Source organism: Chaetodon trifascialis, chromosome 14 (genome assembly GCF_039877785.1).
Source record: "Chaetodon trifascialis isolate fChaTrf1 chromosome 14, fChaTrf1.hap1, whole genome shotgun sequence".
Taxonomy (NCBI): domain Eukaryota; kingdom Metazoa; phylum Chordata; class Actinopteri; order Chaetodontiformes; family Chaetodontidae; genus Chaetodon; species Chaetodon trifascialis.
The window spans coordinates 18,459,038-18,603,216 of NC_092069.1; the positions used below are offsets into that span (position 1 = coordinate 18,459,038).

At 42.2% G+C, this 144,179-nt stretch overlaps 3 protein-coding genes across 8 annotated transcripts; all 3 read right to left on the reverse strand.

Annotated features, from left to right (window-relative positions):
• Positions 1-6,018: 6,018 nt before the first annotated feature.
• On the reverse strand, positions 6,019-65,389 carry stxbp6 (syntaxin binding protein 6 (amisyn)). Of its 2 annotated transcripts, XM_070978718.1 has the most exons (7): positions 65,097-65,389; positions 55,560-55,780; positions 19,400-19,530; positions 19,122-19,287; positions 16,266-16,364; positions 9,955-10,112; positions 6,033-8,249 (listed from the first exon to the last, which is right to left on the reverse strand). In XM_070978718.1, exons 2-7 carry the CDS (start codon positions 55,711-55,713, stop codon positions 8,226-8,228), a joined length of 732 nt encoding a protein of 243 aa, XP_070834819.1. In that variant the 5' UTR covers positions 55,714-55,780; positions 65,097-65,389; the 3' UTR covers positions 6,033-8,225. The 2 variants fall into 2 exon arrangements, with proteins under 2 accessions (XP_070834820.1, XP_070834819.1); XM_070978719.1 differs by lacking the exon at positions 16,266-16,364 and having other exon boundaries at positions 6,019-8,249; positions 65,097-65,388.
• An 11,391-nt stretch (positions 65,390-76,780) lies between these two features.
• On the reverse strand, positions 76,781-117,152 carry fermt2 (FERM domain containing kindlin 2). Of its 4 annotated transcripts, XM_070978713.1 has the most exons (17): positions 116,957-117,152; positions 115,151-115,308; positions 101,292-101,525; positions 94,804-94,932; positions 92,115-92,147; positions 89,805-90,030; positions 89,591-89,693; positions 89,252-89,359; positions 86,374-86,508; positions 85,749-85,798; positions 84,987-85,111; positions 84,722-84,828; positions 84,420-84,638; positions 81,543-81,563; positions 80,037-80,161; positions 79,736-79,877; positions 76,781-79,007 (listed from the first exon to the last, which is right to left on the reverse strand). In XM_070978713.1, the coding sequence occupies exons 2-17, from the start codon at positions 115,305-115,307 to the stop codon at positions 78,834-78,836; spliced, it is 2,088 nt and encodes a 695-aa protein (XP_070834814.1). In that variant the 5' UTR covers position 115,308; positions 116,957-117,152; the 3' UTR covers positions 76,781-78,833. The 4 variants fall into 4 exon arrangements, with proteins under 4 accessions (XP_070834814.1, XP_070834816.1, XP_070834815.1 ...); XM_070978715.1 differs by lacking the exon at positions 92,115-92,147 and having other exon boundaries at positions 116,957-117,139; XM_070978714.1 differs by lacking the exon at positions 81,543-81,563 and having other exon boundaries at positions 116,957-117,139.
• Positions 117,153-121,982: 4,830 nt separating this feature from the next.
• ddhd1a (DDHD domain containing 1a) lies at positions 121,983-142,232 on the reverse strand. 2 transcript variants are annotated; one of them, XM_070978899.1, is made up of 14 exons: positions 140,940-141,872; positions 139,083-139,259; positions 133,965-134,066; positions 130,217-130,345; positions 128,569-128,716; positions 126,801-126,910; positions 126,446-126,552; positions 126,093-126,355; positions 125,341-125,416; positions 125,018-125,167; positions 124,799-124,863; positions 124,540-124,712; positions 123,783-123,980; positions 121,983-123,688 (listed from the first exon to the last, which is right to left on the reverse strand). In XM_070978899.1, exons 1-14 carry the CDS (start codon positions 141,733-141,735, stop codon positions 123,501-123,503), a joined length of 2,682 nt encoding a protein of 893 aa, XP_070835000.1. In that variant the 5' UTR covers positions 141,736-141,872; the 3' UTR covers positions 121,983-123,500. The 2 variants fall into 2 exon arrangements, with proteins under 2 accessions (XP_070835000.1, XP_070835001.1); XM_070978900.1 differs by lacking the exon at positions 133,965-134,066 and having other exon boundaries at positions 140,940-142,232.
• Positions 142,233-144,179: the final 1,947 nt, after the last annotated feature.

Genomic DNA, 144,179 nt, shown 5'->3' on the forward strand with positions numbered 1-144,179 from the left:
TTCTCCCTGCTGCATATTTCACCGCCATTTAGAGGCTTCACGCAGCCTGCACTGCAAAACTGTGGGGCGTTGTCTGCATGCTGATGTCCTGCTCACTGCGAGGATCAGGAGCTATCCCTCACACAGAAAGCAGAGATGTTTCAGGAACTCATAAAGCTTCCTTCAAAAGGCACAATATCTGCAGCACACAGACAACGAATGAGGCAAGGATGCAGGCCGAGATAAAACCGAGGTTGTTCATGTTTCAACTGATCCTTGCACCTCAGAATCTCAATCAGCCAACACCTCTTCTAGTCATAGATCACTCTGAACAGAGACATATTAGAGTTGATATGTAAGGATGATTAATGGCAAGCAATCGGTCAAACCCAGCGACATGATTTTGAGATGCATGTGTGTGCATGTGAATTTTATTACTCTCCTCATTCAGGTACTTAGAGCAGGTCAAAACCAAAGGCCTCATTCATTTAGTGGTTTAGGATGGACACAACCCCGATTCCATAAAAGTAGAGACGCTGTGTAAAACATAAGAGGTCTATCTGAATGTCCAACTGAAGCTACCAGACAGAAAGCATGAACAGAAAGCCACAGTCAGCTCAGGGCGTGAAACAGCTTTATGCACACATGTGCAATGAACCACAGAAACACTCTGTTTGATATATGTCTCCAAAAGAGGCAGACCAACTCCCATGATCACCTAGTCCACGCGACGGGGCGAGAGCATTGAGTGCTCCCAGATAAGCGACAGATTGCATGTCACTGCTTGTTTGAAGCCAATCTGTTTCTTCAGTCCGGTCAATAATAACTGCTGGATACAATGGAGGAGTGGGCTGTTAGATCAATAATGATGTCATATCATACAGTGAGACTCATGCACAGCGGCTACGACATACAAAGCCATCTTCTTTTTCTGTAGTATGTGTCTTCAAGGCTTAAAGGCAGCACAGGCATCAAGAGACACCATGTTTTTTAAGGCTTTAACATTACAGTTGTTTGTTCTTATTTGAGAAAAACAGCAAACATCCCTCATGTTTTGCACCTTGTATAACAACAATAATCCCGTGTATACTGTATTGTGAACATAAATGGCATAAAAAGGTCCACAAGGAAGTGGGTCAATGCAGATCTTTTCCCTCCACCCCCGTGTGTCTTCTGAAACTAGTCTTGTTTCCAGCAGGAGCTTAAGGTGGTATTTATACTCTGTAAGCAGAGAAGATGCCTCTCTCTGTTTTCCCTCCAGCTCAAAAATATCCCTTTGGGTTTATTAATAAACACAACAATGTTAGGTGTTTTTACACATTACACAAAGCTAGGCATAAAGCACAACTCGACGTACAAAGGCAGTGAAGTCAGTAAATTCTGACCCACTTGCACAAAAAGAGGAAGTGATCTAATGAAGATGAAAGTGAGAGAGAGAGAGAGAGAGAGAGAGAGAGAGAGAGAGAGAGAGAGAATGTGTGAGGTAGATACAAATCAGGATAATGACTGATGATTCCAGCACGGCTGACATTGCACTCCACGGGAACTCAAAGGCAGAGAGGAGAATGGGAGGCCCAATTTAGAGCGAGCAGCTGTTGTGCGCTTCGCCTCGCTAACACATCTGCCAAGTCACTGTGGGCAGGGCGCTGAGGTGACTTCCCAAGCTCCACCAGTCAGTCCCTGCCTCTTCCTTACATCAACGAACAGACTAATGTCACAAACGCACACTGGACCGACCGTGGTTGCTTGCATAATTGAGGGGGAGTACTTTCAATTTACGAGTCTGAACCGCGGCACTGAACAGCGACCGGCTCTCGGATGTGCTGACTCGACATGTAGCTGTTGCTTGCTGGTGCCATGTGACTGCACATAGCTCAGCCCGGCCAAGACAAACAGCGTGTCATTACTGGGTAAATGCTACGTTGCATAAGATCAGGCAGGGGTCTTTGCCATGCTGCTGTTTTAACCTATTGTCTGTTTGAAGTTGTGCTTTGATGCTATATTTGTATTTCAGTCTTTACAGTTAATCCCACTATGTGGAACCACCTGCTACTGCCTATTCTGAGCAATTTTGTTCGCCTGTGAGCACTGGAGTACAATTATTTCTTTAGAGCTTAATCTGTTCATTTTTATTGTCTTCTTTTTCATTAATTGCCAAGTCTATGAATGCCAAAAAAGAAAGAAAAATGCATCTTCAAAAAGCTTGTTTTGTCTAAGCAACAGTCCAAAAATCAACCAATTTACAATTATACAAAACAAAGGAAAGCCTCACACAGCTTCCACATTTCAGAAGCTGGAGACAGAACGTTTGAGGTCTTTACCTGATAAACAACTTTAGCAATTAATTATCAAAATTGTTCAGTGATTAACTGACTAATCGTTTCAGCACTACATTGAGGCATTAACACTTGTTTGCTGTTGAGTGTGTGGTTGGTGGACACTCCCTTGTCTGCAAATACAAACTCAGCTTTACTGTACTCTTTCCCACTTTGGTCTTGGCTGTTAATACACTTTATGCTTTTGTTTTTTATTAAATTTCTGTATCTGTATGTATTTTTGAGCCTGTATTAAATATAATTCAGTCAGTGGACTCACGCAGATTTATTATGTGAATATAGAGAAAGACAAAGTTGATATTTGGCTTCTCGCCTCTGATCTTCCCACTTGATCACTCCCTGCAAAAAGACACCAAGCTCAGCACAGCAGATTGGGGAGTGCTGATAATAAGCACCCCCTTGAGAGCAACTCAAATTGAATGTCGATTGGCAGAAAACAGCCCACATAACAACATACGAGCAACTGTTGGCAGCAGTGTTTAAGAAGAAAGGAGTAAACTTATATGAATCAATACTGTAAAAGCATCACATTGCACATAGACGGTATCCTGACGGATCCTCACATCACGTGACCTCGTGTGATCTCATGAATCCAGCTGCCTCACAAGAGAATTCAGCTGAAGAAAAATAAATATGGACAGAAGAGGAAATTGTGATTAAGAAATGTAGCACAAAGTATGGTATAGAAGCAGTATAAAAGCAGAAATTGCCAGATTACATCATGATGCCGACCACAAGCACATCAGCACAATAGCTCCAGCAGCCTCGCAACGTTAGCTTGCTGTTAATGTCAAGCACTAAAACACTGAACAGAGGCAACACATTCACTCTTTTGTGATTGATGAACTTGCTTGCTAGCTAAAGTAAAACATGCAGTGAGCTCTGCTGGGCTGAAGGACGCACTTGAGACTACAGTCACGGGTATTTCTTCCACAAAGCCAAGCTGGGGCATCGTGAACAGACAGAGGGCAGGTGAGTTTGCTTAGGAAATGATGCATTAAGCAGCTGCACAGTAGAGTTAGGAATTCAGCAATGCAGCAGCAGAGCAGAGTGAAAGAGTGGGCAGAGGTTTAACAGTTTGAATAATTTCTTATTGAAAAAGGTGCACTGAATATATGTTGCAACCAGCAGACATACAGCATAAGGCTGATTTTACTCAGTCAGGTGCTTAATAATTCCCTTCTTTAAGCACACTGACATCAAACATTATTGGCTATACAAATTTCTTTTACCATGTACTGCAGCATATACAACCACACTAAAGTAGAGTATGTGAAAAAGTTTTGCAGCACTTTCTCTTAGTGGAAACAGTTTGTAGAGCTCCTGTCCAGACACATTTCTCTGGATCCCACTTTCCAGAATACCTGGGGGACACAGGCAATATCCTGCTGCAGTTATTAAACTTTTGACTTTGGGGTAAAATCCAGTCCTGACTAATAGGACAACTCAGAATCATTGCAGAGATTTGTATGCGATAATGAGAAATAGAAGTGCAGTCCCAATTCATTCGGCCTTCTCACCCCTGGGTGTAACTTGTAATTACTCCTCCGGAGCTTTGGGGAGGTTGGCAGATTAAAAAGGAGCTGCCCTGAGGCCGGCCAGCCAACCGGCCGACGAGCCTCTCCTGAAGTGACACCAACTCCCTGGCTGACAGGAATGTCAATGCACCTCTCAAGGTGACACCAGTCCTGTGCTAAGATCAGTCATGACATACAGTAAGTACCTTCAGCGTGTCACGCACACCAGTCTGCCCCCTGCACGTGAAAATAAGTGCTAAGATAAATCTGAATTAAAAGTGAAAACACATAATATGTAGTGGTAGATTGTAATGTGGTGTCCTTCAAGACTTTTGCTGCTCCTGCTGCACATTGGGGAAATGTTGCATGGCTTCACTGCCCACTTGCTCTTTCCCACTAACTCAAGCTCCTGTCAAGACATCCACTGTAGCAATTACTGGTATTGAACAGCTCTCAATCAGCCCTCAATTCACACCTTCCATCTGCAATCGATAAATACATTGCGCTGAAATTAGACACAAATAATCAGTTTTACTAATCAATAAACTACCAGGCAATAAAGCTGGCAGAGGTGATGGGTCTTTGTAAAAGGCAAGTGCATCCTCCAGTGGTCTGCAAAGGTAATTCAACTGTGATTTGTGTACAGGCTAAAGAGTTAAAGAAATTAAGGTACTCCAATGAACCAGGTTAAAAAAGAGAAAAAATGGGCCAAGCCACAAACCAGGATGTGTGTACTGTGTCTGTACTGTCTGAACCTCAGTGTTGCTAGAACTGGAATGGAAAGAGAGAGGGGAGCTGAACGATTAGAGGTGGGTTTTAAGAAGGTGCCAGGAAGGAATGATTCACAGGAATTGGCAGAGTGAGTAATGGCAGCCAAGTCCTGCACCGGGGCTTTTATGAGGTACTTACTCCCCTCCTTCTCTGCAGCACTAAAAGCTTTAAATCATGCATTTCAGCACTGCTACTACGCTTACTGGCCTTCTGCTCATCAGATTGGTCCGCATCATTAATTGGGAGATTAAAATACTATTACGAGGTGACGAGAAGGGAGAAGATAACATAGATGTTTTGTTAAGATTCATTTCTGCTCACTTGACTCTGCTATACGAGCCGTAATCAACCATCAGACAAACCAGTTTCTCTTTTCAATCTGTGAAAACCGTGAATGAGCTCAAAGCTCAGGGTTCTGGTATAAATCCAACAATATGACTGAGTACAAAGATGCATTATTTATACTATTCTGTGCTGCATATGTACAGCATATCACCTGCCTATGATGTTGGTAACATTTACTAAATGAATGTGTGTATACTGAATGATGTACTTACTTGGACATGAGTATCCTTATAAATTCAGTCTAAAACAATGTTGAGGGAAAACTGATGGAGGTTTTTCAAACTAAGCTAACTGCAAATAACTGACCTTTTTTAAAATCAAACAAGACGTGCAAAAGCTAAAGCTGTTACATGTACAGAGATCAGTTTATTTGCATTGCTAGATACTGCTCAGCCTTTGAAAACAGTTGCATAATGTGCTCTGTTGCTCTGGATGAGAACCCTAGTACTGAGCTGCATTATGGGAAATGTAGGATCCAGAAGCTGAAGCCAAATTAGGGAATAAACATCAGGATATTTAACTTTTTTTTTTTTTTTCTAATATAAATCTTGCTAGAAATGGAATGGTTTATGGCAGCAGCCTTTGTATCACATTCTGTTGTTAAGGGCTACTTTTTTACACAATAAGGCTTCGTGAACGTTCAACAATAAGCATTCAGCTTAATTGATCACAATTTTTAGCCAGCTAATCAAGAAACAAAAGTTAAAAATGTAGGTCTCTCTCTCTCTCACGCACACACTCTCACGCACGCACACACACACACACACACACACACACACACACACACACACACACACACACACACACACACACACACACACACACACACACACACACACACACACACACACACACACACACACACACACACACACACGTCAATAGTGAGCCATGAAGACTTGCTGCCTTGCTGTAACTTGTGCTGATATCGCCCCCTGCAGGGGAAACAGGACACTCTCAAATAGAGCAGTGGTACACACCCTCTCTTTGACTGCAGCTGTATGCTTCATTCTGCTCTCAATAAGTCTTCCTATCAAATGGAAACATCACCGGTGCTCGGCAAACATTTTACACAATGTGAAGAAGTATGAACTTTATTTCTTTTTTATTGATACAGATTTTTCTATGGAAGGTTGACAAAACTCAAAATAGAAAACTGTCAATATCACTACTTAAAAAAAAATCATCTTCATCTACAATAAATTATTTAAATACACACACAATGCAGAACTATTTCTTGAATTTAAACCTGGTGAAAGAAGACAGCAAAGGGAAGCATGCAGATAATACTGAACTACTTAAAGGTAAACAGCTCAAATTGGATAAAAAGATACAAGTAATCATGTTTAAATGTGCAAAATTTGATCAAGAATGACCTTCACCATTTTCGTTCAACACGGACTTCTGTGTAACTCTCCCTGTGTTATCATAAACACAACAGCCAGTATTTCATTCAGTTGTAACCAAAATCTATAAACACTTTTTCTTCATGGATCCTCTGAGGCAGTGTTACCCTGGGTTGCCACATTAAGCGAGACAATATTAACAGCGATTTGCAGACTGAGGTGAGACGTTAACAGCAAAAGGCACTAATAAAGAACCATTATATTTTGATTGTGGATTGGACTTTATTTTACATATTACAGTATTATATAGAACTGAGATTCAGTGTGGTAGGAACATTGCTGAAGCATGAAGTGAGACTGAGAACATCAGATGGAGAAAATGACATAAAGACCCTTTGAGCTTTTGGCAGCTTATTGTTTATGAGTGGAGAAAAACCATGTGAGTAAAACACAAACGCGATCATGATCAGGAACACCCAACAAAACAATGTACAACTTCTGATTCCATTGTTTGATGGAACAGTTAAAGCTGGTTATAAAAAGGACACTATATTGTTTTTTTTTTTATTAAAACAATAAACATCCAAAGTGTTAGAGAGAGGAATACAAGCACAAAAACATTTAGGCAACTGGAACGTTTCAGTATGAACTCAACAGTGCTCTGCAAGATAAGGTTGTCGGTGCATTGTAACATCATGAATTATAAAATTCAAAATATCAAAAGAATCAAATACATCTCAATTGTGAGGGTGAGGAAGCCAAAGTTACAGCCAGTGTGAGAGCAATGACACAAAAAACACACTGCTGCTGCTGCTGCTGCTGCTATTTGAAACATTTTCTCATTTATCTATCAGTACACACATCATTATAATGACCAACCCAAACAATTATACAAAAAGTATGACTACTGAATATTTAAACTTGAAATACAGCTGGGAGTCATTTCAAAACATCCCATGTTTATGGGACAAATTAGCTCTACAGACATTGAGATAATAGTACTAGAAGAATTACATATTTTGCTTTTTACAATGCAGAAGCTGGTTTACTGAAGTGTCCCCCGCCCCGTCTCCTTCACATAAATTATTCAACTTAAAAGCCTCATTTTGAGTTCTTCAAGTACACTTCCAAAAAATGTTGGCAACTATATTCCATGTAGTTTTGGTTGTTGTTGAATGGTAAACAAGTCTAACAGAGGACTGAAACATTTCACCCAAACTGCTCAATTCAGTCTCATGCGTTGCAAACATTTGAATAATACTGTTTTTAAATGAGGGACAGAACAACAGATTGCACTATCCAAGAATCAAAGGAGTGAAGGAAATGCTGAAATAATGTTTGGATTTGCTGATGTTCAGGGGTAGAGTTCATGTTTTCTCCACAGAAGGGATTATTTCTCACATCCCACTCTCCCAAATGCGTTGCCAAAATATTTATCTGGTTACAACCCAATAAACATCAGGTAAGAAAATCAAGGGGATCCTCAGGTATATGTGTGTTATATATTAGTGACGGGAGGGTTCGTCAATCAGACTGCATAATCACTGCAGTGCTCATGAATAACTCTAATCTTGGAGTGATTGCTGATAATGACATGAGTCTGAGCTTATGAAGACAGGAAGTGTTTTGAGTGACCGTGGTTATCAGATACAGTCATGGCTGTGGCGTGGAACTTTTTTGGCAAACAGAGGTATGAAACATTCTGCTGACAGACTGAAGTAGCGTTGTTTAGCCCCTCTCTTCCTCCCCCCTGCTCCATGTGTCACAATCAGAAGATGCACCATAATACAACAACCCGAAACGTTAAAATGTTAACATTGTTAACAAAGAGGGATCATATTAAAATTTTTAAAAAGAATAAAATCTGGAATCCTCCCGTACAGCGACCGGCGATTGTTGATCCCCACCCCCCCGTTGGTTTTGGCAGTGGTCTAACACTTGTGCTTCATGGCAAGCTGTAGAAAAATTGGGGTGAGGGTTGAGGGATAATACAGTGAGAATTTTAAATAACCCTGTCGGCAAAAAGCAGCAGACTATCTTCAATGAAATGCAGCAGCGCGCACAGTGAGTGAAATGAGGAAACAAAGCACAGATTTTAGAAGCGTTCACAAGCAAAATACTGTTAGGGAAGGTTTATTGTACAGGTGCTGGAGGGCAGCCGGGGTCCTGGTGTGCTTTTTTTATTCAGGCAATGAGAAGGTAACTTCATTTATCTCATTAACGAGGGTTCTAGTGGGCTCCGCTGGAGGCTCATTAGAGAGGTGACCGGGCCCACCAATCTAATTCACAAAGCTATGGGGTATGGAGACGTGAGGATGGAAGACACAAACATTTACACAACCATGCACACATGCAGACACAGACTTTGTTACTGTAGAATGAATTCTACAGATCGAACAAGTGGGGGCAGTAGAGCATCATGCAGAAATGAGGGGTTGTGATTAAAACTGAGCAGTGTATCACAAAGTGAGGCACAGAAATGGGATTGCAGGAGTGGACTAAGAGAAAAAGAGTCAAGGTGACCTTCTGAAAGCACTGCACGTCGCTATGATTTGAAGATACACTGTATGCAGAGGTCATCTTTCAAGACATGCAGGACTTGAAAAGCAAGAAAACTCATCTCAATAAATCCCGTCAAGCCATTGTCAAAGGCATACTCAGACAGAAATGTGATGAGTAAAATGCAGATGGTCAGGAATGACATTTGTAAAGATATCGACTGCCTTGAACAGCAGGCTTTGGACATGCAACATTATGAGTATCGATAATAACGTGCAAGACAAATGACGAGTTATAAAACGGAGAATATAAAAGATAATGACAGTGAGTGAAATGAGAAATGCCGGCAAATGAGTGATTCTTCATGGGGGTGCTACAGTCATTTTCTCCTGAAACCACCAGAGCCGAGGCATTTTTCTCTGCTTATCACAGTTTTTGTAATTCATCACAGTGGGGAAGCTCATCTGTGAGCAGTAAGAGGCCCATGCAAGGCTCTTCAAATGTGTTTCAATTATCCCACCATCACTAGCATGGCATTATGCATCGCCCTTAGATGGCGCATGTCTATCAGCATAGCAATAGCACGACGGTGCGCCAGGTCTGCCTGATTTCACACAAAGAAGCCGAGCTGCAAACCCAGGGATGTGTGATATACTGTGTGCTATTAGCAAGACAGTTATGACGATCATAATCAGGTGCACTCGTAACAAAGCAGTAGATTTTTTTTTCCTGTGTTCTGCAGTAAAAAAATCATATTATGCTAATAGCCTCATTAAACAGCATGCAATTAGTTTTCCAGGAAAAGAAGATATGGGATGGATAGAGGATGAGGGAACATCCTACAAAGAACTAGAAAAAAAGATGGTAAATGAGGGAAGAAGGAAAAAAAGCCATTATCTGCACAGAGCAGGGAGCAGCACTGCTGAGAGGCTGGGGTCACAATGAAGCCACTCTTACATATATCCTCAAGTTTAAGTAAAATGTTTGATCTTTTACGTGCACCAATACTGATTTTAAAATTATGACTAGATCTTCAATAACACATGAGGTGGGGCTCAAGTCATGCATGTCATACATTTCAATGCCCTGTATTAAAATGCATTCAGTAAGCCCATCCTGAGTTTGTTCATTGTAATGTATCTTGCTAACATAATGCCTCACCTTATGTGCAGTGACAGCGAACTGCTCAGCACTGTTCATCATGTCTGCAGTCCTCTCTTCAGCTCGGCCTAATCGCTCGCCGCGCTCATTCAGAGCCTGGCTGGCCTTCTGTACAGCACTCGTCACACTGTCTGCAGCTGAGTGTAGTATACTGTTACCTGCAGATAAGGGTTGGGATGGAAGAGGGAAGGCAGAGCAAAGAGAGGGGAGGAAGAAAAGTAAAGTGGCACACAAGAGAGAAAAGACAAAAGGGGAAAGAAAGTGTGATTCTTCTGGTGGACAACAGAATGTGTGAGACCAGCTGTAACAAATGAACTCATGACATTCGATGGGAGCAGTTTAATCAGTGACCCTGGGAATTATTGTTAATGGTGGAAGACAAAAACATTGCACAGTAAATGACCTCCCCATCAGGTGCAACGTGGGAAGGTGGCTAATGAGTTTTCTTCAAAGCTGATTCACTTTGAGGGAAGATCAAGTGAAATTAACCTTTCCTAACTTCAAAGTATGCAAATAGCTACACATTACTCAATGTCTCTTTTTCAGAAAACATGTCATGCCTGGTGACAATCAACACTGCTTTTCTTCAGTTTTGAACTTCTGCTGCCACCTCTGTGATTACTTGCCTCCTATCTGAACTATAGCGTAATAAAGAGAGGATATGTGCTTGGCTGCATGGGCAGCCCTGGAGACCCAGCAGTGGATATAAGACAGAGAACACATCTTCCGATAGCTGTAGCAGCCCTGTGGATGTTTCCTCTGACAAGCCATTAATCTACCGCACGTCGGGAAGCAGACGAGGAGCAGCATTCTTCGTACAGCTTTTCTCTTTGTCGGCAATACAGTTGTATAGTTGCAGTGGGGTACAGTCATTTCATGTAGATGTATCTGATGTCATCTGTTTTCAAACTGCTACTTTTGGTTGTCCAACAAGAGTCTAAAGAGGCTTTCAGTCTGTGTTGGCAAGATCCTGACAATTCGTTTTAACAACAACACTTGAGTGACACCACAGGGCAGGCAGACAAATAAAAAATGTCTAGGAGCACAAGAAGCTGTCTGTTGTTGTATATTTCTTAAAGGTACTCATTTGGTGAGGACCACCCCAGCCACTCCAGGAATATCAAACATTCAGTTAAATTATACTAAATAATTCACAACACTGTCTAATCTTTTACCTAACTTTAAGTGAAAAATAATTACGAACAACACAACAAGCACCCAGAAAAAAGAGGTCTTCCCTCAGATATACAGTAAATGAGTTGAGGGGAACACACAGACTGAACAAAGCTCGAAGGTACTGACTGTATTAAGACTTGACAAGCTTGATTCCATCTACTCCCCCAGGAAACTGCAATATAGTGAGTGTATGTCCCGTGGCATCAAGGCAGGTAGGCTGAGCGACAGATAACTCTGACAGCTCTACTGCAGTGCTTTATATGACAGCCCGAAAGCAGCCGGTGAGGCCAGCTGGTGTTCCTTCAAAAGAAGTTAACTTCATAAAGTCAAAGCAGTTTGTGTTGAGACACACCTGTGCTGCAGACACATGACGGATGTATAGACATTCATACCCACACCTGTGCGCACTAAACGAAATGGAAATACATGCAAAACAGAAGGCCCACCTTCAGTCAGTTTCCCACAGAATTAAGTAATTAAAACCCAGACTACTACACTATAAACACACCGGGATTCCTTCCTCATTTTGTCAAAAGGTTAAAATATTAAAATTTGCCTACAGCATACAAGAGTCTACAGCTACAACCTGAATATGGTATTTTCTCTCTTAACTTGGAATTCTGTAGCCATTGGCAAAGCAAAGTTCATGGGTAATTCTCATACACCGCAAATGTCGATTCTGGTTTACGCTGGCTAAAACATATATCTGCTCTGCCCCTTCTCTGAGAAGCATCAGTGGAAAGGATAAGACCTTTTCACCTTCAGACAGATTCCTCTTAATCCGCTCCTTCTCCAGAGGAGCCAGGGGAGTAATACCACTATCGCCTTCAATATAACCCCGACTCTCACGACCCCTCCAACACCATGCACTCAAAGAACATCAACCTTTATTTGTCTGCACTCCATGTCCCTTTTCTCTGGTGCCTTTTCTTCTCCATTCTCAGAGATCAGTGGCGGGCTGCAGCGTGGGCTCCCCCAGTGGAGAATGTAATTACAGAGAAGGCAGGGTGGGGACATTCTGGCGAGCTTATAAAGGGGCTGCAGCACCAGGAACTGAATGAAACATGTGTAGGAGTAGATTATGTTATGTGGTGCCACTGTTATGATTCAAACTCTGAGCCTTAGTGGCTCTGAACTTAAAGTGGGAGCTATCCAGCCTTCACTGTTATCAGTGGGGATAACAGCAGCTATGTTACTTAAGAGCTTCGCTGGTATTAATAAAATGTGCATTTTATTGGCACTAATGTTGAGCTGGTAAATCTAAAAGAGGAGCTTTTTGCTGCATTGCTGATAAAGACTGACCTACAGTACCCAACCCTGTACATCCGTGACACGCCTCTTTCAACAATACAGGAGGAATTTGGTTGCTAAACCCCATGATATCAGAAAAAGCCAGTGTTTCTTAAACAACTGAGAGTGAACAAAGAGGAAAATAGAAGTTATGAGCAGACAATATAACAAGGAAGGGGAAAGTTCATTAAAAGTCAACCCCTCCTTTTTCAGCTCTGCTGTAAGCAGTAGATTACAGGCTACACTGCTATGGTGCTAAAGAAAATGAGCTGATTGTTATCAGCGGGAACATGTCAGATACACTTCACGAGATGCTGACAGCTAAGTCACATTTACTCTCAAAGCATATGGGATTGATTAGATCGGACAGTTAACGTCAAGAACAAAACACACCTACGCAAAAAGATCCATGCTACAATTAGTATTTTCACTCTGAGAACGTACATGAGCATATGATGCCTGTGCGAGGATAATGCTGTGGGGTATGATATGTGTGGGTGTTTGAAGGGAGTGAGTCTCTTACAGTAATTTCTTTTAAGTATTAGGGAGCACATACTTATCTGCACTTCAACAAGTACCATCAAAAATTCTCCTTATTACTCAGATATAACCAGAGGGCTTTAGGCTGTGGTTATTCATCCAGAGAAACATATTAAACATTCTGTCAGGGACTTCTGTAAGTCAGGTCTATTCAACTAGGGGTCTGTGGGCCAGATACGGCCCTTTTGAATGCTTCTATGGCCCGCAAGAGGCTGGCAAAACTAAGATGTAAATCTCTGAGCTACTTTGACAGATCCGAACCATAGACTCATATCATCTGAACCAATATGGAAGGGATTTTGAACTTCAATAGCAAGTGGGCTACATGGGTAAATCACTGGGGGTCTATGGGCCTCACAGAATACTTAGTTAGTAGATACATGGAATACACTAGTCACACACACCCCCTTTCCTTCACTATAAATGTATCATTAGAGTCAATTTCAGACAGCAGTCAGTCCACACAGACTACAAACAATGAGCAAACGCATGTTTGGAGTAAACAATGTTTTGGGCTTGTGTTGCAGCCAGTGGCAGCAGGGACATTTCACCTATCTCAGGTAAAATGGTTTCAATTACATACCAGCAAATTCTGGAAAAAGACTGAAGATGAAAAGAGGATGACTTGACATGACAACAGGATAATAATCAAATTCACATTGAACTGCCTCAAGAAGCACAAGCTAAAGGTTTTGCCATGGCCCTCACAGTCCCCCGACCTAAATACCAATGAAAATCTGTGGATAGACCTCAAAAGAGCAGCACATTCAAGACGGGCCAAGATTATCACACAACTACAAGTCTTTTGCAGGAATTGTTAGGTGGCAACAAAAAGTCAAATGTGGCTATTCCAATGTGTTAAGAATATTTTAGACTTAAAAAAAAACAAAACAAAAAACTTGTAGAAGCGAGGAAAAGGATTTATCACAAAGTAAAGGACTGCAAGAGCAGTAAATAAGGAAGTGTGAGAGGAATATTAAAACAATATCAAGTATATTTCCATATCAAAACAGCAATTCTGTGATCAATTCCACATGAACCACAACTGCACTTACAAAAGGAGCATCACTGTGATAAAAGAACATATCTTAATTTGTTTTTAAATTCAACAGATGGAACTTTATTTTGCTCTCTACATGTGTGAAAGCAGCTCTTTCTGATAGTGGAGGTATAAAGCTCTAAAGTGATGAATATGTAAATAATTTGAATACAACAAATCAGCATGAAGGCCAAGGCTGAAAAAAAAAAACATTCCTCCTTTAATGCTTCTGCGGTCTGGTATTTTGAAAAGTTTTCATATTTAAAAAGACTAAAGCAGGAAGAACACAAAAAAATAACATACTTTACATGCTTCATATTTATATTTTATTTTTAGACTAGATCGTTTCTTTATACTTTAGTTTCCTATACAATGAAAACTAGAAGTCATTGGCAGTTATTCCTTGTGTTTCTGGTATTTTCCCTTCAGCGTGTCTATGTGTCTGTGTGCATGGCACACGTACCTATGATCTCCTTTCTTCTTTTGTCAAGGAGGAGAATGAGGAGAAGATCATCATCACTGGTTGAGGTTGAATTCCAGTTTTTTTTCTCAAGAGCGAGCTGGAACAAATCTGCTCAAACCTTTTACTGAGCAAGTGTTGCACTGCTGCCAAAATGAATAGTTGTAATAGGAAATATTGGTGTGCTGTTTGTTCGTCACCTTCCTGGTGTGCAAAGGCCTTTATGGAGCTCTTGCTGCTGCAAGATAAATCCCGTTGCAGTTTAATTAATGCAAATCTTGACATTATCCGCAGCAGCATAATGAAACTATAGCAGAGGTTCAACCAGGAAGGGCACCTCCCCCCGGCACTCCTGACACACACATATTACTATGTAGCCTTTTATCCAATCACTTTTCTCCACATTTTTCCAGCAATTATTCCCTTAACAGTTAATTCTGTTTTTCTTCTCTTTCAGCAGTCACTCCCAAACCCTTTATACAGAGAAGTTCTCCCCTCTGTGTTCTTCCCAAATCATTAGCCATCTGTACATTCCCCTCATTTTCAGATACCACTCCCTCCCCATGAAATATATACTGTACTTACACCCTACTCTATGTATATCACTATATCATTGTCCACCACCAGAATCCAGGACCCTGACTTGGTCAGCATCAGCAGTCACAGGCAGTACTCATTTCGACCTACATAATCTCAATTACAATAGTTTTCAAACATTAGTGTGAAACGTGTGATCCGATGCTGAGGTTTACGGCAAATGGTCCTTGTTATAGAGCGTAATTAAGTAATTAATCTGTATTATCATGTTTGCCCCTCCTACTTGCGCTACATTTGACTCACTTTTAATGCACATATATACAGTATGTGTCCTACAGACACTCAACTTTGTGAGTGAGATGGATGTGTAGCCTGAATGGCTCCTTCAGCCCCGTGGTTTGTCATGACAAAGGACACCAATGAGGACAAACATGCACATCCTGTCCTGAACGTACCAGAGAGTGGCGCCGACGCTGACAGAAAAAACGCTACTAGTTATTCATGAACAGCCTACTCTCAGTGGCTTTAATCAGCAGATAAATGTCAGCATCACACAATGCATTAAACAACCATAATTCCCCACCATTATAGTCTTGACAAAGCTTAAATGTTAATTTGTCAAATGCTATACAGAAGAACCGAATACTGAGAAAACCATTAGCAAAGAAGCTCTATCACTGCACTGCCCTTGTATGTCACAATGTGATTTACCTCTCTACAGGATTAGTCAGTGACTCTGCACACAGACAGTGAGGGGCAAGGACAGCAAACATAACTCACATAACCTTTGGGTATAAACTTAAAATCCCTTTCAGCATGTACTCAACCCCCACACAGCGGCAACACGGACCAGAGAAATGCTGACCTTGTGCTCACTAGGAGCATAGAGGAGAACTCTGTAAATGTTAACTAGAGTGAAGCCCTAACAATGACAACACAAGTCCCTTAAATCCCTGAGAGCCTGGAGCAGAGCCCTCAGCTCAGGCAGGGGACAGGTTTCTTTTTAAAGTCTTTCAAATCCAGCAGCAGAATGGGCCCATTTACAGATTTTTCTCTACTGTACAGCATGGTAGACCTGCACTTACTGTGGCCTCTTTACAAACCTGACTACTGTTGGAACTTATCTTGTTAGTAGTAGAGGAAATATTTATTCAATTTAGTGCAAGAAACTTTGTATATCACCTTGTTTTCTAGAGGAACTCAATGCTTTTTAGTAAAGGATTTGACTTTTTACTTTTAGTAGTTTCGTATGCTATAGCACTGGCTTACCTTGTCTTAGTAGACGACTGAGGTGTGCAACAAATTCTTTCCTCATTCTGTTCAAGTACACCTTGCAACGGAAAAAGACTGAATCTACAGCTTGGTCTTCTGTGATGAGAAAATATCAGAAGTCAGCTTTCATGTTCAACACATTTATTTTTGGAATCAGTGAGGAGGGGTTACCGGTTTTGGATTATTAGATCATGAGTTAAGTGTTGATGGTTCAGTTCCTTGTAAATTACATACACAAAAAAATGGTGAAACTGGTTACTGTTTAATCATTCATACATGAACTGATTGTAACCCTGAAAAACAGCGTTTAGCATAAAAAACAGGGAGACAAGTTTGCCTAATGGTGAGGGCTTAAAAACATCCACTGCAGGCTCACAGTTCTTTTTAGACTCAAGTCATGAATACATGCCAGTTAGAAAGAAAAGCTTTGGGAGAAATTGGCTATAACGGGGTATAACTGTGGCCAGCAGCCCAAGTCGGCACTGATAACAAGGCAATTAACAAATTAGCTGCTTTTATTTCTAGATCAATTACACGGCCCATCAAAGACCAAAAACATGGGCCTGTAAAACTGCAGTATCACCTAGAAAACTGTCTGTAAACAGAGCTACAGTTACAAGAAACATGGGTATGGACTGAGATGTACAGAATGAAGAAAAAAAAAGTCTAGTTTTACTGAAAATAGTTTTGCATCAAAATATAAACTCCTCCCTAACTCCAAATACATTATGATACTTGGTATGATACTCCCTGATGATTAAAAATTAACAATACTATTTCACAGATGCAATTCATGGATGAGCTCTCTGGTCATTCTGAACTCAAGATTGACAGGACCTCTTGAATCTTGAATTAGTCAGATCCATTGCTCCCCATCTTGAACAATAAAACATACTTGTCCTTCTTTTTTGGGGGCTGCCATCCCAGAGGATTACTGTAGACAGAGTCTCCCACAGTTATGGTCCCACACCTGAGCAGCGTCATGATTTTTGTTTTGCACTGGTGTGAGACTTAAACCGGAGTGGACAGAGCTGGCAGCAGGCTGGCATCCTCTCTGTTACTCCTGCCACAACGTGCTTGGTGAGCTGTCAACTTGTTCATCTAGCACACACAACATCCTCCACTCACTGAGAGCCAGGAATTCATGATGTGATCATTTGGCCAGATGGATATACAGCATGGTGTCAATAGCTGGATCAATATTGTAGCTGCTCCTACAAAACCACAAGTTTGACTTTTAAAAGTGTATCTTAAAGAGTACATGTTGTTTGTGTGGGTAAAGTCATTCATAATACAAGCATCTATATCAAGGGCAGTGCAATGTGTCTTGTAGGCATCCATGAGTTTCTTAGGTTTTGTGCAGTTGAAACAAGGCTACAGGGCTTCACAGTGTAACGTTCAGAACTACTGGAGGCGTGTGGCTGATGCAACATTTGCATTCCATAATCCATCCTACTCTTAAGACCCCCAGGTTGAGTGCTCTCCGGGACACCACTACCTTCCCACCTACACACACAGAGACTATAGTATGCACCAGGGTCACTTTAAGCGAGTTAAATACGGACACGGCTTTCAGAGTAGGAGGGGGTCAAGGCAACGTAGCAGAATGTTGAGGAGCATGGGCAGCTTCATCATTGATGAACGGAGAATAGGTTCCCACACAAAGAGAGTAAGCAAACTATAGCATCTTTATATACATATTTCACATAGTCTCACCTCACTGTAATGCACTACTCATTCAAAAATACTTTCCACAGCTGCAGCTTCACCAAGCAATCCGAAAAAATCTCTCTCTTTTTACATCACGAGTGAAAGCTTTCACAAAGCATGTGTTATCATTTACAAGAGACTCTGGCTTGTCATTAGTCATTATGTGACTTGCTCACAGTCAGATCTGTAGTGCTAACAGACAGACATTTAAAATTCAGCAACGCAAACCATTTATTGTTTGTTTTTAAAATATCTACTTCTGGTAATTGATTATTGTACTGTGTACGTGTGGCAGATGGACACCCTGCAGGAGGCAGATTCGGGATGTGTTTCCATAAATAATCCCATGAATAATACAACAGGTTGAGTAGTGCTCAAAGATGAGGCTTGGGGGGTAAAAAGATCAATATCTGATTAAATCGCTCAGGAGTCTGCATTCTCTACTGGGTTTCACTGTAGAGGAAAACATCGACCAGCACCAGAACTCTTCATCACAATGGGTAACAAACACACAACTTGGAGTCAGGAAATGACCAGTTATACGGCTTTACATCTACACTTAAGATGTCTGAATCATTTGGGAATTGGTTATGCTTTGATCATCAGCTGTCACTTATTAGTTGGGCATGAAATGATTATTATTTTCAAAGGGAGAGGTTAGCTTTCAACTGACATAGCCTCAGAAACTGAATATCAGTGTCATTAATTAGAGGACTGTTATGGCTCTTTCTGTGATGTTTATTGTTATTATAAAGGGCGGACACCAATTGAAAATAATGAGTTTCACACTCCAGGCACACAATAAAATGTGTCAACATCATATAAATAAGAGAAAATTATTATTTAGTGTTGGATTTAGCATTTCTATGTGCTTTAAACCAGCTGATCTACGTCATGTGCTTTAAGTCACAATTGATGTATTTTGTTGGACATCCTCATTGACCTCACTACAGCCGAGCACTCAACAGTTGTTGTGTACGAGGAATAAACATGCATTTTCATACATGCCAGATGCTCGTTGTCATCGTGCATAATTAGATTCAGACTGGCTTATAGCACAGGATGACAGCAGTGAGTCTGGCACTGCAGAGCCACTGTGTTCTGAACAGGAATAGACGTTGTGTTCGTTTTTAACGGTCTTACCCCCCAGCAGTTTGGCCTGACAGTTGACAAACTCTGGTTTCCGCGCTGAGCTGTAGCGCTGGCAGGTGTGGTGAAGAATCTGGATGAAGGTGCATTTTTCTCCTGCTGAACCAGCAACCCACTGGTCAAATGCATTTTCGAACATCAGGTCAAACTCTGGACAGTCCTTGGAGAGAAAACCAGTAAGAGGAAGACATTAGTACCAGCAAAATCCATGTTAACCCACAAACAGCCCTTTATCAGACAGAAGCAGTTGAGGGGGACTAGAAATGACTTACTTTGTTTGGGTCAATGCCATTGACCTGCCGTAGCTGGTCAACTGTCCACTGTGACCTCTTTACGAAGGCAGAAGATCCTTGGAACTGCTTGACCTTAGTGATGGACACGAAGGACGGTTTCTTATTTGTCACTGTGGAAAAAAACAACACACCAGATAAGACTGTTGTAACAAAACTAAATTCCAAAATGTGAGATTTCTGTATATGTTTATGACATGGTGAGAAAGCCTGGATTAGGATAAATGGACAGTTCAGGTCACAAGATGAGGAATATAAAGAGTCAAGCAGAAGTACAAGCTTCCTTTTGTGGGCGGCAGAAACAAAGGGATCCATTAACAATGGACATTTCATTGTTGGAGCCAACAGCAACAGAGGCCATGATATAATTTCCTATGAGAGGACAGCCTAACCATGAACGGACAAATCCTGTGAACATGGATTTGGCTTTTGTGTTTATCCAGCCAAAATGTGTGCAGTATAAGGTAAACTGTTGTGTTCCAGCTACATAAGGAACATTTTTCCACATTACTGGTCTGAAGAACATAAACACTTCGTTATATTGTTCCTGTCAAAGTATAAATTGGTGAGTATTTTTTGCACTGTGCTGGACACAACTCATTTCTCTTGACAAAAGAGATGTATTTCGTCCACCGCAGGGCAGACTAAATGTACGGGGTAACAAATTACATTGCATTCAAGCATGGAGATATTGCCTTTTAAACAACTCATGAGAGAAAAATGGACACAATGATAACACAATGAGTGGCTCAAACAGTGGCTTTACTTAGGTATTCTGTTTTGTCACTAGGTGCAGTAACAATCATGCTTACTTGGTTTACAACACTTGTACAATCCAGAGAAAAAGCCTATTGCCTGCACATTCTAGGAGCCATTTTCATTTCACTTTGACCTAATGAGCTTGTCCAATAATATCAGTAACATGCCAATAAAGTGTAACGTTTAAGGATAACTAAGATGTAAGGTTCAAAAACTTCACTCTCCTGTCCAACAGCATCATCACTGTGTCCTCAGCTTGGCCTCGCTCGCCTCAGCATTACAGTGCCTTGACTTCTATTCCCATGGATATCTGTGTTTGAGCATTCCCATCAACACTGTCACATGTTTGCAGATCATCAAAGCTAACAGTTCTATTATGTGTCTGGACTTTGTACTTCTCAGGAGCAATGTGCTTCTCTGTTGCTTTTCTAACCCCAGCAGCGAACCTCTGCTTCCGCTCTCCCACATTTGCCATTGTGTCATCTCGGAAAGAGGGAAGCGTTTGGGTCACTTTCACCGCTGTTGCTCTTCTAACCTCTCCCAACACCACTAGCATCCCTACTGGTTGCAATGTTACATTTTTCCTTTTGTTCACGCTTGTTTTGTGAAAAATACACCACACCTTTCTCTGGGAATGATTTTGAAAACATAGGTAGGGCTGAATGTTACGTCTGGTGATAGATTCAGTAAGTGAACTCCCCAGAGAGGAGGGATGTTTGGAAATGTTTTGTGTATCCATTTAGACAGCTGCAGTTAATACTTGAGGTGCTGACCTGAGGTTGCATGCTGGAACAGACAGACAGAGGCAGACAGATACGATTCAGGCAGATTGGCAGTTTCTTTCAAATCTTTTCTTTGAGAAATTATTTTTATTCAAACAGACAGCCACTGCCATGACAAACAGAAGAAGTGATTGATCAGATCTGTCTCGGGTCACACAGAAGGCTAATGGAAGCTCCAGAAACCGGAAAATTTCATAAAGAGGACGGCAGCTGGATGTGATGAACCAGTGTGGTGAAGGGTTGGGGTCTAGAAACTCGGGTCATCCAATTCGCAGTAAGAATAATTTGTCTCTGACTATAGCACACTTTCCCCAAACTGATTAAGTAGAAATGGGGTTTTATTGCTCTCAATTGGTAAGTGGAGGGCTGGTAGCTGAGAGATAAAAGACTGCCACGAGTTCATTACAAATTCAACAAGGAACCATCTTTCTCTTTCAGATACGAGCTTCGCCTCCATCTTATCCTACCAGAAATGTTCAGTATTGTATGGGGCTGGGATTAATGATTATTTCCATTATCGATGAATCTGTCCATATTTTTTTCAATTAACTGAAACTGCTCTGTCCATAAAAAGGCAGAAAATGGCACGAAATGCCCATCACAAGAGTGAATGATTAGGTCTTCAAATTGCTTGTTTTGGCTGACAAACAACCTGAAACCTGAGAGATGTATACTGTAATTTACACTGATATCAAACAAAGGAAGGCAGGAAATACTCTGATTTAAGTAGCTACAACCAGTGAATGTTTGGCATGCTTGTATATGAATTATTAATGTTTTTTATTCAGCACAGCTCTATGAGGAAAGTGTAACCTGCCTTCCAATTAAGTACCATATGCCAAGTGTATGTCAAACATACTCATATCAGAGCAAGCAGTCACAGTAGGGGAATGGCACATGCTGAAAAGACAGGAACAGTAGTTTACTGTTTACTGCAGCAACCATTCACGTCATGGCTCAAGAGTTGTAATTCTTTTTACCTACAGCACAACAGATGGGAAAAAAAAATATGATGATGAATGATTGCGACCCCTGTGCCTGAGAGGCTTTGACTGACACATTCCCGCATTAGCATACTCACTTGTCATATCACACGCTTTGTGGTGAGGCTGCTTTCAAAACAATCACGCCGACTTCAGGATTAGAATAATAGTTGTGTGACACTGGAGAACGGGCATGAGCTGTGTGAAAGCTGCGTACTACATGATCTGTTGTGCACATGTAGAGGAAAATTTACTGCAGGCAATCTGGGAGTGCTGTTCGGCAATCTATCCACTTTTTTAAAAAAAGCTATGACATTACACTGAGACCTGACTACTGAACTGCATCAGTGAACATGTGAAAGAGACCTGTCGTCTCCAGGCCGTGGAGCTAAATCATCAACACATCAACACCCAGGTCTTAATCAAACTGCCAGACACCTTTGAGCCTCTCAAATCAATTTCATATTCAGCTGTTGACTCCCACCTCGTCTGAGTTGCTCCCCTGCATATTAAACAATTACTGAAAGCTAGAGGAGGTGGCTTTATTCAAATGGAAATCAAAGAGAGGACTGTGAGAAAATCTATGCCCAGGCCCTTCTAACTAATATGAAACCTCAAGTTGTGTGAAGAAAAAAATAATTAAGACAAGTAATTCTCAGAAAATAATGACACAGCCAAGCTGGGATACAAAAACTGATCATAGAAGGGAGTAAGATATTTGTTTCACATCATTAGGCACGTTGACTTTACACCTCATTTCATCAATACTTGATATCCAGCGTCACAGCAAGCTTCTCGTCACAAATATATATTGAAACATAGTTCAGCTCGACTACTATTAGATTAGACAATACCCTAACTACATTTGCAAAATTTCGGTAATAATCAAGGTGGAAACTTTTCATGGGAATTGAAGGGAATTTATGGGAATTAAAAGGAAATAACAGTTATCTGCTCAGGCTGTATTTACCACAACATATGTAGATAGAGACAAATCTTTTACCATATCATAAATTGAACTTTAATTAAATTAGCTGACTCACTTAACATTGTATTTATCTATTTGTCCTCCAGATCTTCTCTGTGGACTTCCTCAGTGTCAGACACTGATGCCTCACCTTCATTATCCAAACCTGTTGAGGATGGTTCTGTGTCAGGATCAAAGAGCCTCAAATTTGCCCTGATAGGCACCAGATTTCAACTCATTGATGGCTGTTAGCTTATGTGTGCCTTGGTGTGAGTGTGCAACGCAGGAAATCAAGCTCTGGCATATTCCATCTCGTGCAATTATTGTATTAAAATTGGGTACAATGGTAGAAATTCTACTATCTATCTATCTATCTATCTATCTATCTATCTATCTATCTATCTATCTATCTATCTATCTATCTATCTATCTATCTATCTATCTATCTATCTATCTATCTATCTATCTATCTATCTATTGATCGGAAGTTCACTGGCCCTTTGCAAACCTAACCCTGACCAATATTCAACTGGTGTGTTGAGGCTGAGGCTCACAAGTTTAAGCTGATCAAGCTTGTGCAGTGAAGATACAGAGATGAATAAAGACACATTTTCCCTTCCTGCACAGGAACTGAAGTGGATCAACTGACTTGCTCCACAAACATAATAACACAAATCCCACCATGAAGCCAATGTGACAGCATAATGAACTTTACGAGAATGAGCAAACACCACTTGGCTAAATAATACTGTATATCTAGAAACAAGGAAAGACCACAACCACTGAGAGGCTGCCAAAGCCATTGTTTCCATGTGGGCTGTCAGAGGAAGGCCACTCTGGGGTTCCTGCCCTGCTCCTTTCTCATGCTCTGATGGTGACATGCTCTCACTTCCTCCAGTGGATCAGTCCCTTGTTGTGCTTGGCCAAGAAGGGAAACTCGTACTGTACCATTCACAGACTGCGGACATCACACAGGAAACGGTCTGAGGATCAGCTTTCCCTCAACGAAATATTATCATAGCTGTGGTTGTAACGAGAGAAATGTGAGCGCTAGGAAAGTTTTAGCAAAGCAGTAATGACATAAATGATCATGTGAGAAGTGTGCAGGTTGTCTGTTGTGAATTAATGCAAGCATTTTTGGAAATGTTGAACACAGCGCTATGAAAACAAATATAATCCACAACAACCAATACCACAGCAGCAGGTATGGAACAACTATGGAATTCATGCTGAGCCATGAAATTCATACTGGAGCTTGGACCACCCGCATGGGCATAACAGTAATAACTTCCTTTCCTTTATATAATACAACCTAACCCTCATGTCAACAGTGATGCTTCTCAAAAATCTCCTTCCACAAGCCAGAAGCACCAGCATTTTGGACCATGCAAGAAGAGATATGAAAATCCAAATCCACAGAATAACAAAAGACCACATCAGATATGGGAGATAATGTGTAACTGTACAGTCAGGAAGGCACCATGTTGCCTTTGGAATGACTGGTGGTTCCAAGATTCACCCATCAAGAAAAGGTAATGCTTAAAATTATTATAAATAACACTGAGGATTTCTGACGTCTGTTTAAATACAACATTTATGGATGCTTCACAAGAGCAGTTATAAGGCTGTTAACCATCAAGCCACGTTTGCTGCTTCTTTAAACATAACACTTCTTCCTGTGTGCCAGTAGAAATTATCTCACTTCAGTTCTCTGAGAATAGGAAATATGCAAACTCTACTGACCTTTGTATCTGCAATCTGTGATTGTGTTGCTAAACATATCACGAGTTGTGGTTACAGTTTAAGGCTGGCCTCTTAATGAAGTATGAAAGATGAAAGTATGTTTTTAGTCATTTGAATCCCGTCTGTCCTACTTCAAAGAGGCATTTCACAGACTCTATCTCAACCAGGTGGGCTAAGGATCTCTTGACAAATCAGACCCCTTCAGTTTGCAGTCAAGCAGCTCTGTGCTCTGACATTAAGTAGACACGGTTGCCATGGCAATTGCATTTGCATGGCACAAAAGACACCTGAGAAGCAGGGGCTGGCACCTGGCCAGGTTCATCCAAGGACAGCAAGCTAGGATGGTTCACATGCAATTTTGACTGTAGACGGGATTTGCAGTTAACAGAAACTAAGTAATTTGGATATCATGAAGACAGAAGGAACTGCTAATGGACAAAGTGCTGGGCTACAAAGTACTGTGTACTGCTGTTTGTTTGGCTTGGCTGAGGGCCAGAAATGAACTAAAGGGTTGGATCATGTGTGTATAGACAAACTAAACAGATGAATCCACATGAATCATTGTTACTGGCCTTATGGAACAAGTGAGGATTCCAAAAAAGAGGCCAAAGTTGAAAACCCAAATGTTACCTTTAAAATACAACAAGTATTTTAATCCTAACTTTAAGATTATACTTTATCAATTATCAAAATTGTTGGTAATTAATCGTCTTTTATCCGACTGATCAATTAACCTTCACAGCTCTATTGATGGCCCCATCTCTTGAGGTAAAAACCACAACATGTTATGGATGCTGCTGAATGACTGTCGGCTGCATTTATGGATTCGAGAATTGTTTAGTATCTTGGTAGCAAGGACACTATCCAGCAAGGTAAACATTCAAACAGTCTGCCTCACAGGTTGACTTCTGCGGCTTGTTATTAGAGCTGTCGTCTGAGGGCACATCCAACACTTTTCTCTGTCTGGGTCTGTGATTACAGGTCTATTTTAGAGCTGCCCCCGCTCTGCTTGAGCTGGAACACACTGTTATCTTCAGAAAGAAGCTGTCACTGGAGTGAACCACGGCACTGGCTAGACTCGCAACAACACCCCAGAACAAAGGCCTCTACAGTCTATTCACGGGTTCGAAAACACAGCGACTTCTGTGTGCAAGTCCTCCTCAGACGGGATGGCGATCATGCAGTGGCAAGGCACCAATAGTAAAATGGAGTGTATATACCATCATGAATAATAGCTATAGAAAGAGATCAGCTTCGTTCAACCCTTGGGAGGGACAAGTTACACAAGACTATTAGCTTAGCACGACAGCACAGACACAATAGAGCAGTGCACAGTCGTACCTCCTCATACAACAATGAAGCATTTATTAAAGACTGGAACAAAGCAGTTGTATTAAATGTGAGTTACTACAAAACTTGAATGATTTCTATCAACTTTTAATTTGATTTTCGTCAAGCTCACATTAATCCTAAATGCCTCAAAATCTTCATTCCATGCCAGTATTTTCAGTCTGGGAGCAGCAGACAGCAACTACCTGACTTTCACTTTAATCAAAACCAAATTGCAGCGAACCTTTAAATGCATGTTTTACAAATTCTCAAGAGAAGGTGTTATTTTGTATATTTGACAAATCCTGTCAAATCTGTCATGGCTGGCTGGCAACTGAAGAAGATGTTACAAGGATAGGTTCCTCATGTTTTTGGGGTTTTTTTTGGGGGGGGGGTTGGGATGTTATGCCCCCTAGGAGTGTGTTGTACCTTAGATTTTGTATTTTTCAATTTCATGACTAATAAACCATAAAAACAACAATCATGCACCAGTGCTAATAGCTGTAAACCTTCACAGCGGGAATAGGCATGGGGTGCTGCTAATGGATTTCAAAATGGCTACACCATCCAGAGACTAGGTGACTTATAGTTGAAAAGAAATGTTTTTTTTTTCCACATTAAATAAAACTGAATTCCCATGCTTGCATTTTAATTAACCTAACTATGACTGACATGCCATTGATATAACCTCATGTTCACATCATGAAATTAGTTTGTGTCTTTGAGGATCTTTTGAAAGTCAAGTCATTGCTTTTTATCCAAGCTCCTTTAAACAGCGAGAATTCAAAACCCAAAAGAGCTTTTTTAAAACATAGCTGCCTTTAGCCTCCAGTCACATCTGTTATCCATCCAATTATAACACTCACCCAAGGACAACACATTAAAAGGATTCTGGAGGCTTGACAAATCATGTGCGTCAGCCATTCAAAATGAAAACTCTCATTTGAGGCACCAGAGCTTCTTCAAGTTCAGCTCAAATCAAAGGAACTCAGAAATTATTTAATGGAAGACTGTGGATGAACTGAGTGTTAAAGAAATTACATTTTTTGTTATCTACTTCAGATTTTTTTTAAATAGGCAGGTATGAAGTGTATAGTCTGACACCCTACAACATTCATTTCATTTAGTCTGCCACACAGTTACTTCGAATGAAATAATACACATCATATGAGTCGGCAAAAAAAAAAAAAAAACAGTTCCAAGTTTCAATAGTTTATGTACTTTGTTACATGACATTTGGGGCACTGCCATATATTGGCATGTAAAATAGTGTATTTAAATGTGATCTAAGCTCTCTAGCTTCCTTGTTAATTATCTCCATCTCTTATGTTGAGAACACTGTTGTACTAAAAACTAAATTTGGCTTCAAGTCAACTAAAGTCAAGTAAACTTCAATCTGAGCTGTAACGTGGTAAGACAGCATTTTGGTTACGGGGTGATGAGATGTCATGTTGACAGCTTTTGATAAAGTGCAAACACGCCGCTGATCACTGTGACATTTTCCCTTGATGTCTGAGGTGTGGAGTGCAGCTTTGGAGTTGATTAATGAAGTAACATGAAGAGCAAAGTTACCACAGAGTAAAATAATCAGAGCAGCAGTCAGTGAGGGGAAGATGAAAAAGAAAAAACTTCAGCATGAAAGTCAGTCGGGAGATAAGGTTAAAGACGGATAGAAGCCACTGGAAAAGTTAGGGCAAAGAATAGTGAGAGCATTTGCTGAACCAATTGACTAACTGAAGGCTTCAACCTCCGCAGCAGTTGTCAAGGTCAAAACAAAACCACCTAATGACAAACTCATAGTGATGGAAGCATGTCACAGCAATAAATCAGGACTTAATTAAACTGAACTGCACATGAATGCAAGATATTTCTGTCCTATAGGAGGTCTCACAATGACGGACATGTAATACCTCTTTGAAGCCTATGAAGAGAAACCACGGAAAGATTATCACCAAATCCAGAGGCAAAGAAACCAATCACACTTTCCAGAGACAGGTCATTATGTTTCTCGTTGTCATCTCGCTTCCTGCTCCCGTGCACATCCAGAGAGAAAACAAAAGGTCTCTTGTGAGGACTTCATTTCCACATTAGGACCCCCTGAGCTCGTCCATCACCCAGTGCCCCATGGACCACTTAATCACCCAGCTATTCCAGGTTAGGCCCCAGCCCACATAGTAGACATTCCTCTCGAGCCAGAGCGCACGGATACAAGGAAATATTTAATTACGCTGGGGCACCGACCTGAGGCTTCTCCCCTACTGTGATCACTGGTTCCTACCTGCCAAGTAAAACCTGAACTGATTGTGTTTCTGCATAACTCCACCAAGCTCAAGTCTAAAACATGACATGTTTTTGTAAATGTTTGTTTAACGGCTGGCATTTCAAAATTTCTATACTCGACTTCATTGCAAGAAAAAGCAAATACACTGTTTTAGCAAGGTAAGTGAGAGAGAGGAATAAAAACAAAAGAGGGGAAGAGTTGGTGTCAGGTCATTACATTTTGCAGTACAACCTCTATGCTCAGTTTGGAAAGAGATAAAATGCACACAAAACCTGTTCTATCTGCCAAACCTCTGTTGTTAATACACAAAGACCTCATAACAACCTAATCTGGATATCATCATGCAAAAGCATGCGTCGGTATTTCAAACAGCTCAAAAAAAAAAAAAAAAGCACATTCCTCAACACTTACTTCTTCAGAATGACCTAAACTCATGTGCCTGGAACAGAAATCCTTAAACAAAAAACAACTTCTGTGTCAAACGTGGGTCACATAGTATGAGAAGGAAATGGTTAGTGACAACCTGCGCCTGATCCCAGGATGCATAGTGCTTTTAGATAATTCGGATGAAGTCAATTATGTTGTTCATCACAGAGGAGCACTGTACACTCCCTGTTTTACCACACTCCTGAAACATCTCTCAAGGATATATTTCAAAGTTGCTCATTCATTATGTCACTCTTCCCTTTAAATTAAATCCAACTTGCGGTAACTTTATCCCCCCCGACTATCCCCCATCGCTCATGTTCACTTTGGAAATACATGAGTATATATTTTTGTCTGATTGGTTTGGATTTTGGTTCTGTGATAATTTAAATATAATATATAATATATAATATATATAAATAAATGATTAGTAATCTAGGAATTTAAACCTACCCTTCTACTACTTTACTAATTCATCTATTATCCTAATATTTGTAATTGTTCACAGTTATTACTGACACGTCTGGAGGAGCTGGATTGAATACTAGTGAGTCATTCCACTGAATTTTACTTTAAGCCCTAAAAAGTGAAATCAAATGATGAATCAAAGCATTACAGTTCAGGCTTGCTTCCAGATCTCATTTCCTGGCCCATCTGTTCTCTTTTAGACAAGGTTTAGTGAAGCACCATCTGTACCTCATATGGAGGGAGAGACGCAGTGATTAATATTGCACAACTGGCTTCGACTATCCAAGAATACATGCTGCTTATGGAGTCTAAGAAAGCCTGAAGAAAATGTTTCACTGTCATGGCTCTGGTCAAGTCAGAGAAAAGATATTTTTGGGACTATACTGGCAAATGACATTTTTTGAATAGCAAAGAAAATGACTGCATCATGTAGTACTACGCTGCAGGGCACTTTGTTCTTTCAGCTTCGATACGCTGTCTACTTCTCATAAGATTAAGTCTAAAAAGGCATTGGCATTTGTTTGTTGTTTCTGTTTCAAATGGATGATGCGTTGTAGCTTTTGTCAAAGGGGAAAAAATCTTATTTTGTACTGAAAAGCACAGTTAGATCTTTTAGTCAGGAGTGTGTGTTGCTGCTTGTGTGCGTTAGTTTATGTTGGGGACTCACTGAGGGATATGTTCACAATTCCTGCCACGTACTGTATCAGACAGGATTAGAGCCCCATCTGAAATGTTTTCTCAGGATTACACACCGAGGTCAAGACTTCATATGGAGTGAATAAAAGTTCACACGGTAGAAAATATTAATCTGTACAAAATGTTTGCGTTTCATAAACCTTTTCCCGTGGTGAGGTAAGGCGCTTTGCTCTATGAGAAGCAGGGATGAATATAATAAACGAAATGCTTAAACACTGTCCACCAAATTGTGATAAACGATCACACAGACTGACAACCCTAAGGCTTGGCGTCAAGCATGTGGATTCACGCAGCTGCAGAAACCGTTCACGCTTTTGACTTATGCAAAGTTTTAGGGGACATGATAGATGTGGCATGTCACCAAAGAGGGATGGATGGTAAAAAGCATCCATCAGTCTTCCTAACTGGTGACAAGCGCCCATGAGGACTCCTCAGCAAGAGCCTCCTCCAGAAATCTAAACCACTGTATGATCAAGGTCACGAAGATAGTACAGATGCCACGGTGAGGAAATTTTCCCACTGGCTAATAATCTTATGACAACACCGATGTTCCAATCACACCAGATATTTTACAAGAGAGGAGATTTTTTCAATGATGCTCAATATCTGTAGAGTGCTTACTTTGATCTCCTGTCCAAACTTCGCTGCAGGGCCCATTTTAGCAGTCTCACTCTTGTGGTGTACTTGAAGGTGTGTGTGTGTGTGAGTGTGTGTGTGTGTGTGTGTGTGTAGATTAGAGGTGTAGCCTCCAGATGCTGCCACCTTCATCAGACGTCGTTTACAGATTGTCTCATTAGCATGATCAGATTCCCTATTAGCACTGTGTTTAAAGCCAGAATGCCAAATGGACACTTTCGCTTTTCGCTTTGACACCAAATGTCCAGCCATTGCCTTGTTGGTCCACTTGCCTTGCTAAGCAAAATCTGACGGCTGCTACTCGCTACTGCTGCCACTGTATGGAGCATACAATTTCAGTTCAAAATTCTAGCATCCATTGCCCAAAAAACAACTTCAGTGGTGAGCCTAGAAGATAAGTCAATGACATGTATAAAGACATACTTTTGCACAGAACAGAACAGAACATCCCATTATGTATGCTCCTTAAAGATCAACAACAAAGCCCTGGAGTTATTATAATAGCATTTTTAATTTCAGCAACCTGGAGTTTTCCTCTACACCAACTGTAGCTACACAGCTAAAATTAAGGCTATAATAGGAGCCCAGGAGATGTCATTTAATGCCTCTGCTGGGTAGATTTTTCCCCTCATAGCAGCCCCTCACTTGTCCACATTTACAACAGTTACCTAAAAGATAAGACAGATGACATTACTTGATCTCAAAAATGATGCAATGGTGACAGATGTGTGCAATTAAAGGGTCTGTAAGACACATGTGTTCTGTATTAGACTGAAATTGACGATTGGCTGAGGGGTAGTTCCAAAATGATTTGTTCAGTAGTAAAATCTAGTGAATCGTGGAAGGTTATCCCAAACACGAGGGTCACAAAATTCACTTAATTTACAATGTTATAAACACCTTCCTGCACCGGGATGTCCGTCTCCTTTTGCATTTGCTCTTGTTTAAAATCCATTAGTCCCGCCCTCCAGAACATTTGGTCAAAGCAGGAGTGGACAAGTGGATGAATAATTCAGTACTCATTACCAAAGGGTCATGGGAAGGAACAAAGAGAGCTGTGGCTGGCTACATAAACATATACAATTGTGCATTAGGAACAGATTTCTGCAGTGAAAGATTAAGCAAGGGTTCAGTGTGACACATCGCTCTGTAATACAAGCTGGATCTGCCTCATGGAATTTATGATCACTGTCACAGCAGACGTGTCTAAAAAATAAACGCAGTGTAGGTAGGTCCTGTATCTAAGAGCAAGGCGGGGATAACTTACTCAACAGCTAATGAATTACTATACCAGACACTGTATATAAAAGCAACTAGTTAGTAGGGAAAGTGATTCTGCGTTACTTTCACATGTCCGCTTCAATTCTCTTATCAATGCACACATAGCTATATTATTTTAGTGTTGATGTAACAGTGTGCGAGTTTTTAATACTCCCAAACAAGCAGAGGTGAAGTACTAGTATTCCTACCTGTAAGCTAACTTGCATTGTCTTGGCAAGACAGTAGAATTTGGGAGAGGACACACCGAGGCTGGATGCACATGCTAATCTGATGTAGTTAATGATTATATTTGATGAACCAAAGTTTCTTCACTTCACACTAGAAACATTACACTCACTAGAATGAAAAGCAAGCTCACATTTCCTGCAGTGTGTAGCTCCACTGTAAGGCTGGGTGATGTTAGATCATAAACTGGAAAATCTGAGATATGGGCTGCATTTGTCAGCTATCCTCTGCAGTTGTCTACTATTTTCAAATAAGACAAAAGTAACAAGTAACGAGCCGAATTTCAGTAACTGAAATTGCATTATTCAATTTGAAAGAGTAATTAGTTACACTTCTAGTTACAGACAAAGGTGGAGTTACAGTAATACATTACTCCCAAAACTGATCATAGTACAGCTATTGTTGTTTATAACCATAACCAAATAACCAATTAAAATAACCATACCATACCAACCAAAATTTGCAGAAACACGAAAAGCTGTTTTCTCAAATTAAGTCTCTATCAGCAGAATCAGGTCTGGACGTTGTCCAGAGTTGTCCTTTCACAAATGTAGCACAGTTGCCTGTGTCAGACACGGGGGAGGACAACTCATCCATTATGATGGCTGTTTTTGCATTGATAACACTCCATGTATTTGGATGTATCCACAATGTCAACGAAGGAGTGGAGCACAATATACAAGCAAGAAGAATAAGGTATGAAGTAGCTACGCTGCCTGCAATGTCATCAATACACCCATTCGCTCACTGTATAGCAGCGCAGCAGTGCATAGACTGAATGACAGTGTGTAAATACAGCACTGATAGCCCACGTGGTGGAGACACTATTGCCAAACAGTACAGTCAATCTAGTCATAGCTGACATTACCAAGTACCTCTCAGAGCTGAAATTCAAGCTCCATGGATCCAAAATAGGTTGTCAACTCTCTGCTTTCAAATGTGAAATCATTTGAAGAAAAATTAAAGCTGCTGCAAGTGCAACTGGAAAGGGGTAACACTGCATTTTCATTCTCTCCAAGAACAAAAGCCTGCTATGGAATCTAAATATGCTTGTGAGTGTGCCAAACGCCTTGAGGCATTTGGTGAGAAATTCCCAGATATGAATAGTAAACAAAAAGAACTGAGCATATTTTCTACGTCGTTTAATGCGGAAACAGCTGGTGTGCCTGAAAACCTACAACATGAAATCATGAAGCTGAAAAGCAACAACCTACTACCGTACTCCATTCAGGACTGAATACCCAAGCCTGGAAAACCAGCTGTAAGCATCATCAAAAGTACCATCTGATATCAGACATCTCGCCAAAGAGAAGCCATTCTGGCTATCACAGGGGTTTGTGTGATATGTGTTCAATATTTTAGTATGGCCCTTGAAGGATGCCACAGAAAGTGAAATGGCCCTTGATATGAAAAAGGTTCCCCACCACTGAAGTATATGGCTGCTTTGGATTTGTTGGAGGTCATCTGATTTCCCCTACTCACATCTTTGATCTAGGTAATGCTAAATGCATCCTGGACCAATCTCCGTATGTATGTGTCTCCCAGAAAAAACCAAACAGTGTCTTTGTAGGGCACAGATTACCACTCTGCCAGGATGGATCATGAACATGGAGGAGAAGTTTCATTTGTTCCCTCACTCAATGAGTTTCCATCTGGTCTTCCCATGAATGATGTTCCATGTAGCAGGAAAACAGCTGGGGATGTGCGAACGATACTAAACTATGATATCATTCTTCCTTTCGTTCCATCTCTAACATTTACCTTAACATTTCAAGTTCAAGAAAAAGCAATCAGATTCCCAATTAAGCTCATTTTGAAAAACTCATGAACAAGTGAAATGAGCAATTTCCAGCAGCTAAATTAAAAAGGGTAACGTTTTTAAAACTACTGTATACTCAGTTGTTCTCACATCATCTACCACTTTGGTATGCAGGAGAGAAAATGTGTAACAGATACACATTTTCCTCTGAGTGTATTGCATGGCATCCCACTAGTACACAGTGTGTACTGATATAGGACTGTCAGGGAGCCTGCAGGGGTGCTAAGCCATGCCCTTAATGTGAAATATCAGAGCAGAGCCCACCCAGCGCCTGACAGAGGAAGTCTCAACAGTGGACCACTAGAGTCCCTGCAGTCTGCTGTCACCAGGTTGTTCAGCCATACAGCTGCCTGCAGAGAGTGAGATGCCAACGTGCCAGTCCACATCCTGTCTAACCTTTAAATCTTGATGAACACTAAAACTTCAAGCTGTCTGACTGTCTGGTGTTGGCCTGAACACCTGCTACGAAAAAGTTATCTGTAGAGATGTGATCTTTATCATTAAGACAGCATTTCTTTCAAGTGCAACTTTTTATCAAACATGTACAACCCTGATTCCTAACCCTTTCTAAACTTAACCCTAACCCTGACTGGGGCACTGCGTAAAGATAAAACAGAATGTCATAACTTGCTAGTCCTTTTTGACGTATACTCAATTGAAAACAGAATAAATACAATATATTTGATGTTTTACCACATCAACTTTATTGATTTTTGTAAATATATGCTTGGTGCTTTACACAACATCCCACCTTCTTTGGAACCAGGTTTGTAGGGCTGTCAAAACTGGCCAAAAATTCCTTCTAAAAAAAACACACAGGGTAGAACTATTCCAATATCTATTTTTGCATATCATGCCACTTGTATGTCATTTCAACACAAACATGTCTTTTAGAAGATCTACATACCTACACAAATAAAATAACATTCTACACTGCATTGTTGAATTTTTCGCTTGTTTCAGTTTGACATATGTTTCATTTCAATCAGTCAAAGTGACGTGTGCAGTCTCCAACTGGTGTCCTGGAATATTTCAGTATCCAAACAAACAGGAGAAATTACATTCACTTATCTGACTATTGACAATATTTTCCCATGTTTTGTGTCCAAGCGGCTGATGGAGAAAACAATTTTTAAGATTTTCCAGTATTTAGTGAGAGTGCTGCAGCCAACATCCTGGCTGCAACGTAATCCCTCTGGGTATTTGAGCACTGTCAACGTACGTCCACTTGAAGTGTTGCCACTGACAGGCTCAGATTTTTACTCTTAGACTCTAACAACATTATGGATGATATCCCTATCAAGACACCTTTTGTTCAATAGTAAGATCTGTTTTGTTTAACCAGAAACAGACTCTATATCGTTCTTGCCAAAGCCAACAGACATTCAGAGAAACAGTGATTTTATCAACATAAAATACACTTCATTCAAACATAACAGAAACCTAATAATATTCACCAAAAGCTTCTTGGTTTGTCTTTCACTGTTGGAACAGTCATCACTAACTCTGGTTTGGTTGAAACAAACTCTTAAGCATGGGAGTTACTTTCACTGGACATAATGACCGGGGGGGTTTAAATTCAACAGATATTCCTGGTAAAAAACACTCTGGCTTTGTGACTCCACTACAGCACTGCTGCCCCACCCCTCACAATCAAATATTAAATTTCACAATCCAATATATGTATTTTAAAAATTCAAATGGAAATTTGAACTTAAAATATTTGTTGACAGCCCTACAGGTTGGTACTGTCCCTACAGTGCATCACCCACTGCATTTGGTTGTATATTTCATTCCAACATATGCACTTTACTCTAAATGCACACCACTTCCTACAAGATGACAGAGCTGCACTCAATTTGACCTCAAAACTAACCATATGTGCTAAACTCAACAAGCATCAGGGGCCAAACTGTAATGAGGAGGTTCTATAGCCCATAAGATAAACCAATCAGAAATAATCCAAACAGAAATTCACATAAAATATCCGCTTTTGGTATTAAGTAACTAAAATTTGCTCAGTTCCAATTGTACTGCCTTAAGGCCTCTACCAATTAAAAGGTTTGAAGAAAGTACAAAATTGTGTTCAACCATAACAAACTTGCAGTTCTTCCTTTGCATTTTATGACAAATATTCTGTATGAGGTTCTAAATCTCACTTATCTTTTCTCAGCTGCTGTGATGAAATTTAAACACAATTTTGCAAAACCTTCTGACCAGCTGTTATCCATTGTTGTAGGGTGCGGCTGTCCGGCAAATCCACGCATCTCATATTTTCATGATTCTTGCATTTCCAGATTAAGTCAAAAGATTGCAGGTTGAGGAGATTCTCCAAACTCTAAGGCTCATGCAACCACTTCAAAATCCTCACTTCAAGAGTGCATCGTTGCCTTGTACAGGGTTGTTGTTTTTATTTTGTAAAAAGCTGGCATTTTGAAGATAAATGGTTTTAGTGGTCAGCGACAAGATGCAAATTGAGTGATTTATAATCAATATCCACCACACACAGTTGCACGCCCAGTTTCATGGTCTTGGAGGAGAGGCAGGATGAGATATGAGTTCCACTGAAATGAGGAAGCACAAAATAAAGTGAAATCACTCAAAGCTTTAAATCGAGTGCATCCTCTTCTTGGAGTTCATTTTAGTCCTGTCTCACTTGATCCTAGTTTGGACAGTGGACCTCAGAGTTTCTCACATATCTTGCCTCTGGCCTCTGTAACTGAATTTCTCAGCAGCAGGTCTAAGAAAGGTGTTAGGTGGTGGGTGAGGAGCATATGGTGTTTTTCTGTGTCCCGGTGAGGTTCACGCCAGGCAGCAATTCCCCTACAGGGAGTGTTGTAGATACAGAGAAGGACTCCAGCTGCTCCTCTGGGTGACCTTCATTATCACAATTAATATGCATGCCACTCATAGGCACACTAGGCTGGGATGCATGGTGCACTAGAAGCATGGTCAGAGAGGAGAAGGGCGAGGGGCGTGACACAGCTGGCCAGTGAGAAATAATTACATGAAGGATGTAGGTTTCTAAAACTATAAAGAGTGAATCAAAACTCATAGCAAGATGATGTTTACAGATTGATGACAGGCTCCCCTGTCATCAATCTGTAACAGGCAGATATAGTTTGCACTTACCACTTGAGCTTTCAGGGTGATTGAGTCATTGGGGTTATGAAGCGGGCTCATCCCTTACCAATGTCTTGTTGCATAAGACACCCCAGGACAGCTAAATTGCAGACCGATGTTGTCTTTTCATCTTATTGCAATATGAATTTCTACAATAAACATATTGCAAAGGGCAACAATATCAACGCAGACTCATAAAGCTGGCAGCTCCTGGTCCCCTGTGCCTGTTGTACCAGAGCTATAATGAAGTCCAGCCTTCAATCCCAAATATAAGTGGCAACAAAAAAAGCACTGAAAAATGTGATAATATAGATGAAGACCAACTTTTAAGAATTGACAAGAAAACCCTTGTTTATTTCTGGAAAAAGGAAGACATCAACCAAACAGGTACAGGTTAAAAAGTTTTGCAGTTATAGACTAATGGCATTAACTACGGCAAACAGCGCCTTTTTAGACTTAAAGTCTATCCTCTTAGGTGCATAATAACAGTGACTGTGTACAAAGTGTGTTTCTGTATTGTGAACCTTTAAATACTTTGTTGGATATTGTGATGGTGGTATAGGATGAGTATAAACAAACATTGCAAATTTTCTCTAAAACATGCACAACGTGGCTGGTCAACAGCCCTTAAAAAAATGCAGATTTATCAGCCAATGAAATGAATGTACACTCTTTGGCATTCAAACAGGTGAATCACTTTATAGAGATACAAAGCCATTATATAAACACACTGACATCACTGACCTCAAGCTTCTAGGGCTGTCAATGAATATTCTGAATTCAAATATATAATCAAACTGCTTTAAAAAAATCTCTACACACCATCAGTGGCAAAACCAAATATTTTTAGTAGACTTTGGCCGTGCACAAATGCCCAGAAGGATTACACAGCAGCCTGTTTTGTGACTGCTGGCTGCAGCACTCTCATTTAACACTGGACCAATTTCCAAAAATTGGTGTCCCCATTAGTCACTTACACACAAAAACATGGGAAAATGGGGTCCATAATCACAGATAATATTTAGTTTTGACAGTCTTAGTCTCCTCGCAACTGTGTCACAAACAGTCTGATGAAGGCCAAACTAGGAAGACAAAGAAAGTTGCGTTTGATGATCTTAACAGCATAAAATCTTACTTACAAACACTTTGCTTTCAGTCAAAAAACCTGACTATGAAAAATCAATACGGAAAAACGATCAGCTTACTGCACAACGGCTAATGGGCACTTTATTCAGAAACTTTTGTTTGTTATTCTGAAGCTAATCGATCAAAGAACACAGAGGCCAAGTAAGGTGAACACAGAGACCATTACCTCCTCCCACTGCTTCTCAATACAGATCCATTCATTTACATTGCCTGATCGGGTCCCTCAGGACGGAGGCATGGCGAGCACAAACAATGCTTAATTGCACAGTGGGAGGTTCTGACTTGTAATGACAGAAGACCAGAGCAGTGCCTGTTATGTTGTTGAGACGGACGACCTCCCATGTTATTGGTCTGTTAGTCAGATTTTTAAAGATTATAGAGGAAGCTAACGAAGACAGGCATCTCACTACATATGAAAGCTGATTTTCAAAGTAACAATTATGTGCAGAAAATATTTGATATTTGAGGGTGCCAATATTTTCACTAAGAAGCATTTCACATGCAGAGCATAAAACTGTTTATTTGCATAACTTTGCAATGTTGGATTGTTCAATGCCAATGTTGGTTTGTGGGTTGCAAACTATACTTATGCAAATTGAAATTGATTTTTTTGCTAGAGCACATTTTTCAAATGATGACACAAGGTCAGATCAGACACTCAAAACATACTGCTAGTTCATATTCTACTGGCCACTGCCCCAAACCCATAGACTTTTATTGACATGCAACTGGCAGGCGAACTGAAGTGAAGCTGCAGTGGGGTTATTATCTGACGTGATTCTGGCTTCCTGTCAACAAGACCACTTAAAAGTCTTATGGGCTAAACACCACCATGGTTTCTACATAAAGTTCAGGTCAAACCATTATTAAAGTATCAAGCATCAATCATCACTGAACGATGATCATAAGAGTCTGCTCATAAAACAGAAAAGAAAATACTTATATGATGACATATGGGGAGAAAAACAGCCTGTCCTTTATGCAGTTGTTTTCAATATGATACCCTCTCATAACCATCAGTTTAAGATTTTCCTGCTGTAAAAAATACTAATATATACGTTCTCCCAAAAGGAAATTCAAGTGATAAACATACCATAAGCATGCACACACATAACCAAAGACAACTGTTCACTGCTGCTTTTGCTGAGCCTCTAAGGGAGGCCAGTGTTTGTATTCCTTAGCTTCAAATCCAAGGAGTCCAGCTTTGAGGACATGTTGTATGGAGGAGATGCGGGAGATGAAGACCAACAGATGTTGAATATAACAAGAAAAAGGTTAAAGATGCGAAAATGAAGAGGGGATGGGAACAATGAAAGAGAGGGAGGAACAGATGGAGGAACAGATAAAAGAGCCCTCACAGAAAAGGACAGGGAAAGATGAAATGATTAAAGTTATGGGCAGGAATAGTCGTATCTTTTTAGCCCACAGTTCTTTAGAGTTATGGGTTGTATGGGAGGAGAGAGTAATGGAAAGTCAACTTTTATCAATTTATTCAAAGGTCATAGAGCAGACAAAATTAGGTCAGAATAAAGCCTCACTTCAGCTGGGTGAATTCCATCTCAGGATCTGTACGGGAAAAAGTGTTATCACAATTCCTCGAATTCATACGTCAACGGTGAAGCGAGTACATATAAAAACACAAAATCAGCATGATGTCAGGACCTTGTTAATTAAAAGGTATTTGTGCAGCAGTATGATTTTGGAGAGTAGATGAACATTTGATACAGAACCCTGTTTTTGTCAGTTTTTCTGGGATTATAATCAAACAGCTTTGTCTTGATTATTTCACTTTAGAAATCTCATAAGTTTATCAGAAAAGGCCAAGTTCAATTTCATGTTCTTTCTTTTGGCAAGACTTGCAGCCAGTTGGTTCATACCATGAGCATCAAGAAATGCTTTGATTAAAGAACATCTTGTTCAAAAAGAGCACAGCATAACTGATCACGTTAAACAGATACGGTAACGCCTGCCAATTATGAGGACAAGAGCGGATAAAAATGTATCTCTTGTTTTATATTTTGAAAATCTGTGCAAGCCGATGACTCAAAATTCAAATGTGATTATAGAAACTTTTATTTTCGAGCTTTGAAAATGTATCAAAATACACCAATCAAGGTCCAGAGTGGAATTAAGAATGAATGGGAAATTCTAACCTGAAACCTGTGGGTAAACAAATGAGTCAGGAAACTTTACTGTCCCCACAATGAGTGGTAAACCACAACCACAAAAACTACTGATATGACAGTATTTTTGCAACAAATACTGTCATATTGAAATTTTAGTCAATCATATATAAGAATTAAGATCAAGTTTATTTGGGGCTAAACAAGAGTTGCAGCTCACCCATCTTGAAAATAAAATCAGTCCAGAGATTTTAAACCATCTAACATGTTTCTGTGAAATGTTTCACTGGGGTGAAAGTTATCAGTGGAAACTGTTGGCCAGATGTTGCTTCCCCCTCTGTGACAATAAAGCACTCTTCAGTCAGACTGTGGCTTATCCAAGCAACTTCTCTTTCTGATTACCTGACTGGGGTCTGACTTGACCCCGATGCTGCTCAAGATTTGTTACTAGCAAAGAGAAAAAAAGCCAATTATTCTAATCTCACAACAGGCTGGCTTTTATCTGATAACTGCAACAAAGAGTGATATTATGGGATGCACTGTGTGTATGTGGAAGTGTCATGAGTGTGTGTACTTTCCAAAAATGGGTCTGATGTTCCCCACAAGGTCCAATTACTCAAGCTCAGTAGATTCAGTGCTGTCTGTTTGCATCAAAGCTGATCCACATCTAATGGCCTGATCTCCAAACACACAAGGCTGCATTCATCAACAACAAGCAAACAAAGACACTCCCACCACACAAACAATACAGAAATTACTGAAACCTGTAGCCTGTGCGAGTCCAGCCTGCACCCTTGAGTGAAATAAGAGGGTCTCTGGCCTACCTGCCAGACTGGAAACCAGCAGCACATTGAACAAGTGTCCTGTGCAGCTGTGCACATGGTCTCCTTGCACTGCCTGAACGCTGCCCTGGGGGACTTCTCCAACAGCTCTCCACTGTCACTCACTCTCCATCTCTTACTTTCAGTTCTCACGCACTCACTCTTTCACTCAGTCACTCGCTTGCTTGTGGCCTCTGAGGAGGTAAGGATTAGGAAAAGACTGTCAGGGATCTCAGGGACTCTCTTGGACCTTGTCCCAATCTCTAGCATAAGCACCATGCACTGTTAAGCACTAAAGCTGGCGCATGTAGACTTAGCCTTGAGCGTGTTTTGCTCAGGGAGCACAAATCATTCACTGTGTTGCCTCCCCACTTCTGCAGGTGCAAAAATGAAGTTGTTAGGGATCTGTTGATTGAAACAGTTGCTTCTTACTCCTCATTTCCAATACTGCAGCCAACGTGCCTCTTCAATGACAACAAATAGCATGCAAAAACAGATGAAGTGCACTGTGTGGCAACAAATCCACCTCTCTGCACCTCATCTTGTAGACTGCAGCTGGACTCAGATCTGCTTGGAAGGCAGAATTCTTGTCCGTATTGGGGCTGTAGATAAATCCACCCTTGCTTTAAAGGAGACTGATAGAGTTAACTCCAGATGCACTAGCTCAGCAAATCCATGTGCCGCACTTAAAAATCAATACTAGCGGCTTTAAAATGATATAAGAATCATCAGGCTCAGCGAGCATATAACCATGGAATCAGATATGTCTCTGAATTCATTACATCTGATGGTATCAATCCTGCTGTGGCTTATTAGAACCCCTCACAGAGAGGCTTTTCTTGCTATATGCCTTTTAAATCTTCCTTGTTCTCTTACGGACAGAAGCAGAGAACAGTGCTGCCAAGTCTAAGAGGTAAAAACTGAAAACTGGTTGGGATACATCACAAGGCCAAGTGAAAAATGAATGGAGCCTCGCAGCATAGTCACCTGCGGCCAGCTTTGATGAAAATGCACCTTAGCAGACTTGATTTTACAGTAACCAATAAGTTCACTATCGACAAAAGCAATACAGAGACACACACATCGCACACATCATCTGTATTCAGCAGGTATAGCTTGCCACTGTTATGAAAATAATTTGGCCTTATTATGTAGCTGACAGAAGGTATGTGGATTATTATAGTAGCCTCCATTCACAATCTACAACAAATGACTGCCACTAGCCTTCTACATGCATTCTGTTAAACCACCCCATTAGACATAAGCTTTGCTCAAAGCCTGCAGGTTAAAAGGAGGATGCATCTTTAATTCATCATGCACTGAGAAGATATATTCAAAGCAGATGAAGCATCAGGGAAGAGCACTGAGAGGCTGCATGTTTGAGGAAATTCACCTCTGTAAGCCGGTATGTAGCAGCATGATATGTTACAGAGGGCATTTGTATATGTGTGTGTGTGGATCCGCATTCATACAAGTTGGAATTCTTGTGGTGAATCTATTTACAATCTTTTTTGCAAATAGATCATATGTCCATGACAAAAGTAAATGATATTATCTTTAAATTCATGAGGAATGAATTGTTAGTGATGGGATCCTTTGAAACTGCCAAGGTATCCAGTCTATGACATGACTTATGAGTTAAGAAATAAAGTCCAATGTATAGTTACACCTCGGCCCTGGCAGACAACCGCATGAACCGCAAAGATGGAATGGATGGATAAGCAGTTCTACTTGATTTCTTTATTTATGAGTAGAGGAGTAGAGGTGGGAGGGGGGGAGACTCAATTGTTAAATGTTTGCTTTTCCAAAGTATAATTCAGTATGTGCTGTCTGCACTGTTCTCCATCTTTGGGGTTGGAGAGGGAGAGAGCCAAACAAATATTTACTGTGTGAGCTGCAAGGGCTTTGCTGCAGAAAACACTAATCGATAATTCTCGGCCCTTTCTTCAATCACTTACAGGCAGTTAACAAGTCAGTTCCTCTTCCTGAGCAACGGAGAGACAATTTTCTGGCAGAAACTTTTTAAAAAATCATGGAGAATGATAAGGAGGAAAGTCAGGCCAATATTAACTCTTGTTGATTATATTGGCAGCATGAAGTGGAAAGCCACCCAGATGCAGATCCTCATCTTTGCATTTGCTGGGTTTTTGACCTGAATGTCAATGTTTTATTCAATAAAAATGCATTGTGCACTGCCCTATAAACTAGGGTTGGGTACTGAACTCCGTACTTGTCAGGATACTGACAAAATTATGTCAGTCCTACCAAGTACTGAGAAAGGTTAATGCATGAAGTTTCCAGTCTTTGGAAACTTGTGTGCAAGTGTTTGTGGTGCTGGCACAGTTACAGTCCGCTTTCAACTTTGTTAGCCCCATAATACAGGTTGACTGACGAGAGACATCTCAATGCTGAGAGAGTAAAAACAGGATGAATAAATACTGAAAAAAAGACTGAGAGAAAATGTCTACTAAATCACAGCACATCACAACTCTTCCTCACTATCTCTGGAGAAGAAAGAGAGAAAAAAAATCTTGGAGATACTGAGCACTGAGAAACATGGATGAGTATATCTGTGTGCAAGCATGGACAAAGGAGAAGGTGAAAATTTATAAAGGACAAGCATTTAATCTGATCTGAACCTCTGGCCCAGGCCAGCTACTTAGTTATGCAGCACTTGAGAAAACACATTTCTGGCCATCAAAGGAATTGAAAATCAAGGCAAGAGACACATCAATAAGGGATGTGAATGGTTAATCGCTAATCGGTTAACCACAAGAGTATTTTTGACCAGTTATGCATGTCGGTCTACAGTTTAACACACACACACACACACACACACACACACACACACACACACACACACACACACACACACACACACACACACACACACACACACACACACACACACACACACACACACACACACACACACACAGAGCTCCCTTCACCTGGGGCTAAGTGCAATGTGCAAATTAAGCAGGCTAAACAAAGCTCAGTGTGGGAACATTTCATTTGGAAAAGTCAAATTTAGTTTAGTAGCAGTACTCACACTATGCTGTACCATATTAGGAACAACTACGAGGCTACCATGAACCACGCTGAGGAGAGAAATCCGAGGAGAGAAAGTGTGTTGCAGTTTGGTAGCGATCAACAAATTCGAAGACCTAGCTTGACACTTCCAGCTGAAGAGAAATACATTACAGAGACACATATTTTCACTGTGGTGCACATAAATAATGAATCTTTTATTTCACCCTGATTATGTTCTAATTATGTTCACACCACATCATTTGATCAATTTTGAAGCAGAGGAATAACATGAAACTATTAGACACTCCAAGGACACCATAGCTCCACAGTTTATAGAAGGACCATTACTGTATGACAAACAATACACAAACTATTTATTTTTCTTTCAATTCCACATCATAAGAGAAAAGCACTTCTGAGTTGAGTTTCATTTCAAAAACTCAAGCACACTGGATTAATAACAGTAAGAGCTTTCCAGCTTTTACTTTCCATTTCAAACCCTTCTTCTTTCCAGTAAAGACTATCAGAGGTTAGGACCCTTGAGATTCTTCCCTCCCTTTCTCACCCTACTGTCTCTTTCACTCCACAGCCTCCTCCCATTCCAGTCTGAGCAGGTGCATAGTGTATATTGTACTGAATAGTCTCCTTTCCATCTTTTGTATACTTTAGTGTATCTCATATGGTCTCTAATAATCAAATAAGTCTTTCATGACATGCAGAGTCGCAGAGGGACCCTTGACTGAACAGATTTACTGGCTGCACCTGTAGATTAGCACGGAAGAGATGCAGCCAAACTCAAATTTATCACCTCTATCCTTTAAATGAATCACTTCTATTCATGGAAATATGGAAGATTTCAAGCTTTTGGCCTCTTATAAGTAAGTCTTCGACTGAAAAGTACTGCTGAGAAACAATTCTTTTAAGTATACATCTGTCAAAATTCCAGAGATATAAAATGATTACCGAAGCAAAGTTGGGCAAAATCTTATGATGGGTGTTTATTCAAGTACAAATTAAGACAAACTTTTAGTACATTTTACCTTTTAAACTGTGTACAGTAATAAAAATAAGTCCTAAGATATGCCATCTGGCAGCGTTTTAGCCATATGCTTTAATACCGCTCGATACTTTTTGCAGATGCACCAAAGTTTTGTCAGCCAAACCGAAGATAAATTGCTCTGGAAGCATGAGGCCAGGATGATTGTGTAGTGTCAATTTTACAGCCAAAAGACACTTCGGTAAGTCCCTGTATGCTGATTCTTGTCCAGCAGAGAGCCGGATGAACTGTAGAGTGAAGGTCAACTTAATATGAACTCACCTTTAACTACAAAACATTTTCAATTCAATTCTTAGCTATTGTTACATACAAGCTGCTACTGTTTACATTACTCTAGCTATCCCCCATACTGGTTTTCCTTTGCTCGCTTTTGTCTATTCCTGACCTATTCCCTCCCTAAACAATCATTTTAATTGAGAAAAGGGGAGAAGACCTCTACTCTAATGAGGTTCATTGTATTAATCATAGACTTTCCCCTGCTCGCAAGCGAACAAATGACCCAATCAAGTATACTGAAGTCACTGCAGTCAAATTTAGGCAGAGAAATAAATAACTTGAATACCCAAAGCATTCTGTTTGTGCCTTTGTAAGGGCTTGAAAGACAGATGGCACTGGCCGCTGGGAAGAACATTACAGAGCTCCATTTTTTTAAGTGTTTTCATCAGGGAGTGCTGTGGCTTCTGAGACGAAATGTGTTCCTTCTGCAGCATATGCAAGAAATGTGTTGCAACTGCAGCTGGCAAACACCTGACGCTGAAAAACTCTGTGTTTGTCAGTGAACTCCTGCCAATAAATGTTTTGCCTCATTTGAGCAGTTGGCCTAGAATTGTTAGCAAAACCACATACTACAACAATCCTAAACCTGAAAAGTCCAGTAAGACTTGGATATGGAAAAGCATTCAGCTGGGCTGCAGAGGAATTTATGCCAAATATTTGTTTCAATCATTATATTTCATTCATACTATGATTTCCCAAGTCCACAGAAGAAATGTGAGAAAAACAAAAGCCCTGTTTGTGCAATTACTGCTTGAGGAACAGACCACTGCACAGTATATTGGGAAGCAATGTACTGTAATGGTATTTCATCTCGCGAGCATTGTAGAAGTTGACAAGAAAAAGTTGTCAGACAGCAAGCAGTCCAGAACATTGACTTCAGCGTCATTATTGTGATGGCAAAAGTTTGCCTCTCCAAGTCTTCGTCAAATGCAGTTGCTGAAGGAGGGCCAAGTGCTGCAAAGAGGATCCAAACCAGATTGAGGACTCGAATTAATGGACTAAAGAGTGTTCAGGACATAATTACAGAATGCCATTTTTCAGGGCAGGCCAAAGAACTAGTTTCCTCAGCTTCCTTCCTGTATTCTAAGATCACTGAATACATAAAATAAGTCTATAATGAATTGCACTCACATTAATGTGATTGGAAGACCTCCAAAAATAATGGATGGAGGAAAAAATAATGTATCCCACCAATTCACCCAACATCATGTGGCTACTTTTACCATTTGTCTGGCAACTCCCTGACTTAAAGGAGGACTTTTATTGCCTCCGAATTGCTGTGATAGACTGAGAAAATAACTTCGTAAAATGTCAAGAATTATAATGCACTGGCTGGACATTTTGTAAGAGCCATGGAATGTCAATACACTGTGAAATAAGACTGGACTCTTGTGAAATAAGCCTTATTTTTCACCTCCTCAAAAACATTTTCTTCAGATGAGCCATTTGTACTTTGAATATATTAAGAGGCGGCTTTAATACAGCCAAATGAAATGTGTTGGAAAGTCAGTTGGACTGAGCAACTAAAGTTGCTTATTAAATGTTTAGTTGTGAACTCTCTCAGTTTGACAAGAACAGAGCATCAGCTAATTATATGGATGGCTGACCTTTATAAGGCCGGGCTCTTCACTCCTTTATTACAGCACTCTCTCCTTTCCTCCTCCCCTTCCCTCTTTCCCTTGATTTCACACTGCACAGAGCAGAGGAAGGGTCTGGGGTACAACCTTTGTTTGCACAAAACAAAAGCTGAGAACACCAGGAAGATTACTTTTTCCAGGTGCACAGGGAATTGTGTTGACATGGTCTTTGCTCTGTTAGTGAGCCAATACATACGGTCAGAGTACACAATATCAAAAACATGTGTGGTGTGGTCCTCTTCTCGAATAATTACCTCCTCAATGATCCCTAAGTGGCCACATCACCTCATCTCCCTGGGCCATTCCCTGCTGTCGTGTGCCATCAACACATGCCAGAAACAAAACCTCCACTCTTAACACTTCCGTCAAAACAAGAGAGAATAGTAAAGAAGTCTTAAGGTCAAGAAGAGCCATGCCTAGTTCTGTTGTCATAATGACCGGCTAGTTAATTTTTAACTATTAGAGGCAATTAAACTGTGTGCTCTAACTATTCCTCCTTTCAAAATAATGTATGATTGAAGTAAATCTCACTCAAATGACAGAGGTACATACACATTCTGAGCTCTAGAACAAGTTCCCTCAAGACGTCTTAAATTTAGTCTGAATATAGGAAAGCCATCACTACACCACAACAACTATAAGCAACTATAAACAAAATAAAATTATCAGCTCCAACCCACAGCTAGCCATAAATAACTCCCTGAATATATTCTCTCAGCAGGTGCAACGAAAGAATATCCGACAGTCCCTTGTTTCATCTCTTTCTTCCCCATCTCCCATCTCTCCAGTGCAAACCTCCTGTTCTAAACAGAGATTCCCAAAGAAGGAGCAGAGCAGCACCAACAGCAATAAGTAAATGAATAGCTGGAGTGAGCTGTGGGGAGTCTTCCAAACCATCAGCCATGCATTGCCAACCACCACACCAATCATCAGATTCCTGCTACTTAAAAAGTACCCTGCTGTTTCTGCTGGAAAACAAGACGTACACAGCCAAGACAAAAGCAGTGGCAGCTGAAATGCTCACAGGTCCACGGCTGATGTGTGAGGAGATTAGGAAACAAAATTGCAGGTTTGTCCCGTGAACCAAAGTGCTGTTTGAATAGAAGGCAAGCAGACTGAGTAGGACAGTAAAGGACAGCAGAGGGGCTGATGGACGAGGATGATAGGCAGTCTGATTTTGTAACAGGAAAGTGCTGTGAAGAGAGCTGTCTGAACCACTGGGGCATGTACTGATTTCCCAACACACACACACACACACACACACACACACACACACACACACACACACACACACACACACACACACACACACACACACACACACACACACACACCCAAACACACACACACCCAAACACACACACACGCACGCACGCACGCACGCACGCACGCACGCACGCACGCACGCACGCACGCACGCACGCACACACACACACACACACACACACACACACACACACTCTGTAGACTGGATGAAAACATGCTGGCCGGCTATACAGACGGGGGGCTTTTGTATGCACAACAGCACACGCACCTCAGTCCACCTGCAGTGCACCTGAGCCTTTCATCTATCTCGCTCCATCTGCTGTGTGCATGTGTGTGTATGTGTGTGAGCAAGCGAAAGAGATATCAGAGTCCATGCATACCAGATTGTGCAGTTGCATGACTGCATGTCTTTAAAGACAATGGTCTTCTCTCACAAATATTTTAGTTTTCCATTTAAAATTTTGGTAACTGAATTAAAAATAAAGTGAAGAAACATGCAAATAGATAGTATGTTTGTGCCCACACTGAAATGTTTGCTGATTTCATTTGGGCACACTGTTGCCCAACAACTTTTACACAAAACATTCTTATTCCTATTACTGTAGAATTAAAACAAGAAACAAAAGAATGTCAGTCCGGTGTGAGGCCACAGGACACAACGCATAGTTTCTGTCCTTTTAACACTTTAAAATTTTTATTTATTTATTTTTTTCTTAAAGTCAAGATTCCAATGCAACCTTTGCATACTAAGGCAAGTTATATATATATTGTTCTCACAGCCTGCAAATTTACAATTCAAGCAATTCATGCAATTTTTTCCTATGTTCAAACAGTGTTTGAATAAGAAATGTCAGCCCGAGTGTATGCTGACTTCTTTTCCTGCAAACTGTTCCAAAGCTTCCAAATGAGTGCCATTCCATCTCTTTAATCTTTTCACTTTGCAACCTGCCCTTCACTTCTCTTAACTTTTAACTTCTGTCTTAGCTCTCCTCTCCTAGGTTAAGCTCAGGTCAGTCGAGCACTGAAGCCTTTCCCAAGAGTTTTAAGGACCCTCGTCTTGGCCAGAAGCAGATTGGAGACTGGAGGTGAGGGGTTGAGGAGGAGGCAGACATGATAAGAGGGGGTGAGAGTGAGGGGTGAAGACAGTTGATGTTTTAGAGAGTAGTCTGGCACAAAAATGAGCTGAGTTGCTGCAAGAACCTAATTAGTCTAGATAAAGACTGCCATAGTAAACTGATTTAAAGAGGTTCTGGTCTGGATGGCACACACACACGCAGATGTGTGCACGCACATATACACATACCTTAACAGGAATGTGGTATTGGTGTATCTGGTCCTGTGTGAGTGGGCTGTATGCCTCTGCTCTCAGTAAATACTGGGAGGCCAGCATCAGTCACTGCTGCTACACTGGCCCTGTAAGAAACCCACAGAAGGCAACATTCTTCGCAACAGAACACAGATCACCCACACACCCACGCCAGGCTAAACCTCGTTAACAAACATTTGCCAGACTCCCTGAGATGTTTAAAAAAGTTCTATCGGTGGGATGCACTATGGAAGCTAAGCCAAATCAGACCCAGAAAAAGCTTCAAAGAACACGGGCCAACAATAATGAGCTGAACTTAAAACTGTATCATCTGAAATTCATAAACACAATTTTAATCTTCACTATCATCAAAATGGTTAGTCAGCCGTTACAGCTAGCCTGGCTTTGTCCAAAGATAACAAAATCCTCCTTTCAGCACTTCCAATTAACACATCTTATCTCATTTGTTTAATCGGCACAAAAACCACAGAACTAGCTGCTTTAGGAAAATGTTAATAAATGCCTCACAACAGTCTTTTTAAATCATGTTGTCAAGTCAAGTCCAAGACTATTTTTCACATTGTGGTCAACTAACTGACTGACAAATGCAACAGCGATCCCACTGAAATGGATGAATGTCCTGGATCTAAAACTCTATTTTAACTCAATTTTAAATGAGACACTCTAATGTACAGTATACTCTAACTTTGAACTTCATACTATATAGACATGAAATCTGTTTTATGGTGCAGTGTTAACACCTCCTAGTTGTATAAATATCTACCCATGGTCACTCATTTCTGCTTCTATCTGCACTTATAAGGATGGGCTAACCTTGACAAATGCACCCACGATCTCAATGTACGTCATGTTCATGAATACCAAAACTCAGACTGATGTGTTTTTGGGTTGAGTAACCAAGGTCATAGCTGATCTGACTTTCTGAGTGGCATGAGCACCTTAATATACCACTGAGCTACACGATCTGCTTGCACATCCATCTCACAATGCCATCAATAGCCTCGACACCGCTGATGATGAATGGACTGAAGTGGAAAGGGCAATACACAAACTGGTGTGGTAAGTGAGGAATCTATATTCTAGTGATACGGGGCTCTGCTACTGACAGAAAGTAAGAGATCTTTGTTCCTCCAAAAAACAAAGTCCACTGTTGATACTTAGGCGCAAGAGAAGGGAATGATTGTAATAAACACAGCTGTCAAAAAACACTTGATCCACTTCAAGATATTTAAATTAAAGACTTCCTGTGTATCACATGATAAAGAACATCAATTGCACTTTATGTTTTTCAACTTCTGATTGATCAGGTGCCACAGAGAGCAAATTTTAACATCAAAAACAAACAACACAAAGATAAACAAACCCAACATCAAACCACACTAAAACAGAGGTACACTCAGCATATCACATATGTAACACACAGCCTACGCATCAAATTAAACATGTGAACCAACCCACAAAATTACATGCCTGCATAAACAGACTGTGCATGAATACACCCATAAATATGGATGCCCACATGCTTTCCACATGGACATATTAACATAAAGAAACAATAGGTACGTTTACATGCACACAAGTATCCTGGCTATTGGGTTTGTGAAGTAAGGCTGTATCCTGGTTTTGAGAAACCTGGCATTGCTACTTGGAGTGGTCCAAACACAACTGCACACAAATGATCAGAAACCTAGATACTGTTAACATCAAGTATACAGTAATATGAGTAACCACCTATCTCATCTTCTCATGTTAACATTATATGCCAATTAAGATCAAAATCAGGATATGGCTCAAAACCGGCATACTAGTGCACATGTAAACAAACTCACTGTAGCCACACATAAAGCATGTGTTGGTGACAGATAACTGGCAGAAGAACACTGGTTTGTATCAATAAAGTAAGTTTGGTTAGTGGAAATAAAAAGGATGGCATTTCCTAATACAAGTGAAAAACCAACAGATGGCCCCTCATTTCCTTCACTAAACACCCCAAAGCCAACCTGTAGCAGTTACGCATATAAACATGCACTGATGTAAACAGCAAGGGCAAGCAGAGGTAGTGAAAATCATGAGGATTGTTCATATGAGAAATGGGCTGGGAAAGGAAGAAAATGTTTTTCTCAGAAGAGAAAAAAAGAAATGAAAACCATATAGACTAATAGGCTGCTCCAGTCAGGCTGCTCCTTCACAGTGTCTTATCTAGCTAAACTCGCCTCACATCTCTCCTGCCAAACATTCTGTGGATAGTCCAGGGTTTCAGCCCTGAGGTCCATCCATAAAGGCACTGCATGAAGCCCAGTGATCAAAGAGAAAGCTCTCTAACCAACTTGGTCCGTGTTTGGCCTCTGGCTTCACTCCAGCACTCTCCTATGTCGTCTAAACCCCTGATGATGTTGTGAAAGTGTTAACATACGTTTGCGTTCGCAGTCAAGAAATTCTGTGTGAACACATGTGCGTATAAGATCAAAGACATCTTAGAAATCTCAACACAGCACAGGCGAGGAGCATCTACTGGTCACAGAGGTAAAGTGAAACCAGAGCAAGACGGCAGAATCAGTTTAGTTTAGCTTTAAATATGTATTGCACGTATCACTTAATCTTGTGAATGGTCTGTGTTGTGTTCTCACCACAAACAAACCACGACAGATTTCACTCAGATTGAAACCCACCAGACTGTGACAGCGAATTGCAAAGTGGACAAAATTCACCAATTTGCCAAAACCATGTAAAGCAGACTGAAGCATGACTATGAGTTTAATCATGACTCCAAAATATGAAGTATTTTGTTAGTCAACTCAAATACTACTGATGACAGGCCTTGTGGAAAAATTTCTACAGCTATAGGGAATTTAAGAATAATATTGTTCTGCTTTGCTGACATACAACTGATGATTTCACCCTGAAGCCAGACAGCAGTTAGATATGTGAGCTGAACCTGTCTTGTTTTCCTGAAGCCACATGTAATTCTGAAACAAGAAACACTGACTCTGAAAGTGGCAGCTGTCCAGGCCTTGTTGTTCCACTGATAGATGTGCCTCTCTACCTTAGACAAGAAGCCATGTGTTTAACAAACAGCCAATTCAAAGACTCAGACTTGGCCACGCTGAAAAGACGGCTCAAACTGACTGCTGCGGTTACAAGGTCAATTGCATAACATCCATATTCCATGCCTGTAAAAGCAGTGATTTATTCCTAACGGATAAAAAAAGACAACAGTCATTACTTTGAAAGTGCAAGTAAGAGCATTTTCGGGTAAGTCATAATAGTTGAAAATACGTGTTTTTCTTGTATTTAGTCAGATCTTATGACTATATTACAGCATATGATCCTGGAATTAGAGCAGCAGTGATGGCCTGGCGTTTCATCCTGGCTCCCTGCTCGGCTTGAAAGCGAAGTGCCCATGGCTGTCTATGCAGCACAGCTCCTCATACTTCCTTTAGCAGTGACATACCACAGATTACACAACTCTGCTACTATATGGCCCTCAGGCCTCAACTATCTGCTACTGTAGCCATGAGATTGTCAGCAACCCCCTTCCCCCACCCTTATATACATACAGTGCTTTCACATAGTTACACACAAGCTGAACAGTCAAAGTCACACACCAGCCTTGTATCTACCAGTACGCTGGGAGGTGAAGTCTGGTTTCACATTCATGATGTGGCTGTACAGTACACGCACAGGAACACACACACACACGGGCACATACACACACAAACAACTTAGAACAATGCTTGGCTGGCTAGAAGAAATGCCACATGACTAAGTGAACTGCATAACAGTGTTGGCCTTCACTGCTCCCACGTGATACAAAACAGCAGCCTAATCAGGCGAGCGTTAGTGTAGAGCACACAGCAAAAAACGTCTAATAGGCTTACTATGGCGGGATATAAACTTGACTGAAGTGATGGTAGAAGTGGCCCTAAACTATGTGATTTCTTTTAGAACCTTATGCAACATCTATTCACGCATACAGAATACTGTACTTCAAAGGATAATAAATATAAAATGTTCATCCTTTGAAAATGATCGACATTGAATCAACAAAACGCTTTTAAGCACAAGGATGAACTAGTCCGATGTCTCGGCTCATAACCAAAGATGGCAGCGAATGAATGGCTGCTCTCTCAATCCTGTGCAAACAACAGAGCCATTACTCCCACTTACATCCCCTGTAGAACAAAACAGAAAACGCACCAATTCAGCTGCATTATATAAAAAGTAAGAGGTAAGAATGCAACAACCCACAATCCCTTTAGTCACACAGTCCAACATCAGGCCTCTCCATCCATACAGAAAGGTTGGGTTCACTGACGGCAGCAAACTTATCTTGCTTCAACCAGACGATGCAGAGATCCAAGGTATAAATCCTCCACTGACAGCAACTTTAAGGCAGTTTAAATTGGCTACCCTTCGACATGTCATCCAAGATTTAAGGCTTACCCTTCCTCAGTCGCTCTGTCTCTCTGTCCATGTTATACTGACATGCACACTTATAGATGACAAACTGTCTAGCATCACCACAGTTCTGCAGCGTTAAAGAACGAGTAGTCCTACTGATATAATATGAGGTTAAATCTACCAGATAAAGAATTGGCAATTTCAGTTAAATATATAATTTGCCTAATTTTGGGGGTATTTTTGATTGATCTCTCTATGTCCAAGTTCACAATAATGTGTGATGGTGAGTGTCATCTTAATTAGTGACTTTAGCTTCACGTGACTGTAAATCTGTTGGAGGACATCACTTTGGGCCCTGGTTTATTATGATGGGCATTTTTTTGTCTTGTTTTGTTTTTGACATATAGACTAAACAAGTCACTTTTAAAAATGTCAAGATTTGAAAGAGTGCAGGACTCAAAGAAAAGAAAAGGTTACTGCTGATTCCCCAATTTTCACAGCCATATTTGCGATTCACACCAGCAGCTTTCGACTTAAGACCAATCTCTAATCTGACCATGTATTCTGCTGTAATCATTATCTTTAAAATATTCAAAAGAAACTACAATATCAGATCGTTTATGCGTCTCTACTACATGCAGCCGAAGCAATTAGGACATCCAGTGACTTTAATAGATTTTGGAGCAGCAGAGCTCAAACGGGGAACAGAGGTGAGGGCTGCTGCTGGGGACGTGATGAGACATTACAACAAGTGAATATCAACTAACACTTATTTCCACATCAAAGGAGAAATGACTCATCATAAAACTTTCGGAAGAACAGTGTCAGTTTTCAGAAACCTGTGGTTAATTTGTGGGTTGCGCTTGACACAGTTGGCTTTTATGTGTTTGTACATGAGAGTGCAATCACTGATTGAGTGTTGAAAAGCTAGAATACTGGAGGACAACCTTGAATTTGAATTCCACACAGAGAGACTGTGCTAGCCTTTGTGCTGCACTGCACTGCTGAGTAAAAATTCCTCTTAGTCACCATTAAGTAACTTTGAACCTTTGGTGATATGATCTGCGGCTGCCAAAGCAGAGTTTAATACACATTAAAATGGTAGGATTAAGAAATGTCATTGATCTTAATAAGCAGTTCTGCTGGCACTGAAATTAATAGGCTCCAGCTATTCTGCTCATGAATAATGTGCATAGCTAATTCAATTAACAAGCAATATTTCATCTGATGTTCAAACAGCCCAAAAAACAATACAATTTAAACCTCAATTTCTGCTGAGACGATTATTCAATTTCAGCTGAAATCTAATCTATTTAAAAAGGACTGACCTAAAGCCCAGCCGTTAATTGAGTTAGCATGTCATCTTATTGGCAGAGGAAACGTAAACATGCTCATCAGCGTGAACATTAGTGGGAAAATTAAGGAAGACGTGTTAAAATGTGACTGGGTCGCAAAACAGCACAGCCAATACACACGTATACAGCATATGAAAGCCATTTAAACACAAATCTGAAGAGAAGAAGAGATTTCCTCTGACCTGAGAGGCAGATGAAGGTCATGTAGTCTCCCTGACCACCAGTAGCCAGGAAGGGGATCTTCTTCTTGGTCCTCCGCTTCACCTGCACAGCAGCAAGCATCTTCTCATCATGAGGTATGAAGACCTCCTTGTTGATGGCTGACTTGGCACTCATCTCTGAAGTAGGCAGGAGTGAACAGCTGGCAAGCAGTTAAAGTGGAGAGGACGAGATCCACTCTTCACTGAAGAGGAGAAGAAAGTGAGGAAAAACAGAAAGGATGGGTTAGGCTAACAACTCACAGTGCACAATGTGTCACTTTCTCACAAGTCTCCTTAATTAGAGAAAAACACATACTTTCTCAGTTGCCTCTACTGCTGTCCAGCCACCCATGTTTTCAGATATACAACTTTTTGTGCATTAATATAGAGGCCCTATCTTAGCGCAACGACCAGCGCAAGCAGAGCTCCAACCACTTGGTATTTTTCTGACCTTGAAAGTTGCTCTGCTCATCTGTGTGTTGCCTCAGGCAGTGAGTGCGCAGGCAGGTAAAAACAGGTGGGAGGTTCATTCAAATGAGGCAGCGCAAAGCCAGTTGTTGTTATTTGGGTTACATAAGAGAAAAGTATGAAAATAAAACCCTTGTTTCTTATTCCAGTTATCATTTCACCAGCCATTAAGATTCATCCTTGGGGTGTTTCTGCTCCCCAGATTCACTGAACTAGAGGTGAGTGAGAAAATGTAGGGCTTTTTTTTTAATTTGGGTGAATAAGCCCCTGCATGAAAACACACAGTGAGGTTGAAGTGGCATGAAGTGTGCAGAGGAAATCATTCTGTTAAAGAACAGTCTGAATTGTAGAGCTTATGTCTTTTGTGTGCCTCAGGCCAATAACTTCCCTCGGTCTCCAAAAGAACAAACACAAAACCAATCTGAATTTGTACACTCTCTACTGTTCACAGAGACAGAGTTAGAATGGCTGTGTTGGCCTGTGTCGCAGCCAGTCTCCATGCTCCATCTCTCTTAAATGCTTTGCCAATGTTCTCCATGGAAGCGCTGTCACTCGCAAAGATGAAATGACTTAAGCTGAAGCTGTTAACAGGACTAGTTAACTCTCACCAATACAGAGCAGCAATCATGTTTCTATGATTACAAAGTGTATGTACCACAAGAGACACAGCGGTATGTCTGATGGTGTCAGGGAAAACTGTGCTTACTTGGCCTAACTGTGTTTAAATGCAGGATACAGTCATACAGAAGTGGGTTAATTAGGTCCAAATGCTCTCAGGAGGACTACGGAGCTTAATCATTTTCTCAGCCGCACACATTCACGAGACACACACACAAGCCATCACAGCCACACACCGCACTGGCCACACTAAACTGTCAGTCTCAACCAGTCGATGAATTACTCTACTGCGAGGCAAAGCAAGCCAGACTGCAAAACAATGCCTTCATCAAACTGGCTTGCAAATAAATAACAGACCGCAAAGTTGTTTTCTAACAGTGCAGCAAGATTTAAAATGAGTGCTCAGCAGCTGAGGAGAATCAAGTTGAGTCACAGCATCGTTCATTCATTATTATAAAAAAAGCAAAACCTGCAGGAGTGCAACGTTTACATGGGCAGAGGAAAGTGCACAAGCTGACTTCTCCACCCCAAAACAGAGTGACGGAAAGCCTGCCATTGCTGACTGGTGGTCACTGTTACAGCAGGATTACGTCAGGACAGATGGAACACTTCAACAGCACTGGAACATAAAAGCTTTGGACACAAAAGCAAAGCTACAATATACTGTAATCTAATAAATAGCCCTGCTGTACTTAGTTCTTTAATAAAGCTATGTTCTTTCTGTAGGGAACACTATGTATGGTAATTTCTAAAACAGCAGCTAATGGTGCTTTCAAACTGAATTGCATTACAAGCAAAGATAACGTGCCTAATGTACAGGTCGACAAAAGGAGCTGAATTGCCTCTGATGCAGTCTTCCACAAACATTTTACATTACAGGCTTTACAAAGTAAAATGTATTGGCCACTGTATTGTGTTACATTATGTTGTACAGATATTAAAGTTACTGTGTAAATCTTTATTATATCTAGTAAGAGGTAAGAATATGTATATGTATATTTTCCTATGTATATTTTATATGTAGACATAAAAAAGGCTTACTGAATTAGTTCAACATTGACTTTTTCTGTGTTTCAGGCAGTTTCCGATCTTATCGAGCGTCTTCTGTTTCCATCCATCTCCCTTCCTCTCTGCTTTTTCAGCAATGCAAGACTTCACAGTAAACAAAAAACTGGGCCAAGATTTTGTGGAGAGTAATTAGAGAGGGTAATAAATATGCCTTTCATTGGAATTTAAAAGACATCCAACATCTCAACACTTCGGCTAGGAAATAGGCCCAAACTTTCTGATAAATATTCGACACTTGATCAAAGGCACAAGTTGTTTTGCACTGAAGCCTCTGTCAAAGGCTGGAAAGCTTGTTCAGTCGGGGCCTTTTAAGTGAGCCAGGCACCATGTAAAAAGCGTGCAAAACTGCTTTGAGCCATGTGTGCATGTCATACTGAGCTCTGATAAAGACTACAAGACCTGCACTGTGCCAGTCTGACCTCAAAGTGCACAAACAGTGCAGTACTCAAAAGACTTGACATTATGTGCTCTGAAAACAACAATCAATATTGTGAGGTCAGCTCTGAATGTATTCAGAATTTACAGTATATTCTCACCAAGAATGGTAGTTCAAACTCATGCATAGCAGAGCTTTCAGTCAATAGAGACCAACTGTAGTTTTTTCTGATTAGGATTTCCATGTTGAGGTGCAAAACGATTGCACAATTGTGAGATTTGTCATCATATTGTGCATCAACCAACCGACACATTTATAATACTGTATACATCTGTATTCATATTCATTTACATATACGCACAGCAACTGCCCCAAATGACCTCACCCATTCCCGTTGATATCTAATCTTTAACACCCCCTTCCCCTTGTCCCTCTCAATTACTGGATAGTAAAATGAAGAAAACAAAAACAGAAAATCAAGGTTCATTTTGGAGAAGTCATGGTCTTGTTGTGCTCTGGTAGGAAATCAGCCCAGCGGAGTTCCTCTCTGAGGAAGCTCTAATCCGTAACATCTCTCCCTCTTCTCCGATTTCCTCCAGCTGCGAAGGCTGCCCACATCTCCCTGCAAGCTGTCACCAGGCAAAGGGGTGCAGATATCCCCCCCCAGGTGGCCCAGTGAAGCATGACGGGAAGGATGGATAAGGGGATGGGGGGCGCAAGAACGAAAACAAGGAGGAAGAGGAGGAGGAGGAGGAGGTAGACAGGAGCCTCTAGGCAGTGAAATGTAGTCTTCCACAATGCATAGCTTATGGTTTGACTTTGAGCAGTCTTATGCAATGCTCACAGTACAGGGCTGAATAGTTGTATTGGAAAGAGGCAACGACCTGCTGTGGCAGTGAAAACGACGTACATATATTTTACGGATGCTTATCACCTCATTTCCAAGCGGAGCCCCTCTCAAAAACACTTCATTAACTGTGGCTGTGTGTTGCCATGCAGTCAAAGGAACTGCACTGTTCCTGCTCATTCCCTTGGTCCCCCTGTGCCCAGTGTGTTAATGTGAAATCTGTTCAGTCCGTGCTCACGGCCCTCCTGGGACCTCACTGGAGTGTGGCCTTTGAGTTAGCTGCACAGCCACTTCTTTAAGCATCAACACAGTGCTGCTCTCCAGGCTGTGCTCACGAGCCCATGGGAACCTGCCACAGTAGCAGAGGCTGCAGAAGCAGAAAAAGGCGGCCCAAAAGACAGGTGGAGGTTATGGGCACTGATCACAATGAATTGAAGGTGTGCCTTCCATTTCCTTTGGAGAGACATATAAACACCGAACCATCAGTTGGCACAGGCTAGAAAATCCATCTAGGAAGGAATTACCAAGTATATTTACTCTGCTGCTTGTGTAATTAAAATGCTGGCAGCTGGTGTGAGAATTACTTAGAAAGTGAGCCATTAGAAATCGATCACATAGATATGAAGCAGTGTGTTAAAGTATGGACGTGAGCTAATAAGTTAAGGCGGGCTTAAGGATAAGGATCGAGTGTGACATGGACATGTAGGCTTTGTGCACACTATCTTTATGAGGACCAATTAGTTTTGAACCAGAATTAGGTTTAAATTGAGGTTAAGGTAAGGGCAGGGGTTCGGCTCACAAAAATGTATGTGTGCACATGCATCAGAAAGACATAAGTATGGGAAAACACCGCCATTAGTGAATGGAATTCTAATTTATGCTCAACTTTGTATATTCAAGAGCTTTCCCTTTATGAAAGCTCCAAAATCCCTTTTCGGTACCACATCCGCATTGCAGAACCAAGCTCAAACAAGACTAACAGTGTCTTGGACAGGCACTACGTAAACAGTTCATTAAAAGACACGCAGGCTTGTTTGCTTTCTTGAATGGACTCTATTTCAAAGACAAATTGCGATAATAACCCATTATTATATTCCATTAAAAACATTCTCAGTGCATGCACAGTGTATTCCTGAGGCCCTGTGTGTAGTGTTTGAGAAATTCTAAGTGATACACCTGAAACACGCACATTCAGCAAACACGTACAGGTGCACTGCACCAGTGTGTCAACAAGCATTTTTGCTTGTGGATAAGACTGCAACAGGACGAGGAATTACAGTCTGTCTAGCAGCAGCAGAGAACAAGAGGGAAGGTAATCTTAGAGAGTATCACTTGTAGCTGGAGTGTAGACTAAACCTTAACTGAATGAGTGTAAGTTACAAAAGAACACTACAAAATTTGGAACATAATGATATCTGGCAAGATAACTAACTCAAAGAGATAATATAATCCTCCACTAGAAGCAATTCCCCGGTATCTACTCCTCCCACTCACATTTGACTGACTTTGGAAACTTTCAAAGACAAAGTAGTTTCTTTCATTCCACACTGCACTCTCAAAGATGTATGAAAGACATAAAATACTTTGCCTCATCTGCAGCATCTCATGCATGTCTTTCATGTTGGCTTATGGCTCTGTACGAGGCCTTCATTTTACAGAAAAACCTCCCACAGTGTGCACATCTTCATAGATTACATCTTTAGAGAGTGATGTCACACGGCAGTGTCACTTTAAACGAGCGGTATCCAACATCGCCACATGACCAGATGGTGAATGTTACCTCTCATAAAATAATTGAGAGATTACGCTGTCTTCCCTGCTGTTTTTGTGGTGTCAGAGCCAGCCTGTGATGTATTAAAATCCAATCCTACATGAGTGCAGCACTAAGCTACACGTGACAAAACTCAGCCTTGACAAAAACATTTCAGTCAAAGGTCACTTACAAGTATCATGTTGGTTGATAAGGGCCAATAAAACCTAGAATTATGATGTACAATTACACACTGCAGTTCATGCCAGGGAAAAACTTTCTCTGGTATTTCAAGACAAGACACGAATGTCAGTGAAAGAGAGCCCTTTATTTTTGGAGGATTTCTACAATATACTACTCCAAAACTGCACTTGTGGAATCAAAGAGCATTCTTGCACAGCAGAGAGCACATTTGTGTTAATACCAATTCAAAAACAAGCACAAGGGGAGGACATCTTTTTCAAGCTGGGTTAGACTTAAGGCTTGATTTAGCCGTCCAACTTTTGAGATCTAAGACCAAATCCCTCCATCAGAACCAACTCAATGTGCATGCCAGACAGCAAAGCTCATTAACACAGTTCTTCTGCCATCTCTCACACACAGAAATCTTTAAATATGCTTGACTTAGTCAAATACGCTACGCTGTTGTCGTATGCGAGGTAAGGTTGCAGCGGTGTGCCAGTTTTACATTAAACTTTGGTATGAAAATTGGTGCTCATCCTACCATGCACATTTGCTAATTGACAGTATTGAATTCTACCATATTAGTGTTATTAAAAAACATTTCAAGGTATGAAAATCTCATACTGTCACAACCCTACTGTAAAGACAGGGTTTGAAAACAAGTACAGTACACAGGGCTGAAGCAGTGGAAATACTAAACAATATCACCAAGCTTTTCAAGTTATCTTAAACTCTCCAAAGAGAAATGACAAATGGTGCTGCAACTCCACCATTCTGTTCTCCAAATTCAGCATCTTGCCCTGTTTTCTTTGTTGGGTTCTGAGCTGCTCTCTCCCCTCAAGCTCTATTTTAGCACACTCGGGTGGAAAACAGTGATTTTGTTTCGTGTTCTGCTTTGGAGACAGCAGGGCATTTGGACTCGTCACGATCAAATTCAGATGAAGGCTCTTCTCATGTGCAGCTTCGAGCCTGAATCAAACAGCTTACTGCATACATACATGACAACACTGGCGAGACAAGAAATTACAGGACAGGTTGTCTAATTGAACGGTAGAGAGATGTTGCACGGTTGAAAAGCTTGTGCTCAGCAGAAGGATCAAACTGATTTTCAAATAATGACCAGGGGAAACCCATATAAGTGTCTATAATTGGCTGTCTGACGGATACCACTACTGTAATTTGTAGACCACTTTATTCTTGAGGGAGCATGACAGCAGTTTGTCTGAAATGCTCTTAGAGAGCAAAGAGGATCAAAACCATTTCGGCTTTAAGATCCTCTCAACAATTTATTTTTTCTTTTTGCATCCTGCGACAGTAACTTGAGTCTTTAATGTTGTTCTGGCAATTTTGTGTTAAAAAGCACAAAGGCGTTCGTTGTCTTTCTGGGAGTTTATTCTTACGCCTGCAGATGGACTCCTCCCTGAGCCCAGAACAGGGAAAGTTATCAGGTTATATACATTATCTCGTAAATACGATTATATTACCATCAGAACAATGTCAGCACAATAGGCACATCATAATATGTTGTTCAATCAGGACAATGGTCAATCAGCAGCTTTGTTCATTCAGGATTTTCCCTTAATAAGTGAATGAGTACATACGTGGTGTCATGGTCAGCAGATTAACACATGCATACACCTAATCAAATGACATAGTTAATCATTTGGCTTTAAGGTAGTGAAAGCTTTCGACTGAGTAAAGAGAAGATTAAATCATTTGCTTCACGATTGAGGAACAGAGAAGATGGATGATAAGAAATCCTGTTATAATGTCAATTGTGCTTGTGTATTCTTTGAAGTATCTGAGGCAACTAATATGGCGTACTGTGGTATAAAAGGAAAGTGACAATGTACACAAGAATTTATACTGTACATCCTGCTGACGTCTATTTTATGTTACAAAGTGATTTGTAAGAGAGAGACCTGTGTGACTCAGCTCCAAGTGAAGGTTATATAGTAGCAGGGCGCTATGGGCTGTCCATGAATCAATGAGTGACGTACCTGGCCCTGAAATGAGCTCATCCTTTACAGACCAGCACCTTATGGCAATAAAGCATTTGGGAGGGACTGAACAGTGGAAGGTACACAGCAGAAAAGCAAACGTAGAGCACCTACAAATAGATGCCTTGAATAAAACTGCAGGGATCATTAACACAAAGACTCAATTCCACTATATGCTGGGCCAATGGCTTGAGGCATTAACGAAACAAAAGTGAATGTACGATTTGTTTACATAAGGATAAGCTAAAAGTAGCAGCACCATAACAGCATTCATGGCCAAAATAACCGATATACGTAGAGCGAAATCAGCTAATATTCTGAGGTAAACAGACAAAACATCACCAGCCTTGTGTCTAATTTTACTACTTCTCCATTACATGTATTGCAAAATAGAGTTGCTGCTCATGATCGTAACACAGACAGCATCGTTTCTGTAATTCAGACAGGGCAACCACAGACTCAGTGATTCAGACTCCTCCAGGACTCCCAATCTTGGTGTCATTTTTGTCAGAAACACTGACAGGCTGGTTTTTGTTCCTCTTTTCGTGATGCCATCCACTAAGGAAACGAGGCTCTTTATATCTTTGTGTCTGCCAAGGATATCTGTCCTCTCTGGCAACAGAACAATGTGAGGTGGTGGACACACAGGGAGGGAGCCAGAGCGACAGTTTACACAATGCTGACTGTAATTAGACACTGAAGTATGGGGAAAGGTATAAGCTTATCGTTCATGGCGTGTCAGAACAAATTAAGGCCTGAACTCTTGCATAGAAAGAAGCAATATTTTAATGTAAGTGGGTTAGTTCACGCCATTGGGAGACGCAAGGGTAAGACTAAGAGCCTCATTGCCAACCTAAACTAAATGCTTTCTAGGGTCCTACGTGCCACAAAGACATAGCAGTGGAGATGTGATGATTGCTGTTTAGAGATTTGAAATACAACTACCTTTTTTCTATATTAAGACTTTGCAAAAATGCCAACCAGAGCATTTATGGAGCCCAAAAATAACTAAGAATTAAGTAGAATAAAATAACAGAAGTGAATGGAAATGTGAATGCCGTTTCTTTTTATAATCAACCCTCGATACAGCACATTAAATCACAGGCAAACAAAGTACAGAACTTGATTTTCTTATTTTGAGACTCCCTGCTGCACAGTGTGGATAAGCCTTGGGCCAGGTCTGCTTTGACACAGGCAAGAGTATAAGAAACGTTTATTTCAAACAATGGCCGGCATTGAAAACCAGTCTACAGCCTGGTCACATGACTGCTGGGTGGAAGAGAAAAGCAACTGCCAGTGATGATCCAAATGATGTATTTAACATGTGATGTTAAAACAAACAGCAGCAGGGATGATGACTGAGACCTCGCTCCATATGGTTCAGCATGGACCACCATCATCACGTTTCTTTAGAGCCTTAAAATGAGACCATGTTTTGACGCATCAAGTGATGATGTTATGATCTTAAGTTAATACTGATGGTGTGAAAAATGTGTCCTGTTGCTTTATGAGCAAACACAGTGATGATACAGAAGCGCAGCCTACAATCATAATACGCAGCTATTCAAGTTGGACAACACCCAACTTCACTTGTCTGGGCAGACAGGAATTTCACTGGAATACGTGCACTTCCAAATCATATGTTGGACGGGGGCCAAACTTGCTCTGATCAAATATTGGACGATTTAAGACTTGACACAAGAATCCACTTCAGATTTCTTTTCAACACACCGTGTCCACAGCCTCAGCTTACAAAGACAGCTCCATAACACGGAGGCGCGGTTCACCTCTGTGGACGCCATAAAACACAAAGATGACATATTTTGGGCTGTAAATCAACTTGAATTCTCGTCATTTTTAACAAAGCGTGGGCAAAAACACTCCATCAACAAGTTTGCACCAGTTAAAAACATTCATAGAACAACGTTTAGTTCATAAAGTCTGGACGAATAAAAAGCACTCAGTTAGGTACAGTTTTAAAGCACAACACCAGCACGTGCACTCGCAGTTAACGAGCTAGACGCGCGAGCGTTCTGATTCTGAACAGCCGTTGACGCAGCAAAGTGTCAATGGCTAATCAATATCGCGAAAACAACAGTTCCTACGCGGGAGCCAAACACCTATTAAACTTTTTTCCGTGCGGGAAACTGTTAAGGTGTCCGTGTAATGGTCTAAAACACAAGTACAGTGCGGGGTTGAGGTTACTTACCGATGTGTGTCAGCGCAGCTTTCCACGTGCGGTCCCTCACTTAATTTGTCCAGCTGCTGTCACAGTTCGCCCACTTTCGGCTGTCTCTTCCTGGCCGTGAGCTGTCCTCTCAGGCGAAACGGTAGCATTTCGTGTTAAGCATCGCGTTGACTTCACTTCTAGAACAGTTGTTGGCTTTAAAACGGCGGGAGGAGACTTTGTTTTCCCTGCTGCCGTTTCAGCGGAGACGCCGTCTGCCTGACTGCAGTTCTCCCTCTCTCTGTGTGTGTGTGTGTATGTGTGTGTGTAACGTTATGGGAAGCCAGTAGCAGGTTCCCAGATACACAAACCCTCCCGCCAATCACGTACAGTGTCACTCCACCGCGTGGCGGGCGTTCCACGTCTGTATAAATGCGCTGGGAGGAGGAGGTGAATGCTAAAGCTAAACTGTTAAATTGGAGGCCTTGGAAGGATTTTTATGGGCTATAGTAAAGTCGTAAAACATTTTTAGCACAGTTTTCCATTGATGACGCTTTGCTAGGAGCCTGGGGAGCGTTTTAGCAGGCATATTTATTGTAAGGAGGATTTAAGCTAACAGTTGGACTATTTTTATCGAAAAATTGCAGAGCACATTTACAAGGACGCTAGCCTAACATGCATAAGCAGTTTTACAACTGTGAGTCCCAACAGGAACATGATAAGAGGGGTTATCAAACTTATATTAGACTGATATGTTTATGGTGACACTTTCAGTCCCTATGGGAAATTTATAGGCCTAGTATTTTTATCATTTTCTCTATGACTCAAACCTGAACTATATCTGAGTACAGCATCCCACACAACTTCGTGAACTTGTTCATCAACTAGGGCATCCTGATTCCAGAAAAGTTGGGATGTTGTGTGAAGCATCAATAAAACATGATAATTTGCTTGTCCTTTTTGACATATACTCAATAGAAAACAGCACTACATTATTCTCAATTTGATGCAGCAACATGTTTCAAACAAGTTGTGACAGGAGGAACAAATACTGGGAAAGATGCGGAATGCTCCAAAAACACCTGTTTGGATCCACAGGTAAACAGGTTCACTGCTTACAGGTGAGAGCATCATGATTGGGTATGAAAGGGGCATCCTGGAAAGGCTCAGTCATTCATAAGCGAGGATGGAGCGACTTTGTGAATACGTGATTGTATAAAAGATGTTACTACATGGGCTTGGGAACATTTTGTTAAACCGTTGTCTGTAAACACAGTTCATTTGCAAATGATCACATTCTGTCTTTATTTATGTTTTACAGTGTCCCAACTTTTGTTGGAGTCAGGGTTGTATCACCCTGTCTCTGTGACTCAAACCTCAAATATTTCAGATTATAGTAGGCGTCCCACACTATGACTTAATGAACAGTGACTAGGGCATTCCCCAAGATCACCATAAAAAAGTAGCTGAACTTCTTTGAATCGCTTGTTTCAACAGGCCCACACTACTTTTGCATTGCAACAGCTCGCTGCTGGATGTGTGGGAGGTGTTCAAGACTGTCCCAAACTGCCAGCAGCTGTTGACTACCATCCTTTGTTTCTACAGCCATGCCAACAGAAATCTGTACCATGGGAATTCACACACGGCGGTGGAATTGTGTGAAAGAGTGTGTGTGTGTTTCTTGTCTTGTCTGTTTCTTGGCTCATTGTGAGTCATCCAAATTCCCTACAGAGCTCTAATTCCTCTCCTGGTTGATTTGGCTTCTGTTATAAGCTCTGTCTTCATTTTGAAGAGACTTGGACACCGCTGGCTCATCTGAGATGGTTCAACTTTTCTGCGCTTCTGTTTCTTTGCCTCTGGGTCTTTGCAGCTGATCATTCACATGCTGCACAGGGAAATGATGAGCATTTAAGGCTTTATTTTTTGTCATGCTAAGCAGAGGACCAGTTTAGCAGATGTCCGTGGGTCAGCTGAGACAGCCTGTGATATTAAGCGCATGATAAAGGATAAACAAATCCACTTGTGGCTTACAAACGGCAGTCCTGTAATCAAACATGAATGTTTCTGATTTCACTGACAACACTTTGCAGGAGTTTGAATGGCTTTTCTGCCAATCTGCTGCAACACTGAACTCATTGAAAGCTGTCATTGTACACACATAGGACCAGCTGCATTGATGGGAGATGTCATTCAGTTTTCTCACACATAAATACAATTTATTTACCAGCTAAAGCTCCAAGACAAATTACTCCCTGATTCATGCTGCCAAAAAAGAAATGTTACAAAATCATATTTGGCAGTTGGCACATCAATAATCAAACATGGCTGTTTCTTTTCCATCCAGCCCTTGAAGCTTCCTTGGGATCATATTGCAGTTTGTCTGGCTTTGTGATTCCACGCTACAGCAAGCTGCGCAACCATCTGGTAGAGCATGTGGAAATAGTTCAAGATTTTAGAATTGAAAAATGTGTTCTGAGACCTTTTTTTTCTGCTTACCTTAAGACAATCCACTTTGATTTACACTGCCGCGTCTGTTGAGTGTAAATTTGGACCTGGGTGGGGCTTGTTTTGCTGCGAGGCCACGGGGACAGCAACAAAAAGGTACTACATACAGTGCTGGACTCTCTAGACTGTGACACTGTAGAAATACTGAACATTACCTCTGCGCTCCCCCACATGAGCAAACACTTTCACTGCAATGACTCACTTTTTCCTGGTTGAGAGAAAAAGACACAGTGGCTGGGGGGGGTGATGCATTCACAGTCGCACACATGCAACCGCACAGACGCACACAAGCAGAGAGGGTTAAAAGGGCATTAGCTGTTTCCTGCTGGTGAGTTTGGGAATTCGGGCGGCTGGGTCTCTCGAGGGAAACGCTGGCCGGCGATCCGCTCTGATGAAAGAGGCAAAACACTGAACCGAGGCAAGGTTTGTTTGCAGGTTTGGTGTGCGGCACTACCAGTCTCAATAACAGCCTGAAGTCTGATTGCCCAACAAATATGCTGAAAGCTTGACACTGCTCATTGCTCAATTCAGTACTGAGGTTAGTTTTTGGATGCATGACACACCGCAGAGACTGAAACATCCTTCAGGTTTTGCTCACATGGCTCGAAGTTTCCGCGATGTGTTATAGGACTGGAATCTGTGGGAAGGAAGTGGTGGTGGAAAAGTAACCAATAACAGCTTTTCGAGTGAATTTGCATGAGTATTTCAAACACTATTCATGCCCTAGTGAGGACTTTAACACAGCATTAGCAATTACTGTCTGTTCTTACAGCACCATAGCAAATTTGCAGAATGGCTCAACATTTAGTGCAATTTTGGAATTAACAAGGAGTTACTATTATTTTGTTTGCCATGAGTGATTTTCTGGAGCAGCCGTGCTTCATTGACCTGAGTGCAATGCATCCACTTAAAACTAATGTTCCTAATACTCCCCATAGATTTTCCATTACGTAGCTGTAAGGAACTGTTTTCATGCTGTTTGATAACATCGTGCCCTGAACCTGCCCATTGCAGTGCTTCATCACTCGTATTTTAAGAGTATTTGTTAAATCTAAGATTTTTTTTCAGGCTCCACTGCATTAAGAGGAGACATTTAAATGACTTGTGCATTATTTATACACATTTTTAAACCAAATTCTTCACACTTCCTGTCAGCAAAATGTTTATATCTAAGAAGTGTGTTTTCATGGCTGCCCCTTTATATGAAATGGAAAATTATACATGCCTCCTGCCTCACTTGATGCACATTTCCTTGTAATTCTGTATGACGTATTTGGCATCAGTCAGAACCTTGGAATCTTGTCTGGAATTTAAAAAGAGCTTGTGTGGGCTTAAGTAAAGCTCTTCCACACAACATGAGCTTTTAATGAGGGACCCGCCAAAGATCGGTTGAGATGTTTATCGGTCCCTCTCTTTGAGTACAATCAGTGCTTTTTCCCATTGAAAGCTCACCCAGAGAGCTCTACCTGCCACCTCTTCTCCCTTATCCCCCCCTCTCTCTGCACACCCTCCATCCCTCCTCCCAAAATCCTGGAAAACATAAACATCCTTCCAGCCTCTGACGTTAGACGAGGAGCCGTGCAGGCTGGCTGCATTAGGGAGAGCGAGGTGCCTCGTTCCCCGTGGTGAGTAGGGTAAACATGGGAGATCTGACGATAGAGGAATGGAACGGTGCGAAGGACCCTTTGCTCCGACCACCGGCTGCCTCTCATCTCCCCACATGGCCAGATGGCTGCTGTACACTCTCACAGTCTCCCCAGTGCACTCTCTATTAGTCTCTATTTTCTCCTTTCCCTGTCTGACTGCTGCACTAATCAAACACTGAATTCATGTGGTTTGTTGTTTACTCTTCACAGTGTGTGGCGTGAAACACACACATCAGCCACGGCCTTCAGAGCTGCATGAGAGCTCACTGGGGAGAAAAATATCTTATCTTATTGTGGTCGGGCCGACATGCATACATTTCGTGTGTGCGTAGTGTGTGAGTTGCTTTCGTTTGAGTTTTTATGTCTTTGTTCCAAGCAGAGGATATCAAACGGTGCGTGTTTGGTTTTCTTTCATCAGAGCTGTTTTGCAGTTCTCGGTAACTTCGTGGAACTCGCCACATTCAGGGAGATGGACTGCATGTTTATGTGAGGAGGGGGTGTCTGAAACGTCTTGTTTAGATTTCACTTGTCAAGTAAGAAAGAAAGTAAATGTGTGTATGTGTGTGTGTGCTCTTTGCTGCATATTTCACATTATCGAAGCAGGTCAAGTGTAACAATCCACTCTGATAAGTATGAAATAAGAAAATATTTAGCCCTCGGATCTGGTATTGATTTTACCCGCCAGCGCCTGATAGAATATCCCTCATGTGTGGTCCCTAACCAATCGCATTAGATACACAACAACCCAACTTCTATCATCCCTGGCCTCGGCGTTGTTTTCAAGAAATTTTCTTGCATTGCTGTTTTGTCTTTCCGCTTCCACTGAGAAGTCTGTGTTCAGCAGAACCACTTTTATTACGCACTTCCACACTTTCTGAGGTATATCTGTGTTACTTTTACAATGAGTCATTGCAGGACAATGGTTGTTAAAAGGCCTCATATTATTTGTCCAGAAGATCTGTCAGATTATAGGAATTATCTACATGACCTTTCAGGCACTGCTGGACCAGAAAGACCTGTCACTTCTTTAAAACGATTCCAACAAGTTTTCATAGATGTTCACACTGACATCTTTTTCAAATTTTAGGACTAATCATTGGAATATTCCTTTGCCAAAGACAGCCACTTTAATTAGACTTGAAGCAGACATCAGCCATCCATCATCCGAATGCGCCGGCCAGCCACACGTAATGACTTTCATACTCAGATCAATCTTCAGCTGTTTTGTCACTTTATAAAACGCAGCAAAGAAATTTGCTTTAAATCCCTTTTCTCAATTCTGTATTACCAATAAAAGCTGGTTGTTCAATCAATGACACGTTTAGTTTTAATATAACAAAAATCAATATTTAATTAAATTCAGGCTGTTGGTTGACGAGGGACAGAGGGAGGTCTCGCTGATCTTGTTACATTATAGTGTTTATTAGAACTGGTTGGGCGAAATGCCATTTTTGAACCTACAGTGAGATGCTTTTTCTTTATCTGGAACCAAAGGCTGTTTCTTTTGTCTCCCCTTTTCCCCTCAATTTATCGAACAATGGACAGACACATACTGCATCACTTCAACCATGAAGCCACTGGAGATCAGTGGACTTGCAAGAGATGTGCAAAAGATACCAGAGTATGTGCCAGGAGTGCAAATATCTTCATTTTTCATTTTAGATTGGCGTTATAGTATGAAAGCAGAATCAATGCAATTAACGTTACATCAAAGTTTCTGCATCTGGGGTGAATAACAAGATAGTGGAAATGAATTCTGAAACGGCTTATTGTCAGTCTTCTGTTTTCTCTTGTTTGCCATCGTCATGCCAACACTGGAGAAACGGTTAATCTCACTTTGCCCACAGGCAGCAGCTTAACTCGGGAGTGAAAACAGGATTTCCAGAAGGAGAACCCATCCTGAATCAAAGTTGATACTCTGGGGTGTGCTGAAGTCAGATTTCAGAGCAATTTGCTGGGCAAAAGACTCTATAATGGAGCCACACACCATTAAACACCACAAACTAAATCCATCTCCATCACGGCAGCCAGACAGTTGAATGATGGGTGTGTGGAGTGTGTGTGGCGGCTGTGGTTGTGTGTAGTATTCATCTGTACAATAAGTCACCCCTGTCATAATGAACGATCCAGGCATCTGAAAGCCTCATTGGAGTCCCTCAATCCACATTATATTGAAGGAGTCCTTCAGTATGAGCACTTATACACCCTATATGTTCATCATTTAACGCAGCATTGCTAATGTATTCATCAGTTATATCAGCAGACACATTTGTTGGGTTTTACAGTGCAGCACCTCATACACTGAGAGATTTTTTCCTTTCTTGCTTTTCTTTATTCAGTTTAAGGTTTCATTCTGTCCGCTGTCCCTGCCTGCCAGGAATCCAGTCACTCTCCAGCGCTTATCATTTCACTGCCAGATAACATGTCAAAATCAGCTAATTTAGCCAATCAATGAGCAGAGCCCTCTGGGAAACACAAAGAGCCAAAGATTCAATTTCATTTTGCAACTTTCATTTGGTCTTTATTGTTGGCAGGATAAGTGGTGTCACCATGAGACGCTGCCGTGGCCACAGGGAGGTAATGTGGAGATACAGAGATGGACACGGGGTGCACTGAGACTTAGGGACTAAAACGGACTTTTTTCTTATTATGCCTTGATGTCTGGGAACAATTGAGGGAAAACAAGTAATAAAAAGGGGAATAAAACTAAGGACATCAAACTGAAGACACCAATGAGGTCCTAAAAGGTGATGTGTTAGAGGTCCTTTTAATGCTATTGATCAAAGGGGAATAATAACCTGATTTATTTCAATATGTGACACCGAGGCATAGTTCATACCAAATAAAATGCCTCTATTGGACAAATTTGCCCCTAATGACCCATTTGAGTCTCTCTATTCACTCTGTTTTCTTAAATTTTGCCTTGATTCCCCCCCCCTTTTTTTCCAAAAGCAAGATTTGGACAAAATATCTCCCAGGATGCATGTGTTTCTTCCTTGTCAGACAAATCAGCAGACTTAGGCTCCCATCACGCCCCAGGCAAAGACAGGTTCTTCCACCACCTCCAAAAGAAAAATAAAAAAGGAATCCGACACTTGTCTGTTTCCTCCAAATGTACTCCCCAACGACAGCCCTTTAAGTTGCCTTAACTCAGCTGAAAAACAAGATAGAGCCAAACAAAATAGGTTTTAGTGGGAGAAGCCATGCAAATTACCCAATTTTGTGCAACAGTGCTTAAAGCCAAAAGGTCCCTGGGGAAGAAGTGGATTACTTTAGAAAAGACTCCTACAGCAAATAGCCCGAGAGAGGATTCGACTGGAAATGTTACGTGAGCTGGAATACACAACATCTGTAGCTTAAGCTGTAATTTGTTGCGCATAATTTGTGTATTCTTGTGTACTGTATGTACGCGTGTGACCATAAAATTCTTGCGTGCTGCAGAAAGTGATGATGCAAGCGCCTTGGCTCACGACAGGCCCATCTCATCTCTATAAACACCATGTGACATGACCTCATCAGCTGAGAGGACACCCTCCGGATCAGCTCCGAGGCCTTAATGACATGCTTAGAAGTTCTGCAACTGCACGCGTGGTGTCCCCGGACTTCAAGGCACGACTAACAAGGTGGATGACTTAAGGCCTCCGGTAATCATCCAACAGATGAGATGTAGCTTGTTCGTTACGACGTTGTTTATGCATAAAACTGCTCCTGTCAAAGAGAAGAACAAGAGACGGATAATCTCGCTTGTAGCAATAAATGAGAGAACCTCTAGTGTATGAGTCAGTGACAAAGACTCCGGGACAATGACCAATATGTAAACATCACTTCACAAAATCTCTGTGTAATAGAATCTCCCCAAGGTATCTGAAAGGCCTGTTACATCTATTAACAGCTCGAGAAACCCAATACCAATCTGACTTCGCATGGATTAACTGATGCCACGGATGAACAGGAGTTTTTGCTCTTATAGATCGATTTAGCCTTTGAACCTCAAAGAGCGTAGCACATATGTTTTCAAGAGCCTTTAAACTCAGTTTAGCAGCTCCAGAGTGTAATTGATGACATCAAGATAAGAGTTGGCACTCCTCACTGTTTAGCCCAGAGCGAGCCTCTTCCATGGAAACATATCTAGACCGAACTGTCCAGGATAATGGGAAGAACACATGTGAGTTTCTTTTGGATGGATTTCTTCTGCTTTAATATGTGAATCAAGGAGGTCAAGGCCACAAACTGCGTGTAGCTTGTTGCATGGTATACTGAAAGTGTTTTAAGCTGAAAGGGAATGGAAAAAATAACGAATCATTCAGTGTTTACGCGGCTTTTGCCTTTTAACGAGTGGGATTTAACAGCATGCCGAGTATTACGTTAAAGGAAAAAAATGGTGTTGCTGTGCAGTGTAGACCTCCAGAACGGTTTGCCTAACAAAAATCACATAAGGGAATTATTGCAGCACACACACTGGAAACATATCAGACTACCTAGTGATAAAAGTTTATGACACTAGTTTTTTTTTTAATTCACAAACCAAAATATCCAACGTTCTCAACTATGCTGAAAAAACATTGACTTTGCAAAATGAAATTATGGCATAGATTAAGAGAAATGTGGAGATAAAAAATGTTATTTTATATCCAAAGCAAGCAAGGCACAGTGTGGTGACATCATGCTGCAATGCTCACAGTGACAATGCTAACATAGTATCTTAGTCTTAGATGCTATCATACTTACATTTGCTTATTAGGACTTAACATAAAGTACCGCTGAGGCTGATGGGAATGTCATAGCTTTGACCTGATGATGGCGTTAGGATGACAAAGGATCAGCGAAGTGACTGGAAGTCATCTTCAGCGGAAAATGAACGTCTGTACTGAATGTCATGGCAATCCATCCAAACGCTGTAGGGACATTTCACACAAAACCTAATGGTGGCGCTAGCAGAAAAGTCAGGAGTTCACCAAAGTCCCCTCCTGGGGACCATGAATGACCACGCATGGTTAAAAACCTGCAAGATCTCCTCACTTTCTATCATCTTGGCAGCAACCGTTCAAACTCCAGCCACCATGAAATGTACCTCCCCCCTCATAGCTGGTGACAGCAGTTAGAAAAAGAGAATAAAAAGCAATTGATCCAGACAAGGTCAGAAGACTGCTCTGAGGAGAAAAGACAGAGCTTTCTTCAAGGAAATCTCAAGGCTCACCTGAAACCAGCTAATCAGCAAATCTGCTGTGATGGCTGACATTATCTCTAGCACTCTGCAGGCGAGAGGGGGTAAATGTCAGAAACACTTTCCTAGAGAGAGCTGCCCGTGACATTAACAATGACTTTAACCGGCTGTGAACTTCAGGAATGAGGAAAGCAGAGCAGTGCTTCCTTCAAACTGAACTATGCGCTCGATTCAACCAGGAAGCTGCTGTGTTGAATGGCAGCAGGTGCTGCTTTGCTCCCTGCATTGTGTCGCTTCTTTTATGTTGCGACTTCCTGCATTTTAATTGTTTGTGAGCGGCGCGATCTATAAATGCCATCCTCAATCTCCTCCTTTTCTTTTCCGTCACATGAAGGCCCTCATCCACGCCAAAGGGTCTGAGGAATTCCACGTCAACCATCGTCGACACGCCTTTACTTCCCACACGGGCTGTGAACACAATGGGCCAGATCCCGCTTCAGTGTGGGCCACAAAGGGAACATTAGAGGCCACAGGGAATAGTCACAGAAAGGTATGCTTCCACGTCTAAATCCCATCTATGAATGGATCTGTGGTTCAAAAGCTGTCTTAGAAGTTACTGCCAGCCCTAGTGTCGGATTGAGACCCATCTTTCACAAGAACGTGATGTTCCTGCAGAATTCAGTTCATTGTTCCCACCGCGATGCTGCACACCTCATCTAATCTCACAACTGACTGGAGGGTGGATAGAAGCTCATGGGCGGTTGAAATGTAGTGTCAGCTATTAATAATACAATTCTTTAGGGTAGAGTCTTCTCTAAAGCGAAATTATTACATGAAATGTGCCCAATAGCGGGACAGATGAACATTTCTACTTATAAAGAAATGTGCCATCAAGGCCGAAGAGTCTGCAGGTTTTTATCGCACCAACCAGAGAGGAGAAGATTAGTTTATTGAGCTATCGTAGCTTTTGATTGGAGAGAAATACGGTATACACGTGGGCTTCATGGAAAATTAAAATGAATAGCATTTGATGATATGCCAGTTAGAGCTCTTTTGCTCACAATGATAACCATCTCCCCAAGCTGTTCATCTAACCCATCCAATCTCACTCAAGCAACTGTCCAACCTTTAAACCGTCACCTGTGCTCACAATCATCAGCATCTTTCTAAAGCCTTCCATGTTTAACCCATGCCGTCTGCCATTTGACACCAAACCACTGTGGACATCAGGTGGTGCGAGCAGCTCCCCAGTCATCATGGCCACCAACACCTCCGTATCCCAGCTGCTCAGCAGGTCGACAGACAGACGTGAGCCATGTCCGCTGTGGCCAAAAGCCTGCAAATAGACAGACTGTCTGCAGGCGTTCTCTGATCTCATCTCCTCCTCAATCTGCCACTTAGTTTTCTGCTGGCTTGGCAGGTAAACATGTCAGATATGGGCAAAGAAACCTTTGGAGAAGTTTGGAATGCATCAACTGGAGGACTGAGGTGGAGAGATGTGGAGCGCAAATGGTTGCGGACTGCCCTCTAGTGGAGCAACATAACCAATGCACATGTAGTGTGTATGCAGGGGCTATAATGATATGGGTGGTACAGTAGCTGAAAAACAAAACAAAAAAAACTTTGCTCAATGCTGATTTACAGGAAAAAAAACTGCTGCATAATCCTGTAAAACCTAATCTGTGGGACAAGTGTTAATTTTATTTTGTAGTATTAGTATTAGTTTCTGTGTACTGAACTGCAGTATCACCATTTGTCAGTAAATCTGCTGAAGCAGCTCAGGGGAGCATTTGGCTAATCTGTGTGTTTCTGGTGTTCTGTAATAAAAAGGCCTTCAAGACCAATACAGAGGGTCACATTTGAGAATATTCTCTACTGTTCTTACAGTCAACAAATCCCATTAATCCAGCAATAAATGGATCCTACAAACAACTATAGCCTGAGTAGTCAAAGCCTGATACAGATTATTCCTCTGTGCCATAGACCTCCATTGATTTTGAAAATATTAGAAAAAGCTGCATCAATGAGCCACAGCCTTTCTTGGGGTGATATGTTCCTTCATTACTGTAAATATGGGCAATCTCAGATACTTCTTACTGCTTTGAATACTCTCCAGCACACCAAATGTGCAATTATTGGGGTCTAATTTCAGCCAGTTTTATTCCCGTTTGAGTAACATTAGCTGGAAACCACAATGACCAGTTGTTTTACAAAATTACAGATTGTTATTTTAAAATAAAACTATATATTTGTGACCTGTTTCTGGATATTTGTCTCTGTGGTGGGAACGAATGGGATGAGTGCTTTTTGGGATATTAGAACATTTATTACACATTTTTGGTTTGGATCCTTTCATGCGATTTGCTGACGATGGAAGACATTGTGCGTTAGCGCAAATGGGAGACGGAAGATGCTGTTTTTAAATAAAAATTACTTTATTTTTTTAAAATAAATGCATTTTTTACAGTCAGAAAACAGAGCAGCAGGACATGCACCGCTGCTCCCGACACTGGAGGCAAACAAAAACAACATCAGAGAAAATAAACACAGACTAGGCTTGCTTTTCTCTTACCTCTGTTCACTTTTGCTGATTTGTCTCAAACTCCAGGGTCTAAACAATGTGGGTCTCCTTCATACGGACATTATTAAACGGCACACTTCAGCTGTGACAAAACCAGACAAATAAGTGAAGTATTTTAAAAAGGCTAAAGACTGAGCTAAAAACACAAAATTAAGGGCCGCCGATGGACGCTGTGATCCACAAGTGGTAGAAGAAGAAAATCAATATAATGCAAGAAAAAAAGAGCACATTGAGAAGTCATACGTATCTGTATTTAAAAAAATTATAATATGTACTCGACAAATATCTTAATCAAACCTGGAGTTTGAGACTAGTGTTATCTTCATATATATTCATATATATCTTCATCTGAAAACTCAGTAAGACCACAACATAAGCAGGCACAATTCTGAATACTACACATGTTGACAGATGGCTTCCCCCCCCCTTTCCCCAAAAAGCAGAAAAAAACAACTGTACAATTCTATAAAACGTTTGTGTTTTTACATTAGTTACAAAAAAAAAATAATACTTCATTTACTGCTCCTTCATACTGAGGACAGAAGAAAAAAAAAGTTGCATATTCATTCTTCAAACTCGGTGACCTCTTGCTGGTGTGTAATGATAAAACTTAGAATAATAATACTATATGGTGTGAGAAACAGAATGGCATTAAAGGTGGAACGATGGCGTCATGAGCCCTCCTGTTGCGTAGCGTGCATGCGTTTGGCGACAAGATGTCCGGGGTTTCAGATCTCTGGATGCACTTTCAAACATGCTGCTGAGATTTAGCGACTGTGGTCGCAGCAGCAGCCACAAACAGGCGCGTTTGGCAAAATATGGATGCACCGCATACGCTTTCAACGTTGGGAAAACAGACTTTCTATAGACTGAATTACTGACTTTTTAAGATGGACATTTCTGCAGAGAGGACAGTTGGAAAAGATTTTCAAACCCGCAGGACACTCATCACACTGTAGTGTGTTTTCAGACTCTCAGTCTATTACATACAAAACTAAACTCAGGCTCTTCAATGTCACACCTGTCAGCTAATACAATGAGGAGACTCAGGGGAGACCATCACTCTGGACAAGCTCTGAAACGAAGACGACAGACGTCAAAAGCAAAGGAACTCAACAACAGCTTATTCATAAACAGGACTGTATACTGCAGAAGTGCTTACATGTGACTTCAGAGATTTGACCCTTCATAGAGCGGACAGGATGGATGTGTAGTGACCACTGCTGTTTACAGACGCCCTCTTTTGATTGGACTCCATGATAAAATCCATTTTTTTAGGATAAATAATATGATATAATTCGAGGCATCTGTGGCACCACAGCTACAATATGTTTTAATGAGCGTTTGATGTCTGCTCCTTTAGTCCAGTTCAAGAAGAGGGAAAAAAAAAAAAAGACAGCAAAAGAAAGAAGAAGAAGATTCTTTGGGATTAAATCTGCTGTTTGATTGGTTTTAAAGGGTTGTCATGGACGTAAGTTGATGGCCATCAGTCCAGGAGGAGAGGAGGCAGGTGGTCGTCGTAGGGAAACAGAGAAGCTTCCCGGTTCAGGTTTGTGTAAGGCTCAACCACAGGGGTTCATAAGTTCATCTGGACTGCGTTCACCACAATACTAGTGTTGTAACAAATGACCTTGTCAGCGTTAATGCAAAAAAACAAACTAGAACAATAAAAACGGTGTCAGCCGTGGCAATAGTAGTGCTGTTCTGGACTCTTCAGCACAGCTCCAAACAATTAAAAACACTTGAGAAATAGTAGAATGAAATAAACCCCATATGCTGTGGTTCCACCGCCCACCCCACCCTAGCCCAGCCCAGCCCAGCCTAGCCACTCCCCTCCTGGCCCCTGACCTACAATCGTTGACCCTCTGCGGTTCGGGGGCAGCTCAGACCCAGCCGCTGGTCAGCTTATAGAACATCTCCTCATCTAGAGACTCGTTCTGGTCCTTGGCACGTGTGGACAGGAAGATGTAGCCACCGATGAACTCGTGGACCACCTTACAGTCCACCTCGGCACAGACGAACGACAGACTGGGCTCGTCTGCAAACTCCACCGTCACCTGAGCATACGGAGCAAAGACATCAGGCGTGCTTCAGTGAAAACCAGCAACATGTAATCATGTTTCTTGGTGACATGTAGCAGACTGTATGATGATCAAAGCTGCAGATTAGTTATGACTGATGCCCCACCTTTCACAAAATTACTTCTGATAGTGCCCTGAGAACAAAACATATGAGACAGAGTCTATTGCTGCCCTTCCACATGGTTATTCATATTTTTTTCCTTGTACCTCCATTGAGCAATATTTTGGTTATTAAAGCTAAATCAAAGTGTTGTCAAAGGCTTGCTAGTGCTGCAGAGTGTCAACATCAATGCACCAGGACCAGAGATATCATCTTTTTTTATTCCACAGATCTTCCTTGTCAACACCCGGTGCCTACATTGCCCACAATGCCTGGCCGCTGACAGTCCGGTTGGAGATTCTGGTGTGCTATGCAAGTAACGGCTAATGTAGCCTCGAGCTGCTAGCCTTAAGCAGAGATGAGGGGCGGGCTAAAGAGGTCAGGTGGGCTGACTTCTGCTGACTCAAGTGACATCACTTAATTTGTCAGATTTCACGTAGCTCGACTCTGAAGCCACAAAAGGCTTTATATAACTTTATTCACATATACAGTAGTATGACTCACAATCTGTGGAGTGGAGCGTCCCTCTAACCAAGTCGTTACGTCAGCTCTAGAAATATTAATTTAGAAAATTTAAAGAAAACCCACTCAGTGGGTTTCCTACCATCTTGATCTCCCAGTTGACGTTCCACTGTTTCATGTTGCTGAAGCGCCAGGTCTTGATAGCATCTCCAGTGCCAGCATCCATCCGGATCAAACGGTTGTAAGTGATTCCGATCAGCTCCTCCCGCTTCCCACCCTGGAACCTGCAGAGAGGAAGAAGAGGAGAATCCACAGTGAAATGAAAAGCGTGTAGATCAGATGACAATATGAGTCCCTGTGAGCACATAAAACAGAGAGTGGGTGACAGAGATAGAAGCACAAAGACACATCAGCAACTTTTTTTCAGCTGTGACAAAACTTACTTGGCGAGGAAATGAGTGATTCCAAACTCAGGCAGGGACTGCCACGCCTGGATGAAGCGCATCTTGGCCTCGATGAGACTCATCTGGGCCACATTCTGGTGGGCTTCGAGGATCCGGGCTGAAATCTGACAAACAAACATGTGCGAACATTACACACAGTACTCCACGACAAACACTGACACACTCCCAGCTGTAAACAAATGCATCCTGTCACCACGTTGAAACACCCTGATCCACACACACGCACACACACACGCACACACACACACGCACACACGCACACACGCACACACACACACACACACACACACACACACACACACACACACACACACACACAATGCGTAAACAAGCTGTGGCTAGCTCCATAAAGCCATCAGCACACACAGTCAGCCAATAGCCAGAGAGATGTCACAGTAAAAGTCTACAACACACAGCACAAACAAATATAAACCTATGAGGCCCCTGGGAGCCAGACTACGGTTAATGAGCCAAGGGAAGCCTCCAGTCTGTGAGAGCGTGCATGCATGTGTGTATTCCCACCCTGACACTTGACACTTTTTTGGGCCGCAGCCCAACATTTTAACATCTAATTAAACTTTGGAAGAAGTGTAAGATGAGGATCCTGACATCTCTGTCTGTATAATTACAGATGACCAATTTCTAAAGGATGACTAAGAGTGCCTCCTTGAGCCTGCAGGTCACCGCTGGCTTCAGTTCATGTGAGCGCCGTATGAGAATAACAAGAGACTTCTTTCTGAAAGAAGTAATCCATCACAGAGATCTTCACTTTGCAAACCTCCAACATATTACATCTGATTAGCATTGCATTCTTGAGCTGCGAAGTTGTTCATTTCGTTGCAGTGCAGAAGCAACTTATTGTCACAAAAATAAATATAGCATCCCCCGCTCAACCGTGTAATGATAACTAAAAAGCATAAACAAGCTTTAGTGATGGATCACTTACTTTCAGCATGTTTCTAGCCTCTGCTTTTCATATTATACAGACAGAAAAGTAAAAGACATTACCCGAAAACTCATTAAAGCTTCCCTCAATCTAAAAACCTATGGTTTGTTTTGAGAAATGGTGGCAGCATTGTTAAATATATGGAGCTTGTGTTAAATGGGCTAAAACATGCAAAAACACCTGCATGGTACATTTATTTTACTGAATATCCCAGATTGTATTTGTCCTATCACTGCTTGTCGCTATAGATGATGTAAAGAAAAATACAAACAACGCAGATGTCCAAATGTTGTAGAAACAGAATTATGTATTTGCCCATCTTAAGGCACCCTGAAAACATTAGAGCTAATGAGAAGTAACACAAACTACCAAGAAGGATCTACTCTACTGTGACTATCAGTCTCTATGGCAGGACAGCTGCACTACTGTTGGTTAGGTGAGGCGACCCAGACACAATGAGTGTTCAGAGTTTGTAAAATCATGCACATACATGTATCTAGGGTTTAAAAGGCACTCAGTGGACACGTAGCACGACTTACCAAGTCCCTGATATAGCCTGGCTGAAGATGGGAGGTGGGAATGGGAGAAGGACACAGAGGAATGAAGGAGATGCATACAAGAAGAGAGAAAATAAAGATTGGACAAAGAGAACAAGCAAGTAAGATCAATGTCAGGGGAGGAAAGATCCAAAACAACAAAGTAGGAGGCCGTAATTTTTACAAAGAGGGGCTTTGGAGTCGAGGGGTCATGCAGTATTCAGCCACAAGAGGGAGAGAGAGAGCACAGCAGCAGTCAGACACAGTAATTTAAAAGAGAAAAGAGGGAGGTAACGCAACATTTGCATGGTTTCACATTAAGGAAGCGGGCACTGGAGCTATACATTACAGGTGCAGATAATGTCTGTTTGTTCTAAACAGGCTTTCACAATGAGCTAAAATAATCACACAGTTTCTTTGTAATTCCCCCTTCATCCACAAGATGGCGGTGTGTACCAAGCAGCACCAACACGTAAGCACGTCTCCTGCTCCAGTTTTTTTTTCTTTTTACTGTGCCTTGAATGTTTGTTTTCTCTGATGTGGATGTATATATTTGACGAGAGTCCACACTGATCCAACTAATCTTCCTGTGTGTGTGTCCGCTGGGAGCTGCAGCACGGAAGCCTCCTCGGACCAGTCTCGCAACAGGAAGTCCACTTTAAGGGAGATGGGGAGGGGTCATAGTTGACTGTGAGCTAACGGGCTTTTCCCAGACAGTTTTCCCGCGCAGCATTCCCAGGCACGGCTCATTTCCTGACGCCGCCGCCCACTACACGAGTGTGTGGGTACGTACACATACTGTACATAATGTCACTACTCTTTCATGTTGTGCCTGAGGGACCCCCTATCAGACTGGGATTGTGAGTGAGACTGGAGCCGGACCAGGAAGAACCACAGCCCCAGACAGACACACTCCCTGCCAGGCTACTACTCCTAAAACGTCCTGCCCACTGTTCAAGCTAGCCTCTATTTCAGGCGTGTATTATGTCACACAGGGTGTTCTTTCCATTTGTCTTTCTGGGCAGTTCTTCACCATGACATCTGAACAGCTCCATGATTTTAACTGTGATAAAACAACCACGATCATGTTAAGATTCAATAACTGCAGCTCCCATGAGGTTTCGATAGCAACCACATGGTTTATGGGAGCTGTAGTTCTGCAGTGCTAGCAAATGCAATTAAAATGAGCTGATAAAATATCACTGACCAGCTGAGTCACAGTCTGTTAGTGTGGAATATATTAAACTCTCATATTTCAGTATCATTTTCAGTATCATGCTTCAGCTTTCCAGGAAATTAAAAAATGAAAGAAACCTTCTATGGCAAAGAGAACGATATAGAGATCCAAACACTGCTCTGTTTTAGACACACTGAACCCACAGGTTGGTTTGGTCTCAACTGAGCATCATGGGGTCCGGATTTTGATCCTTTCTTTGCTTGAACATGGATTGATCACTCCTCAGGTTTGGCGAAAAAGGTTTTCTATTAGTGATGGTGAATTAATTTCATGTAACAGACTATATTTAAGGGATTTCCTCATGATCTTAAATGGGAGAAAGTGAGGCATCCAGAGGAAGAGAGAACTGAAACTCTATTCAGTGCTTCTGTAATATTGGGTTAATTCTAATTCCAGATTAACCTGTGACAGCAGTTCCACATGAATGAGTAAATCACGTGTTCAGAGGAACCACTTCACACTCACATTTCCTGTGTTAAAAGAGTATCAGAGAAGCGATGAACAAGGATGGTTTGTATAATGGGCCACCAGAAGAACTGACTCAACCAGCCATGCTGACACCCATTAACAGGATCTGAATCTCTCTCTCTCTCTCTCTCTCTCTCTCTCTCTCTCTCTCTCTCTCTCTCTCTCTCTCTCTCTCCTCTCTCTCTCTCTCTCTCTCTCTCTCTCTCTCTCTCTCTCTCTCTCTCTCTCTCTCTCTCTCTCTCTCTCTCTCTCTCTCTCTCTCTCTCTCTCGACATCCAGTACATTTCAGGATATGCCTCTGACCACTTGTGAGTCACCACTTACTGTACCAACACCGTCACAACATCCATCCAACACCCTAGCAACATTCCACTTTTCTACTACAACTTAAACAAAGCCAGATTGAGTGAGTAAGCTATGGGGAAGCAACCCCCCCCAACCTGTCCCCAACTAACACGGCTATGGCAGCCGTGTACTCAGCTGTTCCACTGTACACACACCAGCCTGTTGCTTACATGCAAACCTGCTGGACACATTGGAGACTCTTTCTGATGCTTGCAAGAAAGTTTATTCATCCTGAAAGCTTAAATTGTACACCTTGCTTTTAAGATGTTTGCTGATGATGTGCTACTGTTGCTCCATAATGCTGTTTAGACAAATGCATTCTGATTTCTCGCCAGTGCCCCCAGATTGGCTGAGAAGTTCAGCGACTGAGATCTCCACTCTTTTGTCTACAAGCACAAAAGCCAAGAGGAGAGGAAGTATCCATGACAGTCTGACATAAGCAACATCACTGTATGCATGTTGAGCGGTTTGGACGTCTGCTGTCCTGGTTTCCCCTTGAAGAGAGATGGGTGTGGGGGGAGGAATGGAGGGGAGAGGAAGAGAGTGAAGGAGGGGGAGTAGAGGAAGGCTACATTCCAATGCAAGACAAGCCTGATGCCAGGAGGCGCCCATCTGGTAAGCATCAGACACTGCTCTGTCTAACTCCACAAGCAACTCATCAAACAAGTAAACAACCTCCCACAAAACACACGTTAGACCAGATAGTTACCTTCCTTATTCTGTCTCTTTGTAACTACACTCTTTACCCTCCATGCTGTAACTACAGCCTACAGAGCCTTCAGAGGTAGTATTTTAAGCTCCAAACAGAATAGACAGCCTGCAGGGCTTACCTGCTTGTTCTTATACTTCTTCAGATAGCGCGGGGACACCAGGCACTCCGGGTTGATATCAGTGGTGATTGGCTCAATGAACTGAGGGTCAGGGTTCATGTGTTGCATCTTGAGGAAGGACAGAATGTTCTGCACCTCCAGGTTGTAAGAGCTGTCTGCCATGGTCTTGCCTTTGGAGGCCAAGCGACAGGCAGCCATCCAGTGGGCGTACTGTTTCTCCTGGAGAAGAAAGTCAAACACTGGCATTTAAAAACCTGCCAAAAAGAACAAGAACCGATTGTAAATGGCGCACTAAAACCTACCGTGTCACACCGAAGCCAGATCTCATTCATGCCATCAGCGACGGGGATTAGCAACTTGATGTTGAATTTCTGACCCGAGATGTTAACATCTGGAGTTACCTCACAACCTACACATGGAAGCCAAAGTGCAGAGCGGAAGAAGAGGTCAAAGTTCATGCTCATTTTTAAATGCACCATCAAAAATGGTCCTACTTGCAACACAAAAATAAATAAAGCATTCAAATTCTTGCATGGACATGAAATGACATCTTCTGTGTGCTTGCACCTCTAAGATTCATTTGGTGAGCAGGTGTCCCATGTGCCTCCTCTTTACTCTTGTAACAGGAAATAGTGATATCCTTGAATGTGCACCAATACTGCTTATAGCCCTTCAGTGTCAGTTTCTTGGGTCTAGAAAATAGACAATAGACAGAGGGAGACATGTCAGACTTCAGATGGGAAAAAAAAACAAAACAACAACGACAAAGAAGCATTTTCTTCATTTGTGGTCAAGAGGGAGAGTGGATGAGGGGACATTACAAGTGAGTACAAAGGAGAGAGGGAGAAAGAAAGGGAGAGCCTCTCAAGTGCAAAGTCAGCGAGGTGAATAGGAAATGAGCCAGCACTGGATGTGAGCATTAATGGAAAACCATTAAAGAGGAAAAGCCTCTTGATATAATCCCCCCACCCCTATGGTTTCTACCTTTTATGAGACAACCAACCCAGGGGCCACCTGTCTGTCAGCAATGGTTTGAAGCCAAAAATGAATATGGTTGAAAACAAGCTTGGTCCAACTGCAGTCACTTCGAAAAGCTAAACTGAAAGCTCAGCCTGCAAATGTCCTTTGGCAAACAATGCAGCCTATTACACTGATGCAAACCAGACAACAGCTCGCTCATCTAGCCAGTTTTTATTTCTTGGTGCCTTGACAGACTCAGCATCTTTTGGACGAATGCAATCTTTACACGTACTCTTGCACAGTTGTTCCTGATAACAGTGAAAGTACATGTGGTCTCGTGGGATCAGGTGGCTCTCGATGCATACTTACTTGAAGACTTTGACATAGTCTGCTAGCTCAGGAATAGATGTGATGTCACCCTAGGAGGAAGGGGAGAAAGCCATTGTTAGTATAAACTTGGGAGATTTTAATTGAAAAAAGTATAAGAACATAGTTAAACATAACTGAAACAATGACCTCCAGTTCAACTTGGTACATTTCAATGTCAGTGCTCAGTAGAGTCTGCTAAAGACAACACTTCTTATGCAATATCTCAAAGCTCAGTTTCCTCTGATAAGCTGTATAAACCTAACAGGTTCTCAAGGCGGGGCAGCTGAAATAATGGACACACATATTCAACGTAACATGCAGCCTGTGTCGGGTTTGTTTAAGTGTCAAATATCTCACAGCCCCGGTCTTTTGTCAGATGCAGGGCCTCATAAATAACAATGTGAAATTTTGCACTTCCAGTGAAATTCATTGTGATTTCCTCTCCCCTGGGTCAGTGTACAGTGTCTATGTGGGTTTCCACGTCGGTTAAATACCGCTGATGAAAGGAGACGTCATCAGAAAAACAGGAGAGAAACAAAGGACCAAACACACTGCCAAGCCGCTACGATTGAGAAAACAAATTCACATAATAAGTGAAAGTGAAGCTGTGGCGGTGTTGGCATACCAGTGTGTTGGACGTCTTCCCTCCCTCCAAAGTAATCTCCAGGTCTGACAGAGCTGCATCCACCTCATCCACCTCCTTCTCGCTGTTATTCATGTGGTTGTCTGAAGACATGATTGACAGCTTGTTGATGTGGTACTGAGGTGAAGAAAGAAAGAAACAGTTCCAGTTAATGAAATATTTTGGAGCACTGTTAAAACCAACAATCATCCAGCTACAGAAGGCTTCTATCCGCCAGATTCGTTGAGGCCTTCCAGGTGACAAACAGTCAGTCCCAGAAATTGATTAACAAAGCAAGTTAGACATAAACCTTTTCCTGGAAAATGTTAGTTGTTCCAAACACCTTTGTCAACAGTTTTGCTGATTTCTATAAAGTTTCTGCTATGTGTGCTACCGGTGCATAAACCCTCCAACTTTGTCTTATAAAAGTGAATTGGTCTGTGATAATTGCCACATAAATACTTTAAAATGTGTTGGAATTTATGTCAGCAAGTGCTGCCAAACACTTGCGTTTACCGATCATGAAACAATGACTTTTATCTTTGAGGGAGATGAGGATGGGGAGACTAGTTTCAGGTTGAGGAGAGGATGAAGTGAGGGAAATAAGTGGTACGTTTTTGGACAATGTGTTCTCAGCATGTCCTTGAACTGTTACAGACTGAAAATGATTTTTACTGGTAACATATGTGAGACTAGGCCAATAGGACGAGCTAACAGAGGGTGCCTTCTTGTAAAACACCAGCTGATCAGGATGGGGCCATTACTGAAAACCTGGCTGTGTTTTCCTCTTAGTGTGAGTCACAGACACTAAATACAACTTGTTGACAAATGGTATTTATAATGTCAACCCATTGCCAACCCCCCACCAATATATGAATGAACAGCTGTTGAGAGAGTGAGAGATACAGAGGCAGAGTTTGAGACGGACGTGTGAAGCTTTAGCCAGCTAAGGTTACAGAATATAGGACAAAGGGCTCGCCATAACTCCATTCCTCCACCCCTTCCATTCCTTTTAACAACTGCAACACTGGGGGGCTTATTTCCTGTTTGTGTTTATGTATGGCTGAGCACATGTGTTTATCTGCTGTGGTATAAAGTACAACCTGTGCCCCTGAGAGCGGTCGCTTTTCGCGACTCCCGATTACCTCATTTCTATGTGCTGCCAAAGTAAAACGTCCAGGTGATGCATGCCAACATAAGCCAGCAACATACTGGATGTGGACAATCATCGCTCTTTATTTAGATCCTGTGTATCCACTCTCAACAGTGACACCACCCCTGAGCTCATACTACACCCAGCTGAAACTAGAAGTAGCTACCAAAGTGCTAACAGACAGGTAGTGACAGAGTAGCCACCAGTATAAACACCCAACTCAGATTAGCATCTCTCTCAGGAACAGTAACAAGAAACCAGTTAAGTGTAATTATAACTGGTCTGATGAAACACACCTAACACCTCAGAGTGTAAAAGGGCTTTTAGAGGAATGTGAGCAGGTCTATGAGGCAGTGTCTCACTGGGGGGTGGGTGGTCCCGACTGAGGCACCGGGTGCTGTGGCCCAAGATGCTCTATAATTACCTCGGGGGTGAGGACAGGGTGGCGTCCTCAGGTCTTGGCGCCCACGGTTTATGAGGGTCAGAAATAGAAGGGGTACCACCCCCAGACTATGGGGGCTACCTGAGGGGGCTAAAGGGCGTGACATCTGTATATCACTTCCACTGCTTCCTATTTCTCCTCCCCTTTAAACTTTTCTCAAATGAGAAGACTTGTGCGTCTGATGCTGCCAGTGGCTCTGAGGTTCACGCCAGATCAGCTCTGTATGAGTGGCTACAGTACAGAATTACTCGGTTTAATATAGGACCCTTTTTTTTCTTCCAGATTTTGTTTCACTTTTTTTTCCATAAGTAGGTCTGAAGGAAGCTGCTCTCATGTTCGGGCAATGCTCTTCCTGACCACCTGCCTCGGCACATACAGCCACAAAGCCTTCAATGAACTTGAGTCTTGCGTCTGACGATGTGGTTGTTCTTCTGAGAGTTTGCTGAAGTGGTGAGCTCTTGCTAGTGCACAGCAGTTCTCTCAGAGGACATCCTTGACAGACTCGCTATTTATTATCAATTTCCACAAGTCCATCCGTGTTTTCTCCATCAAGGATATCATACAAACGAAGGTACAAAGTGGTCCAGCGTACAAACATGAGAGAATACAACGCTGGGAATTTCAACAGGTTGCTATACATCATAATAAACATTTCTGAAAATTAAAATATAATGTTTGATCATCATGTTTTATGTCTTTGATGACTCAGTTTCTAGGCCTAAGTGACACTTAGCTCATGTAGTTAAACAGTAAAGTGCATTAATGTTATTCAAGTTAATTGCAATTCATTACATTATTTTTTATTCAAAAGTCTAAAGACTCCCTTTTTTCTGTGAACTGAGTCTAAAATAAAGGTAAGTGATTGAGACTGAAGCACATTGAGAAGCCCAGTGGGAATATGAGTGATAATGCCCCTGTTAACTCTCATTCTACATCAGTGTACAAAGGCCAGGTTTTAGTATGCATGCTGCAGCAGGACTGGCAGCCATATGGCTCAGATCTGGGCTGGAAGCCCATCCAATTCATTAGCTTGCGGTTGAAAAGGCAATGTGCCCATTGCCCAATGAAAAGAGGACTGCAGGTCTTCAAATTTCAGACTCTGGCAAGACAATGCTGAAACAGGAAAATTGAGAGCAGACACACACACACACACACACACACACACACACACACACACACACACACACACACACACACACACACACACACACACTCACACTCACTCTCACTCTCACTCTCACTCTCACTCTCACTCTCACTCTCACTCTCTCTCTCTCTCTCTTTACCTGCAGGGCAGCAAACATCATCATTTCCTCCTCCGTGCACTCAATTTCCTCCAGCAGGATGGCCCACTTGGACTGTTCATAGAGCTGGTTCACTCGGATGGCATCATACTGTGGAGAGGTTTGCCAGATGTTAACATGCAAACAAACAAACAGTGGATTCACACAGACGCATGCTCTCTGGTACACACAGGCCACAACTAGATTTGAGTGAAAGGCTGACCACAAGTCTTATGCGTTCAATAGCATCATGACCTCCAGATAAAATGAAAAGTTGCTTTCTGGCACACCAGGTCCTCAACAAATGTGGGGAAAGAGTATCGCACTGAATATGGGACGTACCTTAGGGTTGAGGTCAAAGAAACTGTGGTATTTGAACCTCAGCAGCAGCACCTCATTCTCCTTTACATCCTGTTCCATCAGAGACCGGGATGAGTCCAACCACCTGAACACAGACAATGAATTTCACGTCTTCAGAAGCAATCTCTTTGCAGCCGCTTAGCTTACTACAACCACACCATAGAATTTGGGACTACGAGCAATCAGCTCATCTCACCCCTGGTTGATTTTGGCTTTATCCAGAAGGGACTGGGGCTTGTAAAGTTTGACCAGGATGTCTGGTGAGGAGATTGGCTGGCTGACAGCGAGGATGCTGGGATTGCCCTCAGAGAGGGGGCTGTCCCCAAACCAGGCAGAGGTGGGCGACAGCGGGCTGCCATCTCTGGAGTCATAGGTGGGGGTCATAGTTTTACTGTACAAGCCTGGACTGGAGTAGATGCTCCCTGAAAACAAACAACCGCCAGTTAGTCCCTTATAGAGCAATGAGGTCCAAGAGGAAAAGTATCATATGAATTTAAGGAGCAATATAACATAGATATTTTTTATATATGTTGTCTCACAGTGACACACAGAAAATCTAATGCTCCCATTTCAAAGCATTCACAAATTTTATACATAAAAACAGCATCAGGGGAAAAAGGGGTGAACACTTTTCAAAAAGCACACACACTTGCAGCCTAGCCAGGCCAGCTAGCGGTCAACAACACCACGTGACTACCAGCCCACACTTTGCAGATGAGTGGCTTCAACAATGTCCTCCCGCTGATGGCGGGACTGATGTGGATCAGCATGCAGATGTTGCAGAACATGATCAAGGTCACCCACTTGTTCACAGTCACAAAACCTGCAGGAATGCACTGCACACGGCAAACTACTGCACAGTTCACCACAGAGAGGAGAGAGGGAGCGCTAAGATATGGGAGGAGGATTATCACAAAAACATGCACCTTTGGAAAAAACTGCCACATAATTTTTAAACCAAATATTTATTGAATAAGTGGGTCTTAATAATTCAAATGTTAATATATCTGTATATTTTCCTTTGGTTTTTCCATTCGTTTTTGAATTAGTCTGAATCGTGGCGGCAAACATAAGCAAGTCACCAAAGTGAAGCTGTTTGCATTTCCTGTTGGCTGGCCTTGTGGGAGTATTTTTGGCCCCATACACCCCCATTCCCTCTCTCCCTCTGTAGGGCCTAGGTCAAGAAGCAACACTGGCTAAACCACTAAATCCCTTCTGAAATCAGGAAGTTGGCTTGGTTTGTGTTTGTGAGTGTGCACGTGTGTGTTTGTGTTTGCGAGCTGAGGTCATGAGAACAGGGTGCAGCCTATGGCCACCCATCCCCTTGTGGGGGAGGGTGCTATTCAGTGGTTCTTTCAAGGTTTTTCCCTAATGCTGAGTTCATCAGGTCAGGGAGAGTACTCCCATCTCCCATAGGGTCTCTTGAGGAATCCCAAATATCCAGAGATTCCGTGTATAAGGAGAAAGCTGGCAGCCCATTAAAAACAACCAGGCCTCCTTCCATCCTGTTTATGGACTCTCCAATACAGGCAAAAAGGCCCAAAGAATGTTAACATTACTTGACTCCCTAATGCTCCCACACTAGAGGGCTTAGATGGATGAAACTGGACCACCATGGGCTGTTAAGACTAGAAGTAAACCATGCGAGGGTTGTCAATAAATGAAAATGTTTCTTGTGGATTTGATTGTTGTGGAATGTACAACCCTGACTCCAAAAAAAAAGCTGGGACGCTGCGTAAAACATAAATAAAAACAGAATACGATCATTTGCAAACAAACTGTGTTTACTGACAGCAGTTTTATAAAGTGTTCCAGAGTCTATATGGCAATATCCTTTATACAATCAGTGGTGAACCTCGCTCCATCCTCGCTTGTGAATGACTGAGCCTTTCGAGGATGCCCCTTTCATACCCAATCATGATACTATCACCTGTTACCAATGAACCTGTTTACCTGTGGAATGTTCCAAACAGGTGTTTTTGGAGCATTCCATAACTTTCCCGGTCTTTAGTTGCTCCTGTCCCAACTTGTTTTAAAGGTGTTGCTAACATCAAACTCAGAATAAGCAAATTATCCCCTCCTGTTTTATTTGTCAAAGCCTTTTTGGAGTCAGGGTTGTGTGTAGGATAATGGACAGATAAGAATTATTAGCAAATGCACAAAAACATCTGATGATAATTTTCTTATGACCATCCCAGAAACCACCACTTTCACAAAAAGTGATCAGCTACCCTGCAAAACAGTCCACAGGCACAGTGAGCAGGCCTGGAGCAGCTGTAAGAAAAAGTGAGCTTTGATCTAATTTCTAATGGGAGGCAAAGCTTTTATCATGTGACCACCCGAATCAGCTGACTTCCTCTGGTGGGGCAGTCAGGTGACTCGGCTGCTGGTCCCAAACGTTACAGATGACATGTGACCTCAACACTCCAGCTGTGGTAGGAAGGGGGGAGGCGAGGGTGAGGAAGCAGTGCTGAAGAGTAAAGGACAGAGGAAGAGGAAAGCTTACCTTTGACAGGTCCGATGTATATTATCTCAGAGGCTAGGATGAAAAGAGAAAGAGTAAGAGAAGGAAAGACAGGAAAGGAGGTGGAGGGAAGAAGCGGAATGGGAACAAACAATGTCAAGTGGACAGATTTAAGATGCTGAAAACTCTACAAGGACAGGAGGAAACAGAAAAGACAAAAAAGTAGAGGAATACAAGAATGGGGAGATCTGTGGCATTTCCACGGGCAATGCCAATTGCTAGCCTCAAAGTGGATGATGACTCAGTTTACCCTCTTTCACAGAGGGAGATCACCCTGGAATGACTAGTGAGGTTCTGCCGTTTCCATCCACCCATTCATAGCCATCCAACACAGCATGACTGATTGAAAACACAGGCAAGGCGTTGGTCAACGTGACCCAGCCCTGCATGTATAAACTGCAGCACAAATAGAAAATACTGGCTGTCTGGGATATGCCCTTCTCCACGCTGACAGGAAAGATAATTAGATACAACAGGCACGTCAAGATGCGGTGGGCCCAGAGGGACTCGACGGACCGGCATCATAGCCAACATCAGTCAAAGTCATGAGGACAGCTGAGGATTACTAACATGGTTTTTCTAACAAAATGACCATGTCTGTGTGGCCCTTGACATGACTGTGCAGACAGACAGGGGACATGGAGTTTCCTAACTGGGACACTGAAGGGTAGAGGTTGAGGTTTAGGAAAAGGATTGTCAGTCTTTAAGTAGAAATAGTTGGTCACGTACTCCTTATGACTGTAGTGTTCAACATCCACCCATGTCATTTGCTTCTGAGGCCAATGTAGACCTCACAGAACAGTATACGTACTTTGTGCTATTTGTATCTGAGCTTTAAAGAATTTATTTATTTCTTATTCTCCATTTGTTTGAGCAGCATTGCCAACTAGAAACAAGTTAATAAAGAGATAGTGAGGCATAGCCAAAAGGCCCTGTAAAGCTAAGCTAACTGGGAAAATGTATGCTGCAACTAATAACTATTTTCGATATTGAGAAATGAATTAATGATTTAGCCAATAAAATGTCAGAAAGGTGTAAAAATGGTTGTCATAAGTTCCTAAAGTCAAAGGTGTTCTTGTCTTGTTTCGACTGAGCAACAATCCTAAATCCGAATATATTCAGTTTACCAACATAGGAGAGTGAGAAAATCAGATAAAATTCACATTTGAGAAAATGTATTTCACTAATTTTCTTTGCTCAGTAAAACCATGTTGAGCTGCAGTAAGCCCTCCTTTATTTCATCTCCACGGTGGTGTGGAGTGTACAGAAGCAGCTGGCTGCACAAGAGAAGGCTGTGGCTCTGACTGCATCACTGCCTCTCTGCAAAGCCTTGTGATTCCTATCAGGAGACCTGAGCCAAGAGGTCAACACTTCTCCACAAGGGACCGAATAACGCCTTACAACTTGGCCATGAAATAAACTCTGACTGTAGCATGTGATCTGACAGGGAGGATGCAGGATGTGTGTGTGCTCACAAACACACACACATACACACATACACAGGGAGAGTGGTGACAGTAAACAGATTCTGCACATTCCTGCTGAAACTCTGTTTCTCTGCACCACCTAATAGTGTGACCACAGTCGTCCACTGAAAACAAAATGTATCGTAACTTAGCACACTCCTAAAATGCAATGATGCAACTCTGGGTGTGATCACCATGTGCTGTCCATAAAAATGGACAACTGAGGCTTTTTGCATTTTCACTCATTTTATTTTGGTGTTTGAGAAAGTACTTTAGATGCAAAATCTGCAGCTAGCTTCACAGTGAAGCATGTCAGCAGAGTTTGTTTATTTGAACTGTGAGATTTATTACAAAGATCATTGAGCCCCCTTTCCACTCACATGAGAGTGTACTGTATACGTGCATGCTGAGCTGAGTCTAAGGGGCCAGCATACAGACCAGAGGCCACGGCAGAAGAGACTCAAACAGCACAAAGAGTCCCATTCACCCTGTCTCACAGTGTTAGCAGTTATGCTTAATGCTAACTCTGTGACAGCAGCACAACCTGTTTTGTTCTGCTCCTCCCTGCTCACATGGTTGTAACTCTCCCATCACTGGTGGAAGGAGGGAGGCGGGCTAGTTTAACTCCAGTCGTGTAGCCTGGTTTGGGTTTAAAATGGCAGCGTGACCAACTATGTGTGGAATCTCAACCATTCTTCGTCCTCCCTGCCAAGGAATCGGGAGCCGGGGCTGCAGGCCTCAAACTCACACATTCATATTTGGTCACTAGAAGCAGGGTGCAGCAATCTGGAGGTTTTCGAACCACAAGTGCAATCAGACACAAAAAAGAAAGGAAGACGCTCCACAGCAGTCAGTGAAACCTGCTATTCAACCTGCTGCTTGAGGGAAACAAGATGATTACTTTTCACAATGAAATACAAAAATAAAACCCAACAGTCCATAATTACTTCGAAGTAGATCTTTAACTTAAAAACCTGAATGCACAGACTTCAGTTTGCACGAGCCGATCCTCTTTCAACTTGTAAGTTTAACATGTGAGGAGCAAAACTTTAGTCACTTGTCTATTTCTTTTTTTTGTTCAACAAAGACTATTCGTCCTCTCCCTTTTACATTTAGCTGATATTTTTTAGAGAACAGACAGTAATAAGTGCTTTGGATCCATAAGTGCTTCCTCTTCATGTAGGAGCTACTATCCATCAGCTCACCTGATCCAGGGGTTAACAGCGGACCCTCCATCTCCAGATCATCCTCCTCCGCCTCCTCCAACTTTTTCTTCTTCTTCTTGGGATCACGGGGCTTACGCAGTAGAGATAGCTCCTCTGGGTGGCGGATATCTGGAGAGAGGGAGAGCAAGAAAGTTCATTTGATGCCACAAAAACAAACTCACAACAAAGCAAAGCAAATCAGGACACCAACAAGCTGCGAAAAACTGGAGTAGTTTCAACTACAGGCTTCCAATAACAGGCTTCCAATAAACCCCATGACCTCCTCCAAAGCACGCGGACAATGTATGCATGTAATGTAGCTGAACACAGTGACATTAAGGGAACTTAAATTGAAAAAAAGTTCAGGGTAAAAAAAAAAGGGGAAGAGTAAGAGAAAGCGAAGGGACGGAGGAGATGGCTAAGAGCTGTAGACAGCTGTGCACACGAGGGGTGGAAAATTGCAAATCCCTTTTCTCAGGGCCCCAACAAATCTTGCTTTAACTGTAATCCCCAACTGAGACAGGGCAGACACAACCTCCATCTCCTTCTTACCCTTTTCCTCCAACTTTTTCCTCTCACACACACACATAAAAGCATTATACAATTGCTGTTGGCGAGTAACAGGACAGTGCAGTTTTTACAAAAACACCAAAAAGTCATCCTTGAGGACACCAAAACACTATAAACCAAATAACCGCATCCCAATTGGGTGCAAGACAGTTAAGATACGACACTGAATATAATGACTAAAACAGAGCAGCTCCTCTCCCCTCTTTTCCCTCCCATCCCTCGGGCTTGGAGGCCAGGGAATCATCACTCAGCACTGGACTGATGTTTTAAGACGGGCTTGGGATGGCTCTGATGTAGCTGTGAGACGGCCAGAATGTGTCAGGACGAGAATGGACGGTACTGGTAGGGAAGCAAGCACACCTGGGTCCTCAGCTGGATATGGTTTTCTCAAAAATTCCAAATACATTAATTAAACTGAGCTGAGCCTTATTTCATTATTTTGCAGGACTCGTTGTATCCCATAGCTTTTTTTAAAGGTGAAGGATTGGAAAGGTGTTGCAAAATTGATTGAAGAGGTTGCAGAGGGTGCTGAGGATAGCAGGAGCAGAAGGGGAGCGAGAAGGTCTTGGCTTGGTGAGAAAGCTTGTTTGGTTTGTGTAACTAAAGCAAAAGCATTCCAGGAGTTTTAAGAACTACCAGATGGGAGCTCACCCTCTCGCTCGCTCTCTTTGCCTCCCTCCTCCTTCGTTCCCGCTCTGCTGCAGCGGTGAAGCACAATCCCTGTGCCCTTATACAGCCATGTGAGTTGCAGGCGTGCTGCCGAGCTTTAGCCCCACTGAGCTGCGTGAGGAGGCCAAATACACACAGTGATGCGTGTACCGAACTGTGTGTACGTGGGTAGCACTACACTTCATGGTGAAGCATAGCAGAGGCGTGATGCGTTTTACTACAATGTCACTTCCAGTGTTCATGCTTATGACCTCATTGTCACCAAGGAAATCATCTATGAGCCAATCAGATGTGCAATAAAACATCTGATATACCTCACATTCATCAACTGTTTCCATATTATAAACCTCTATAGATCAAAACGTGGCTCAAAAGCAAATATTTTGCCCACGCAATCTCCATAAAACTACTACTCAATGTGGGAAAAATCTACTTTCTGTGACAGGTTTAGGATCCATTATCAGAGGAGGGAATGAAAATACAAAAGTGCCTGTAAAAGTAATATCTGAGGCACCTCTACTGGGTCGTTGCTGAGCGCCTGGAAAACAACAGAAGTGGGAAATGGGTGGGTGGGGTAAATAAATTGACAGATATGTGTTTTTCATCACTCCCATGAAGGGAGAGGAGGCGTAGCTGATATGATGGAGGTTTCAGGTCTGCTAAAGTATGTATGCTATTAAAAACAAAGAGGTGAAGATGAGCAAATCAGGCTAAGGAGAAAATACAAAAAAATGCTCAGACTGATGAGCGTTACAGTCAGTTCTGCTGACATACTCATTTGAATTGTATGTTTATAGTGATAATAAGAATCATGATCTGGTGGGAAAGGCTGCTCCTACACATACTTGTGGCTGGTGTCAGGAAGAGCAGGGAGGCTGAGTGATGGCTAGAATGCTTACAAAAGCTTGGTTGGTTTCCATTAGCAGAAATGACACCTTAGACAATAAGACCCCAATCTTCCATCCTGCAGACATGTGGCAGTAACCGGGCCTGAAGCCAGAGGAGAGGGCTTGAGTGAAAGCCAGCTGGGCTTGCAAGATCTGCTCTTTGGAACACATGATTCACTGCAGTGAGTAAGGCCAGCCGCAGAAGAATCACAAACACCGTCACAGTCTAATTTTACAGCACTAAAGTTTACCGTACAAACAGACCCTACATGGACAAAAAATACTTCTTAATGTTATGAAGAGATGCTCATTGGGCCGTAAGGCTGACTGATCAATACTAAGGAGTAAATAAATCTTCTGGGGAAGACTAAATGAAAAAATGACTCACACGCAGTCTCAGTCTGATTGGAAATGGATAATAAGAACATAGATGGTGTGGATATTTTACATTTTAAGAATTTAGCCAAAAACAAGTACAGTGAAGTTAAGAGAGTTAAGAGTGTCAGAGGTTCTCTTCATCTACTAGACAGGAGAAAAAGGTGCTAAAAGGCCACTCAAAAAGGATAATAATGCACTTAAATTTAGGAGCTGGAGGTGAGGCCAAACTGCACTCCTCCTGTGTTATGACAACAGTGGCCACCGCACTCGGGCCAGTCGAGCAGACCACAGGTTGATGGGCCATAAATCTGCTGGCCCAAAACGATGAAGCAACAGTCCCACACATATCTAAAAAGGTTTCAGGAGGATAAAGCGCTCTGACCAACACCCTCTCAACTGTCCTTCCTCAGACTCATCCTCCTGTGCTCTTCATGTCCTGTGACACTGGCACCCTTTCCTGCCCGGTTGTCCATTTCAGAGCAGTGCAGACAAATGACACAAGTTACAGTGTTGCTGCCTCTATTGTGTCTCCGTCTTCCCACACATGGTAGCGAAGGAGTGCTGACCTTAAAAAAAAACTATAGCGGTTAAGTGGAGCAGCCTGACTCTTGTTACCCTGAAGTGGTGCTTTGCTGAGAGAAGCAGCTTCTTATTTGTACCACCTCATGCTCCCAAGCCCACAGTCATGTGTTAGTCAGTTGGGAAGAGTACATTTTGTGAAGAGAAGAGAGCCTCCTGTAAGAGGGAGGAGGTGTACGTGTGTGTTTAATGTGTAGGAAGTAAGTCCAGGTTGTCTAGACAGGACAAGCTCTTGTCTGGCTGACTCCTCAAAGAGCAAATGAAGCTTAAGCAGCCAGTTAAGTGCCTTTTGTTTCTTTTTCTCAACTGCAGACCTGATTTCATGAGGCATTTTAGAGCTTATAAGTTGATTAATTGACAGTTGTCATCAGCAACTATTTTGATAATCTATTAATAAAAGTCATTTGTTGAGCAAAAATGCCAAATATTTGTTGGTTCTTGCTTCTCAAATGTACAGATTCGCTGCTTTTCTCTGTTTTCTATGAATGTAAGATGAACACCTTTGTTAAAACAAGCCATTTAAAGATGTCAGCGTGGGCCCCTGAAAGTTGTGTTAGGCATTTGTTACTATTTTCCAACATCTATTGAAAAAAAGTGCAACAGTCAGTGGCTTAATTGACCATTTGTTGCAGCCCAGCAACATATCTACAGTTTCAGCTGGCACTGTAACACAAACACTTCAGACTTCAAAACAACTTCTCAGAATTGTTGACACAGTTCAAAAATGTTATCTTGCGACTAAAAATGGAAAATCCCCAATGTCTTTGCTTCACCATCAAGTGAGCAGTGCAGCACAGGATGTGAGCCCTGCCAAATGGAATCAGAGGTCAAAACAGGAGTGGAACTGAGTGATTTTCATGTATTACAGTGCATCAACCTTTTGCTGAGTCCTCTCAGTTCCCAGCCAGCCCAGATGGACTTTGTCTGTGTCAGGACGCAGCTGCCATGGCCATGGGAGAACAAACAGCGGGGATAATTGGTTTTATACTTCTAACTTGGGGTGTTATGTTGATTTTCTATGCTCTTCTGCTGTGTGGGATGCTCCCTGTCAGAGTTTGAGTTGTGCTAAAAAGGGACTGAAAAGCAGACAAAATTGAAAGTTCAAGGTAAAAAAAGAAAAATGCTGTATGTTAATATATGACAAAATGACAGATATAATGTTGATAGCATACTATAATTCTTAAACTGAAGAGTGTAATAAGAAAAATAAAATATGGAGGGGGTGGGGATAAAAACAGCCAAATACTACAATGGAGGACTGAACTCGGAACTTGCTTTGCAACAGGAAATAGCTTCTGTGTGACCAACTGACCGGACACAGCAGAGCAAAAATACCCTCAAAAATACATGAGAAAAAGAACTGGAGCCAATGGTGAGCTGAAAATCTCAACTGGCTTTCTCTATCGGTTTCCATCTTCCAGTATCTCTGTCCCTCCCCTTCTGCTGTCTGGAGAGTGAAGGCCAAGTTGGACAGGCCTCGTCTCTTCCTGTCCCCTCCGATTGTCTATGCTGCTCGGCTCGTACGGAGTCAGCAGAAAATATGCACAGGAAATTGTAAAACTTAAAGTTGCCCCGATAACAAAAAAAGAAATGCTTCCAGGCCAGAGCAGCTGTAAGTCAGCAAAGTCAGCTGTCATACCCACAGTTACAAGTTCTTAACAGTCCATTATCCTAAGTTCTGCTTTCTGCGAGTAATAACGCAGTGATACAAATCCAAGCATATCACTGCACAACATCTTGCAACATCCTGGCACGCACATAGTCAGCCAAAAGCAATTTGTGCTGAATTTCTGAGTAGCTGAAATAGATTTATTACAGAAGCAGCAGACCCATTCTTCACCACGCCTGGCTGAGAGACAGGCCTGATTCTGCCCGGTCTCCCTGCCTCTGCTTTCAAAAACAGCATCTTTGTATATTTACATTAAATGAAATGTGCCGTTTGTTCTCTTCATTTCATAGAACTGCTCTGTAGACTCCATAGCCCTCTGAAAAAAAAAAACTAAAAAGCTTCATTCCTGCCAAACTAAAAACAAGTTTGAGTGCTACCTGTAGGGGCCAATAAAAACAGGAGAGCTGCCTCTGGAGCCCCAAATCCTGCCTACTGAACCCAGTCCAGTGACAAAGATGCAACAGGTGTACTATGACCCTGCCTGATAGAAGGTTTTATATTGCTGGGGGCTCTCCAAGCCTTTCTGGAGACAGTGACTAAGAGGTGGGGGTGAGGGGTGAGGACTCTGCTGAGGAAAAGTGGGTCTTAGCAGGTCAAGGGTCACTGAGGTCCAGTGTGTGACCTCTGCTTATGACAAGACAGGGTGGTGCCAGTGATGGAAGATATTGATAGTACGTGTGTGTGTGTGTGTGTGTGTGTGTGTGTGTGTGTGTGTGTGTGTGTGTGTGTGTGTGTGTGTGTGTGTGTGTGTGTGTGTGTGTGTGTGAGAGAGAGAACCCTTGGGTACTACATACACCATGTGAGACAGTTAAATTTGGAAATTTGGACATGATTTTAGCAAAAAAGCCATGTTTCCATCTAATTATCAAGCATATCTGAAACAAAACTTTAAGTGAGAGTAGAAGAAGTAGTGGTTGCGAACTGGAATCAAAACCAATTGTTTGCTAGCATCAGAGAAGAAGAAGAAGAAGAAGAAACAAAAACAGTCCCTTTGGCCATCTACAATAAAAAAAAAAAAGGAGAGGTCTTTGGAATTTTTTTGACAGCAGAAACTGGTTCTTCTTCTTCCTCTCTAAGAGTGGAAACAGCTGATCAGTCGTGAGTTAAATGTTTGCTATAGCAGAACTTATTTGGAAAAGGAGTTTCTATATCGCATCTTTTCTTGAATTTTGCCATTACCATCAACCTTTCCTGATGCAACACTTCAAAATGCTTGTAAAAATATGTTGATGGAAACATGGCCAGTGAGTACAAGTGTGAGTAATTAACATGTGCATGAACACTTTGGTGCGTGCCTGTGTTATAAGCCTGAGACAGATTGATAATCTCTGTTTACTAAACAGTACTGAGAGACCGATGGAGCTCAGGTTCCAAGGACACGACTCCAGAGCCAATAGTGGACAAGCAGTCAGGAGACGTGACTCCAGCAGGCAGAGCTCACAGAATGTTTGATAAACACAACAAATTGCCAGGGATAAAAACAAAGCGAGAGGAAGGGCATGATTAACTGAGTTTGACGTGGAACATTTCCAGAACCTTTCCAAAAATAGTCTTACGAGTAAATGTTTTAGGTTCAGCAGGGCAGCAGCAGCAGCAAGTAGGCTGGACCAATATTCTACTTTGCCAATCAGCCACACCTCATCTCACATTTGCTTCATGAGCGTTTTCCACATCTTGACTAAAACCGAACTCTGCTCTGCCTGCCCTCCCCTGCACGAGTCAATTGTTCCACTCACTGAAAGTTTTGCAGATGTCCGACACGGCCTTGAAGACGCGGTCCGAGAAGTTGACCTTGACCTTCATGTGCTTCATGTTGGGCAGCTGGAGGCGCAGCAGCTTGTGCTGCGGCGTGAAAAGCAGCCTGGCGTCGGCTTGGATGCCGTACTTGTCCAATGTCCAGTGGGTTTTCAGCAGCCATGTCTTCTTCTTCTCCCACCACAAAGCATGGTCTGACCAGTCCTTCTTCACATCTACAGAGGGGAAGAAAAGAGGAGAGACGATGAGTTTTACTAGGGATGAAAGATGAAAAAGAAAACACAGAAAAGGACAGAGTGGCTAAATTGCGTGGCTATATTGGTTTAATTTTCAAGATATGGTTGGCAAAAGTTAAGTGTGACTAGTGCGCTCAGTCCGTAGCCATTGCACTGTACTGACCTGAGCTCACCAGATATGTCCCTCCAGGGCAGAAGGTCACATTTGGGACAAAAAGCAGGGCATAGAAAAGGTTTGCATGGGGGCGGTGAAGTCAAAGTGAGAGGGAGGAGACGATGGAGTGTGTGAAAGACGTGGCTGTTTGTGTGACACTGTGGGAATATCAGGTTCATACCTCCCTCTTTGTTCCAAATTCACACCGTGATCCCTCTAAAGCAGACACAAGCCACCCAAAACCCCACATAGCTCCCAGGCTTTCGCTCTGCAGGGGCTCAGCACAATGGGGACGGACCTGTGGTCTCATGGTGTGTGTGTCTGCCTTCAAGGGAGACGGTGAAAACCGCAGGGATTTAAGGGAACTCAAAGCAGCTGTTTGTGCAGATCACCTTGCTGTGGTTTCCATACGAGCAGCACTGTGATGGGCTGAAGTTGTGTTTGAGCTGCAAATCGCCTCAAAGAAAAAGGTCAAATACACTTTATGAGAGAGGGAGAGATCCTTTGCATCCATTTCTCACCTGTAGTGGGACACATTAACAAAATAGCTAAGTCTGTTCGGCAGGTCAACATGCATGGCAGGCCAGCTGCTGATGCATCCCATACTGTGCAGATGTTCCTTTATGTTATAGCCGTATGATTGTTGAGATGGAGTGAAAAGGCCTGTAGACTTCAGCCCATTACACTCTGAGATGTTCCCCTGAGCAGTGATGTCATTACTCCGGCATTAGTCCAGGAAGGCACTTCCCAAAGCGGTGTCTCATTTCCTCCACCCACATACCTCATCATTGCTTCTCCAGCCTATCCTCTGTCTCACTCTGGGTCTCTCTCTCTGTACTGAGTCGCTGTGTCCAGACACAGACGTCAGTGCATTCAGTCATCCTTTAATCAAAGCACTCGATCTGAACTGCTTTTACACAGCTGTGGCAGCTTTTAAAGACATATACGCTGATTTAGAGAAAAATGTCCTCCACAATATCCTTCTTCATTTGTCCTTGATCATTGTGCTATATTATGTATATATGTACACTTCTTGATTGAAAAAACATCAACAGATAATCACTGTTGTGAAGATTTGGACTTCAGGGAACAAGTGGGGATGGTTGGGAGGGTTTAGCTGGGTTGGGAAGGAATGGGTGGGGTACCTTTCACAATTGTGATCATTCAAATCATGCAGCTGTCCAACGCGTATGTACACTTTCATTTACAATACAATATTCAATTTACAGAGATATAAAGAGACAGCAGCAGCAAATTCTCACATTTGAGAAGCTTAAATCTGCAAATTATTGATATTTTTCTTTGATAACTGCCTTCAATATCAAACTTGCCGAGGATAAATATTATTTTCATTGGCTGACATATTAATTCAGCAGTATCTTACTGCTGGCTAAGTAGAAATTAACCAAAAATATCTGCACTTTAGGTCGAGAAATCACTTTATTTAGTGTGAATGAATGCTGAGGACTCAGCACATCATCTAAATGTGACATCAACACATTGTCTACTTTTGCACAAGGAAGGAAACAGCTATTAATGCACAAACTGACGCAATAATGGACTCCAATTACCTTCTGATATACGGAAAGCAAACAGCAGAACACAGATGCACATCAATTTTTCCATCAAAGTCCAACACAGTCTGATGCACATTGTGTCTGCTCATTCTCAAAGGAACACAGTCACAATTGAAAAAGACAGAGGAACGATCTTGAATGTTGATCTACGCTGACCTCCTCCATATGTCAAACAGCTTGGTGCCATGGTAACCTAAACCATGAGTGGCCTGCTATTGTTTTCCCTGACCTTAACTTTACATAGGGGCACCCATATGCACTGTTGACACTCTCCAGCTGATCCCGTCTAAAAGCTGAATGATCGGGATTAGCGAGTGAATGGGTGAAACAACAAATTGGCTGCTTAGAGCCGGGAAACAAGAATGCTGTGATGTGAGGAAAGCAAACTGGAATGAGGAAGAGATTACACTGCCGATTAAGATGGCGGGGGAAGTTTGAGACGAAGAGTGACCATCAGCATCTCAATGCAGATGTCATTGTGAAGGCTTAGGACTGTGTGAATTGATTTTGGGGGGTGGGGGGATGTTGTTTGTCAAGCTGTTTGGTTTTATACTGTTTACTCCGGGGGGAAACACTTGAGTGAAAACATTCCAAGCTTTCTTTCCGGGGCCCTCTGTGAGTTACTCTAACGGCATGGGGTCTAGCTGTCATCGCTCATTCTGATGCCTCAGCTGTGCAGAACACAGCTTCATTGCTAGCATCAGAAAAACTGCTCCCCTTAGCGCTCTGCAGCTATTAACGACTGAAATAATGAGAGGGAGCAAGGAGAGGAAAATTGAAAATAGACCTGAATGTATTTTCATAACTGTGCTCACAGTTTTTCCTCTTACAACCTTGTAATTTCTGGTGTCTGGGAGCAATGCAGAACAGCTAGCATTAACATTTGGCGCTCAGGTCTTCACCACAGTTCTATAGAAACGTCCTCATACTCAGCATGCATGACCACCATACAGTTTGTGGCGAGGCATGAATGCACGCCTTGGCTGGTCCCCGTAACCCTCAACACGCTCTCAATGGTCCCTGTTCCACCGTTTCCTTGTCACCGCCCACAGCCAAAACCTTAATGGGCATAGTCTTTCCTTCTGCTTGCTTGTGTCATTACGCAGTGGTTCGATGTGTTGTGATTGGACGCCGGCAGCTCCGGTAGGCGTCCATTGGGTTCTTTCAGCAACAAGGTGGTAACTCAATCCACAGAAAGGGAGGGAGAGAGGGCCAATGGCATCTCTAAGCTAAAAATACGGCCTGCCAAGCCTGACGTAATGCAGCAGCCAGAGGAGTGGGGGCCTAAGTAATTGGGTGCATTAAATGTGGACCCACAGCTCCTCAGTAGAGTGATATGTGTGTGCGTGTATGTGTGTGTGTGTGTGTGTGTGTGTGTGTGTGTGTGTGTGTGTGTGTGTGTACAAGGAGGGCTTGAAAGACAAGGGGAGGGGAAACACAATGGCAAAACCATGTTTTATGACCTCTGCAGGATGTGAAATATGATACAGAGATTGTGCGTTTGTGTGTGTGTGCGTGCGCACAGGTTTGGGGATTTGTCGGAGCGAGCGTTCTTATCCATCCATTAACTACATTAGCTCCGTGTGTTTGTGCGAGTGTGCGCTTTAACAAGCCAAATTAATCCATAAATTCTGTCAAACTGAGTTATTTTCATTCACCACCACCACCACGGCAGCTACCGACCCGAGACCACTTCCTCTGCTTTGTGCACCAGATACCACAGCGAGACGTACTGCTTTAAAAAGATGCAGATTCTTACTGAATATTCTCGAAAGCAATTAAGGAAAAAAACAAAACAAAACACAGAACCCGCAGTGAAATTGTATTTAAAATGTTGCATACTAGGCACAAACGTACCCAGTTTGCAGGGCTTTTATTTAGATACTAAAGGAAACTGAACTGTCCCTCCTTCCCTCTCCTCCCCATCACTCCTCTTTGCTCTCCCCATCCCTCCCTTCCTACTCCAAGTATCTGTGGTGTTTACATTACCAGACAGCTATGTTTATGGAGGATTGTCTGTGAGGGGGAGGGGGTGGGGCGACAGGAGAGGATGAGGGAGATGGAATGAGAGAAAGGGCATGAAAAGGAGAGATGAGGAGGATGAGCAGAGGACAAGGGAGAAGCTCATACTGGGGACACAATAATATGAGACACAGCAAGACAGAGCAAGCATGAGGAAGTGGAAAGTCAAAAACAGATACAAATAGCATCTCCAATTTTATCACCTGCATAAAACTGAGAAATGAGAAAAACTACTGTAGGCAGAGATTTAAGCAGTTGAGTATGCATCTACTGGTTGCTAACACACACACTCACAGATTGGGTATCTGATGCGACACTCTCAGCTGTCTGGTTCATAGGTTTGTGGTTGTGCAAACATTTTTCCATCAAAAAACTATTTCTGCATTTTTGTTAAAGTTATGTTGCCGGTTGACATGTTGCTATTTAAAAAACACCTCCTAAAGTTCTGCCGTGATGTAACGGAGGCTGCAACAAAGGACTATTTCAATCGATTCACCTGCTGATTATTTCCTCCATTTATCATTTATTGTATGAAATGCCAAGACACATTGAAGAGCAAAGCCCAAGGCGAGACCATCAAATTGCCTGTTTTATTGGGCTAACAGTCCAAGAACCAAAACATACTCAACTTATTATCACATACGACTAAGAGGAGCAGCAAATTCCCACAAATGACTGGCTGAACTGCAAAATGATTGACATTTTAGCCCTGAAAATGACTTAAAAACAACTTATGTTTGACTAATGAATTCATCGACTAATTGTTGCAGCTCTCAAAGGAAGCCCGTGTCGTTGCATGTGTGCTCAATGACTCATATTCATTCATTATTAGGCTTCAACCAGCGGGGCAGTGACGGTCAGCTGACGCCTAAAGCAAAATCAAGGTTCAGCTTTTGCATCATTGATGCAGCTGATTTAAGTCAGGACTTTTTCCACTGTGCTTGTACATTTAGCCTTTTCCTCCCTTTTCATGAGCTGTCGGAGCCAAGCTGTTAGCTATCAGTGATAACCACGGCCACGCAGTGCGAGGCTTTGTCATTTTCAGCCATCAGCTGATAAAAACATTACAGCTGGGTGAGGCTGGTCATGCCGTTTCCTTGGTGACTTCTGGCTGACGCCGCGGGGGCAGCGGTAAGAGGCGATGACTTGTTTTCATACACAACAAAGACACAGAGCCACAAGTTTGTCAGTCGTATTCTCTCTCCCACATACGCACACACAGTTTATCCCCCTCTACAGCATGAAAGCCATTCTCCTTCTAAATATATTCACGTCTGAGGCAGGGTGAAGGTCGGTATTGACAAGCAAAGATACAGGAAGCAACTGTTCTACACTGTCCTTAAATTAGATCTACTGTAGATGGCCTTTAAGCACTCGCATGTGCCCTCATGCTAGATAGCATTAACATCAGATACCCAACATGTACACAACAAGTTCGATGGAGACAGGTGATGACAATATCTGCGTGGCAGACATGCGATAGAGAGTCCCGTGAGACTGCAGTGAAGATTTAAGTGATACAGTGAATATAACAATACGGCCGCTCATTTTAAAGACAATACACGCACCATGAAGCAGTCGAAGCGACAGCAGACAAACTCGTTTCTGGACTCGTGGCAAATGATCAACAGATAAGCTAAATCCAGAAGTCATGTGTTCCATCTAGTACACAACCAAGAGTGAGTAATACTGGCAACACAACAATGACTGCCTGAGTCTGACACCCATTAAGATGAAATCATGGACTAATATTCTGATTTATTCCAGCTGTGTCCTTTGGGTATTCACTAACCTATACCATTAAAACTCAAGCACTTTCCATCGACAGCCTGAGCTGACCGAGGTTAGCTGAGCTTATTTCTGCCTGTTATTTTACAACAGCTCAGCTTCCCGCTAATAGTCAATCAATCAGGCCATTTATCACAGGCATTAAATATGCAACACGCTGTGCCTGTTGGACCCAGAGTCTGCTGGCAGGCAAGCGGTCAAACATTACCTGAAAAGACAATGGGGCACTTAATGCTGCCATTAAAGCTTTTTAGGCTGCAGAAACACAACACAAAAGGTTCAGCGAGGTTGTGTCCTGTCAGTGATACACAGAGATCCTTTAAAAGGTCATGGCTGGCTTAAAAGGTGTCAGGGGATATTGTGACAGATATTGATTCAATTCTGCCAGTAAGACTTCCCCCAAACACGCACACACACACACACACACACACACACACACACACACACACACACACACACACACACACACACACACACACACACACACACACACACACACACACACACACACACACACACACACACACACACACACACACACACAGTCAAAATCTGTGAAAGCAAAACCAGGCTCCATACACAAAGAGATAATAAGAGTGGGGTGAATCTGAAATCTTAACAGGAAATTTAGGAGCATCCTGCCCGTTACAGTAAGAAGAGAGTGCAACAGCGCTGGCTTTGATGCATTAGGAGAGGCCAGGAGGGCTATTAGAGGAAACCTCCTTAGAGACATGTAGTTTGTATCCATTTGTGTCATTTTCCAAACACAGAGACGCAGTGGGGGTACTCCCCCTCCACCCTGACACAGCTTTATACAATTAAATGTTCAGGGACCCGGTGGAACAATGACATTACAAAGAAACTCTGGGACTAAGATCAATGGAGCAGATAGACAATATTCATCTGTCCTTCTATCCATGGACACATCCTGCCAGACTTCCCTCAGGACTACGATAAGTCGTCCCACTGGTGCCTCTGTGAGTTCAGCAGGACGCTCAGTTGCTCTCCACCTGAGGAGCAAACTGACAGTTTTGAATACCCGAGGCGGCTAAGCACAACTGCTTCTGGCTCAAATATTTGAAAAACAAGCTTATTTACTGTTTAATAAATGAACAGATTATTCTGATAATTGCTTTCAAGTACAAATACAAACGTTTTTCTGGTTGCGGCTATTTAATTGTGACTCTCTTTCAGATAAATAAGCAACCTGAAGACATAATTTTCACCATTTTTATCATTTTGGCACATTTTTCAGACAAATGCACCAACTATGGAGCAAACAAGAAAATGAAATTGTCGGAAACATGGCTGGCATTAAACTGGATGGCATATTTATCGTGTATAAACTTTAAACAGGCCATCCCTTGGTTATGAAAACAAACACCTCTCTCCTGCCCTTTTGCTCTGTAAAAGTGAGAGTACAGAGACAGACTGAGAGGTGGGGACAGCTTTAAATGAATGAAATGTGGGCTGAGAACCCAGACAAAAACTCTGGATCGGTTTACTCCACTGCCATACAGGTGTGTGATGTTACAACAACAATGTGCTGCTCTAACATTTCCTTCCACTGGATCCTCTGCGCTGCCTGCTACTACAGGAAGGTGAGAGGGACAAAAAGCAACAAGCTTCAGATTCCCAGAGGAGCCATGAAAGTTTGTTCCACTGCATGTTTAAGATGCCAAACATAGCCAATTAAATCATCCTTAACAAGCACAACAAGTCCTTCCATGAACATGGACAAAGGGTGAAAACTGGAAAAGAAAAACTGAGATATTTCAAAAACGCAAATTGATTATACTGTGCTTTGCAAGTGTACATATATATAGACAATCATTCCCCTGTTCAGAATAATGTATCAAGAGATATCTGGAGTAGCTGATATTGTCAGCACATGACCCTTCACCAAGGGAGCGCATCGAAACTACCAGCTGTCCAAGTCAAGCTTAGCTCAGTCTTAACAGAAACTTCTCCTTGGATAATGTGTAAGTAATGGTAACATATCACAGATTCACTGCATCAGTTTCTTGCCATGCCACCATGTCCTTTAAATTCTCTGTCATAGCACTAAAGCATCAGTCAAAGGTCTGATCATTGGGAGGTCATTTTTCCATGCTGTAACACGTGACAGTGTAGTGACTAACTTCTCATTCAATCCACTGTTGGTACCACAAGGCACAATATAATTAAAGAAGAAATAATAAACATATTTTAAAATCTTTTAGTTTGGGGCAGATCTCTTTGTGTAGGCTAATCTAATATATGGCAAACAATGAGTATTTATGTGAATATATAGGCCAGGGGTCTGTGCGTGAGCACTGAGTGCAGAGCAGCACAATCACTGTAGCATCTTGCTAGTGAAACAGGAAAGCTCTGGCCTGGGCAGGACCACTACTTAGCCTAACTACTTCCTGTCAAAGAGATTACAGAGCAGGACGATCACACAGGCTGCCAGACCGCTTCTCCCTTTGTAATGCCAAATCTTTAGGACGACTCCACAGTCACAATCAATGAGTCTCATTACACACAGTGATACATCTGAACTGTGTGTCATGGTAAGATGATATGACGAGAGGGGAAAGTGGTTAGTCACCCATCAAAGGAATCTTACACTGTCCTGGTGTGAGAATGTTAAGATGTGAGCCGTTCACAACTCTCACATCATCAGGACAGATAGGACTACGATATCTCAGCTCTTCATCTCGCCCTCTGCAGGGACTGAAGACCCTTCTTTCCCCTCAGTGAGGGGACACTGAGAGGGCAGGAAGGCGGGAATGCAGGGAAGGCGCAAGGGAGAAGGCGCATTAAAAAAAGCCCTGAGGAAGTTCAGCATCCTGTGTTAAATCGCATCTGTTTCCTAATGAAACCTGCGCTCCATTGTCAAACCGAAGCCATCTCCCCCCTGGTCAGCGTGACCTCCAGCAAAAAGCATCTTGGCAAAAAGGACAATTCAAACAGCTCACAAACTGGAGCATTATCTCGAAAACAAAGCATCTCAGAGGAAATATCAAAAGTACTTTAAAGTCATTCTAATTGAAAAATATAAAATAACTGCTGTTTGCTTGCTGCTTTGTCAGAGGTGCGTTTGAATTGGGGGGGATGAACTTTATTGATAATTACAAACACGTTTCCTTTATGAATAACTCCAAAAAGACAAATGCGGCATGATAACATTCCGCAAATCACTTGAGATGTGAATATGTAGGTCATCACCAATACAAAACACACATTTTCTCTGACATGCAGGGAAAGTTCTCTGCGGCCGGCTGGCGGTACGGCAGCCAAAAACTGCAGGCCCCTCTCTGGAAACAACCGCATGAACTATCAGAGTCACACTCGACCAATTAGGTTGCTGGAGTTCTATTTATGGAACATTTAACAGTCAGCGTACATGAACCTGGGTCAGAAACCATGAGAAAGTGAACAATGTGTACTTCCATGTTTTCTATTGATTAGCAAGCTTTGCTACGTGGCTGGAGGAGTGGATGGTGTCAAATAGCAAGACATGGCCGCCAGAAAAAAAGAGTGAGACAAAAAATATTTTCCACAAAATGCATTTAGATGAAGCGGGAGCAAGAAAGGAGGGTGAAAACAGAGAGGAAGAGGGAGAAAGGAAAAGGGGGAGGGCTGACAGAGAGAGGGGGAGGTGGATGAAGCAGGCAGCAGAGAATCCAGTAATGACGGCAGCGACCAGAGACAACATGCCAAACCCTGGAAGTCATTTCCTGCTTCGTCGAAGACTTTTATGGAATTCTAGCAGCGTGGCTAACGTCACAACGAGAGGGGAGAGATGGAGAGACAGACTCCTCACACCTCCCTCCTCTTTCCCTCCCATCTTCTTCTCCATCCTGGCCCTCTACCCTCGGCTGTCTTTGGTGAGGCTAAGCAGAGTCGATACAACCAGAGGTGTAAGTGTAGCAAGATTCTCACCAATCATTGATGTTTACATGCACCTTCACTCTCATTCCAAACATGACAATATTTGGAATTTGATACGGGTAAACGGCGAATTCCATCTGGATATTCCAAATTAGGTTTTCCGATTAGGACATGAGGGATTTGCCGATGTCAGAGTTTGAAGAGCATTCGTTGGACATGTATATTGCACATCTGGAATATGCACCTGAATTGGGTTTTTACCTTGCCCTACTCCAAACTCTAATCCTACGGCATACATGGCTCCAACCATTTAATTTCTCCATATTTAGACGTGATAAATGACATGTTAGGGCATCGACCCCTGTCAAACACAGCCACGAATCAGAGTATGCACTGCTACATGAAAACAGAAATATTACTTTTCATTCCATTTACCACGTACACAGCTTAGTGGGAATAGTCTCTTAAGAATAAGGGCAAACACAGGAATATTTTGAGCATATAAATGTAGTCAATTACATTTGCTAGCTAATGCTACTCATTCCAAGACTCGCTTTTTCAGCGGTTTACACAGTTAGCTAAAAATGTGTTATTCCTATTAATAAGCTTGAGAGCCTTGAGTTGAGGAACATGGAGTAAAACCTTATCACTGAAAAAGTTGACCTTTCCACCTTTAATGTGTGCAAAATATCAATGCATTGAAACCCTGATGACTTACTGTAAGCAACATTTTGCCAGATCTAAAAGCCATGTAACTTGGGAACAATCCCTTCAAATCCAATAAAACTCCTGCCAACTAATGTTGTTTGTACTATATTTGTTTTCCCTTCTAAATGGCACAATAATAGAGGAGGGCAGCACTTTTAAAAAACATCAACAAAGTCAGAGAAAGCAGCAATGATAGTAATCAACAGAAGGATGAAAGGATTACAGGAGCGGAGACCAGGGGACGGTCAATCAGCTGGCTTTAAATACTGCTCTCCTGGAGGACTGCAGGGGAAATGGACGCAGCGTTCGCTACTGTGATCAATAGCTAAGTGCCTTCCTGGCATTTGTCTATTTAATCCATTATCGAAGGCCATTTGAGCCTGCAATGTGGAGGAGAGACCTGCAGCTCACAGGAAGAGCTGAAAGATGGAGGCAGGATACACGTGGACGAGACACACCCACCGACATCAGCGCACAACCCCGCTCACGTGTGGAAACACTTGCACGAATACTACTAATGAGAACATTGGCAATCGTACTGGAGACTGCAGACGTCAGCACATTTTCGAACACAAACTGCGTCTGAAAGCTGTGAGATGCAGCTACAGATAAGTTATGATGGAAAACGACCCAGAGCACTGTCAGCCTCGTGGAGAGCAAATATTGAATCACAAGAGGTCCTTCATTTTGGAGAGTAAGAGACAGATAGAGAGCGGGGGAGAGGACAGACAGGGATTTGTCATTGCACCAGGATGTCCTTTCAATGTGAGACTGACGCAGGGCCTGCTACAGCTCTGTGGTATTTACGTGTCCATGTATATGTGCGTGCACATTTGCACATCTACAGTATCTATGTATAACCACCACATTCAAGCAATCAGCAGATCCAACAGTGGGTATATGACAGCACTAAGGAGGTGTTCGGTGAGGACTGTGCAACACCCTGCAAGACCCCGAAGATTCTTTCCACAGAAGCGTGTTTTCCTTAACGTAACTCATTAACCTGCACAGACTGTTCCCTCTCACTTCAGACTGTACACTGACATTAATACATGCTGCTGTGTTGGTTTTTACAAGAAAGTTTCAGTTGAAAAACTGTGTTCAAGATGTCATTTCTTTAAACAAATTTCCCAAATGGTCATGAAGAAAATGTATATGTTCGGGACTATAGAAAGCACATCTACACTGCCTGTTTCAAGCACAAAACATTGTGTGTCACATTAACAGTGTGCATGTCCTGCAGTTTGTGCCCATGTGGAAAACTCATGTTGTGGAAGGGTTAATGATTACAATGCAAAACAACCTGTTGACTCAGGGTAGGAGGGAGACGGCAGTCAAATAAAATGTCACCGCACTTTGCGAAACCAGTCAAGAGACACAAATACACTCTCAAACACTCATGGAGCAGTTTAATGTCACTGCACGAGTTCTACTTCTCAGTTTGAAGGTCTATTAGCTTAAAGCATGCTTCAGTAAGGTAATTTAACTGCAGTAATGGTGGTAGTAGTAGGATAATCCAAAAGGGATTTAAATATGTTAAAGAATGGTAACCAAGGCTATAATTAAAAAGTGTTTTTGATAAGATAGTGGCGCAAACAATCACGCACACCCATGTCCTGTTATTTTGCTTTGGCACAGCAACAACCAACAGCCAACCATGTCCAACAAATCAAAACTATTGTCAACATGGCGACCTCAAGCCACTGGAATCCTGAGCAGAGTGGAAAAAAAACGGACAAGTCATTAGCAAAACAGCTAAGAAAAGGAAAACAGAAATTAGGAAGGGTCCCAACAAAAGAACAACGGTTAGCTATGATGGCTGCATGTTCCCAATACAGCTTGATATTACTGTAATACAAGTGATACAATGTCAAACACGTGGCCAATTTTTATTTTTCTAACAATTAACATCTGTTACAAAGATGCTACTCGGTCATACCTCATGTATCCAATTTTTAGGACACAAATAGCCATCACTGACTTTCCCCAAACCACACCACAGAGAAGGTGTCACATCCAGAAAAGTCATACCCTTCAACCAGACCTTTAACAAAAAGCGTGAACACAACTCAAACAATGGATAAGGCCGGGCCTTGAGTGAGGCTGGGGTGGGAGGACCAATGAATTCACACCGTCCCACATGCGGCAGCAACACTGCACTCGCCTCACATAGATGCTGCACAGCACAGACGACCACAGAGAACAAAGACCTCAATTATGTGGAGCTCTAACAGGAGAGCTAAAAACAGGACCATGGGCAGGGAATAAAACCTTGGAGCGCTGCAGGAATGCCGAGCACTCAAGCCCCATCGACACATAACACACTGTCACTCCCAAGTCGCACTGCCACCACCACTGAACTTTCTCCAGCATGAAACAGGGCAGTGTTCAAGTGGCTGGAACAGAGGACTCTTATGCTTACTTGCACCCAAACTTGTCAAGTGCGTAACTGCAGTTACAGAACAGTGAATGATACAGAGGGGGGAGGGAAGCAGTGTATGGTTTCTTTATACCTTGGGTTACTGACCCATATGCACTGCAGGGAAACAAAGAGCAATATTAACCCCTGAAAGTCCACAAGCATGTCAGAGGAGTTTGAGCTGGCGTCATGCAACGAAGGTCAAGGGAAGACAAGCATCCATACAGGCTTACTTTTATCTCAAAATACAACAACTGTACTTAAAAGCACAAAATATTATGGCATTTAAAAAAGCTAATATTCGTATAAGCTGTTTAGATGGCTAATAAAAAGCAATATTCCATTAATATTTGTTCAAACACAGTCGTGCATAATCTGATTAATCCCTGTTTCATTCGTTCAACCACCTTCTCAAAAAGGTCGCCTTTGTGATATTTTCTTTTGCGCATGCATCTGTACCCCAGCCTTGCAAACTGTTATCTAGCCGGTTTGTGTACAATGCACACAGCTGACTGTAAACTGGCCAGAGGCCATGTGTCGCAAATACCGGTTGAGCTGTATAAATGTCCAAAGAATGCTCCTAAAACCCAGATAACGTCGACATATGCCATGGAGTAAAAGTGGAATATTAGCGTGCATCTAAAGGTAATGAAAGATGTAGCTCACTCGCACTTTTGAGTTCCCCGCCTTGACTAAGTTGGCGAATGTCTGTTCTTAACTTTGGTCCGCAGCCACAAACAGTTTGTACAGAGTGACTTCTTAGGATGGTGACTATTTTGAGGTATTTATTGCCCAACAAATATGAACAGCTAACACAAGCAAGCCATTGACACACAGAAATGAGGGGATGTTACAGGGTCAGGGGTCAGAGGAAAGGGCTTTCATTACCATCACTGTTAGAAAAGGAATGCACCTTAAATTTGCAGAATCAGCGCACTTCTGTCATTTCTATCAAGTATCAAAATTAGTCCAGACTATGCTCAAGCCTCTTTATCACACCTTGGATAAGCTGCTTTGAAAAGCTGCAATGAACTGCTCTGGCCCGTGCGTGCACCCGTACCTAGCTTCTCCACGAGTTTGAGCATGACTCCGCCGATGTGGATTTCCCCAGTGACCCTCAGCGACACGTCCCTGTGGAGGTCGGTGACATGCATCTTCAGTTCCCACGTCCCGTCGGCGTAGCAGCCATCGGGCATCCGGATCCCATCCAGCGCCATCCTGCCAAACAGACCCACAGTCAGAGGGGGAAAGGTCCAGCTAAACTTCTGTCACGCTGGAGTGAAAAGAAACCCTCTGACCCTCGGGAAAGGAATAAATGTGGTGCAAAGCCCACCATGCATGCAAGGTCCTAGAAAGAACTGTACTGTCAGATATTTTCAAACAGACCCTCGGCTCATATTTCTGAGCAAAATTTGGTGGAAATTAACTGAGTACATTTACTTGAGTACTGTTCTTGAGCACTGTACTTGAGTAAACATATACATGTATTCCATTGCATTTACAGTATTAGTTAGCTATGGTTTCTGGTTGCTTTGCAGATAAGGATTTTACATTTCACACTGCTTAAGACAAACCAATGGTGTGACAGGGTGGACAATATGACAACAGAAAATGTGTCCACCCCCAGTGATGCATGACATAACATTAAGCTATACCATTGAAGCGAGCCTTTTCCATTGATTTCAGGTGTCAAAATTAGTTGACTTGTCATGATTGGCACTCCTCAGCTTGTAACAACAGCAACAGTTGTATGATGTCTTCTGCTGCTCTGGAGGATCTCTAGAGTCAGACGAAGTGACCCTGACGGTGTCTTAGTGACGTCATGGGATATGGATTGATAACAGAAAGCTGGAGGTGTGGAGTTTGAACAATATTTACATGTACAAAACAAAAATTGCTGGTAATACTATTGATTTTTTTTTTTTTTGCATCAAATTAATGCAATTTTGTCACAGTCAATATACTGGATTTGACCAAAAGGCAGACATGTCCATCTGATAAGTTTACCCTGAACAGTTTTTCATTTGATTTTCCATTGATAAATTGATGAAAATCACATGGACCACGATTAATCATACTGACACTGCTCTCTCCTAACAGGCTTCATCCTTCATCAACAGTACTTTTACTTTTCATACCCACACGAATGCAGTACTTGCAGTATTTTTCCCCATTCTGCTGTTTCTACTTTATTAAAAGTAGTACAGTACAAAGCTTACTCTTCCAGCATTAGCACACTGTGATGGCAATACCACAGTGGCAACAGATGAGGTGATTTAGCTCATTAATGAACATTTGACCCTCAGGGAGGATCTCGAGAGGGATGAAGGTGAACAAATCTGGTTTTGCTGATGCTTGTTGCTGGGAATAAGACGCGCCTTGTAATGGTGAAGTCAGGGCCAAAAAAGTCACATTATACTGTAGCCCATCTGTCAGTCTTTGATGAGAGTTTGTCCAACACAGAGCGGCCTGACGACCCAAACAGCTCATCAGTAAAGACAGCAGAACAAAGCCTACATGCTCGCGGCCACAAGTTCAACGCTTGGCAGCGTTTACATCCGCAAATGTGCCGCGTTCACCTGTTAAAAATAACGGTAACGGCAAACAGGCAGAGGGGTTAATTATGTAAGCGGGGTCCGTACAACAGCTCCCCGGCTGCGTGCACACTGGCTCAGTCGGTCGTTGGAGGAGTAAGTTCAGGGGAAAGTGTGTCGGAAAGCAAACAAAATGACTAGAAATGGCTAAAAGAGTTGTTAACCGAGGCGTTGGTTACACGTAGCAGAAGCGGTACGACGAGAGAAAAAGCAGGTTTTCATATTTCATAGCGGCGAACTAGCAAAGCTTTAAGGACGACCGTTAAACTCACCTTCACAAAGACGAAAAAAACACTAAAAGAGTCGACTACACGGTACAGAGCAAGTCCCCCGTCTTTAAATCATGTATGGAGTCTTTTCAGGGCGATAAAAACAGAGAGAAATCCCAGAAAAAGTCGCTGAAGAAGTGAAGTATCCCAAACAGTTTTCCTGCGGGCTTCGGCTTAATGGAGTCCAGCCGTCCCTCTTTCTCCCTCCCTCTTTCCAGCAGCGGATCACGTCACTGCTCCAATCCCACTTTTCCTTTCATACTGGGAGCTCTTCTGGTCGCCTACTGGTCCCCCCCCCCCCGTCACCTCACGCGCACACAAAGACACACATACAACGACCGGCGCGCGCACGTGTCTCTCTCTCTCTCTCTCTCTCTCTCTCTCTCTCTCTCTCTCTCTGTGTGTGTGTGTGTGTGAACTGTGGGTTAATTCTGCCTTTCTGACCTTTTATGTTCATCGGAGAGCCGCTCTGTGGGATTAAAAGTCGTGTTTTTTAATCATTATTTTACCTGTAGTTTGGTCTGATGCTCAGCCTTAACACGTTTTAAAACTGTCAAAAACAATTTTCCACTTCTGTAAATCACCTAAGCTAAGGAAAGCAATCAGGTATTAGTTTGGTTTTAGATTATTATTTTTTTTGTTTCTAATTACTTCTCCTCCTGTTCAGGGGTTTAAGCTACAGAAATCCACAGTATTTCACCATTAGATCTAATAATAAATGGTATTATGGAGCTTTTCCTTGCAGGTACAGGTGATGACAATTTTCCACTTCTGTAGTTCATATAGACTCAGAAAACAGTCAAGAATTAATGTGATTTTTATTTTCTTTTTTGTTTCAAACTATTTCTCCTTCCTTTTAAGGGATTAAAGTACAGAAATCCACAGTATTTCATATCATTTGATCAAAAATGAAATCTTTTACAGGTGCTGAGTTATACAAACTAGAATATTTGCCTCTTGACACAATTTTAAGAACAATCTGCCAACATTTTCTGCTTTTCTAGTTCACTTAAGACAAGAAAAACGATCAGGTTTTCATGTGATTTTGACTGTCAATATGACTTTTAGCTCGGTGAAACACAAATCAAAATAACTCTCAGAAATGCAGTATGTAAATGTAAACAGAATAAGGCATTCTTGATTCTGTGTGTGTGTGTTTTAATACGGATTTGGTAAAACTGAAACCATCCATGGTACAAAATTCAACGGTTTGTGGCGGGGCTAATGGACATGCAGTTAAGATCTCAAGCTGCCTTTTAAGGCAATAGTGCTGCTGAGCCTTGCAGCAGCATCCAGGGACCTTTGGGTCTTTAGCCCCGGGAGAAAGAGCACAGAATAACAAGGCGTTTTGTTTTTTTGTCACTTTTATGGTTTTAATATCTTCCATTAAATGTTTCCCTATTTGTCCCTTCAGTATGGACTAATTCCTTTGAGCCAACAAGCCCCAGTGGAACACTGTGTAGAAATTAGCCAATACACAGATATCTACTTTCACTCCTGACACATCACATATACGGCATGCAAGGAGCATTTTACTACAATGTTGTAGTTGGACCAGCTACCACATTGCAATGGAAAGGAAAGCAGCACTGCTTTCAGATTACACTCAAGTACAGAAAATGAATAGATGTGCTTGATTACATGATCTAATTTCATATATGAAACTCACATTTTCATTTTCTCCTGCATGTACAAACTGTATTTAGCTCTCACACCAGGTTAGTTATTATACCGTGTAAAATTGATTAAATTACAGAAACTCAGTGACAGTTTTCACTGATTTGCTGATCGACTGTGGTTTCTAAAACCACCCTGATATAGTCGTGTAACTATGAGAAAATAATCTTGTGCAGGTCCACATCATGTGTTTCATGTTCTCTTTTCCCCATGCACCAAATTCAAAATTGTAATGGGACGTCGTCATCTGTGTCTGTCATCAGCATGCATGAGGATCACTGTAAAAGAATGCAATGGCACGCCATCACTGTGCGAGGATCATGGCTTTCTTCATCCCCAAAATGCAAGATGTTGAGGATAATATATTCTCCAGATTTTTGGTCATGTCTTCACTGCTGCAGATGAATAATGGCATTTCATACATGCATTCAATCAAGTCATCACACGAATGACAAGCGGAGAGGGGGGAAAAGGGAAAGAGGAAGGCTGCAGTCTCCTTGCTTTCCAACACAGCAGCACAATACACACCCCAACACACACTCTCCAAGTGGTCTGCAGTAAAGACCCATGAATCATCAGTGTTTCTGGCTCGGTCCCCCCGTGAACTTGCTCAGCTCCAATCCTCCAGCTCAGGAATCTGGGCCTTCAGACTACAGTCGGCATCAAAGCAATTTATAAACTCTCCCTGCAGCTCTGGGCCCCCTCATCGGCGTCTGGCACCCGACCCGTTGCCTTTTATAGGCTGTGTTTTAATTGCAGAGTAAACATCTGAGTCAGTCAGATGCAGAGCAGGAGAGTCAGATAGGAGGTTTGGCTTGGCTGCTGCTGATGATGATGTGGAAGCAGAAAGGTGGAGGATGTGAGGGAAGGGCTTCCAGAGGTTTACACTAAGCTCCAGCATTTTTGATTGCAGTTGGTGTGATATTTCAGCAAGTAGAACATTTTAGGCCAGTTTAACATTCCTTACAAACCTAAAAACAGAGCTGATCAAGTCACACAAGTGCACATTAGTTGAGGGCAATAGATGGAGACAGGAATGGAGAGATAGGAATGGACAACAGATGGTCAATTGGAGTCTTTGTTCCAGCATTACCGATAGATGACTGACCTCTTCTGGCCAAACGCAGAACAGCAGTGCCAAATGCATTATTTATGAGAGTCACCTCTGTTCTAACTGCTCCCATCTGTGGGCCTTGCCTCTGCAGATGTTGCTTAACAGCATTAAATTGCTAGTAACTCATGTGGAAGCCATAACCGCTTGAGGATTACAATGCGGCCTATTCACGATCTATAAGTCAGCTTTGTTACTCACATCGGGGGGTGCGCCGCGGAAAGAATCTGATCTGAGCTTCAAACGAACAAATGGCTCTATTGTCCTCCAACATCAGCCTGGAAATGAGCAACGAGACCATCTTCCTCCAAAAAGGTCAACCTCCTCCTCCTACACGACAGCAAAGAACAGATTCCAAATTCAATATTTTTTCCCCCTGCTATTATCTGAGGGATGTGACAGATTAAGAAGAAGCAGCCATTGTATCCAAAAAAAGAAATGCTTTAATAATAGGAAATAAATACAGTGCTTTGGATGGCAGTTAGAATCCATTACAGGCATGGGTTATTGCACAGCTCTAAGGACAGACAAAAACACTTTTCCATTCAAAGTTAGAGGAGCAGTGTTACCCGACACAAACTGAACAGGTCTCCTTCAATGCACCCATGATGAAACTCAATGCTTGTTTCTTTTTCCCACCCAGTGACTGACTACATATGACTGCAGGCCGCTCTCTATTAGAACATTTCAAAGACACATATGTGACAGCTATTAATGCTTTTTCGCAATGATGGCTTCAAACTGGTGTCAGCAACAGTGTTGAATCTACAAAACATGTAACAGCAGACATTTCCCTGATGCTTATGGTGCCTTTAACAAGAAACATATACATCATTCAAAATGCTGTGCATTAAATGCTCATATGCTCAAAAGTACAACGCATCTTGACAAACTTTTTCGTTCTTTTTCGAAGCAAGCAGAGTGACTACAGTTGAAAATCTGTGCTTGAATTAAGAGTTGCGAGAAGAGAACGAACAATATACAAATTTTACATACATTTTTGGAAACACAGCCGAATCACGAACACTGGCAAGAACATTGTTATTGTTTTGATGGTCCGTCCCACTCCTACGAGATACAGTGTGACTTAAAGATGCAGAGGCGACACTGGAACTGTCCTTGTGTTTTGCATTACATGTCCAAGGTTTGCAAAGCAAACTGCATGCCTGCTGTCCAAGTAACTAGCTTTCTGCATCCAATGTAAAACAAGCTCCGAAAAAAATAAATAAAATCAACAACGGGCCATTTTCTATGTCACTTTTGTGCAATTAATCACTGATGAATGGGCAAGATCCACCAGATCAAATATAGAAACACTTTCGTAGCCCTCTCCCTCATCTGTCCCTGCTTCCAAGCTACTCTTCAGTCACACATCTGGTCATCCGACAGGCAGCCTGGTTTCACTCACTAGGCCTTTGCATAAATAACACAGACATTAAAAACCAATAAATGGATTCCATTCAGTGGAGGACCAGTCAACAACAGCCCTTGATTGCATGGAACAGTAAAGCAGCAGCTTGCAGCAAAGCAAATTAAAATAAGCTCTTACATAACTCCGATATTGCAACAAGCAGGACACAAAGAAAATATGACACTGAGGATGATCAAGTCTGTCACATGTAACTAACCCCAAGAACATTAATCCGAGGGTAATGCCATTTTTTCACCCATTGCAAATGTCTTAGAAATGATTTAATTAGAAATCCATAAAAAATCATGTGGTTTTGTACTCAATAAAGAACACAAAGCAGTTTCTCAGATGTGTGTTGGCACTCTCTGCAATGTCTTCTTGTTCCAACATCTATTTACTATTAATAACGGAGCACATTTTATTACCTCTCCATGATTATTACTGGGCGCGCTTTCAAAAGGGCCACATTTGACTGGCGTAAGATCCGTCACGACTGGAGTGTTTGCTTTTTCCTAAACTGCTCTGACGTACATAAGGCAAGAGTCACGTTAAGCAGCAAATGTTACTTTCAGAAAACAAAAATCATGATTGGCTGCCTCCAGTTTTCCACATTTTCATATCTTCTTGTGGCTGGAAAAGATGCAGATTTTTAAGTTTAAACAAACCAATTTTCACACGAATGAGAGGACAAGCAGACGTACGCATTGCTCGAAAGGGGAATGTGTAAATTGATCGCAAATAATAATAATAAAAAAAAAAAGGCTAAGGTGATACAGTTAACTTTTGTGTGCAATGTATCACAAAAGCCTCCAAACAAAAAACAAGCTTTACTTAGTTTTTCAGAGTAGGAATTAGCCTTAGCATGACTAAAGCAGAGCAGCTGATAAGTCAGACACATAAATGTTATTTGGCCGCACGTTTGAATCCCATTTTCCCCGAGATGAGATCCGGGTTTTCTACCCACAAGAGCCTGAAAACCTCTAGGAAAAATATTTCTTTTTCTTCTTCTTCTTTTTTTTTTTTAAGAAAAAATACATCTTGTACCACTGATTTCATCTGGATAGCAATATAAAGATATAGCACAGGAGATTCCCTCTGTAATGCAGCCTGGATAGAGAAGCATGGAGTTTTGTTTGAGTCATTGTGATTGCTTTCGTGTGAGACCTCTTGTCTTGTAAATGACATCATCAAGAGATTTTCAGACATAAACTGGGCGTAAGAAAATAACTATACATTACGAGCATAAACGTGCACGTGACAACACAAGATTCATGTGGTCGTAAACTGATGCCGTCCTGCGTGAACCTCAGCTGTAACAGTTGTGTTTGTAAGAGACATTTTGTTCCTGGTACTTTAACAAAAATATTTTTTAAGATGCAGAAAACACTAAAAGGAAATTCTGTTTCAGCTGACTGTGCAGTATATAAAAGTGGAGCTTTGCTTATGTGTTCATTTGGTGCACTTCTATTTCAAGAGTCAATGCTAAAAACAGGGGAACACAGAGGAGGAAAAACAAACCAAAAATGTTGTTATGTCTTTCTTTGTACTTCCAAAACATTATTAAAGGGATAATGCCCTAAGTTTTTAAGAACTAAACAGAAATGTTCTGCATGAATAATTGAATTTGGCTAATTTTCAAAGGCATTGCATTTGCTTGTGAGCATTCATTGTTTTTCTCGATGTAGTAGGTAAAAGATAAAACTAGCAGTTTTTGACAACTAATTTTCCCTCTCCTTCATGTAAAAAGAAAGGTTTGAAAGCACAGACACAGAACTCAAGGCTCAGAGGCCTCAGAGACTTGAGGGTCAGGCAAGAATGTCACAAGGCTCCAGCGTGAGTCTGTGGGAGAGAGGCTGGATGTAAGTGTTGATTCAGAGGGACCGTATGGACACTTTATCAACAGGCTGCAGCTGTTTAAGGTTGAAGAAGTGGGGATGAAGTTAGAACTCTCTGCCTCTGGCTGCAACAAACTCTGATGCATCGAAATCGTCTTGTATTTCATGTTCATATGAAGCTTGTGGTCATACTGGCAAAGGGTGCACCTCCTTAGGGGTTCCTAGTCCAACACTCACCCTTAGGGTGCGCAATTGTGTACAAACTACACAAAAAGAGACAAAAATGCACGTCTTGGAATGAAGTCAGTTTGTCAGTAATGACTCCCAAGTGTTAAAAGAGCTGGATCACAGGGAGCTATAGGAAAAAAAGATGATTAGAGTAATCGAGCAGTTTGTGTGCATGAAAAATAAATGACTGAAGTTTTCAAGTTATTTTCGTGTCTTGTTGAAAAGACGACCCCCTCAGTTATAAGACACCATTCAAGTGTTTATGTGTTTTAGGAATGTGCCGCTTCAGTCTGGCTCTGGTGTATCTTCTGCTGGGTCGGAGGATGGCGCCTTCTGTTTGTATATGAAGGTCAACAGGAAGAGTGCTATGTCATGTGAGCACCAGTAGCCCGTGTGTGAGGTCACCGCTGACCAATAGCGACTCTCCACCAGACCCTCTCGGAGCTCAAAGTCGATGCGCCGCTCCAGTTCCACTGTGAGACACAAATAGAGACATTATGACACCCACCGACGGATGTGAGACTTTCTCTGTGATTGCTGAGTAATGGACAGGTGAAGTGAACTAACGTGATGTGTCAGCAGTGGGTGAGGTGGGCCGAGTCATGCTGGAGAGGCCGTATGCCGACTGGCTTTCTGTCCGCTTCTGCTCGTCCTCCTCGGCGTTTGCCCCTCCCTCAAGTCCTAAGGACACTGAGGGCTGGCTGTTGGAGCGGGAGAAACGTGAGAAGAGGATGCCTCCGATGCCCTTCCCAATGCTCGCCGCTCCTGAATGGAGTGTGGAAGGAAGAGAGAGAGAGAGAGAGAGAGAAAAGAGAGACATGCTGAGTGGGATGTGGTTCAGAACAGGACAAAAACTAGACAAACACTAGAAACTTTAATTCAGTTTATTTCTTCGTGTAGAGAAAGCAGAGTGTATGAGCCCATCCTCCATCTGTCCACATGATGGCACTGTTGACACAGGGCTGTAGTCAAAGTGAGCATCTCACATTACCTCAAACACTGAGCGTCACAGGGGAAACAGGACTACCTATGGAATAAAGACTACCTCTCAGAGTGAATTTTAATCCACTCAGCTCTCTTTCTCTGGGCTTCCCATTGCTGTCAGAACACATATTATTTCCCTGTGCAAGCTTTAAAAGCAACTGTGGAAAAAAAATCCATGAATTAAAAAGAGAATATTCACTCTTTTCTTCTCCACCCCAGACACTTCTCACTGTAGTAGTCTTTCCTCACACACGTAGGGACTTTAACTTTCTTTGTAAAAGACTGTTCTGATGAAGCAGAGCTTTGTGTGCACCAAAAAGAAGCGACAGCTGGGTCTTACCCAGTATGCTGGCCTTGCCCAGACTGGTGATGGACTCTCCGTAGTGCCTGCGGGGGAGGACGGGAGACGTGCTGGGGCTGGGGATGCTCTCAGTGTCGGATGTTGGGTCTTTGACTGGGTTCAGGAAGGTAGGCCGGATCTCATCGTAAGGTGTGGGGTTAGTGGCGCTACACCTGAGGGAGAAAACACACCCCAAATATTTAGAACACACATACAAACAGCCTGTGTGTGTACGAGGGACACGATGTGAGATTCTTACCAGTGTATCTGAATTGGTGCAATATTGCTGTAATGTTTGAGGATGAGGGGCTCCAGTCTGTAGGCCTGAACAAAGCAATAAAATGACAGATAAATGACTGAGTGGATACAAAGGTCTGGTTTCTATTAGCAGAGCACAGCAGAAAAAGGGGGGGTTCCTGTCACAAGCCTGAGTAAGACAGAGCATCTGTGTGGGCTGGGACAATCAAGGGAGACTGACCACAGGGTCTGTGGGGTGGAAGACATTGAAGAGCCTGCTGCAGATGGTGGTGGGCAGGATGTGGTCCTGGTGGCAGCTGGTACCAGGACGAATCCCTCTCAGGGCCAAGAACACTGCCAGAGGAGAACCCACGCAGAAGAAGTTTTCCACCTGAAGTGCAAAGATGATAGAAATGTCCTAAATAAAAGCTTTTCTTTGGTTTTCACATCAAAGTACGAGCATTTGGTGTGACAGTTTAGTCTTTTTAATGAATATCCTTGCAGCTGAAATCACTTTTATAATGTCACATTGTACATCCAGTACAGTACGTTCATGGCTCTTACCTTAAATTTGAGGGCTGGGGGTGCTGAAGGTTTAGAGGCTTCCAGTGTGAGGAGCTGATTTTCCAGCTCTCGTAACCTGTTCGAAGGAGACAGGGGCGCTGTGTTAAAATCAGCCCTGATGAAATCCTTTTTTTTAATGTTCCCTTATGCATTATTACAACCTCAAGCCACCTACAAATATTCTACATACTGATTCTCACATCATTTGTAGAAAACATAACATTTGTCCTTAAGCCCGTCATCAAACAATTTTAGTGCCGCTCACAAACAAGAGGCCTCTGGGGAAAAAAAGTTGTTGATCTAGGGTAATGGTGCGCACACTTAATGATAATGCACACACACGGCGATGTGTGCTGCAGAGGAGAGGCATTAAAAGCCTTCCCGTTCCCATTTGAACAGGGATCACAGGCATCACAATACCCTGCTGCCTCACAGAAATAAACAGGAAACACAACTTGGACACCTGAAAACAGAGCATGAGATGAGAGAGCTGTATGTGTGCAAAAGATAATTCCTAGGTTTGAAACTGAAATCGAAGGAGACAGTGGTTTGAAAGGTACGAACAACTTGTACTATTAGTTCATATTGAGAGTAATACGTCATAATTTCAGCCAAAATTTAACACCCATCAACTTCATTGGTTAGTATTGTTGCTGTTGCGTAAACTCACTACTTTCCCCAAAAAATCTCTGTAGGGTCCTTCCAGCTTTACATGCAGTCCCTTATTGAAGATCTACATTAGCAAGCTCTACCTCGTCCTTGTGTGCCGCAGCTGCTCTAACAGGTGCCTCTCCTCATAGGACATCCAGCGCAAGTCCAGCTCATCCTCCACGGCGTGATGCTCCTGCAGACAGAAGCGCACAGGATCCCACCCGGTCATGATGTCATAGGTGATGACGCAGCCGAGGGAGTGGGACACAATGGACACTTTGCCTCCCCTCTCCTCAAACTCTGGGTTCCGGGAGCAGAAAAGTGTGTACAGTCTGTTTAGCTCCTGGGTCAGGCCCTTGGTAATCTGGGGAGACAGGGAGGAGGGGTTTTAAGGAGAAGTAGTAGGTGGCAGAAAACTTTAAATTCCTGGTTTCTGGATGTGTGCAGTCCTTACCTCATCCCGGTAAAGGGGGCTGTTGTAGTACATGATGTCCATGGCGCTGCTGTTGAGCAGATCTCTCAGTCCCCTCACTTTGTCTGGTGTTATTGAGTCTACCGTATCTACAGGAGCAAAGAACCAATATCACAGTATGAAACAGAGTACATGTATAGATCTGTCTCTGTCTATGCTTCATTAACTTTTTGTAGTAGAATAGGAAAGATTAACACATGAGACCAACTGAAATACATCCACTGTGTACAGAGTTAACAAAAAACACGCTTGCTCACACTTGTCGCACAAACCACACAGACAAAGAGCATACATACAACACATATACACAGGCAAAGTCTCAAAAACGCACACTGACCTCCATCCAGTGCAAGCTTAGAGCGCCACTCGACAGGCAGGAACTCCACATGCTCGTCATTGTGCTCTGAAAAGTGCTTCTCCTCCATCTTCCTCACACCCTCCCTCAGCCTGAAAAGACACAATGAAGCCAAAGCATTCAAACACAAAGAGGTGGCAGAAGTGTTTGATTTAGAAACAATCATCGCAATGAATAATAATAATAAAATTCACAGAATTGAATGTATGTTATCACTTCGTTTATGTTACCAGCTGTTCACATTAGCTTTGGATGTTTTGATCATGATTATTTAATGACAATGGGAAAATTTCATTTCAAATATTATAAGATTTTTGGTTTACATGAATTATTGTGATGAAACACCACATGATGTTGAGAAAACAACACCATTGTTGCAGCAGCTTCCTTCGTGCAGCACACGTACGCACACGCGCACACACACAATGGCTGCAATGCTACAAGTCCTATGTGGGGCAGCATTAGCTTGCAGGAAACACTAAATGCACAAAGAGAGTGAGTGTGAGGCAGGGTGTTGACATGGGTAAATGGAGGCTGAGAGAGGCTATTAGTGGACTGGTCTGTGAACGGGGCACCAAATGCAGGTTTGCACTGGGCTATCTGCAGGCTAGTGCTTTTGCTGGGGAGTGCTGCACAACAGGGCTTTCTGTGTTGCACCCACACGGATTCCCTAGCCTTTGAGTTGGCATTAATTGGGCAGTGAGCTTTGCAATAGTAAGTTCTTATTTTAAATGGTCTTAAAGGGCATTGCCTGTTTTTGTTTTAGGGCATAATAATGTGCTAAACCTCCCATAATTTCCTCCTTTGCTGCTGCTGCTGCTGCTGACACTCAGAAAGGCACACAGCTGAAATTAAAACAAGGAACTGGCTAGACATGTCAGGCTGATCTTTCCTCTTGGCTGAGGAAAGTGTGCACGCTGTAATCCACAGGGAACTGGTAGTGAGGCTTAAAGTGCTCTGCAGCTTGACTTGGTCTACTTTACCTGCTTAGCCGGCCTAAGCCGTAGGCAGCGGCCAGACGATAACTTTGTGACACAGAGACACACATGGCTCCAGTCCGCATGTTCTGTACTGCTGCCTGTAATGCTCATGGCCCAGGGCCAGCGCACTGGTGCCATTTAGCGTCAGATATGTCACAGGCCATCACACAAAGACACAAAAATAACTTCCTCTTTATATCATTAAGCCTTTGAAAGACAAAGATAAGTTGACAGGCAGGTTAGCGGATCAGTTAGTGGTATCACGTCATGATGACAGTTTTGTTTTTTTGTGCCAAAGTTGTGAGATAATTTAAATGCTTAAACAACAGCTGTTATTATGTAATGAGCAACACCTACATTTTTCTGTGAGAACAGTAGCTGTGCATTACATACATGAACTATTTACAAACTTGGCACTGGCTCAGCAGAACCTGCCAGACAGGTCGATATCTGAAACCCCTCATCAGTTAATGAAAAACACAACCTCCCATATAAGCTTAGCCAGGAGGTCAGAAAACACAGAGAACATGCTATAGCATAATTCATAGCCATTTAAGGGAACAAGATATTATCATGGTTTAGTGACTGTGCCGTTACAGACAGAACAAAACAGAACGAGAAGTGTGTGAAAAGGAACAAACAAACTTCACATCACCCCGGTGAGATTCTTCTCAGCTTAGACTGGATTTGGTTAGTGTGTGGATGAATTTAAACCTGCCTTATCACATTTAGAAATTCCACAAAAGTGTAAACGAAAGTGCCAAACTCACATTCCAGTGTTTTTAATAATGCGTCCCTGGTCCATCTTCTGTCCAATCCCGTGAACCACAAAGACAACGTGTGTAGTCAGAGGGGGTCTGTCCTCAGGCGAGGCCTCCTCGACATAACCCCGATGGAGCCGTGTTCCACTGCTGGAGGCTGGAAGAGGACAGAGGACAGGGTTGGACTCCTTCTTATTGTTGCTAGGCGTTTACTTGTGATTTTTGTACAATGAGTTCATTTGCATCATTTTCTGTGCTGTATCGCTAAATACACACATTTCCACTCTGTTCACTTGAAGGCTATAAATATCTCAGTTGTGGTGTTAAGTAACGTGATGTTTTGAGTCCAAAGAGGCCAGTAGGTGAGACACAAAGCCCTGCTGTGACTGTGGCCCGACACTCTTGTCGTAACGTGCCTACAGGGTTTGGTGCGTGTCCTTATTTAGAACCTGTAGTCTAGTCCAGTCTTGTGCTGTGCGGCAAGGTGATAGGAGCCAATGGACTTTGCCGCTGTCTGGATAGCACTAAGGAGATTTCCCATCACTGAGCATCTGTGTGTCAGGGGAGACTGAGATAACCAGTGTCAACACCTACTCTTAAAACCTGTGAGCAGGAGATGAAAATGAACTGTCGAGCTGGAAGACTGTGGATCAGATTGGAGTCTTCCGTACCGATCAAACATCGGACATGGGGTCAATCTTCAGCTGTCACCTTTTCAATTACACTTGAGCCGTTTGATCAAAGCTAGCTTCCAATAATAGCAGGTGGACACTGAGTGATTTTCTGGGTTAATCCAGTTAAGAGACCGAACTGTAGCCAGCCATGTTTGAACAACTGTTGAGTAATAGCAAACGGCAGCACACTGTGAATTCAGCTATAAATATAGCATTTGTGCATTAGAAGTACAGCAAAGTGGGAACACATGAGGACTGACTGAATCCGAGCAGTAAAGGTTTTAGCCATGCTAGCTCTACAGATGGCAATGTTGGTCTGTTGTCAGTCAGTCAACCACCTTAGTCCAGCCTGAAATAGCTCAAGAGCTAGTGGATGGACTGCTGGGAAATTGTATACAGACATCCATGTCACCCACAGGACCCTAAAGATTTTAGCGATTTCCTAACCTTTCCTCTAGCGCTATCATGAGGTTGACATTTTGGATTTTCACTCAAATATCTTGACAACTATTGGATTGATTGCCATGAAATCTGGTGCTGACATTCACAGGATGATTTCTTTGTACAAGGTCAAAGATTAAAATGTCATAAATTGTAATGAATCAAAATCAGAGTTTTGATTTATGACCAAATACGTCACTGGCTTTGGACGAGACCCTGTCACGAATTTACAAATTGTATTATGGTGGAGGCAGGATTTGTAATTTAGTGGCCGCACCTCTACTTGCAGGTTGCCTACCGGTGACAGCTTTGTTTCAGGCTTCTGATTGGCCAACATGGCTTTCGGTAAGGATTATATCGCTGCCTGTTGGTTTGCCATGCATGCATGCATGCATTAACTATCCAAAAAAACCTCTATTATTTATGTAGTATAGATTGATGACTTCAGTATTGATATAAGTACAAACATACACGTACAGTATGATCAGGGCATTGTTTGCAGTCATAATAAGAAAGACAACGACAGTGTGTACATTACAGACCTTTGGAGAAGCCCAGTTTCTGGGTGACGGTGCGTGCAATTTTGGAAGTGGTGGCATCGCTGTAGAGGTATACCTCATCCACGCTGTGCCAATCCACATGGGTCCGACTCAGCTTCAGACTGTGGATGGCTGCAGGGGGGCAGTGAGAGAGGAGTGAGTGAATGCATGAATGGACAGAGGGAAGAGAGGAGGGCAGATGGTGTGGGAAATTGGGCAAAGAGAAGGAGACAGAAAACCAGGGAAAAGGGAAAAGGTTCACCGGCACAAAGGTTTGTGGTTATAAATTTCAAGGGGAGTACAGAGGGAGAGAGATCACAGACATTGTGAGAGTTAGACTAAATTGTCATCATATTAACTACAGTACAAAAAAAGTTAATGTCTAAGATCAATCTACTGACACAGCTCAATCAAATGCACTCTGGAGCATTGATCTGCAGTTGGAAAGAAAAACACATCAAACTATCACATACCATGAACGCATATTTCGGCTCTTGCTTGTCTGTCCTGCTTGTGTATCATCAGTGCTGACGACATTTTATATCGCTGATATCTAAATTCAGAACACTGTGCATTCAATTTGTCCTCATGTTGTTGCTTCAAAGCACAATGCAGTGACTAGAGCAAGTAAGAGCAGAGGTATGGCTAAAGAGGAGACACCATTTGCTACAGAGCTAAGCGCAATAAATGAAGCTGGTTGTCTTGAGAGAGGTATACATGTCTCTGCAGCATGTCCCTTTAATGTCCAGTGCAGTTGAGTTCATCTGGATAAAATTGGTTGAAGTCTTTGGCGTAGGTCCAGAGCACAGTCATGGTTCTTTGTACTGCTCTGAGCCAATCTGGGGATTAAATGTACTTGGAGGAATAAAATGTTCCAGATTACCATTTTGCAAGATTGTAACAACATCGTCCCACAAACAATGCAAAATGAAAAGCTAGAAGAAGTGTATGGCTATGAACTGAGAACATAAACTTACTGCATGTCTTTTGCAGATACTGCATGTAGCAATCATAGAGGAGCGGAAACATGACCAGGCAATAACATTATGTTTCAGACCTGTGCGTCCTTTCCTCTCCTTCACCCTTTAATATCTGGACATTTGTGAGATATTCCTTGGTTTTCTTTCCAATTCCCATGTAAATTAATAAAACAAAATATATATCATGTGTGTTTGTGTGCCACATTGTGGACTTAAGATGGGCCTCTGTAGGCTAATTTCTTCAATGGACAAGCATGACCACAGGGCCAAGCAGTTATTGCACCTTAGCTGAGACCTGTTCGCTCTGAGGTAACCAGTGTGGAAAGGATGGCTGCCTCTAAAGGAGAGGAACAAGGGTGCGGAGGAAGAGTTTCCCAAAAGGAACAAGTGTTGAAGTAAAGGGCACTAGTTGAATGTGAAATAACAAAGGGAAGACTTTTTTTTTCCAGTCAGACAAAACAATAAAGCTCCTGAGGAACCTGAGGTGAGAGATATGTTTAAATCCAGTGTCCTTTCCATTTATCTTTGCAGATCCTCAAATGAAACCACTCCACAGCAAAGCGAACATATGCTTAACCTCTACTACCACAAAGTCTCACTACACCACAGCAGCAAAGGGGAACAATCACCTCTTCTGAGGAGGGAGCCTTTCACCATCTGGTTTGGCTTCATCTCAAACAGTTTAAAGTGGCCTCCTTCCCTCATCTACCTCATGGACTCACAAATGAGGACAAAGGACAAAAGGACAGTGGCAGCTGGCATGGGACCTGCGCACTGTTATCAGACAAGGATGGGTGAAGCCACTTCAGACTGTTGATCTTTATTTGTAGCCGGTGTCCACTGTAAAACAGGAAGTCTTAGTCCAGTCCAGAAACTTTATTGAACTTCTCCAGTCAGCTGGCTTCATCATATAAAATATTAGTTTGCTGGGTTTGACAGGTGAAAATGCGGCCAGTGCGATGGAGTGATGCTTAGGGGTTGCACAAGGACACTTCCTGTTTTACAGTGAAAGGCGATGCATTGTGAAAGAAAACGAAAACAAGGGGATCAAAGTGTGCAAAGGAGCTGGCAGTCAACCAGGAAAGGTTTAAGAGTTTACTGAGGGGGTTCTCTAACAAAGCTGTGGTGAATTACTGAGGGACACGGGAGGAGGGAGAGGGTTAAAATGTAAGGGATGAAGTGCAAGCAAGCTGTGTGTGGGAAAGTTTGGAAAAGATGCAGGAAGCACAGAAAGACATGAAAAAGAAGGGCTCCTCAAACTTATCACATGTACAATGTGCTATGACGTTGGTCTGGGGCTGTGAAGAGTGGCAAGATACCAGGTCCAACTTTTTCCTGGCAATAACAGGACAAACATGGGCTACAGCCCAGAACTCCAAAAAAAAATGTGGACGCCGTAAATAAAACAGAATGTAATCATTTCCTCGTCTTTTTTTGACAATTGAAAACAGTAAAACAACAATATATTGAATGTTTGACCTCATCAACTTCAGTGATTTTTGTAAATATATGCTTATTCTGAATTTAATGCCAGTAACATGTTTCATGCTCCAAAAACACCTGTTTGGAACATTCCTCAGGTAAACAGGTTCATTGGTAACAGCTGATAGTATCATGACTGAGTATGAGAGTGGCATCCTGGAAAAGGTCAGTCGTTCACAAGCGAGGATGGAGCGAGGTTCACCACTTTGTGAACACATGATTATAAAGGATATTACTACATGGGCTCAGGAACACATCATTTAAGTGTTGTCAGAAAACAGTTCATGTGCAAAGGATGGCATTCTGTTTGTATTTACATAGTGGTTCAACTTTTTTTGGAATCAGGTTGTGCATTCCCTTCATTAGGGCTTTCTCACCTCTAGCATGGAGGGAAAAGACAGAATACTAGAGGAATGTTTAATATAATGCTTGTAAAAAAAAAATACTCTAGTATTCTCAAACCAGACAGGAAAACCACAGGTCTCTGTTCTGGTCTATGCAGGCTTTTTGTCAATGGCCACTTGGATTTACTATGAGGACACAGACCCCGAGACCTCTCTGTTCAGCATTCCTGATGAGGGTCAATACACCCAGAACTAGGACAGTGATGGACCTCTACGAGGGTGACTCTACACACCATGTTAGGGGGCTATAGTAAAGGGCCACAATAGCTCCTCTGTTCAGCTCATCACTTGTGCTTGGCTCTCAACAGAGAGCTTTGTTCGCTGCTCTTAGAGCGAGAGCTGGTGATGGTGGTTCATTAATGATGCTCATACTGCCAGAAGGGATGAGAGAAAGAAAGCAATGAGAGAGAAAGTGGGAGACTGGGCTGGAGAGATACAAAGGGGTAAAGAAGGTGGCTTTTTGAGGACCAGCTTATTTATTTCACATCCACTGGTTTCAGGGGTCTTGCCCCAGTAGCTGAGTGACCCATGTTTGTCTGCTCACTACTCCAGCAAGGAGGTAAGAGACAGATGCAAAGGTTTCCTCAAAAAGCAGCAACAGCAGAAGTACCAAACTGTGGGTCACAGCACAAAGGGAGAAGTTCTAGCATCTAGGCCCAGTTAAGGCTGCAATGGAGAACTGGGAGAGCAGCCTAAATCCATTTTAATACAACCGTTTCTAACTGAGCCTAGGTCTAGTTCTAAATATTAGATTGAACAGGTCTGAACCACAACAGAAAGGACAATCTAGTTCCATGAGGACCTAGGATCTACTGGGAGAGAGGATACAAGCTAGCAGATCTAATACAGCAGAAATTAAAAAAAGAACTTGGCATTTTACAGTACCTTGGCAGCGCTTGCGCTTGTGACATGTAGTTTTAGCACTCGTCTGATATCCACTCCATTTGAACAGAAAAGGGAGGTAAAAAGGGGGCAGGTGGGAGAGAACTAACAACCAAGAGAGAGTGAGTAATGGCCATCACCCTGGTGTCAGTCACACAGGCTACCACTGTCATCACTCTTAAGCAGGCCAGTCTATCAAGCACCGCTGCTATCAGGTTACCACTTCAAGGCCCTGGAAATAGAGCCCGGTGGCTGCAGGTAGCTGTCATGAAAATAACCACAAACAAAGCCTTAGTAACAGGCCGGGGTTCACTTAAGCCTGACAATGCAGCGCTGCTTGACGTATGCCAAAGATGACTGAGGTAGCATCTGTTTTACACTCATTACAGAAATCTACTGTCCTAAATCTAAGTCCTTTTCTACACAACACATGACTGAAATAAGGAGATAATAATAATAATGAAAAAATACAACTGTCATGTGGCACAAAGACCACAAATGAGTGAACATTTCAACCGACCTTTTGCATAGAAGTGAAACACAAATACACAAACAAACTCCACAAAACTTTAAACTTCCATTTGGATTAATAAATCATTTAGATTTTGTTTATTAGAAATGTTTTACGGAAGTGATGTTGATGTTATTTTTAATTTCTTTATAATAGTACTTATAGTGCTGATAGTGCTTTAGTATTCCAGAATCTGGAGTCCAAAATGAGGGCATGTAAGAGTCAATGATGGACAATAGCAGCTTATATTTCCACAAATATGAACATGTGGAAATTACCTGGACTAAACGAAGTTTTGTGTCAGTAATTTAAACCCTACGCTGACAAGAAGCTGTGTTTTCACAATTAAAATAATCATTTCTGAACTGCAATATAGAAGGCAATCAAACAAAATTTAATTTTCCTCTTCAACATATGAGTCTAAAATAGACAAACAACTTAGTGTGCTATTTTTATGACATACACAGCAACACAAACATGAACACTACGCATAATGCATAATTCTTGGTCATTATTTGTTGGATTAGTAAAATTCCTAATGATTGTTCTGTTACATACAAGTTGGATCGCTGCGTGAAACATAAATAAAGCAGAATGGGATAATTTCTTAATATTTGTTGACGTATACTCAATGTAAAACAGCAACAGACAATATCTTGAATGTTTTAACTACACTGATTTTTGTGAATACACATGAGGTTCACGGCTTTGTGACACACATGATCGTATAAAAGGAAATCACTACAAGGGCTGAGGAACACTTTAAACAGCTCTTTTGGAATCGGGACAAGTTAAAATCAAAGTCAAATTAACAGCAGCTCTATGCGCATTAAAATGACTGAATCGGGTGAAAGTCGGATGTCCTGAAGTGACATTTAAAAAGACCTCACCAGCATTTGTTAATCAAATCAGCAAAGTCTACAAGCCTCAGCTCAGATCTGACTAAATCATTCCTCCCATGATAACACAGACATCAGACTTGCAAATGTCAGCAGAGGCTGAGGAGGGGGAGAGACCTGCTGAGTGCACAGGAAGTTTGTTTGCTGTAAAAGCTATTAGTAAAGTCCATCTGGGCATTACAGCACTGATGGATCCATGCAGAAATAGGTATTTCCTAATGACTACAATACCTGCTATCCACAGAATCCTCACGTGGGTGTGCTGAGGATCAATCAATCTGTGTGATGGTTTGCAGAGATCGGGTTTAGACCACGCTGCATGACATTCAGGCCACCTGAACGCACGACTGCACCATCACCACAAATGTCCAGATCAGACCAAACAAATCTAGCTATTCCTGTCACAGCTAGTAACAGATTTAGACACTCACATGCTGATTAAGGGTAAAAGATTTTAATCACAAGTGACGACCAAATCTAAGTAGTAACATCCAAAGTACATCCAAAGTGTGTGAAGGAGCGGTATCGCAGGTCATTCCTTCCTGCAGCTGTCAGACTACACAAGAACTGCTGATTGTAATCTGTTGATAATTTATCTGTAAATCATCTGTAAATTACCTGTGCAATAATCTGTGCATTTATCTGTAAATTATCTGTACAATAATCTGGGCAATAACTGGTGCAATAATCTGTGCAATTCATCCTGTACATAACAGTCCGCAAATACAATTTATAATTTAAGATAATGTTCATTTTTATGACACTCTTTTGTATATACTTGCTGTTTTTTACCTAATTCTATCTTTTACTGATGCTGCTGTAAATTGGAATTTCCCCTTGCGGGACAAATAAAAGTATATTGAATTGAATAACAAGAAATCATGCGTCAGTCATCTGTGGTGCAGTTTGTCCCCAGCCTCATGCGATGGTTAAATAAGCATGCAGCTGATTATGAATTACGCTTGCCTCGCCTTCTCTACCTCAAGCATACCAAAGAGTTATGCTGACGGGTGACCCAGTGCCCAGCCCGCTGACTTTACTTTTCCTTGACGTACGAGATGCCTGACAGGCTGGGACACACCCTATAGTTTCCACCATAGGCTCCTGCTCTATGCTCATATACAGCACACACGAATCCAAGAAGCTTTCAGTGAACACACGGGACCCTCTTCTAATTAAATATTTGCTTCCATTTCCTTTTCAGTCCTCTGAACATTACAAATAACATTTTCCTCAGTCCAGCTCGGCCGATGGAGATTTAAACATTAAAGGACAATTTCTAAGATCCACCAGCTGTAATGCCCTTGTGGCCATTTTCAGTCTGAATAACTGGAATACAGTTTCACAATCCTCTCAAACACCAGCGGTCAACAAAAATGAGTAAGGGATGATGGATTTGGGGGGGAAAACAGATAAATACTAGAAATATTGATTAGACAAGCTCTTTCTGATAAAGCAAAATGTACCAAATCAACCTTTATTGCTACCATTGTTCATATATGACAAGAGCACTTAAACTGACTATTGATCCTTCTTTAGCAGAATGCATTTTATCATAAATAAGTGATGGTATTTCTGATTTTGCCTTCATGATTTATGAAGAATACGCAGAAAAGTACGTTAGTATCATGAGAGAACAGGACATTCAGGCACAGCAGTGCTCTGCCCACACTGTGATGTTATGCCTGCATAGCACGCAGATATGTCCACCATATGTCTCCTGCTTTACTAATCTTTAGTCTCAGCGAGCTACTCACACACAAGGAGAACGAAGGGAGAGAGGAGAGATAGGGAGGGCGAGAGATAGCAGGAATAGTGTGGACTGCGATAATGTCAGAGCGCGGCTCGCTGGCTTTATGATCCATTTATCTATTGTAATGCAGCCCAAGGTAGCCGATGAATGGCTCCAAGTACTTCAGATTATTAGTTCCAAGATAAAATACTCTACTGTAAAGGCTCCCAGAGATAAAGACTAAAACAATACAAATGAACAGGATCTATCACTCCTTTCAATGTGTTGCTAAATATAGGAGTGGAGAACAATCTGCCAACAAAGGCAGCAGGAGGGATTCAAGCAGATGCTCCATAATATTTCAAGTGTTATGCATTAAAGGAAATTCTAAGAATGTAAAAATGCAGATAACACTGGGTTTTAACAACATATACTGCGTAAATGTATGTACATATTTCTTACTTCATGATATGGTGAGTGGAATTACACTGAACTATTCACCCCTGCGGTAATACAGCTCACCCACCGGACAAGCTATGATCATATGATCTGTGTGTTGTGCAATGGAGGGACCTCCAAGTGTCACACAGCCAATGTGTGTGTCCTTCACACACCTGGCATGCAGATAATCTATTCGTGACCCCTCTGTCCTCTGGGACTGTTTATATACCTGCTTCAGTATACACATCTTTTTGTGTCCATGTACACGAATGCTTGTGCACCGGGAGTGACCTTCCAGTTTTCTCTCAAAACTTCTGTGAGTCAGTTCAGGGAGGTAGCAGTGACTGCGTGACACGAGGAGCGGCGATGCAAGACCGACCAGCCTACTGTAATCACTTTCCTCCGCTCTGGTGATGTCTTTATTTATAGGCATGAGTTCACTCCTGTCCTGACATGTCAGCTACAGTGCAGTGTACTAGACACACGCACAAAAAATAACTGAGGCTTCATGGGAATAATAGCAATTTAACCGTGACTAACAGTCAGTTTGCACTTATTATTCAAAAACAACCAATCAGGGTGACAGGAAATGAGGATAATTTGATGATTTAGCTGCTATTTGTTGATTCAGACTGACAGTTTTTTGCGTGATATATGTTTCTGTGTCTCTCACACACAGTTTTTATAATGTAGACTAAACATTTTCCCACTTCCTTTTAACAGTTGCTGCATCTTGTTCCTCCCTGCTCTTCTCTATTTATCTGCCACATTCACACACCCACACATTCATCACCAAGTGAAGGTCCTGCAGATCTGGCTGCCTTAAGGAGACTGCTGAATCAAAGGACCTCTTTCTTATTGCCTTTCTCAGCTAAAGCCTGAGCCAGCCCCTGCGACAGGGACGTGCCAGAATGTACGAGCTGCACCTGCTTTACATTGGGACCATGACACGACAAAACACGCGCTCACATGAATGGAGGCACCTGTGCCATTCATTTCTCTTGACTGTGCATCGATACTACAGCAGGCAGGGCTGTCACATCATTCACCAATTATGACTCACAGCGCTTTTTCTTCTGGCTTTACTGAAAAGACCACGGCCTTACTATTTAATGGAATTTATTACTAATAATGCCTATGGGACCATTTCGATTCCTCACTGCCCTAACGCAGCACTACAAAGCTGGTCTTTCACAACATACTGCCTGCCTGGAATAAAAAATACTGCAGAGCTGTGAATGCAGCAGTGGAGAGGTATATGACTTTGTTTTTAAGTGAGTGAGCAATAATGTTTTGGCCTTTTATTTCAACACCAAATCACACTCTGACTCTAGGATAACGTTCACCCTCAAACATAGTTAATACATTGCAAGTTATTATATTATTTTAGTTACCAGAATGGATGCTTCAGTGCCGTGTTGTTCCAAAGATCTGACACAGATTGCAGCTTTTTCTAGATTTGGGGGCTTGCGCCACACATTTTTAAAATCATGCTACACATCCTTATTGTTCTACTGTTCCCCTTCCCGTTCTCTCACCGTCTTTGCTATCGACGGTCCTGACCACCAGATCTGTCTCGAAGGTGTCCTGCATTTGCTGCCCGCGGAAATGGTTCAGGTGTTCCTGCTCGATGAGGTCACTTTCCTCTTCCTCTAACGGGAGCCAGGTACCGTCAATAAACCACTGGCCTCTCATGACTGGAATGTGGTCTTGTTCTGTAAGGCAGCAAAAACAGCATGGATTTAGATACAAAAGAGAGGTACGAACATTTAGTGACATGCCGTCTGGGGCCCAGGAGGAGGAATATTTACCAAAATAAAGTCATGTTACATTTTGTTTTGTGCTTCATGTGGGAAAGATGCCCTGTGGAGTTTTTGACCCCTCACAGTGTTACAGAGCTGTTTTTCTCTAAGTGGGTCCCAGTTTTTGGCACATGCCTGTGACGCGGTACACACTCCTGCCAATGGCCTCGCAATTTTCCACTAATCGGCAGTAAGACGGCAAGATATGCAATGTGCTACCAAAGGTAGGGAAGAGTGCATGCTAGTTGAATGTAAACAATACTGGATTGTTCATAAGAGCTCGATGATACGCTCAATGCGTTTAGGTGAATAACACTGAATGTAAACATAAGGTTTACATTCAGTGCATCTTTACGGAGAACTCCTCGTGAATGTTACAATAGTCACTTTGTAGCAGCGCATCATATAGCCTTTCAGAATGAGCTCTGGATGACATAAACTGACTTCATTCAACTCAACAAGTCTGGCAAATCCAGGAGGGCCAAGTCTCAGTAGGTTATGGAGCGAGGCCAGTGTTGATTACAGTTTTGAGTGACATTATTAACTGATTCGCTGGTGGTGAATAAGACTGAAAGCTTTGAATGTAGGCATACGGGACAGGGCCTTATCTCACAGAGTGAGCCCGCTCATCTGAACAAACCTACAAACACATGAGCATACTTGTATTTACAGATACAGGGGTCCACCACAATGCTAAGATTAAGACAGACAGAACAGACATGCTGATAGAGGCTCGCAGTACATACTATTCACTCATTTGTTAAGGTCTGGCCAGAGAAGATAAGTCTGATGTCTTCACATGAGTCAACAGTGACCTTTTCACTTTGTTTGCTGGAGTGTTTACATGTTAGAACAATAAGCTATTACAAGTAAATACCAAAAACTGATGTGATCTTGATTACGTTTGAAATCCTCTCCTCTTGTTTTAGTTTCCATCTCAGACGTTGTGCATTGGGGTCTTCGGTGCTAACATGAGACTATGCTAACAGCGGTGCAGGCCAAGCTGAATAGGCACAGTGAGGGTCTGAGCTGACTACAAAGGGCTTACATCCACAGCATGAACATTCAGGAAAATAACTGCATCTCTAAATGTCACTTGGCGTTAACCTTCAAAAGAACCAGCTACCCATGAACCCTTTCATCGAGGTCAGGTTTTCGAGGCTTCTATAGTGACCGCCTTCATTTGTTCGCTGGCTTTTCCTGGAAATATCCATGAATTAGTTAGCACAGATCAGCTGAGTCAAATAGACCGGCTTCCTCTGTGGTTTAGATGTTCTCAAAAGACCGGACTAAGTAATTACTTGGCTAGTAAAAAAAACCCTGCAAAACAATGCAGGGCTCAGCAAAAACTTGTGAGAAAAAAATAATCAGCTGCTAGTTTGAGTGAGTCTCCTCTGTGGGTCATTGATCTGTGTGTCAACCACTATGCTGCACTATATAAAGTATATATGAGGTACAGTATGAGCATTCATAAAGGAGTTATGGACATGCACTTAGTGATGCTGCCAGTGAAACCTGCAACATCATTTGTGACTGATGCAGAGCAAAAACATGATGTGACAGACTCTGATCATCTGATTTTATGATACTCACGCTTCCAATAAACAGGACTGCATTCCCTGTCTTTAACGTCCACCTCATAAAGTCCTCCTCGAACACAAACAGGCTCCACATTTATTTCAACGCTGTCGAGGTCCCTCTCGTCTGAGGACACGGTGGATGTGTCCAGGGAGCCCCGGCCTCCGTGCACACTGCTGGTCCTGGTCTCCACCGGCACTGCACCGTTCAGCCCTCTGCTCTCCACGCCGTTATTACGGCACTCGTCCTCCCCGGCGCTGACCTGGGAGCCTGCTGCACCAGGGTTCAGCTCACAGTATTTCCGAAACATAAGCTCGATTTTAAGGGAGTCGTGCCCGACAAAGGGCTTCCACGTTTTCTTGTCCTCCTTGTAAAACCACCGCACCTCCTCCGGACCGAGCTCCGTGACCACCTCGCTGAAGCGGTGTCTGGAGCTGTTGGACCGCGACCTCTTTCTCCTCTCGAACAACGGACCAGCGTTGCTCCCGTCGTTGTCGCTGTACTCCAGGGAGCTGCTGTCGAGGTAGGCTGTCGGGGAGCCCAGGTCCAACAACAGCCCGTCCTGGGAGCCATGGTGTGTGGCATGGAGAAGCGGCAGGTGTCCGTCCAGTCCCGACTGGACTGAGGACATCCCCGCCTGCATCGCATCGTCCATGGGACTCATCTCGTGACAGAACGAGAACACATCGCTTCCCAGTCCCCACTCGTTGTTGTTGTTGGTGGCGTCGACGCCGACCGGTGAACCTTTTCCGTCGCTGCCCAAAGAGGAGCTCAGTGTGGAGGTCTTGGTTGTAATGTTGAAACTGCTCATAACTATCTGAGCAGCCCAGCCTCCCTACCCCCTCGTCTGTCACTTCACCTGAACAAAGCTCTCACTAGTCCGCCACGGAAACCGCAAGGTTTCATACTAGACAGATATAAAATTCAAATTTAGACAAAATTAAACACCTCCCGCGAGCTCCCCTCCGCATTTCCTTGAAATATCCCGCAGGTGTTGCTACATCACCCTGTTAGCTTGTTAGCTAGCTAAGCTAATGATGCCGGTTGGAGAACTCAACTGCTAGCTAGCAAGCCTGCAACGTTGCAACCGGAAAACCTGTTCAGCCTTTTTTTTTTCTCCTCCTCTACCTATCACAAACCCGTGTCGAACCACTTCCCTGTCACCGAGTCTCTTCACTGCATCTTGATAGGAGTAGTAATGCAGTCATCACACTTTCAGTGTTCCGGGTCTCTGTGGAATTTCTGATTCATTCGTTGTCCAAACAAATCTTGCATAGAGACAGTAGTAATGTGGGCGCGCGCGCGCGTGTTTGTGGCTTGACAGCTGACGCATAGATCACAGGATTCCTTCGTGAACGCGCACGTAGAAATTGCGCAAACGTGACGGCGTGTTTTTTTTTTCCCTATCCCCTACGTTAATAAAATGCATTCTTCTTCTTGTGCACTAGGTGGAGACAAACACTTATTAATGGTAATCCGCCTGGATTTAATCGTTTACTACATGCAATGACTTGACTTCACACTAGAGGGCAGCAAAGACCTACTCATTATAAAGCTAATCCATCTGGTCTTATTCTTTTGCAGGTAGAGTAAATTTACTCTCTAAAAAAACTGTACAAGCTACTGCAAACTTTCTCATCACAGGGGTGGACAAAACACTAGAAACTAATACAGCATCACTGTAAACTTTGCTGCAGCCGCAAAATTTTAAATAGAACATAATAAACAAATAATAAACCTTTCTGACACAGCTTCAATGCATTTTCCATAAATAATCTTGATATGTAATTGATATGACATATGCTTGGACAGTGAGATACAGTGTAGATAGATACAATCATCCCCTTTAGAAAATGAAGCAAAGAGCGACAAAGTAAACGTCTCCCAGTTTAAGTTCACTGGTGTCATTGAACTCCAAAATCTATTTGTGATGTATCTGTTCTAGTGTGCAGCCAGTGTGTTTACATCTTTGTGTGCAAGTGCATGAGTACAGTGTGAGTTTGTGTTTGAATCTGTGCACGCATGTGCTGGTTTGTTTGTTTATGCAAGTGCATGTGTTTGCATAATGTGTGTTTTGTGTAGCGCCGTTTGTGTGTGTGCTGCTGCTCCAGGTGATCCTGGGGCCGTGGTGTGGTCTGTGGGGAGAGAAGGAGAAGGATAGGAGAGAGGCCCAGGCAGCTGTATTTGGGATAAACAGACATTACCCTGCTGTGTTCTAATTTACTGCAGAGTGGGAATTAAACTTTAAACTCGTCCCGCCCCTCTGCAGTCCAATACTCTATGCTTCTGGCCATCAACAACCACTTGCACAATGTGCGTTATTAAAGTGTTACTCCACCCAAAATCAGTGTTTTTAGTATCAATTTCACACCCCCTGTAGGCTTTAAAGGTAGTTGTAAAAAAAATGTGGTCTTTCACGGCAAGACACAGCTTCTGGAGGAGCTTTGGATTTTTTGAGGGCAATAGCACAATGTGGAAGCAGCATATGCAGCTCTATTTTGGCAAAATGGTGATTGTTTGGAACACATTGGGCTCATGGACAGACAGCTGAGACGTGGATTATTCTGCACAAGTGGTTTGAGATGCTTCTGTGGGTGTTTTTATAGTTTTTGCCCACATTAAAACTTTGGAAACCACTGTAGCCAACTGAATTCAAGCAGCACATAGCCACCGTTCACTTTCAACAAAAAAACTTTTTACACCTTTCTAGCCCATTGAGAGCGAGTGTTTGATACTCAAAGGACAGACTGAGAGCAGGACAGTTTGAGCCACTGCAAAAGTTATTCACAATCCATAGCCCACACAAGCTTCTCATTGCATTTCAAACTTTTGAGCAGAACAATCTCAGGCAAAAATCCAGGAAATTTCATGATTCTTAACTTATTTTTTTTGTCATTATTCTTAATTAGTTATAAGTTGCTCTATGAAGAATGTTCTGCAGGCCCAGTCAACTCAACGTGAATGTTGTAATATTGGTATTTGCCAGATGAAAATGATTAAAAATTGCTCTATGATTGCGTAATTGTGAGTGCAAGACTAATTCACATTGCAGTAATATCTAATCTGTACGGCCAGAATAATTACTGGGTTAAGTATGCAATGAGATCTTTCCAAGAGCTGTCTCCCTCTGCAGGTTTACACTAGAGGATGACATGTGGCTCTCATATAAGAATTAGTCAAATTCCTCATTTCTGGCAGTCACACTCAAACAGGTTGGCCTCTCTCTCTCTCTCCCTCTCTCTCTCTCTGTTCTGA

Coding starts and splice junctions, on each gene's coding strand:
- stxbp6 (XM_070978718.1), bottom strand. CDS start 55,713: ATGAGTGCCAAGTCAGCCATCAACAAGGAGGTCTTCATACCTCATGAT. Junction 19,531..55,559: donor GACCTTCATCTGCCTCTCAG/GTCAGAGGAAAT, acceptor TTTTTTCCACAG/TGACAAATAAGAAACCGTCC. Junction 16,365..19,121: donor TCAGGCCAAACTGCTGGGGG/GTAAGACCGTTA, acceptor TTCTCATCACAG/AAGACCAAGCTGTAGATTCA.
- ddhd1a (XM_070978899.1), bottom strand. CDS start 141,735: ATGAGCAGTTTCAACATTACAACCAAGACCTCCACACTGAGCTCCTCT. Junction 125,168..125,340: donor CCCCAGCCCTCAAATTTAAG/GTAAGAGCCATG, acceptor TTTGCACTTCAG/GTGGAAAACTTCTTCTGCGT. Junction 124,864..125,017: donor TCCACCCCACAGACCCTGTG/GTCAGTCTCCCT, acceptor TGCTTTGTTCAG/GCCTACAGACTGGAGCCCCT.
- fermt2 (XM_070978713.1), bottom strand. CDS start 115,307: ATGGCGCTGGATGGGATCCGGATGCCCGATGGCTGCTACGCCGACGGG. Junction 86,509..89,251: donor TGATGTTTGCTGCCCTGCAG/GTAAAGAGAGAG, acceptor TCTTCACCTCAG/TACCACATCAACAAGCTGTC. Junction 79,878..80,036: donor ATCACTCATTTCCTCGCCAA/GTAAGTTTTGTC, acceptor TCCTCTCTGCAG/GTTCCAGGGTGGGAAGCGGG.